This window comes from Nothobranchius furzeri, chromosome 18 (assembly GCF_043380555.1).
Source record: "Nothobranchius furzeri strain GRZ-AD chromosome 18, NfurGRZ-RIMD1, whole genome shotgun sequence".
NCBI lineage: Eukaryota > Metazoa > Chordata > Actinopteri > Cyprinodontiformes > Nothobranchiidae > Nothobranchius > Nothobranchius furzeri.
In genome coordinates this window covers 12,942,355-13,085,739 of record NC_091758.1, presented here as the reverse complement: position 1 = coordinate 13,085,739, position 143,385 = coordinate 12,942,355, and the positions used below count along the sequence as shown (strand labels likewise).

Genomic DNA, 143,385 nt, shown 5'->3' with positions numbered 1-143,385 from the left:
ACTAATGACTTGCCTGTTAACAATAGTGGTGGTCTGCTGGTACCTCCTGCAGGACAGAGCACCACTGACCTCCTCCACACACATCTTCCTCAGGCTCATCCTCCAGACCCACAACTTCACCAGCACAGAGGCAGATGTGCAGCACAGTGCATGCTGACCTGTAATAGATAAAAAAGAGGGGTTTTTTTAATAGAAAAATGTAAAACAAACATATAACCTGCAGTACACTGGTTCTGTTCAGTTTAAAGAAAAGCAGCAGGGAAAACTACAGAGAATTTACATTTTTAAGACAGATCTAATCATTATTAGGCTTAAGTTGAATAAACAAATGCACACTGAAAACACTTAAATGCTATTTTATTAAAATGTCTGTTTTTTTAAAACGTTTTACCCTCATTTGATGCACAATAAGAAGTCCTAAGGTCCAATTCACATTAGAAAGAATCCTACTGCATTCAACATTAATAATGCATTTGGTTTATATTAATTACCTACATGATAATACTCTGTAGTAATGTGTTGTGTATGTTTAATAAGTTCATTCTGTAGCTTAAAACATACATGAAACCATCTAAAGTTAACATGTAAGTCCTGAAAACTTCTACAATAAACAAAGTTACTTTACCTGAAAACGGTTGTGAACAATTGCTGCTGATGGACGTGAAGCTGCTGTAGCTCCTTAATATTCCTGCTCCATTTTCGCTAGCTTTAGCATTTTTCCTTTGCGTGTAGCTGCCGCCACGGCTGTGACAGGAGGTGAAGGCTAGACTGTCCGAATTCAGAGCCGCTGGGTTCCGGTCTTAGCAGTCTAGCAAGGACCCGGCCTCACAGGAGTCCTGCCCACGGATTCGGACACATTCATATCTCTCCTGTCTTAGCTTCCCTACATTGGCTGCCTGTTAAATTGAGAATAGATTTTAAGATCCTCCTTCTCACATATAAAGCTCTTAATAATCAATCTCCATCATACATCAGTGACCTGATTGTTCCATATGTTCCCAACAGAGCACTTCACTCTCAGACTGCAGGTTTACTGGTGGTTCCCAGAATATCTAAAAATAGGATGGGAGGGAGATCTTTTAGTTATCAGGCTCCTCTTTTGTGGAACCAACTCCCAGCTTTAGTCCGTGAGGCAGAAACCTTGTCTACTTTTAAGACTAGGCTTAACACATTTTTATTTGATAGGGCCTATCAAATGTGTGTGTGTGTGTGTGTGTGTGTGTGTGTGTGTGTGTGTGTGTGTGTGTGTGTGTGTGTGTGTATGTGTGTGTGTGTGTGTGTGTGTGTGTGTGTGTGTGTGCGTGCTCTGTCTTCTCCATCCCCAGTGAGTCCCCAGCTTATTAGATCCCTGCACGGGCCTAAAATCTGAGCCCGTGTCCGGCCCGGACCGAGGGGGTGGAGCCCCAGCCCGACCCGGCCCGAAAAGGTTTTCAGGATTCTCTGGCCCGGCCCGAGCCTGAGCCCGACTTTTTTTAAACCAACTAAATGAAAACAAAGTGCGTCAGTCCTGACCAATGTGTTAAAAGACGTGCAGGATCCGATCAATTTGTTTTTCCCTCGTTTACTGTCACGGAGATAACGGCGCACTGGCTCCGGTGGTAATCAAGTTAAATTTTATCTCTTTCCAAAAATTTTCACAAGAAAACAAAACAGTCTAAAGCAAGGCTTGTGTTGTGTTGACCGGATAGTTCCCGTATTTGACCGTTTATTTTGACGGAGAAAGAATAGAAAGAATTACCCCGACGCATGCAGACAAACTGACATTTTATTCGTTATGCACATCGCAGATGTAGCTAAATCACCCAAGAAAAGATTCCCATCTGAACATCTGAGCTGCTCAGCACAGCTCGCTGTCAGCGCATATGTGCACAGTGAGCTGAAGTTGTGGAGATTGGATTGGAGCGCATCGCAGAACCAGAGCGCATGCAGGAAGGTTCCTCCCACTGAAGCGAGTGTTTTCCAAACCCTGTCTCTCAGAGAGACTTGTCACTTAGAAAATGTTCCCTGATTATGAAACTTTGGCTGAATAGTGCTTGTTCCTGTCTCCAATGTGGCGACACATCCAGGAGGAGAATCCCAGAATCTCTTCAGCTCAGACAGCGCATACGCACAAGCGTGACTCGTCAACCCGGTCTCACAGTAAGACTGGGTTGGACCTGTTCAGGTTTACGCAGACAATCTTTACATAGAATTGACTTACAGATATAAATTTAATTCAGTAAAATATAAAGCATTTTATTTAAATATCCATTCATTAATTTACAAGCACAGAGAGCCGCATCAGATGGATGGAAGAGCCGCGGGTTGTGACATGTTTTCTCCAGGACCAGAGAGGACGCAAACTCGATACATCTCTTTTATTGTGAGGTAATAATTTCTCCGAGTTTTGCGGTTGCGGGCGGGAGTAGACATGCACGCTGCAGGTGTGGGCGGGAGTAGACATGCACGCTGCAGGTGCGGGCGGGAGTGTAACACACACGTTGCAGTTGCAGGTGGAAATTGTCAGAAATTCAGCGGGAGCGGGCAGGAGCGGGATGAAGAAAACAGTCCCGCGCAGGGCTCTACTGCTGCGTTTGTGTTTCAATTTTTTTTTAATGAATTCGATTAAAGATAAAGGCGCCCGGCCCGGCCCGTGTCCGAGGTAATTACACAGTCATTGGCCCGAAGCCCGGCCCGACGGCCCTCGGGCCGACCCAGTGCGCTACCAACACTATCTGTAGTGGGGACGGTGTGCTGCTGACCTCTACTCAGGACGTTGCGGATCGGTGGGCAGAATACTTCGAAGACCTCTTCAATCCCACCGACACGTCTTCCAGTGAGGAAGCAGAGTCTGGGGACTTTGGGTTGGCCTCTCAAATCTCTGGTACTGAGGTCACTGAGGTGGTTAAAAAGCTCCTGTGGCAAGGCTCCAGGGGCGGATGAGATCCGCCCAGAGTTCCTTAAGGCTCTGGATGTTGTGGGGCTGTGTTGGCTGACGCGGCTCTGCAATATTGCGTGGACATCGGGGGCAGTTCCACTGGACTGGCAGACCGGGGTGATGGTCCCCTTATTTAAAAAGGGGGACCGCAGGGTGTATTCCAACCACAGGGGATCACACTCCTGAGCCTTCCTGGTAAGGTCTATTGAGGGGTTCTGGAGAGGAGGGGTCCATCGGATTGTTGAACCTCAGATTCAGGAGGAGCAATGTGGTTTTGGTCCTGGCAGTGGAACACTGGACCAGCTCTATACCCTTAGGGGGATCCTGGAGGGTGCGTGGGAATTTGCCCAACCAGTCTACATGTGTTTTGTGGATTTAGAGAAGGTGTTTGAAATGAGTTTTCTCCGAAGAGTGGCTGGGCTCTCCCTTAGAGATAGGGTGAGAAGATTGGTCATCCGAGAAGGGCTCGGAGTAGACCCGCTGCTCCTCCTCATCGAGAGGAGCCAGTTGAGGTGGCTCGGGCATCTGATTAGGATGCCTCCTGGATGCCTCCTTTATGAGGTTTTCCGGGCACATCCAACCGGGAGGAGACCTAAAGGTAGACCCAGGACATGGTGGAGGGACTATGTCTGTCACCTGGCCAGGGAACACCTTGGGATTCCCCCGGAGGAGCTTGCCCAAGTGGCTGGGGAGAGGCAAGTCTGGGCCTCTTGCCTTAGGCTACTGCCCGCGAGACCCGACTCCAGATAAGCGAATGAAAATGGATGGGTAGATGTACAAGATTATAGTAGAATTGGGGATTATTTCTAAAGGGGAACAAAGTAAATGGTCATGTGAGTTTATGTGAAGTGGGTGAGTGTGTTCGTATGGGTGCAGTAATGCAGGAGGGCATGTGTTCATGTGTGTGCGTGCCTGTAAATCGTTGCTGCAGAGAAAGGAGGAGAAATCCTAAGAGCTAATGTGGATTTGGGATCAAAATAACCTGCCATAAAATGTTATAATCTGAATTCACTAATCGGGTTTAGCATAAAAAGTCAGCCAAAGGAAATGAAACACAGACCTTTTTCCTAATTGCCAGGGGGTGGCCAAAGCTGAGTCAGCTGAGAAGTCCTCGCTTGAGTGAATAGTCTTCTGGGACTGTAGGAATTTGGCCCCAAATTGGTCGACAGTCTCTGTGTAATTCGGAGAACCTCGTTCCCTAGGAATGACGACTTTAAGGTTCTTTCATTTCAGTTGCACCGAAAGGTGGAATTCAGAGCACGGGTCCAAATGATCAAAAGCGATGTCGAATCCGAAAATCTGCTCCAAATTAGTTTAACTCGTACTGTGGAAACTTTACTGGACCAAACCAACTTCCAGTTTGATGTGGAAAATCTAACAAAAACAGAGTTGTTGCTGAGATTTACTATATCTTTTGAAAGCTAATGACTTAAAACTTTGAGAGCGACGGCGTTGCTAGATGAGATGAAAAAGCCTAGCAGGGATTTGCTTAAGGTGTCCTATTGTTCTTTGCTCTGCAGCCACGAGGTTTGAACTCTGGCCTCTTATAACCTTTCATAGTCACACCCACATGTATTTCACTCATTAACCACTGGATGGCACTATGGCTCTTTCAAATAACATCCTTTCCATATAGTGAAAAGTTCATATCACAATTTACCAAAGTTATCCAGATGAGGCGTCAAAAGTATTACTTTAAACAGGAAAGAACTAAATGCATGTCTTAAAACTGGACAGTTTTACCGTTAGCATGAATTTTAACTGGAGAAACAAAAATGGCAGACATTTAACATGAAAGAGGAACACAAACAAGCATTTAGGTTTGTAACTAATAAGAGTCTAAATATTTACTTTGAACACCTCATTTTTTTTAATGGTAAACAACCCAAAACACCTCCTTTGATTGTAGATAAACAAAAATACAAGGTTTTATAAGGACTCAAGTCTGGAAGCTTCCAGAAGAAAACCTCAGAGAAGTTTTACGACCACCCCATCTTGGGTAAGGGTCAGTCATGACGGGTGGATGTAGAACAGACCCGTTTCTGATATCCTCCTGCTTCTCCGATTTGTAAGGAAGGAAAACCCAGTCAAATTGGTGCAATTTACGACCCTGGCAGAGAATCGTAGGAGTTAACCATGTAATGTGATGAAGGAGCCATCTCTACCCTCTAACAGCTGTTTCCTTTTGACACAGTGCCAGAGTGCATGAAACAACTCCAAGGCCATGCATTCGCTTATAAATTGTTTACGTTCCAGCAATGAAGACAGAAGAACGAAGAATGAACTCTTTTCTTTTAATTAATCAAAGAACTCTTAATAAGCTAACCCATCAAAGTGTTAGTCAATAATAAGATGTGACCGACCTGTGAAATTAAAATATTAATTACTTTATTATGATCTTAGAAATGAAGTACTGTGACTTTAAGGATTCCAACAGGACTCATTTCACATTGTGTTAAAAAGACATAACACATTTTTTTAACTGATCCTATCAGAACATTACAGATCTGATGGAGGCGTGCTTCTGACGGTGTTTGGTAGTTTTCATTCGACAATAAACCATAACATCCGAGGTATAAAACTATGCCATGTCAGCTCTAACGGCAGTTCAAAGCGTTCCAGAGAAAGTGACGGAGTGGCCAATCCTGACCTTTTACTCTTTAACCAAAAGAACCACGACAAGCTGAAAAATCCAGTCACTATAACAACCAGCTGCGACAACAGCTCCTTTCGGAATAAAAGCTCCACCGACCCAGGCTTGGGTCTGAACAGACGCCAATAAAAGTGTTGTGTGCCGGAGGTAACTCAAGACGGGCAAAACGTCCACCTACCTAAATGCAGTAATGTTTTTCCACAAGCCAACATAATTAATATAAATAACCCAGTTCTGCTCTTTAGCATCAACAGTGATGCTCATAAACATTTAGATGGTCTTAAACTATTATGCTGTTGGGTTAAAAACCAGGAATGTGACTGTTATTAGGAACCGGAGAGCAGAGAAAATAATCCTGACATACTGACATTAATTGTAAAATAGAGGGAATTACACACAGTCTGGGAATGACTCAATCTGCTATTACAAATCCATTACAAATGTTTTAAAATAAAATACAATGACAATAGAACATGTGTTTTATGTTTAAGAAATAAATTAACACATATAAATATTAATGTAATTATAACAAACTTGGATGTAGTTTTGACTTTAGAAGTGGGGGGAACACAACTGGCATGAGGGCCAGGGGGGGTCTTTACAGTAAGTTCTAATGAGAAACAGGATTCAACACAAGCTGTTTTCCGCTTGGTCCTAGTGCTCAACCAGTAATGTAGTTTTTGGAAGGAAAAAAGTGCAGGGGACAAAAATTGACTTTGGAAAGAGTGGGGGGACATGTCCCCCACTGTCCCTCCCAGAACTACATCCATGATAACTAATTTTAAATTTGTGCTGTAAAAGCAAAGACAAAATATGGATTTGTTCAATACAAACAATTCTATGTAATTTAGAATTCATCTTTTACGAATGAATAATAGATAAACGGGAAGTCATTTACTTTAACAACCACCCGAAGAAATTGTCTTTTATTTTGAAAGGTGAGCGTAAGTAAGAGTACCGTAATGTCGCGTCTACTCGCGCATGTCAAAATCGAGATAGGACCGCTTGACCACAGTGGCTTTCGACAGCTGCAGATAAATCTCCTTTAAACAGCTAAATGATGTTATATTAATGTCATCAGAAGGATATAATGTTAAGTTAATCAACACGCAGCTGAGTGAAGAGCTGGTTAAACGGCTCAGACTCGTGTTTTTGTATTTGTTCTTCTGAGTTAGCCTGCCGAGGCTAGCACGTTAGCTAACAACAACATGAACTTAGACAACCCTTCTGTTGCATCAGGTGTTCCTTCTACTATGGCATCATCTACGAGTAACTGCATAGCTAATGATAATGCAGTAACCGGCGTGAGCGGGATCCTCTCAGCCACGAGTAACGGTGAGGTTTTCGGCCTTTGACCCTGGTCTCCCTACCGTGGAGCAGCAGTGTCCGTCGTGTGGCTCCGTGGGGCCTAAACTGTAACTTTGGCCTCCACACGTTTGGATTTTGTTCAACTTCCAACAGATTTTTGGATAAAACTACTGTCATTCTCGTGACTCTGCTAGTGAAACTGCTCCTCATTTAAAACGCATGTTAAACACAACAGATCGTAGTTAAACAGACCGGTGTTTATGTTTAGTATTGATATTCATATTTGTCATGAAACATTTGTAAAGCTTGTTTCTACCTTTTATTCCTAACCCCGTAATTCACAGCTAGAGCCTCTGCTGCTGTGACCACGCCCCCCGCTGACACGTCAGTTTCCAACGGCGTTTACCTTCCCAGTGGGATCACCAATGGAGACGTGAAGCCGGCCATCTCCAGCACTCCTCTGGCTGATTTCCTGCTGCAGCTGGAGGATTACACTCCCACAGTAAGTGGCTCAGCTCCCGCCACAGAGAGCTCCTATTCCCTTAGTAACCTCTGACACTTGTTATCTTTGGGGCAATGGTGGCACGGGAGGGCTCGCCCCGTAATCGGAAGGTTGCAGGTTCGAGCCCCGCTCAGTTTGTTGCTGTCGTTGTGCCCTTGGGCAAGACACTTAACCCACGTTGCCAGCTGGTGGTGGTTGGAAGAACCGGTGGTGCCAGTGCTCGGCAGCCTCGCCTCTGTCAGTGCGCCCCAGGGCAGCTGTGGCTACATCGTAGCTCATCACCACCAGGGTGTGAATGTGTGTTTGTGAATGGGTGAATGACTGATTGTGTTATAAAGCGCATTGGAGGGTTCCAGAACTCTAGAAGATATAATTTAAATGAGATAACATGCACAGCGAATATAGCGTTTCAGCCCCCAGTTGCCTACACGAGCTGCAGAAAGGAAATAGATAGATGGCTGCATGGTGGTGCAGTGGTTAGCACTGTTGCCTCGCAGCACGAAGGTCGCAGGTTCGAAACTTGGCTGCGACCTTTCTGCGTGGAGTTGTGTGTTCTCCCCATGCATGCGTGGGTTTCCTCCGGGTACTCCGGTTTCCCCCACAGATCACAACATGCCCTATAGGTTATAAATTGTAAGTCGCTTTGGATAGAAGCGTCTGCTAAGTGAATAAACATAAACAGATAGAAAAACAGTTTGGTGAGTGAAATCAAGTCCCTTCTACGTCATAGAGAAAATCAACATTCAGGAACTCTTCCACCTTGGCTCATATCCAGTGTTGGGAGTAACGCCGTTGAAAATAACGGCGTTACTAACGGCGTCCTTTTTTAGGTAATGGAATAATCTAATTACTTTTCCCACTGTTACAACGCCGTTACCGTTACTGGGGACGGAAGGTTGTGCGTTACTATGTGCTTGTCGAACGTTGAGCAACAGTGTGAGGCTTTCTGACCGCCATACTTCAGCTGCAGCCTGGGAGAGAGAGGTGTCGGTAACGCGCTTACAAACACGATGATGATTGGCCGGGTGGGCGGAGACCCTCACTGTCTCAGTCACTGCATGCTGTAGACACAACAGAGCAGTGATGGGAAAAACGCCGTTTAAAATAACCGCATTACTAAAAAAAATATTTCTTTCTGTAACGAGCAAACTAATTAATTACTGTCTTCTTTTATCAAAACGATCATTTCTGTTACTGATAAGGAAATGCGTGCGTAAAGCAGCGTGGTGTGTTGAAGCTGTCATCAGCTGATCAGGAGCTAAAGAGGCAGATGTTTTCATCCAAGCGCATCACGGCCCGTGAAGAACGAGGAAGACGTGATGAATATATACGGCTGCAGATCCACAGATTCGCTGCTGCAGGTGTGGGTCTGCAGCCGTGCCCTTCTTAGCGTGACAGCGGGACGTCCCGAAGGTCCGCTCACCTGTTCACCGCTCAGACGTCCTGATCTTCTACCTTCCTAGATCGTCCAGCTGTAACCTGGTTCTGATCATGTCTTTAGCCCCGCTGTAACACTGATGCATCAGTCTCAGACGTCATGGCGCTCAGGTGTTATTAGAACTACCTGTGTGTGTTTACCAGCCAGCTTCAGCTCTTCTGTGGTTGGGTCTGACCCAAGTTAGTAAATGTAAGTCCTCCATCAGGCTTGTGTCTCTTCTAGTGTCATTTTAAAGGATTTTATTTATTTATGTAACCATTACTAGATTAGCAGCAACAGAGATGCTGCTAAAAACACAATTATGTGAAGCTGGAAAAATTAAACTACTGTGCAAAATTACATTTATTTCTGTAATTTAACTAGACTGAGAGACCATTTAAAGGCTTGGGAACCTTTACAGGTGTTTCTATTTGCAATTTTAAATTTTAGCTGATTGTGGTCTTGTTAAATATCACACAGTGACCTTTTAATAGTCTAGATAAGTGTAATGCTCCTGTTAGTAGTTCCTCCTGTTAAGCGCTTATTTATTTAAATTACTCAGGTTTATAAAAAACATTTGGACATACATTTTATTATGTTCCAGTCATTAGTCATTTATATTTCACTACTGTAGTAATTCTTGCATGCTTTAATGAAAAAAGTAACTAAGTAGTTATTTTTCTTGGTAATTAGTTACTTTTATGATCTTGTAACTCAGTTACTAACTGAGTTACTTTTTTGACAAAGTAATCAGTAACTATAACTAATTACTTTTTTAAAGTAACGTTCCCAACACTGCTCACAACCACATTAGACTGTTTATTTAGTATCCAGGAGAGAGTAGAGCGTGTCTCGACTGGTAGAAGCTAACCTTTAGCAACACCAGAACATGACTCTGCATTTTTGAGCTTGTATTATTTAGGGAAATCAAAAATTTAACGTTGCATTTTTGGAGGCAGCAGAATAGTTGCATTGCTCTTAGCCAATGTGAGATGTTCACATATCATAAATATTCATGAGTAAGACTCCAAATCTTGCAGTTTTCAGTCCCCCACTCCTCAAACTCCCTTCTGCTGCTGAAACAGGAGCGCCAGAGCTTTCCCTCCACAGAAAACACCTCACAAGGCATTAATTCTTACTAGAGACCACAGCAAGTTTATGGAAAAGTTAGTGAATGAGACCTTTAAAGCCACTCTGCAACTTTTTCGTATTTTTAAATCATTTTCTTGAGCCAATCTGTGTTAAATTACCCTTTACAGGGTTTATGAAATGCCCCTCAGACCTCACCACAGTCTGGCCAGAATACCGCACTTACAACTTCAGAGTTGCTGGGCCGATCTTTTGAATAAAAAAAAATAGAGCTGACCTACCTGGCACTGTTTTAGATCATGATCACAGCTGATTTGTTTAATTTAGTGATGAATCACTCCTGTAGACTCTTAAGGAAGGCTGGGAGACGTTTCAGCTTTTAGATTCAGGTGAAAAAAAGATGAACGTGCAGCGAGAAGCTAAGCTTTGGTTCTAAAAACGGACACTAGGGGGTGCTAAAAGCAAGTAGAACTGCCTAGTGTGTCTGTAATGAAACAGTTCAGCTCCACAATCATCACTGCAACGGTTTGGTAAATATGAGGATGTTCCTGTTTTTTCTTGTTTCAGATTCCTGACGCAGTTACAGGCTACTACCTCAACAGGGCAGGCTTTGAGGCTTCGGATCCAAGGATGTAAGTATGAGAACGGTAGTTGGTATAAAACTAAGAAGAACTGGTGAGATGACAAAAGACAAGAAACAACCAACCATTGCTTTTGTCTTTTGCACCTCTACAGAATACGTCTGATCTCTCTGGCTTCTCAGAAGTTTATCTCCGACATTGCCAATGACGCTCTGCAGCACTGCAAAATGAAGGGGACAGCTTCAGGAAGCTCCAGAAGCAAAACAAAGGTTTATTTTCAGTTTGCATGTTAAATCTGCAGCGTCCGCCTAATGACATAACAGAAGATGTGGATTTCTGCCGTTGATGTTCTCACCTACAGGATAAGAAGTACACCCTGATGATGGAGGACCTGGCTCCTGCACTCTCTGAATATGGAGTAAACGTCAAGAAGCCGCATTACTTCACATGAAGATGGCTCCTCTCAGCTCCGTCTCTGTTGCTTATTATTTTTTCAGCCATGATTTGAAAAATCCTTTGATCTCTTTCTCATGTCTTGTGGAACAGTTTCATTGAGAATAATTGATGGATTTTATTTGTCATGAAAATAAAAAAAATCAACTTTTTTTGTGCTAAAGTCTGTTTTTCAAAATAAACACTTCCTGTTTGGAATCTGAAAAACTGACTGCTGCACCCCCTTCTGTAGGACATTAAAGGATGTTTCTGTCCGGTTCTTGTTTTTGAACCCAAACTGCAAAAGCTGCTGCCTTTCAGTTGCCAACATGAAAAATATCTAAGCCTTTATAATCTGAGCTGGAGCAATATCAACCCAGGCTTTTGATCTAGGTTAACATTAGTGTAAGGTAGACATGGCCTGCTTCATCAGCACGCCGTCCATGACACCAGGAGGAAGCGATGGTGACATATTTCCTAACTTATCTGACTTCCAAAGCCAAGGTCCTCACGGGAGACGAGACTTTTATCGGACTCCCTTTAAATGAAAATATCTTATTTTGGCTCATGAAATGATTTCTTAAAGATTAAGAACAGTTAAACAATGTTTCTTCTGAAGTGTTTTAATGTCTTGATTGCTTCACTGCAATAAATGAATCTACACAAATTTTAATTATTTCATGACTTATTTCACATCGTAAACGAGTCTGATTGTTGAATTTAATGGTAACACTTTAGGGAACACAAATTAACCATTAATTAGCTGCCAATTAATGTGCATATTAGTGGACTACTAAGTCTGAACTAGTCATTATTAAGCACTTATTAACAGCTTATTACTATCCATCCATTTTCATCTGCTTATCCGGAGTCGGGTCGCGGGGGCAGTAGCCTAAGGCGAGAGGCCCAGACTTCCCTCTCCCCAGCCACTTGGGCCAGCTCCTCTGGCAGAATCCCAAGGCGTTCCCTGGCCAGGTGAGAGACATAGTCCCTCCATTGTGTCCTGGGTCTACCTTTAGGCCTCCTCCCGGTTGGACGTGCCCGGAAAGGGAGGGAGGGGCATCCAGGAAGCATCCTGACCAGATGCCCAAGCCACCTCAACTGGCTCCTCTCGATGTGGAGGAGCAGCGGGTCTACTTCGAGCCCCTCCTAAATGACCGAGCTTCTCACCCTATCTCTAAGGGAGAGCCCAGCCACCCTGCAGAGAAAACTCATTTCGGCCGCTTGTATCCGTGATCTTGTTCTTTCGGTCACTACCCAAAGCTCGTGACCATAGGTGAGGGTAGGAACGTAGATCGACTGGTAAATCGAGAGCTTCGCCTTCTGACTCAGCTCTCTCTTCACCACGACAGACCAGTACAACGCCTGCATCACTGCAGATGCAGCACCAATCCGCCTATCGATCTCACGCTCCAGCTTTCCCTCACTCGTGAACAAGACCCCGAGATACTTAAACTCCACTTGGGGCAGGACCTCATCCCTTTCTGACTCAAGACCATGGTCTCACATTTAGAGGAGCTGATTCTCATCCCAGCTGCTTCACACTCGGCTGCGAATCACTCCAGTGAAAGCTGAAGATCACGTTCTGATGAAGCCAACAGGACCACATCATCTGCAAAAAGCAGAGACCTGATCCTCAGGCCACCAAAACGGATGCCCTCCACACCTTGGCTGTGCCTAGAAATCCTGTCCATAAAGGTTATGAACAGAATCGGTGACAAAGGGCAGCCTTGGCGGAGTCCAACTCTCACTGGAAACGAGCCCGACTTACTGCCGGCAATGCGGACCAAGCTCTGACACCGGTCATACAGGGACCTAACGGCCCGTATCAGAGGGCCTGGTACCCCATACTCCCGGAGTACCCCCCACAGGGCCCCCCCGAGGGACGAGGTCAAACGCCTTCTCCAAATCCACAAAACACATGTAGACTGGTTGGGCAGATTCCCACACACCCTCCAGGATCCCCCTAAGGGTATAGAGCTGGTCCAGTGTTCCACGGCCAGGACGAAAACCACATTGCTCCTCCTGAATCTGAAGTTCAACAATCCGACGGACCCTCCAGAACCCCTCAATAGACCTTACCAGGAAGGCTCAGGAGTGTGATCCCCCTGTAGTTGGAACACACCCTGTAGTCCCTCTTTTTAAATAAGGGGACCACCACCCCGGTCTGCCAGTCCAGTGGAACTGCCCCCGATGTCCACGCGATATTGCAGAGCCGCGTCAGCCAACACAGCCCCACAACATCCAGAGCCTTAAGGAATTCCGGGTGGATCTCATCCACCCCTGGAGCCTTGCCACATGAGCTTTTTAACCACCTCAGTGACCTCAGTACCAGAGATTTGAGAGGCCAACCCAAAGTCCCCAGACTCTGCTTCCTCACTGGAAGACGTGTCGGTGGGATTGTGGAGGTATTTGAAGTATTCTGCCCACCGATCCACAACGTCCTGAGTAGAGGTCAGCAGCACACCGTCCCCACTATAGATAGTGTTGGTAGCGCTTTGCTTTCCCCCCCTGAGGCGCCGGATGGTGGACCAGAATTTCCTCAAAGCCGTACGGAAGTCTTGCTCCATGGTCTCTTCGAACTCCTCCCATGCCCAGGTTTTTGCCTTGGCGACCACCCGAACTGCGTTCCACCTGGACTGCCAGTACCCATCAGCTGCCTCTGGAGTCCCACAGGCCAAAAAGACCTAACCGCCAGTGTCCAGCAGCGGGTTCGGGGGTTGCCACCACGACAGGCACCGACGATCCTGCAACCACAGCTCCGGTCGGCCGCCTCAACAATGGAGGCACGGAACAGGGTCCATTCAGACTCAATGTCCCCCGCCTCCCCCGGAACATTTTGGAAGTTCTGTCGGAGGTGGGAATTGAAGCTCCTTCTGACAGGAGACTCTGCCAGACGTTCCCGGCCGGCCTGGTCTGACTGGCATCCGTCCCCACCATCTGAGCCAACTCACCACCAGGTAGTGGTCAGTTGACAGCTTCGCCCCTTTCTTCACCCGAGTGTCCAAGACATGCGGCCGCAGGTCAGATGAAACGACAACAAAGTCGATCATCGAGCTGCGGCCTAAGGTATCCTGGTGCCAAGAGCACATATGGACACCTTTATGTCTGAACATGGTGTTCATTATGGACAATCCATGACTGGCACATAAGTCCAATAACAAAACACCACTCGAATTCAGATCAGGGGGGCCGTTCACCCCAACCACACCTCTCCAGGTCCCACTGTCGTTGCCCACGTGAGCGTTAAAGTCCCTCAGCAGAACGAGGGAGTCACCGGAAGGAGCGCTTTCCAGCACCCCCTCTAAGGTCTCCAAAAAGGGTGGGCCTGGCTCCATGGGTGAAAGCCCGGCCACCAGGCGCTCACCAACGTGCCCCACCTCCAAGCCTGGCTCCAGAGGGGGGCCCCGGTGACCCACGTCTGGGCGAGGGAACACGGTTTCCATTTATATAATTCATCATAAGAGGTGTTTGGGCTGCTCTTTGTCTGATCCCTCACCTAGGACCTGTTTGCCATGGATGACCCTACCAGAGGCAGAAAGCCTCAGACAACTTAGCTCCTAGGATCATTGAGACACTCAAATCCCTCCACCACGGTAAGGTGGCAGCCCAGGGAGAGGTTTATTACTAATGCCGTAATTCTAACATCAACAGGCCATAAATTAAGAGTTTTATCAAAATTAGCCATTCATAATGGTTTGTTAACTGAAAGTAACCAGTTTGTTGCTGATTAACGCACACACCAATTAGTACAAATCAATATGTGGCTTTTAACGAAGTAATTCAAGGGGAACATATTATTGCCTTTAAGTGGTTAATTAATACTAAACTACGAGTAATTAGGTATGAACTAAATCTGACTTTAGAATAGGGGACAAGGGGACATATTCTTTCTTAGAAGTGGGTAATTTCTTGTTGTTTAATCTCTATTAACATGCAGTGTTTGGTGTTTATTTACATAATTCCAGAACATACTATTTTGAATTACCTCGTTAAAATCCACATATTCATTTGAGCTAATTAGTATGTGCGTTAATCATTTACTTTCGGTTAACAAAGCTAATTAATGGTTAATTTGTGTTCCCTAAACTAAAGTGTTACCAACTGAATATTTTTATTATCAGTATATTCACATAATATTACTGTGTTGATAAATGACTTTAACAGACTTACTTCACATTAAGTCAGGCATGACCATCCGGTCTGAGTTCACTTCTTCAGTCTAATTATGTATTATTTATGAGTCCGAACAAATAAATCATGACTTTAAAGTGTAATTCCATTTTTTACCACATGGTAACAGCCCAGTTCTTCCACTAATCTCTCTCTCTCTCTCTCTCTCTCTCTCTCTCTCTCTCTCTCTCTCTCTCTCTCTCTCTCTCTCTCTCTCTCTCTCTCTCTCTCTCAGGTGTTAGCTTTCATGCATCTTTGCACGCGGGGTTCTGGGGCCACAAAAAGGCAGCACGCAGGCCGCACATGGCCCGTGGGCCACCCATTGAGGACTACTGGACTAGACACCTTTGCCCTGCAGAAAAACTGGGTGAATTACTGTCACGAAGCAGTGTCGGTGGACCCACGTGTGGTGGAGCGGGACCAGGAGGCAGAAATGCAGCTCAGGTAACAGAAAACGGATTTAATGAATGATGGTAGGTGGGATGATACAAGAGGAGCAACGTAACGGGGTGGAAACCAACAATGACCCGACAAAGGACAAGAGCAATCAGGGAGTATAAATACACAAGGAACAATCAGGAACACAAAGGGGCAGGTGAGTCCAATAAACATCTAATCAGGGGCAGATGAGACCAAGAGTCAGAGGGTTGGGAGCAGATCCTAACAATTACTGCCCAAGGTTTTAATAGTTTAACATTTTTCATTACTTGATATTTTTATTTTGTTTTGATCTCTGGTTTTAAAATGTATTTGTAACAGTTCTTCGTTAAATTTTGATGCAACTTGTTATGGGAATAAATGTCAAAAGCTACCATTGGCCCCCGCACATCATCACTTTATAAAACTTGGCCCTCTTCGCTAAAAGTTTGGACACCCCTGCATTAAGTGAAAGAGGCCTCTACAAGTGCTTAAGAAAGGCGTGGTCTCTGAGGATCTTGGTAAATGTCCACTTACACATGTTAGATTCTGATTTGTCTAAACAACGATTAATAAGAGGAGTAACACTTTAGTTCCTGCCTGCTGCCCAGTTCGGCCAAACTAGGTCAGCAGCATATGAACCATCCTTTTCAAGGTCAGACTTTTCTAGAAAACGGCAAAACTCCATCAGAGATACAACTCATCATACGCGAAACATCTCGCCAGCAGACCCGGAGGTCACCTCTGACCAGCTGATGCACAATCAGAGGAATCCGGTCTTTGACATCTAGAAGTCCAACTACTTGCCCAGCAGGATCGATGAGATACAGTACCTCATCACGCGGGTACCGTGCGACGCACCTGGCGTCGGATGGTTTTAGTCATTTGTTAACTTGTTAAGCTTAAGTAAACATTCAGCTAGACTCATTTTACAAGCCAGACATCATCAGTTTCTAAGACACTTAATCAGTTTTTTTTTTCACATAACATCTAGCTCATATTTCATTATTGCCCATTCAGTGTCTCAGTTGATATCACCTTAACTCACCATTTATTATCATTTGTTCTGCATCATTTTAGTGGAAATATGCAATAAAGTAATATTTATAAACTATATTTTGTCTCTGTGTCAAATTATTGTAAAGTGTTGTTTCCCTGGTGTTACCCAACGTACCGAGTTTCATCATCAATTAAATATTAAAGGTTCAGTAATATTGATAATCCATATTTTTATGTGATATTACATTTTATTGAATACCTTTATATTCTATTCACAATTTATTGAAAGTAACCACTTACAGCACATTGCATTAGTCCCCAATGCCGTAGGGAATGTTGACTTTGGCGAGATAGGGTGATTTTTAGAAACCTTTGGCAACATGTAACACTTTGTACATGAATATAAATGTCTTGCAGTTATTTATTCATTTTTTATTGGTTGGTCTGTCAAACCTAATCAGTTTGTGTTGGTTTTGTTTATTTTGTTGTTTAAAGCAGGATTATTGTACCATTACAGTCCTGGCTGAAGTGGTGAGGTTTCACTGCTTTTATGTGACTGTTTTGTGTGTTGTGTAGTCTGCACCATAATAAATACACTCCAAAAAGTGTTTAGACATGCAGTTTGACTTACAGACTAATTTTACCTTGAGAAACTTTATTAGGTTTTAGAATAATAAAGGACCCAAATAAGTGATTTTATTTGCCAAAAGGGTGATTCTGGCTTCCAGACTGACTCCAAAACATTGGAACTGCATTGAAACTTGATGACAAGCAGGAGGCAGCAGGTGAAAATACTATCAAGCACCAGGATCATCAGCACTGGAGCCTCTCAGGGATGTGCCCTGTCCCCACGGCTTTTCCCCCTTTATACAGATGACGGCACCTGGAATGATACATTCACCTCCCACCTTGAGCTCAAAGAGATAGCAGTGGCTTTCAGAAGGAGCACCCCCACCACTAGCTGCTGGCCATCCTCACCCAGGAAGCCTTCCAGAGGACAGGAAGTCCAACTTCACTACCTCAAGGACAAATTAGGAAGAAAACCACGACCGTTTGGTGTAACAGAGCGGAGAACCAACCAGGATACATAAACATTTAACATCCTCACGTAATCATCTGCTTTTGACGAGTGTATGTGGACGCGCGCAAGAGCAGAGGCTGGGGTTTGCCCAGAGACACATCCTCACGTGCTTGTGGATCATATATTGTAAATGGAGACATGACTGTAATAATAAGTAAAGGTTATCAGCTGTAGGTTCAGTGTGTTCATAGGAAACGTGACAGAAGTACACAAACCACATTTCTCTTTATGGCCTATATTGTTGTCATCATCAAAACCTGATTTATAGCAACAACTAACATTTCTTGTTCTACCACCGGATGTTTGGATCAGAATATGAACCAATCAGCTCTTAGATCAGGTGAGAGCCAGGCGTTTCCCATCATCCTCTAGGTTTTGCAGCCGAGGGAGAGCAACTGCAGCGCCTTGCTCCAAAATCTGCGGCCGCCTTGATCTCACGAGGTTATCGTTGCCTACGTATACATGACGTTAGAGCAAGTCGACGTCAAGTCGGACACAAATCTAACCATAATAAGTAGGCAAGAAATGACAACAACTATGAAACAAGGTCGTGTAACTCTGCTCCCTAAGACAGACAAAGATCCTTTAAAAATAGAAAATTGGAGACCTATCTCGCTTTTAAATATTGATTACAAAATTTTATCTTTGATTACAAAATTTTATCTTTGGTGTATGCGAAAAGACTAAAAAAGGATTTAGGTGAGATAATAAGTGAAAACCAGAACGGATTTCTTCCCAAACGTCACATTAGCTCTAATATTAGACTAGTGTTGGATCTAATCGATTATTCAAACTTCATAAACTCCAGTGCTTTGATGATTTTCCTTGACTTTTATAAGGCATTTGATTCCATTGAACACGCCTTCATTTTACAAACACTTCAAATTTTAGGTTTCGGAGAGTCGTTTATTAGTGTTATTGAAATGCTTTATAAAGATATAAACAGCTCAATTATCTTATATCCGCAGATGTCTGGGAGGTTTCCAATATTAAGAGGTGTACAACAGGGCTGCCCAATTTCTTGCTTTTTGTTTCTGATTGCCGCTGAACTTTTGTTTTTAAATATTTCACACAATCCAAATATTCATGGTTTAGAAATTTTTAATAAAGAAGTTAAGATGTCCCAACTGGCTGATGACACAGTCTTGTTTCTTAGAGATAAATCACAGACACCAAATGCTCTACATGCAATACAGGAATTTTCAGAAGCTTCAGGACTGAAGCTAAATGTTGATAAAAGTGAAATTTTATGTTTATATGAAACCAATGACCAATATATGTTTAATATTCCCGTCAAACAAACTGTTAGATATTTAGGAATTCACATAATAAAAGACAAAATGATGAGACAAACATTAAATCTGCAATCAAGGATTAAAAAAACTCATTTGATTCTTAATATGTGGCTGCAAAGGGACCTCTCTATTTTTGGCAGGGTGTTGTTAACAAAAGCGGAAGGCATATCAAGGTTAGTATATCCCGCCCTCTCCCTTCATGATAATGATGCAACTTGTAAAGAAATTAACAGTTTATTTGTAAACTTTGTCTGGAAGAACAGGTATCATCATCTAAAAAAAGACATACTCTATCTGGAAAGAGCAAAGGGGGGGCTTAGGACTCTTAAATTTTTTCCACTTAAACAACACCTTTAAAGTCAAATGGATTAAAAAATGTCTAGAAATGCCAGAATCTTTATGGAATTTTATTCAACACAACATATTTAAAATGGTAAGGGGGTTAAATTTTCTGTTACGTTGCAACTTTATTATTTCTAAATTACCAGTGAAACTTTCAATGTTTCACCAGCAGGCTTTACTTGCATGGAAATTATGCCATACACATAATTTCTCCCCACACAAAGAAATTTTATGGAATAATGGTAATATTACCATAAACAACAAAAGCTTATACAAAATTAATTGGGTTGAGAAAGGCATCATTTTTGCTGCAGATTTATTTGATGATAACGGAAGCCTTTATACCTATGAAAACTTTATGAAAACTAAGGACTTTCCAGTGAAATACAGAGAATTTGCCTTGGTCATGAGAGCCATTTCTTCAGTTGTGTTAATGAGAGCACACTCTGTTTATCAGAGATTTAGTTTGCAGGTGCCTTCTCTAAAAGTTGGGGGTATTGATTTATTAGACAAGAAATGTTCAAACCAGCATATAAGGAAGGTTTTATGTTGTTCTGATACAGTGGCACCCAAAGGAAAGTTTTTCTGGAACACACAGTTTGATATAAATTGGAAGAAAGCATGGATGGTTCACTTTCAATACTGTATTTCAAACAAGATAAGGGAACTTAATTTCAAAATTTTACACAATATTTATCCATGTAACAAAAAATTATCATTGTTCAAAGATCTGGATGAGAAATGTACCTTTTGTCACACTGGTTCAGAGACTATCATACACTTATTTTATAACTGTCCTCGCTCATCTGGATTTTGGAAAGATATGGAAAATTTAATTAAGATTAAATCCAAACACACTATCCAAATCAGATCTAAGGATGTTATCAAGTTTGAATGTAATGATAAAATGTTAAGTTTTATAATTAATCTAATGCTTCTTTTAGGGAAATTTCATATACATAAAGCGAGGGTCTCCAAATCTCTCCCTAACTTTTGCGTTTTCTTAAATGACTTCCATTCATATGTTAACACCATAAGGTTAATTGTAAATAAGAAGGCAGAACTCACTTTAATAAGTCTTCAATGTTTATTTCTGATTGACCCTGTATAACAAAAACAATAAAAAAAAATGTGCCTTTTGGAAGGTTGTATTATCTGTTATGTGCCTCTTGTCGATTAATGAGCTGATGTCTGTTCGTGTGTATATTTGATGTATATTTGTTAGTGTGACTATGTATTTGTGACAAAAACAAATAAAGCTTGTTAAAAAAAACACAAATGTAACCGGCATGCAATGCGCCGATCACTTTTTTTTTTCCTTTTTTTAATTTGACTTTTTATTATCGGACACAGACAAGGTGGAAAGAATTATAATAGATGCAAAGATTTTTTATTTTTTATTTAAATCCATCAATCAAACAGTCAAAGACATACAAATATGGAAAATAAAAAAAAGATGTAATACATACACAAGAGAGTAAAAGGAAAATAAACAAAATAAATAAACAGAAATGAAGTAAACACAAGAGTAATTAAACAAGTACATTAAACAGCGTACAAGTATTCAGAGTTTTAACTGCTTTTTTGTTCTGTACACAAGAAATGGTGGATATATACTGTTCCAGTTCTGCTCTTAGCACAGGAAAAAGGGTTTTTTATTACAGTTTAGATTTATGGATATGGAACTTAGCAACAAATAAAATCAAGTTTATCAGAAAGAGTGCATCGTTATCTTTACCACTGCCTCCAAAACAACCAAAAATGGTATTTTTATAGTACAGGGAGAAATCAGTAAGAATGTTGTGAGTTAAGAATGAACTTACGTCTTTCCAAAACTGGTAAGTAAATTTGCACGTCCAGAATAAATGTGAAGTAGTTTCAGGGTGTAAGTTGCAAAATGAACATTTTACATCAATATCCTTCTTAAACCTACTCAAACATACCTTCGTGGGGTGTTGGTTAAAAGGAACTTCTGTGGTAGGGACCAGACTCTTCCCCAGTCTACGTTATGTCCAAACTTGTCCCAATAGACAGTTGCAGATGAAATAGAGACCAAGTCAGCCTGAAATAAAGATCTAATTTTGGAGTTCGATGTTTTATAGGTAGAAAAACAGACTTTGCCTAGTGGAAGCTGAGTTAGATCTGAAGGTGATGCTGATAACGGAGGACAGACACGAGCCGTCTTAAATAACATACGAAGACCTGAGGGCACACTACAGCATCAAATACTATAGAAAATTCTTTTGGGCTTATTGGAATTTTATATTTGGCAAGAAATTCTAAATAGCTATATAGCAGTCCATTCTCATTAAAGAGCTGACTGACTAGTATAATACCTTTGTTGAACCAATTTTCATAAAAAAGAGACTTGTTCTTATAGACAATATTATAGTTGTTCCAGATATAACATCTCTGTGGAGAGAAGTTGTGCTTGTAAAGCATTGCCCATACTAAAAAAAACCTGTTGGTGAAAGTTGGAGAGTTTAATTGGAATTTTCTATATTTTGTAATTACAGAGCAGAATAAATTTTAGGCCACCTAATTGTGAAAAGACATGATGAGGAATGAAATTCCATATGGAAGTAGGGTTTTTGAGATATTGCTTGATCCAATTTATTTTAAATGTATTAATGAGGGAGCTAAAGTCTATAAAATTTAAGCCCCCTTTGTTGTATGAATTTAAAACTACAGACTTGTGGATGTAATGAGTTTTTCCTTTCCAGAGAAAATTAAATAACATCTTGTCAACAGATTTAGAGAAAGAGTTATCTATGTGTAACGATTGAGCAGCATAAGTTAAAGAGAAATGCCTTCCGCTTTGGTGATCAGAACTCTGCCTTTTAGAGAAAGATCTCTTTGTGTCCACCGGTTGAAAACCTGAGTTTTTTCAATGAGGGGAAGAAAGTTTAACTTCCCTCTGGCTTCTCTATCTTTAGTGATATGAAAGCAGAGATAAGCGATGCTTAATTTGATAGAACTGTTTCCATTATTGTACAAAGTTTGGACAGATTTACAAAAGAACTGACCAAAATCAAACTTTTTTAGGGCTTCCATTATAAAAGCATGCTCCAGGGAGTCAAAGGCCTTATAGAAGTCCAAGAAAAGGACGAAGCTATCATCATGAACTAACTCAGAATAATCTAATAAATCTAATATCAATCTAACATTATTTGAAATATGTCTATTACGCATAAACCCAGACTGACTTTCATCAATAATAGAGTCAAGCACTGATTTCAGCCTCTTAGCAAGTATCGTCGCAAAGATCTTATAATCATTGTTCAGTAAAGAAATAGGTCGCCAGTTGTCCAGTAGGAGGCAGTCTTTCTTTGGTTTAGGAATGAGAGCAATTAATCCTTGAGTTAATGTAGGAGGTAAGGAGCCTTTGAAAACACTCTCAGCAAAAACTTCCTTTAAAAATGGAGCTAAGCGCTGAGAAAATTGCTTGTAAAATTCTGCAGTAAAGCCATCCGTTCCAGGTGATTTGTTTATTTTTAGCTGGTTAATAGCATTAGTTATTTCCTTCAGTGAAATAGAGGCATCACAAAAATCGGAGTCAGCTTCAGAAATCTGATTAATATAAGGGATAGAATTAAAAAAGGTAGAAGCTTCCTGAGAGCAATATCTTGAGCTGTAAAGATCACTATAAAACTTGGCGCAATACTGAGAAATTTTCTTTGGGTCATCAATGATTGTTCCAATTCTTAATTGCTGAATGGAGTTAATTTTAGATTGCTGCTTTTCGAGGCTAAAGAAATATGCAGAGTTCTGCTTGCCCTCTTCGAGCCACTTGCGGCAAGATCTAACAAAGGCACCTTGCGCTACTCGTTTATATATCTCATCTAACTTGAGCTGCTGATTGGTAAGCTCCAACTGTTCTGACTCAGTGAGTGCATCTAATGACTTAGAAGTTAGGAATGCAATTTTAAGTATAGTGTTGTTTTCCTCTAATCTCCTTTTTTTTAGCTAAATCACTACTATATTTTCTAAGGAATTTCGCAATTTCGTACTTCAATAACTCTCAATTAGTGCTAGAGATTTTTATTTTGAGCTTTGTCCCAATATAGTCGAATGAAACTCTCAATCTTAGAGGTCACTTCCTTGTGTTTAAGGACTGTACTGTTTAATTTCCAATAAGAGGTTTTAGGAGGACCAGGAGAAAGAGAAGGAATGATAATTTGAATAGTCTTATGATCAGATAGGGGTGCTGGTAAAATATTTGTAATCACGTTTTTCAAATCCTTGGATATAAGCCAGAGATCAACGCGAGACTGCTTTGATAAAATTTTGTTGCTCCATGTATATGACTTCTATAGCGAGTATCTCTCCATGTATCAGTTAAATCAAAGCTTTGTATGAACGTCTTCACATACAAATTAGAGGAGTCTTCATTCCTTGAAGGCAGCCTATCCAGGCGATTACTTAACACAGAATTAAAATCCCCGCCTAAAACCATAGAAGCTTTCGGGTATTTAGATAACCAGTAAAGGAGACGGTCTTCCAAATTATCAAAAAAAAAAAAAAAAAACAATGTTCTCTGCTTGCGAATTGAAGCCATAAGCATTAACTATAATATAACTTACACGGGCAACCTCTAGGACTAGCAATATGTAACGACCGGTTTTGTCACGTTCAGAATTTAAAACTTTTCCACTAAAGCGGTTTTTCAAAATACAAACACCGGCTGAATGCTCTGACCCATGAGACAGCCACAGGTCGCACCCCCCCCCCCCCCCCCCCCCCCCCCCACTGTGATATCCAGAAGTTGGTGTCCTGTTCAATTGAATGTGTTTCCTGTACAAAACAAAAGTCAGTATTAAGTTGTTTGCAGTATAAGAATATAGCTTTTCGTTTTAGATGGTTTCTCAAACCTCTTGTGTTTAAAGAGATACTAGACAAAGACATAAGGAAAATAAACAAAGTACACCAACAAGACCAGAAAAACTAGCACGTATGCGAAAATAGATAAAGTTCTCAGCAAAGCACCAACATGGGTCTGAGAACAGCAAACCTTATAAAAGATTGTGAACATGTGCTACCAAATTCAAACAGGCTGTAAACATTACAAAAATGTCGCTTAGCTAGGAAAGTCTATTCAGCGTCTCAGGGAGGAAGAATTTCCTTTCCGCCCACATTGGCGCGACCGCCTACATAGAAAGCCAGCTTGCCATCTTTCCGCGCCTGGTCAACAAGGGGCCACAGCTTCTTCCTTTTCTCTCTGTCCTCTTCTGACAAGTCCTCCGCCAGTTTCAAGCTCTTGCTCTTCAGGAAGGTGGAGTTTTTGGCAGAGCGCCACACAGCATCACGGTAGTACCTGGAGATAAAACGTATGACGACTCCTCTTGGTTGATTAGCACCGGGCTTCCTAGGGCCAAGGCGGTGAATGACATCGATGGCATCCGGAAGCTTGGTTTTGGCCTCAGGAAGCAGACCCTGGCATATGTGAATAATCCTCTCGTCGTAGATCCTGCTGATCCTTCTCTTCTAAGCCATGGAGCTTGAGATTCCAGCATCGGGAGTAAGCCTCGAGCTGAGACACGCTGCTCTGTCTTATCAAAATTAACTTGGCAATCTTTAAACAGAGTTTAGCAGCGGTCAACTCTCCCTTTTACTTCAACACAAACAGCATTAAAGGATTCTTTAACATCTGCAATTTGCTTGGTGTTTTCTGTGACTGCCAGCTTCACCTCTGCAATCACTGCGGAGTTGTCACTCATCAACTTTTCCAATGCATCTGACCTGTTGTTTATCAGCTGTGTGAGGGAGGAAAGCTGGAAGAGGATTGCATCCGTTGTCGAGTCTTCCACTCGTCTCCATTTAGGTGCAAGTGAGTTGACCGGGGTGACAGGGGGAGGCGGAAAACTATCTTCCAGTAACGAGACCTTCGGTGGATCCGCATCTGACTCGAGATAGTCGTGCATATTGTCAATTAGCATGTTGCTGGTCTCCGGCAGCTCAGCGGGAGCTAGCATAGCAGCCTTGTTGGTAGAGCACGTGCTGATCAGCACCTTTTTTACACCGCTCTTCCTCTTCTCCTGGGGTTTCATCTTACCAGCAGACGTAGCCATAGTACAGCCAAACAGACGCGACAGATAACTAAAGGCGAAAGTTCAGTTTGTTCACACTCTAACTATATAGAAAACAGTTCGGTTTGCGGAGCTCAGCGAAGCACGTCCACTCAGAGCGCCATCTTGGTCGACCCCCCCAATGCGCGCCGATCACTGGTGATCTTTTTTTTTTATTTTATTTGCACAAAATATAATGTACAACAATTATGGCAATCTCTACAAAGAATCAGTTTTACCAACATGAGATAGTACCAGAACAGGCTGAATTCCAACATATAGAAGAAGGATAATGAACAGGAAGTACTAACAACAACAAAAAAATAAACAAAATAAAAACAAACCCCAAACAGAACAAATAAGCAAACAAATGAACAAAAAGACAGATAATTAATTAAAGAAAAGCATAAAAAAATTTATACCTTAGGGGCTTTCTAACAGATTTAGTTCAACAATCATATGATTCAAAACCAGAGCTTGTTTTTTGTCCATAAATTTAACAGATGAGAAAAGGAGGCAGAGTTCTTTGTGAAAAGTAAAAAAAGACGGCTTTGTTTTCAGAAAACGACATTTGTGAATGAAGAATTTGCCCATAATAATTATTACATTTAAAACATTTTCAAGCTTCTTTTCTTTTCTTAGAGAACCAAACATAATATCATTTTTAGAAAATTCAAGTAAGTTTGGGATCTTAGGGAAGAGCCAGTAGTGCACATCGTTCCACAGGGCTTTACAGAATATACAGTCATAAAATAAATGTTCTGTTGATTCAATATCCCCATTACAAAAAGAGCAACAATTATCATCAATAGCGAAGCGGCGTCTGAGAAATTCTTTGGAAGGGTAAACACCAGAGAGGATTTTGTAGTGGACCTCCTTAGCTTTGGGAGGAATGGGAAGTTTTAAGTAATTTTTTCTGATCTCTTTCTTTTGATCACCGGAGAACAGATGTGAGATGGAATTTGGATTGGATATATAAGGGAAAAAAAACATTAGTAAATAATTCCCTAATTTGGGAGTTTTTTAGACTGTTAGCTGTTATGTTATGCCCATTTACCAACAGTTCAGGGAGATCAGGGGATCTATAGTCAGGGTTTTGAAAAAGATTATATGCTGTACATAGAATGTTTTGAGGGATAGCCTTAGTAATTTTTTGAAATTCTTTGTTATTTATTTGCAGATCATAATTGGCAGTAAAATCTTCTAATAAAATTTTACCTCTATCATTTAACAAGTGCATCACTGACCAGATGCCCTTATCGTACCATTTTTTTTATAAAGATTGATTTGTTTCCTGCTGTTATGTAATGACAGTTCCATAGGGGAGTGTTGTGTGAGCTATAGTTATGTTTGTATATTAATTTCCAGTATAATAAAACTTGCTGGTGAAAGGAAGAGAGCTTTATGGGGAGTTTTTTTATGTCAAAGTCACATCTAAGTAAGAGATTAAAACCGCCTAGATCCGAGAATATTTTGCTTGGAATGTGAAACCAAAGGCTATTTTGACTTCTTAAAAATGACCTAAGCCAATTTATTTTTATGGTACCGTTTAAGCTGTCAAATTCAATAGCTTGCAAACCTCCATCTTCACACCGTTTGACTAAATTACCTTGCCTAGTGTAGTGGGTTTTGTGTTTCCATATAAAATCAAAGTTTAGCTGGTTGATAGCTTTGATTGCTGATTTAGGCACTCCTATCGCATATGCAGGGTATACTAGCCTGGAGATACTTTCCATTTTGGTAAGAAAAATTCTACCTAGAATCGATAAGTCTCTCTGAGCCCAGTTATTTAAATGAGTTCTACAGGTTTGAATTTTCTCCCAAATATTAAGGTTATCTAAATCATTGTTATTCTTGGTTATATACACACCCAAATATTTGACATTGGATTTAACAGGAATATTAAAAGTGTTAGAAATAGTACAATCATTTAAGGGTAAGATCTCACATTTGTTTAAATTCAGCTTTAACCCTGAAGCTTTCGAGAAAGTTTCAATAATCTGCAGGATTTTCGATCACTGGTGATCTAATCTGCGCAGAACTGGCTCTTCTCGAACACGGCCTGTGATTGGATCAGAGTCTGGATAGGCGGGACTAAAACACCGGAAGTCTTTCCTGAACGACAGGTGTGAAAACCAATAAAATTCCCACCAACGCTTTGGTTACGTGGAGACCGGAAATTCGTCCTGCCTCCTCAGGTCGACTTCCTGCTTAAGCTTGTTTTGGAGTTAGGATGGCCGAGGATCTCGCGCTGTCTGTCCGGGTTTCTGAGATCCGGGACCCGGCGGTTCTGTTTGAGCGGTACAACATCGAGGAGATCCGTCGAGTCGAACGCAGAGTCCGCGGGGAAATCGAGCAGAAGAAGGAGGAGCTGAGGCAGATGGTCGGGGAACGGTACCGGGACCTGATCGACGCCGCCGACACCATCGGAGAGATGCGACAGTGTTCGGAGAGCGTGGTGCGGTCCATCCAGGACATGCAGCGGTTCTGTCACACGCTGAAGCAGGGCAGGACCAGCGGGGGCGGTTCCAGACAGGAGGTGAGCCGAACCGAACCCAAACCCAGAACCACTCCTGTCAGTGGTACAGGACCCGCTCTCAGTCTGAGTCTGTGTGTCCTGTAGAACCGGAACCAGGTGCAGGAGAAGTTCTACACTATGGCATCTCAGATCAAGCTGCTGCTGGAGATCCCAGAGCGCATCTGGAGCTCCATGGAGGCGTGCCAGTACCTCCAGGCGACCCAGCTCTACCTGCTGTGCTGCCACCTGCACGCTCAGCTGCAGCTGGACTCCTCCTCGGGGGGACGCTACACCCCCATCCTCACCCGCTTCCCAATCCTGGTCCGGCAGGTCGCCACCACCGGACAGTTCAGGTACCAGATGTTTCCTCTGACAGGGTCCAGAGCTGGGTTGTGTTTAGGAGCAGTTGTGTGGTCTACCTGCAGGTCAGCCATCCTGTTGGACAGCAGGTCCCTGCTGCGGTGCCGGGCCGTGTCAGACCAAGCCATCGCTGAGGCTCTGGTGTCCACCATGCTGCTGGAGGACAGCTCGCCTCGCCAGGCCCTAGCAGAGTTCCTGCTGGCCCGCAAAGCCTCCATCCATCAGCTGCTAAACCAACCACAGCACGGTCTGCATCCGAGCACACCATGGCCCAACGTGAGCCACCAGAGGTTTGTTTGGATCACAGATGTGTTTAATGTTATCCAGGTGCGGGGATCAAGGCCCAGGTGTGCAACCTGGTGGAGCTGCTGGTCACCACTCTGTTCCAGGCCTACGCTGTCTTCTATCTGCCCCCAGAGGGAGTCTCCAGGTCATCTGAGGGGGTTCTGAGCTGTGGGATGCTCTTCTCCATCCTGGAGGACATCACCTGTGGCCCCCCCACAGGTAAACAACACCGTTCACACACTGTAGGGTTCTGAAGTTGTGATCAGGTTTGTGTGTGATGAGCGAACCCCCACACACACCTCTAGAGGTTTACCTCAGCATCAGTCCATCAGCTGATGGTCTTTCATCTGTCCTCTCCTTAGCCAAAGGCAAGAAGGTGCTGCAGGAGGAGACCAGTACCAGCACTTGGTTCCGATACCTGCCTCCATCCATCCTGGAGTTCCAGCCTACGCTTCGAACCCTGGCTCAGCCTATCCAAGGAGAGCAGCTCCGGGACACCCTGCAGCAGTGGATCAACACGTGAGTCCTGGGTCGCTGGACCTCAGACAACCACCAGGTCACGTTACCACCATCAGTAGTTATTTCCACCATCACTGGTTTCAGACTGGTTCCAGCTCGTTCTCCTGTATTCTTTCCAAACCTTTTCATGAAAATGATGACGATGGATTCATTTTCAGCTGGTCAGACTTGGCTAAGCTGCTGGAAGTCCTCCAGTGTGACTGAGTCCACATCCCTCATCAGCCTAAGCCCCTCCCCTTTCTTTACCACCTGGGACCTCTGCCAGGTACAGACACAGGTTCATGAGTCGGTCACCTGAACAAAAACTCGACTGTCTTTTAAACAACGGTGATCCAACTTTGCTGACAGGGCTGGTTTCCAGGGTTGAGCGATGGGCTGAGGCGTTACGGTTGCTTTTTACAGGAGACCATTTGTTTGATAATTGACTTATTTATTTGCCCGTGAGTTAGTTTGTTTTTGACATGGTACACGTCACGCACAGAGAACATCGTGGAGGAGACTATCAAGAACAGATCTCCATCAGTATTGTATTGTTCGTGTTACTGGAGCACTCTGATCAGCTTGACGAGTGGAAAAATTCAACAAATCGCCCAACCCTACTGGTCTCTGTCCATCTAACCCCCCCCCATCTTAGGTCGGGTCACAGGGCAGCAGCCTAAGCAGGGAGGCCCAGACATCCGTCTCCCCAGCTCCTCCGGGTGAATCCCAAGGTGTTCCCTGGCCAGCCGAGACACATAGTCTCTCCAACGTGTCCTGAGTCTACCTTTAGGCCTCCTCCTGGTTGGATGATGTGGTCCTGTTGGCTTCATCAGAACGTGATCTTCAGCTTTCGCTGGAGCGGTTTGCAGCCGAGTGTGAAGCAGCTGGGATGAGAATCAGCTCCTCTAAATCTGAGACCATGGTCTTGTTTCGGAAAAGGGTAGAATGCCTTCTCCGGGTCAGGGATGAGGTCCTGCCCCAAGTGGAGGAGTTTAAGTATCTCGGGGTCTTGTTCATGAGTGAGGGAAAACTGGAGCGTGAGATCGATAGGCGGATTGGTGCTGCATCTGCAGTGATGCGGGCGTTGTACCGGTCTGTCGTGGTGAAGAGAGAGCTGAGTCAGAAGGCGAAGCTCTCGATTTACCGGTCGATCTACGTTCCTACCCTCACCTATGGTCACGAGCTTTGGGTAGTGACCGAAAGAACGAGATCGCGGGTGACATGAGTTTTCTCTGCAGAGTGGCTGGACTCTCCCTCAGAGATAGGGTGAGAAGCTTGGTCATCTGGGAGGGGCTTGGAGTAGACCCGCTGCTCCTCCACATCGAGAGGAGCCAGTTGAGGTGGCTCGGGCATCTGGTCAGGATGCCTCCTGGATGCCTCCCTGGTGAGGTTTTCCGGGCACGTCCAACCGGGAGGAGACCTAAAGGTAGACCCAGGACACGGTGGAGGGACTATGTCTCTCACCTGGCCAGCGAACGCCTTGGGATTCCCCCGGAGGAGCTGGCCTAGAACGGACTTTTCTAGCATCAGCTACAGGTACCCCCACAGGGCCCCCCCGAGGGATGTGGTCGAACGCATTCTCCTAATCCACAAGACTCATGGAGACAAACTCTCACGCACCCTCCAGGACCCTCCTAAGGGGATAGAGCTGGTCCAGGTTCCACGACCACGATGAAAGCCACATTGTTCCTCCTGAATCATTTACAGCTGATCTGGGTTACGTCTGTCTGCACCTGTGATGTCAGAAGTCTTCAGGTCACCTGATGACCCACAAGTCCACGTGTGTCTTCTCAGTGTCCTGCTGTTGCATTTGACAGGCGACGGTGGAAGGTTTAAGGCCCGCTGCCCCGCGTTGGTCAGGGAGCCCCAGGGCAACTGTGGCTACGATGTAGCTCATCACCACCACCGTGTGAATGACTGTTTGTGTTGTAAAGTGCCTTGGGGGGGTTTGGGGTCTGGTAAATCGCCTTCGGCCATGAAAGAAAACCCCAATCTGGAGTCTGATATGTCTGATGGACGGGGAGGTAACCAGCTTCTTCTCGTCTCCTATCCAGGTGTAAGGAGGACATCTGTCAGGGGGTTGGTACCCTTCTGGTCTATGTCTGCAGCCTTAAGGGACTAGCAGCCATCAGGGATGCCGTGTGGGACCTCCTGTCCACAGAGTCCATCAGTCAGCACTGGAGCAGCGTGTGTCAGCAGCTCCTGGGGCGCCCCCTGGCGGTCTGGGAGGACTTCCTGCAGCAGCTCTTCCTTCAGCGCCTGCAGGTTGGTGATCTTCCAGCTTTAGACTATTGCATTTATTTAGAGTTTGAATTTATCACTAACCTGTTAACATGTCGGACTTTTTCTGTTTCTGTCGAAGGCGATCACCAAAGATGAAACTGAAGCCATCGCTGTAAGCTCGGTCCAGCTCCTGACTTCAGCTCTGAAGGATCTGGAGGACCAGAACATCTCATTATCTACAGGAACCAATCCTGGTTCTGGCCAAGGGGTCCAGTATGAGTTTGACGTTGCCTCCTTCCTGTGGTGTGAGTCTGCGGGGGACTTGCAGAGTGATGCAGCTTGGGTCAGCGTTGCCCAGCGGAACCAGCAGCAGCAGAGAAGTGGCCTGGCCATGAAGACCCAGGCACTCACGCCTTGTGTTCAGAACTTTTGTTCTTCTTTGGATGCAAAGCTCAAGTCCCGGCTCGATGATCTTCAGCACTACCTTCCCACTCTGGATACAGGTAGGTCCGGTTCAACGTCGCACAATCCTTAACAACAGCTCTAACTCACCCTGTCACTGAACATTCAAGGACTCACCATCTTGACTCAAAACGGGGAAGACTGTTGTTGGTTTAGCAGAGAACGTCTCCGGAGGCGGTGGTAGAGTTGTGCCCCACTGAGATTGTGTTGCTAGAACTAGCTGGACCAATCGGTGTTGTCTCTGTAATTCTGTCCCTCCAGGGCGTGAGTCCAACCCAGTGTCCATCTCTTCCTCCGGACCTTCGGATGTCTCTGCTTCCTCATTTAACCGCTTCACAGACTCTTCGGCGGTGGAGGAGGCCCTGCGTGGTGGCTGCGTGTCCTGCATCCATCACATTCTGAAGTCCATCCGCTCTGAGCTAGCCGTCGCCATTCCAGGCGCCACGCCCGCCCGCCTAAGCTCCGCCCTTTTTGTGGCTCGGCTGTGCCAGTCTTTGGGGGAACTCTGCCCTAACCTCAAGCATTGCATCCTGGGAAGACACAGCAGGGCTGACGCTACAGGAAGTAGGACTCCCAGGCAGGGCAATAAGCTGGGCAAATCCAAGATGGCTGCCGAGGTCAGCCCTGCACAGGCCGAGTGGAAAGAGCTGAAGCAGGAGCTTCTCAGCTGCAGCATGGAGGCATACCGCATCTGGAGCTCCGCCCTCACCAAAGTATGAGCCTATCAGAGGTGACGATGCATGTGTTGGTTTCCTTCTGGTTCTTACATGACCTGGTTAAGACCTGATCAGGTCCCGACACCTGAAACCTGAACCCGAAGGAAGATTCATGCCTGTAGCAGTAAAACCAGGAGCCTCATGCGTCAATCGTACTTACACACAGATGTGTGCGTAGGAACTAAATGACACATCGTGTGGTATTCATCGTTTTGTACCGGTGTGAGGAAATGTTCCTAAACAAGAAAACTTCAGACCATGTGGGAACAGCAGCTAGTGGTAGAACGGGGAACCGCAACAGTGAAGGTCCCAGTCATCCACACAACATGTTCCTCCGTGATTCTGCCCGAGATGCGTTAGATAAAAGAACGTTTCTATATTATCGTTTCGGTTAGTCAGAGCTCCTCTCTGGAGGAAACGCGTCTCCGTGAGCGCGCTGACAGGAGATCCGCCTGGAGCTCTGCTGGGATTCGGATCCTTTGTGGAGCGACAGATAAACCGCACAAATCCGGCTCCAGTCCGTGCTCCACCCCTGCTCCCCATCATACACACGTTGTCACGGTAACCAGACTGAATGACAGCTAGGAGGCTGCACTCGGACTTTTCCAAATAAAGCAAACTCCATGCAGAAGGACTCCTTAAATGTAAAATGTAAATGACAACCCGTTACTCTTCGGTTCATCATTAAAGTTTTTATTCCTGACAGGAACCTCTGCTCTGTCTCCACCGCGTTTATAACCTCTGCTGCTTGTTTGGTTCTTTTGCACTTCGGCAGAAAATGTCTCTATCTCACACGTTTTCTTTTTCCGGGTAGAAAGCAGGGAATCCCCTCACGAGCTGAGGACGCAGCGTGACCAAATATGGTTAACTGAGGGCGTTCCTGTATGGAAATGAGAACGGACACGAGCTCCTGGGTACACACAGGTGGGATCCATCATCAGACGAGTGTGGAGGAACGTGCGTACGAGAGGCCACCGCGTGTTTCGTAAATCAGGATCTTGATCGTTCATTCGAACATTATAAACTCTGTTCATAGGAAGGAATTTAGGAACATTTCTACGAACGTTAGATGAATGAGGCCCCAGGTGTGTTGGTCCAGGTGTGGTTAACTCTGGTCCTGGAGAGCCACTATCCAGCATGTTTTAGTTGTTTCCCTGCTCCAGCACAGTTGATTCAGCTGTTCAGCTGCTCATCAAGTCACCTGCTGATTTAAATGAGGTGTATTGGAGCAGGGGAAACCACCAGAACCTGCTGGATAGTGGCCCCCCTGCACCAGGATCTCCCATCCCTGAGTTGGTCTGTTGCTTTGTACCTGAGGGACCCGGGCCTTCCGAAGCCACCTGGAGGCTCCTGAGCTTCTTCTGAATGCTGCTAAAGGAAACTGGATGGTTACATTCATGGGACCGGAGGCTTCCTGCCGTTCTTTTCCTGCAGCAGCAGCATATCTGGACCAGTACTTTGCTTTGTTGATGGTCTCTGAAGCAGCGGGAGCTTCATTCAGCGAGCTTGCCAGTTCATTGGTTTCTCTCAGGCTAGCGACGCTAGCTCGGTTAGCCTCTGTCCCATAGCGAGTCGGATCCACCAGATGATGTCTGAGGTGCTTTAGGAGGAGGACACGCTTTGGTCTGTAAAACGGCTGACTTGGTGACTTTTTAACCCTGAGTCGTGTCTGACAGGGGCTACTGGGCGCCTTCGGTGCTGCGCTGCATGCAGAAGCTGCTGGTGCAATTCTGACTGCTGCCACTAACTGGGAGGACCTGGAGATCCAGGAAGAGACGGAGTCGGGAGGCAGTGTCACCTCTAAAATCCGTCTTCCGGTCCAGGTGAGCTGCTTTCTCAGACAGCGATGTGACTCTGTGGTTCTGTTCGCTCAGGAGAATTCTTTCCTTCTGCAGCCATCTTGGTTCGTGCAGTCTCTGCTCTTCCAGCTTTGTGTGGAGGTCAATAGGGTGGGGGGTCACGCCCTTCCTCAGCCCACCTTACAGGAGCTGCTGCAAGCCTGTCTTAGTCAAAGTCTGGACCAGTACCAGAGCTTGTCAGCGCTGGATTTTACCAAGGTAAACGCACCTTTGTCCTCCAAACATTAGAAAGTCCAGGTGTACGGCAGCAAAGAGCGTTCCATGACAGGAATTTTTGTCGTGCTCTTTGATCAGGACGGGGTCTTCCCCATGACCCAGAACCGAGCCCTGCAGCTGCTGTTCGACCTGCGCTACCTCAGCGCCACCCTGGGCAGCCAGCTGGAGGACGGGAAGAGCTCTCGTCCGAACCAGGAGCCCAGGTAGGACTCGCCGCAGTCGCGTCACATGCGGCTGGTAGGCCTGCTTCACACCGAGCGCGGGACGGAGGCGGTCCAGTTTCCGTACAGCGTCCAGACTGACTCGTTCACGCCGACTGCAGCTTGTGTTCTGAACGTCTGCATATGTCTGCTCCCATAGGAGCTCCAGATGATTAGAAATCAGATACGTAAACCTGTAAAATAACCCCAACTATCGGACTCTGACCTGATTTCCCGTCATTAATAATAAAACTAAAGCCGGCAGAAAGAATGAGACACGGGTTTTATTTTGAAATATACCGGATGCACCTTGCTGAAGTGTGTCTCACTTCCTGTCTGGCTCGTGTCATTTCTTTAACTTTATGATCCGCATGCAGCGTCTGGGAAAAAACCGAGTCCATGTGGAAACTTTCCCGAGCTCGGCATCTCTATCCGTACCACAGCCGGTGTGAATGCTCTGAATGGACTCGAGGGTTTTTGATCAACGCGTAAGCCGTACGCAAACCGGGCCGCCTCCGTTGTGAATGAGTCTTCGGAGCGTAGCCGGTGAAGAGGAGGTCGGGGTTCTCCTGACTTGGTGGCGCGTCAAACGTAAACGGCTTTCCTGTCATTTGTGAAAGAGGCAAAACAAGTCGAGGCTTGAAGGACAAGCCCTTTACCAAATCTGTCTAATGGAGCTGCTGCGGTGTGGGATTAAAGTCATTTCGCGCTGGGATGCATGGAGTCTGCATCCTGTTCCTAGTCAGGTGCAGGTCCGAGTTCCCGTTTCTGCTGTTGGAGTGCCTCAGTGTCAGAAGAGCAGGGGCACGTCTGCAGCTGCTAATCGGAGAACACCACTTTATTCTTCTCTGGTGTCTCTTCTAGATTCCACAAAGTCTGTGATTGGTTGGAAGGTTTCATCGACCCGTTTGACTTGGATGTGTTCACTCCTCCGCTCAACGCCAACCTGAGCCGCCTGACCCAGAGAACCTCGGTACTTTACCTGATGCTGCTCATGTGGTAGGAGGCGATTCTGCGTGTTCTGAGCCGGTGGGTCTGGTGTGGGTTTCAGGTGCTGCTGGGCCTGCTGACGGGATCCGAGAAGCAGTTTTCTCCTCGGAGCAGCGTGGCAAACTCCCAGGAGCCGTACAACATCCTGCCTCTGGCCAGCAGCCAGATCAGGTCAGAGGTCCACTCACGTGTGTGTGTGTGTGTGTGTGTGTGTGTGTGTGTGTGTGTGTGTGTGTGTGTGTGTGTGTTAAAGGGTTGCTGGTTTAAAACTGCATCTGGACCACATCTGCAGAACCTGTGTTGTGATCCAGACCTTTGGGTCAGAACTCTGAATGTTTAAAGTCTTTCATGACGGTTTTGTGGTCTGCAGGTTCGGGTTGTTGCCCCTCAGCATGTCCAACAGTCGAAGGTCCAAGTCCTCGTCCATAGGAGTGGACGCTTCTCAGAACACGGTGAGGACCATCCAGACTCTGGTTCTGATCCGGTTCTAGCTTGTTCTGACATGTATTCTGTGGTCTTATTCAGTCTTCTTTGTTATTTGGTTTCCCAGCATTTCTGAGCCTCCCAGGCAAGTGTGTGTGTGTGTGTGTGTGTGTGTGTGTGTGTGTGTGTGTGGTGTGTGGTGTGTGGTGTGTGGTGTGTGGTGTGTGGTGTGTGTGTGTGTGTTTTCCTGTCTCAGAAACAACTGAGTTCAGCCACAGCAGAAGTGACTCTGATCACTGGTCACTAAGTATGTTTTATGATGTCAACAGTGTGTGTGTGTGTTCAGGTGTGTGTGTGTGTCTGTGTGTGGGAGAACGTTTAGCCCATTTGTCTGTGAAGGTTCTCAGTCATCCAGGTCATTGTAGTCTAAAGGTTGGTTTATGCTTGACGCGTCCGCGAGGTCCGCACGGCTCCGCGCAGAAAAGTTGCGTCATTTTAACAACCACGCCCCTCCACCGCGTCTCCGCACGGCCCAAGATTTCCGCAACGCGCACCTCGGAAAATTTCTAACCACGCGGACGGACGGACGCGGAAAAACATGGCGGACCGGCAAGAACTAGTATGGCAGAGGTTCATAAATACAGACATTTGTATGATTCAGCTCTCAGAGATCACCGTGATCAACATGTTAATAATTCTTGGAGAGAAATAACTCGCACTGTCGGAAAAGACGAGGACGCTGTTAAAAATGCTGGAATGCCATGTTGTAAACAGTCATTTCTACTTCTACTATGGTGTAGTGTTGGATGCATGCCGTAGAGCTCCATGCTGCCCCCTACAGTTTGGGAGAATATTGGCTCACCGCAGAGACGAGCCGCATGAACCATAAACGCTGCAAGTTGTGAAGCACGTTCCATCCGCGAGCCGCATCACCGCGCGTAAAGTGAATGCGTCAAGCATAAACCAAGCTTTAGGAGCTTGAAAGAAAAGCATCTGGACTTCTCTGAGTTGCTTGAAGACGTTTCACCTCTCATCCGAGAGGCTTCTTCAGTTCTAAGGTCAAATGGTGGAGAGTCCCAGATTTAAACCCAGTGGGAGTTTCCCCCCGAAGAGGAAACAAAAGACCCCCTGATGATCTTCTACATAAACACATGAGCCAAGGTGTGAGGGTGGGTGTGGGTCCAATTCAGCCAGAGTTTCGGGTGAGCTCATTGTGAAGCCTGGCCCCACCCTATCATGTGAATTCCTGAGGTCAGATAGCCCAGGATATGCGTGGGCGTTGAGGCATCTGGGAAGGGATCTCAAAACTGGATTATAGATGGCAGACAGTTGGTGTCGTAAACCACCGCCTTTTTAGCGTTTAGCCCATTTACACTTTGATCAGCCTGTCCTGGGCCAGGTGAGTCGGCCCATCCCTGCACAGACAGGTTGTGTTTACACACCTTCTCAGGAACGTGGGCAGGTCCACTAAAGTGACACGGAGAAGTCCTTGTTGTTCTTCCTAAGCACCACGTGAGCATGGCCGTGAGCGGTGTTGGTTCCGGAGACTCTGACATGAAGCACGCAGCTTCCTACTGTCTCACTGAGCAGCGCTGCTGCCGTGGACTCCTCCCACAGCAGTCGGTCCTCTTGCTCCCGCGGCTGCAGCGGCGGGTCCGAGCTCATCACGCATGCAGGAAGCCGCCAGTCAGATGTTCACACAAGTATGTAGGCGTGAACTTCCGCCAGCCAATCAGTCCGTAGGTGGGTGTGTTGGGTCGGCTCCGCACAGACGCCAGCTGTAAACACGATGATTCTAGCAGGGCCAGACCCAGCTGACCCGAGTGTAATAAACGAACGGATCATAAATAGTAAAACCTGCAGAAGTTGGTTCTGATGATCATCCTCACTGTTCTGATCGGACTGGACGGAACCAGCGGTCATCTTCTGATGGGTTTGGGTTAGGGTGTGGTCGTGTGACTCATATTTTAGGCGCAGCGGACCTCTCATGGGCCAGAACCGGGGAGGAGGTCCCAGAAACCCGCACTTATTGCAGAACCAACCAGTTCTGGCCAGGAAACAATTCTGGAGTTTTTTTGGATCTTGCTCTTGTCTGAACGTGTTAGCTGTTTTACCTGTGATGACCCCTCTCCTCCTGATGATGACATCACTCTTGTTGCTAGGTTACATCTAGGTCTGAGTTCTGCTGCTAGGGCCCATCTCGGCGCTCCGGCGTCCGGCAGGATTCACTAACCTTTCAGCCTCTGACCAGGGCTGGGGAGTCCTGCTCCTCAATGAATGCTGCCAGCATGTTTTAGTTGTTTCTCTGCTGTTGAACCACCTGTTCAGCCTGGTGATCACCTGCTGATTAAACCAGGTGTGTTGAAGCGGGGAAACAGCTAAAACCTGCTGGATACGTTCCTCCTGGACCAGGATTCCCCACCCCTGCAGAGGCCAGGCTGGACCTGAATCCGGGATCTAACTGGACCCTGTTTCTGCTCCCTCTAACAGGTCCCGCAGGTCTCTGCAGCAGGAAGCGATCCTGGTTTCCGACCCGGCAGCCTCTTCAGACAGCTTGCTGATCAGAATGAGGACACGACCTCAGCGTCTCTGTTCAAACTCAGCTGGCTCTCTGGCATGGCCAAATAACCGAGTGCAGACGCAGCACTGTGTACAGTAAAAGTTTAGTTTGTCTGAGGAGAGCTTCTCGTGTGGTTCTGTTCCTTCACTCCAAAAGTCGGGCCACAGTGCCAGCCTAACCTAACAGATGTGTTAAAGAACCTGCTTCAGCTGCAGAAAGAACAGGCGAGTCAGAAGAAGCCGGCCCCTATCCGCCTTTTCCTAGCCCCCCATGAGCCCTTGTGGCGGTCGTTTACATGGTGACCATAGACTGATGATGTCATCTATTTGTGCAAATCCCCTTCTTATGGTCTTTATGTGTGAACACAGCTTAGACACCGTTACTATCCCTGTCTACTGCAGAAGAGAGAGGTGGAGGGAGGTTCAAAACTAGCCTAAGCTAACACGCATTAGCATTTTAGCTACTTTCTGAATTCAGTCGCCTTCGACGGCGAGGCAAGGAACAATCTTAAAAGCGCCGAGGCTCATCAGTGCCTACATGTAGAGCCGAGTCGGAGCCTTAAACCCCTCATCACCAAGCCTGGGTGTTAGCTTCTACATCAGGTCAGATACTCCAGGTATAACGACAGGTTTTTCAAAACGTTTGACCGTGTTTAATGTTAAATGCCGAGCTCTGTTTTAATCATTTGTCTGCTTGTTAAAATCCTAATTAAGTTAAATTATTTTAGGGTCTGAAGTCTTCATATGTATTTGAGTTCCTTTTATTTCCGGTTGATAAGGGAAGTCCTGGCCCTCAACACTGATGTTCAGCAAAAATGGAATGCAGCCATACTCTCTCTCTCTCTGTCCGAGGTGCATGTTCCAAGCATCGCTCTTGTAGCCACAAACGTAAATTAGTCTTGGTGTTAGATCAGCCGCCAGCAGCTCAGCGTGTTCCTGAGTCACTCGAGTACACTCGGGCCAAATGTTTAAAAATCCTCTTGAAATGTTCTAGATAACCGTTGCTAACAACCACCTCACCGTGCAACCCATTGGCTATGCGCTACTCCTGGTATCTCATCCAATGATGCTCACATCATCGTTTCTACGTGAGCCGGTCCAGGTGGATACAGCCCAGAGAACACCAGTGTTTGTGGCTCCGCCCACCTTGGCTCACGACAGGATAGGCTGTTGGTTTAGCGTCCAGGAAATGGCACAGAACGTCTTGGCTAGTTTAAGCTAACTCTTAGCATCAGCTGCTCCACCACACGGCAGAACTCCCCTTACGAAAAAGAAGTATACTTTAAGTATTTAATTTCAAGTATACTTAAGTGTACAGAAGTTTATTTGCATACTTGTTCTTAAAGTTTACTTAGAAGTATACTCCTTGGGACTAAATTGGGCCGCTAAAAGTATACTTGAAGTATACTACAAGTATACTTCAAAGTAATAATTTAAGTTTATTTGTAGTGTACTTCTGATATAATTGAGTAAACTTTTCTCTTTGAAAGTATACTTAAAGTAACCTCACAAGTGTACTTGGAGTGTACTTCAGATATAATTGAGTATACTTTTCTCCTTGAAAGTATACTTATAAGTTTACTTGTAGTGTACTTCTGATATAAATGAGTATACTTTTCTCCTTGGAAGTATACTTAAAAGTAACAATATAAGTTTACTTGTAGTGTACTCCTGATATAGTTGAGTATACTTTTCTCCTTGAAAGTATACTTATAAGTTTACTTGTAGTGTACTTCTGATATAAATGAGTATACTTTTCTCCTTGGAAGTATACTTAAAAGTAACAATATAAGTTTACTTTTAGTGTACTCCTGATATAGTTGAGTATACTTTTCTCCTTGAAAGTATACTTATAAGTTTACTTGTAGTGTACTTCTGATATAATTGAGTATACTTTTCTCCTTGGAAGTATACTTAAAAGTAACAATATAAGTTTACTTGTAGTGTACTCCTGATATAGTTGAGTATACTTTTCTCATTGAAAGTATACTTAAAAGTAACAGTATAAGTTTACTTCTAATAAAATTGAGTAAACTTTTGCCCTTGAAAGTATACTTAAAAATAAACTTTAAGTAACATTATAAGTTTACTTGTAGTGTACTTCTGAAATAATTGAGTATACTTTTCTCTTTGAATGTATACTTAAAATTATACTTAAAGTAATAATGTATGTTTACTTGTAGTGTACTTCTTATATAATTGAGTATACTTACAGTTTTGAAAGTACAGTTTACAGTAAACTTGACGTAATATTCTTTTAGTACATTTAAGTATCTCTATTTTTTCTATAAACACATACTGCAAGTAACATTTAACATCTGCTATTTGCTTACTACCAATACATTTACTTTCCACTATTTACTTTATGCAGAGAAAAAAAGTAAATAAAATAGCTAAGTCATTTTGTTTAAATTTATTAAACAGAGAGAATTAGAACAGAACAAAAACAGACCTGTTTACCAGGATTAATCAAAGATGAGAACGCAAACTGTTCTGAACATGACGCGTTAATTCTGTCCATTTTGAAAGACTTTTTAAAAATGCCTTTAAAAATCAGTCCATTTTATGGATCCACTTGCTTGGTTGTTGATGCCTTTTTGAAGTTTTCGTTGTTGCATTTCTTTCGTGTTATTTTTCTTACATCTTGAACGCGCAGAGGGAAACTTCAACTGAGCATGCCCTGTGAACACACAAAGCAAAAAAATGAACACTTGAACTGTTAGGTGAACTCTGACACCACAAAATCTTTACAGTTCGTACACTGTAAACCCGAATAAGTAGGCAGAACTCAAAAAATGTAAGGCAATCAGTTGCCTCATATTTTCTGAGTTTATAAACTCAGATATTTGAGTATATCAGACCATAAATAAACTTAAATATTTGGAGTTTATATTAAATATATTTTCAAATTATGATCAAATTAAAGTTACTGATTAAGCCAACTCAAACAGAAAATAAAACAAAATTTGAAAGAAACAATTACAAACGCACACTTTTGAAAACTGGACAACAGCAGTGTGTAGTCTTTCTTTGAGTAGGTGGTTTAAAGCAACATCAGGATATACATCGATTCAACATTAACAAAATATGAATTACACTAACCACTATCAAGTAAGTCAGTGAGTACTTTATGCCATTTGGCATAAAACTAGTTGAGTATTGAATCGGATTAGCCTATGGGCTAATCCGATTCAATTATTCACGCTAAACTAAAGCCACAAATGGAGTTGCCAGACTCAGAACGGCTGGACGAACAGAGAAAAGGTAAAACTCAACTGTTCCTCCCACTGTCTTCATGGGTGACCCCGAGAGGAAAGTTGACCATTGAGCAGGGTTGATGGTTTATCCCTTGAGGTCCACGTGACGGGGTGAGGAGTGAGCACCACCTCACCCCTGCCTCGTGGACCTCAAGGGATAAACCATCAACCCTGCTCAATGGTCAATTTTCCTCGCGGGGTCCTACCCATTAGGACAGTGGGAGGGTTAACTCAAGGAGAAGGGGAAAATGAACATATTTGCCCAAATGGTGGTGTGTTACTTTAACATCAACAATTAAAGAGCAGACAAATAGTAAATTACACTGTGGATGTGGACAATGCTCTAACAGAGTGAGCCATCTGAATCCACCACTCTTTAAGATTTTGAGTTACACATGTAACATCAGGTCATTTTTGACTCTGCAGCTTGGGTGATAGTTTAGACTCATCAAGACCAAGTAAGATTTTCTGCGTGAACTCAAATGTGTTGGTCAGTCCCTTCGGATAATCTAGATGTAAGGCATAGATGAGGCCGAACATTACCAGGAAGGCATCAGGAAGCCTGGAGAGGTTGACAATCACATCACCCTCGAGGATAACAGATTCTCACCGGGTCGTACGTAACCGGACTCTCGGCATCATCGGTGATGGTTGTCAGGAGGACAACTGCTGCATCCCTGAGGTCCGGCTCATTGGTATCATCCTTACAAAAATGAAAGGGAGATCATACACTAATCACATCTGAACTGAAACTCTGACTGTGGCCATTTTTATTTCAGTAGATTTTCATGTAAATAACAATAAATGCAGTCTGATAGACTCCTGTTTAGGGCTGGGCAACATGTCAAAGATTTATCGTTATCAAATTTCTTGTCTCTCATCCAGATAATTTTTCCCATGTCAATAAATTTGATAATAAAAAAATGAAAAGATGTGTAAGTTGGCCACATTTATGTCCCTTTAAGAAGCTGTAGCACCTTGAGTCATGTAAAATTTTAGTCATTGTAATACATGAGACAGCCCCATCTAGTGGACAAATATTGTTGCTACGCATTCCTGTAGTTATCGTCTACTTATCGTTATCGAGGTGAGATCTTCAATATATGGTGATATTGATTTTAGGCCATATCGCCCAGCCCTACTCCCGTTCATTCTGTTGCTTTGTGCTCTCATTTACGAATAAAGTGAGATGGCTTCCGTGTGTGCCAGTGTTATGCTAATGAAAGCTGCTTGAATTCTTTGCAGTGATTGTTGATTTTTCTCAGTGCCTTAAAGCCTGCCACACATGAGGGCCATCTGCTGAGCAAACGGTCTCGAATGACCGCTTGCTCAGCAGATACCTCGCCATGTGCGCCTGATTTTCACAGAGTTTTCCGCCTCACGAGACCCTGAGGTGAATATCTGACCAGTTAAGACATTTTCCGCCTCACAGGGGTAAAAACTCGCCGTGTGCGCATTACCGAGCTGCTGGTTGAGCTGAAATATTCTAGTGGCCAACCAAAGCACGTTCTCCGCTCATATGACCCAAAGATGGCAGCCCCCTGTCTGCATGTCAGAAAAGAAACAACACAGAGACAGAGCTGGAAACGGAGGAAATGCCTATCCTTTTTTTGTTGAAACGTCGCCGCCACCGGCGTTTCAAGGTTAGGAAAATATGGGTACAGTAGCTGGAAAGATGGACCAGGCAAGGAGTTTATGCCAATTTACTCCAAGAGATGCACCTGGAAGACCCAGAATCCTTCCGAAAGGGTAATGGAAACAGTGGGCCCATCGATCCACAAGGTACCATTTTGTTTATTTTTCAGACACGCAGACAGGGTAAGGGGCTGTATCTGAATACATCTTGGGGTCATGTGAGCGGAGAAAGTGCTTTGATTGGCCACTATTATATACTAATATTTCAGCTCAGCCAGCAGCTCAGTAGTGCACACACAGCGAGTTTTTACCCCTATGAGGCAGAAAATATCTAACTGGTCAGATATTCACCTCAGCGTCTCGTGAGGCGGAAAACTCAGTGAAAATCAGGCGCACATGGCGAGGTATCTGCTGAGCAAACAGTCATTTGAGGCCGTTTGCTCAGCTGATTGCTCTCGTGTATGGCAGGCTTAAACATCTTGCCAAAGGTTTGTAGTTGAAACAATGGCACTTTTTCCAAAATGTTCATGTTCGTTTTCCTTGTGTTGTCTTTATGCATAAATAAATAGAATGATTTGTTCAAATTTACAATACTGGGACTTACCACACATGTCCTCAAAAATCCAGAGGTTTCCTCACGTAGATAGACAGGAAGGGCATGGAGAACAGTGGTACGCCTTGTGTGGACATCATGTAATTCCTAAGAAGATTAAGAGTGTAAATACTGTCAAGTTTACTAATAAAACTCAATGCCAAACTGCTCTGACCAATTTTCCAAGACAGTGATATCTGCATCTAAATCCAATGATAAACTGCTGAATTCAAAAATTAATTTGAATTGTTTAGCATTACATTATACGGAGGGGTATTAGGGCCACTGAAGAAGAAAAAATTCTGAAAATAAATAAAATAAATAAAGTCAGAATTCTGACATTTATCTCAGTATTCAATTGTTTCCTTCAGTGGCCCTAATACTGCCTTATTGCCTAAGAGTATTAGAGTCACTGAAGAAAAAGAAAAGAATTGAGAAAAAAAAAGTCAGATAATTTCAAAATTCTGGGATTAAAGTCAGAATTCTGACTTTTTTCATGAACCTAAAACCAAACAAACAAAAAACTATTTAGGAATTGTTTTTGTTAAAAAAAAAAATCAAAACAAAACAAAAAAGCCCGAATTTTAAGATTTAAGTCAGAATTCTGATCCCCCCTCATAATCTTCCCCAATTTCCCCCTTTTTTTTGTTTTAGGTACCAGTCAGAACTCTGAGATTAAACTCAGATTTATGACTTATTTTCTCAGAATTCTATATTTTTTTTCCATCAGTGGCTCTAATACTCATAGCATAAAGGCATTACCTGTAAATTGTATATTCACCAGTTTTAAAAGACAAATCTGTATACATATATACATACATACATATATAGTCATGTTATTTAGGATGTGTCATCAAAAATGCAGATTGTGAGAATTACTCACCAGTGGTCTCACTTGTATGAACCTCTTGGGGGTCAACAGCAGCATGCCGGATTTCCTCTTCAGCCAAAAGAACCTCGACAAGCTGGATAAAATCTGTTGCAAGTTACACCTGACCACAACGGTTCCTTCAGAATAAAAGCTGAACCTCACGACCCCTTCAGAGTCTCGGAGACGCCAGTGATAACCTGTCGTGACCTGGAAGCATTCCAAGACTAGTTCAGTCGGCACCGCTGCTTTTCTACTGGCTTCGGTTCCAAGGAGGGTCTAAGAGGACCTCGACATTCTGGATCTAACAGAGGCTTCCCCTGGGGTACGCAGACCGACAGATGGTGTTTCATGTGTGTTATAAATCTCCTACTAAAGCTTAGAGCAAAACATTCACTCCCACTCAGAACTAAATGCTTCTCCGGATCCTCTGGTTCTGAATAACATTCCACACACACACCATCATCATTCATCACGTCTCACTCCACCTTACTCCCATCAGTACACAGAGTGCTAAAGGTAGTCTTGTTTAAATTGTGTAGAAATACATTTGTTAACTATTATAAACCTGACTCTCTCTCTTTCCTTGGAGTTAATACAAAGTGTAGCTTAATCCCTGCAATAAAAAGTTCTGATCTTCTGGTTAAAATAGTCATCAGTCCATCAGATTGATATTTCATATTTCTATGGAATCTCACATTTTATGGTTCATAAGCAAGATGTAAACAACCCATCCTGGACACTTCATGACCTGAGCCAGCACAAAAAACTTCTGATGGCACAAATTAAAGACTCGTCAAGTCAAACAAAAATAACTGAAGTGGTTCAAAACCAAATGCAACGGTTTAGCTCAACCTGGACGGCATCTTTGTTAGCTGATGCAGATGTTGCAGAAGTAGAAATTGAAATCATTAAACTTTGTCAAGGGCAATGTTTCAGAGATGAGCTCAAATCTTAAAAAGGGTGAAAGACTGAAAAAGGGCAGTCATATCATTAAACGTGATCCTGTTCTGCAAGATGGGATTTTAAGAGTTGAAGGAAGGTTGCAGCAGTCTGCATTACCTTCAGATGTTAAGCACCCTGTGATCCTTCCAAAAAATCACCATGTTTCAAGGGTTAGGGTTAGGGTCTAGTGTCTAAGTGTGTGATGTGTAAAAGACTGTCAGCTAAACCTGGAGAGCAACCAATGGCTAATTTGCCGCTGGATCGTTTGACACCTGACAAGCCTCCATTTACCAATGTGGGTATGGATTACTTTGGTCCGTTTGATGTAAAGTACGGACGAAGTACGGTCAAGCGATATGGTGTGTTGTTCACATCTTACAGTTAGAGCATTACACATAGAAGTCGCCCATTCAATTGAGACTGGTTCATGCATAAATGCATTTAGAAGATTTAGAAGGTCAAGTGTCTGTTATGAGATCAAATAATGGGACAAATCTGGTGGGAGCAGAAAGAGAGATGCGTGAAGCAATTAAAGGCTGGGATCAATCTAAAATCTCAGATGTGCTCCTTCAGAAAAACATAACCTGGATGTTCAACCCACCTGCAGGTTCACATTTTGGGGGCATGTGGGAGAGACGGATTTGTTCTGTGAGGAGAATTCTTCACCAGGTACTGACACAACAGCTTCTTGATGATGAGCGCCTTCAGACATTGTTTTGTGAAGTGGAAGCTGTTCTTAATGGCAGACCAATAACAAGAGTGTCAGATGATCAAAATGATGTGGAGGCACTCACACCAAACCATTTGCTTCTCCTTAAACGTCAGCCAGCATTACCTCCTGGGTTGTTTCAAAAGGAGGACTTGTACGCAAGGTGAATTTTTTTGGAAGCGTTGGACAAAAGAGTACTTGCCTCTTCTACAGGAGAGACGGAAGTGGACAGTAACGAGACAAAATCTCAAATCAGGAGATGTTGCTCTCATTGTTGATGAAACATCACCAAGAAAGTCTTGGCTGATGGGAAGAGTTGAACGAACAGTTCCGGATACACATGGACTTGTGCGTCGTGTGTTTGTTAAAACCAAAACTAGTGTCCTGGAGAGACCTGTGGACAAGTTATGTTTGTTGCTAGAAATGGATGTTTACTCAATGAATGTTGAAATATTTTGTTTTGTTTCATTGAAGGTGATTTTAATGATGTGTGTTTAGTTTACAAGGGATATTCAATGAACAGGCTGACTGAATAAGCAATGTTTCTGTTGCATGTGTGTTTGACTTGCGTAAATATGACATCTTTTTTTGTTTGTTTGTTTGTTTTTGATCTGGTAATTGTTATGTCACAGCAGTAACAATTAGGGGCCGGAATGTAAGCTTCATTTATAGTGAATTTGAGTTTGAGTTATTCTGTTAATCCTTTCTTTGGGCTTCCGTAGTTTCAGACAGGAAGTGATTTTTTGTTAAACTTGTAAAAAATATAAAGGAGCTACGGCAGAGCGACACAGATGTTTTACCGTTGCCGTTGCAAACTGTCTCCTCTCCTTTATTTAATGTCCAGAAGTAGTGTCAGATATTGATATGAAGACCAGAAAGGTAAAAGAAAAAATCGATCCTACAGAGACTATAAGCTCCAGCCGTCAGACTGACGGTGGGAGACAAAGACAAAAATAACTATATTTCTTTTTTGATAGACTATTTTATGGAAATTATAGCGTAAAAATAAAGAACAAACAAAAATATGAAAAGCCAGGACAACACAGAATCATTTAGGTCACTGTGATGTCCATGGAGAATAATTGGCTGGTGGTATAAAACAACATTCCGCCGCTTTTGGGGTTTTTGTCAAATGTAGGCAGGACCAAACATGGTCTTATTTTGAAAGGGCTTTTCCTGCTTACTGGGGAGGAAAGACAGACTTCCGGTTACAAGTAAAACGCGGAATAAGCTTGTCCTAGGAGGGAACAAAGAGTGAGTGGACCAGTAATGACTCAGCCGTAAATCTACACACTTTGTTCGTTAAAACCATAAAATAAGAGAGACTGGAGCTGTAAGGGGCCCGAGTTTCCTGTAAGTCTGCTAGTGGAGCTTGTTATTGCTCTATGCGCTCAGGGCTAGCTGGTGACTTTTTGTCTATTAGCTTAGCTTTCCTTATAGTCAAAGATTTTCTGTTATTGATTTAAGTATAAATCTTTAGCGGTTTTAATAAATAAATGTGTATGTGCGTTACTTGATTTAATCCGTTTTGAGCATTACTTTAGTTGTGTTTTGATTCTTGTTTATATTTGGCGCGGGCGGCGCCGGTTAGATAGCTTGCTAGCTTTAGCAGGCAGGCCCATTCAGCAGCAGCAGGAGGATCGTAGCCACTCGGTCATTTGAGACCATCTTTGATCATCTCGCAGTGGCTCTGTTTCCGCTTACAAAAACATTCTACCCACTAAGAGTTCACGATCAGATCATCATTTCTTTTCACAGCCGGACCAGCCTGAAGTAGCTCATCCTCCGCCGCTCCGGACTGTCCTGCAATAATGTCAAGTAAGTAGATGTGCGCGTGAGCTGCAGAGAAGGTCAGAATATTAACCTTCTGTTTCTGTTCTATACAGAGGGCCGATTTTAATGCAGCTTTTTCTGTCAAAAACCTTTGGGAGAGACCAGAGTGTCCCAAAGAGCACCTGTGACATTTATTATGCTTGTGAATCTTTACATAAAGATAGTTTTGTTGGGTAAATATTACAGATTAACACAGGAGACATTGCCAGGCTGTCAATCATGGATCTATATACATCCATTTTCATGTTGTGCTGTTTAAACCAGGATGGAGTCATTCATTCAGTTTAACTCTTCCTCACCCTGTAGGTGATTCTCCTAATACTATTACCTAGGCTATTCTGTTCCATCCCAGACCGTGCAATATTACCCAAGAGTTCTTATTGGAAATATGTTTGCATCCCTCCATCATATGCTGCTACTACCCTTAATTCTATTGCACAATACTCTGATCATTTTCGAAAATCGCCTGCACTGATAGCTTAATTACTTATTCACCAGAATACAGTCATGTATTTTATTTGTTGAGTTATCTGAGTATTTCTCTTGCACTATCCTATTGTATACTACTGTACACTATTTTTACTGTATATATCGTATATCTTATATCTGTTTCACCTGTTCCTTTGTCTCTCCTACTGCTTTGAGCATGTACATGACACAACAATTTCCCTCGGGATAAATAAAGTTGTTCTTATCTTATCAAGGCCAATCTGAGCTTTAGTTTTCTGTTTGCAGACAGTTTTTAAAGGGAACATGATTGGCCCCACAGATCCTGAATAAGATGTATTTAGAATGACAGCAAGTCTATAAATGAGAGTTTCTGCATAAATGCCCGCTGTCAGCAGCATGGCAGCTGTCCATCTCAGGTAAAGACAGGTGTCTCTGATGTCTGCGTGGACAGGACATGTGTCTGATGTCTGTGTGGACAGGACAGGTGACTGATGTCTGTGAGGACAGGACATGTGTCTTGATGTCTGTGTGGACAGCACAGGTGACTGATGTCTGCGTGGACAGGACAGCTGTCTCTGATGTCTGTGTGGACAGGACAGGTGACTGATGTCTGTGAGGACAGGACATGTGTCTTGATGTCTGTGTGGACAGGACAGGTGACTGATGTCTGCGTGGACAGGACAGGTGACTGATGTGTGCGTGGACAGGACAGGTGACTGATGTGTGCGTGGACAGGACAGGTGACTGATGTGTGCGTGGACAGGACAGGTGACTGATGTCTGCGTGGACAGGACATGTGTCTTGATGTCTGCGTGGACAGGACAGGTGACTGATGTCTGCGTGGACAGGACAGGTGACTGATGTCTGCGTGGACAGGACAGGTGACTGATGTCTGCGTGGACAGGACAGGTGACTGATGTCTGACAGGACAGGACAGCTGTCTCTGATGTCTGCGTGGACAGGACATGTGTCTTGATGTCTGCGTGGACAGGACAGGTGACTGATGTCTGACAGGACAGGACAGCTGTCTCTGATGTCTGCGTGGACAGGACATGTGTCTTGATGTCTGCGTGGACAGGACAGGTGACTGATGTCTGACAGGACAGGACAGCTGTCTCTGATGTCTGCGTGGACAGGACATGTGTCTTGATGTCTGCGTGGACAGGACAGGTGACTGATGTCTGACAGGACAGGACAGCTGTCTCTGATGTCTGCGTGGGCAGGACATGTGTCTTGATGTCTGAGTGGACAGGTGACTGATGTCTGTGTGGACAGGACAGGTGACTGATGTCTGCGTGGACAGGACAGGTGACTGAGGTCTGACAGGACAGGACATGTGTCTTGATGTCTGAGTGGACAGGTGACTGATGTCTGTGTGGACAGGACAGGCGTCTACAGCGTTCAGCACCATCTTCACTGATTTAAATTTCACTTTTGAAGCCGATGGAAAATATTTAGGTCTCGGTGCAGATGGACAGTATGATCATTCTGAAATGAGCAGGTGTTAAATCAGTAGTTTTTATTGTTGGTTCATGAATGAATCAAGACCAATCTAGCCACCTGTGCTGGGGTAGATTGAACACCAGGCTGACGTCCTCATCTCTTTGTTTTCTTGACAGAGCGCCCGTCCTACGCTCCTCCTCCTCCCCCAGCCCCAACCACAGTAAGTGTGACCGCGCTCTGGCCACAGCGGCTAAGAGTCGTGCTACTGGACGTGTCTTTCCCAGCATTTCTTTAATCTTTCTCTAAGCCACAGAGCTTGTTCAGGCCTCCATCCCCACTTCACTAACTTCCTGCCATGCCACTAAGTGCTTGACCTAAAGAAGGTTGCTGCCCTCTAGTGTCTCGTTTGCTCTGAGGGAAACAAATGTAGTCACCTGATTAAAGAACTTCCACATTTGTAACATAAAAAGTCCGTTCCTTTCGTCCAAACAGTGTCTGCTTGTTTTGATGCCTTTCAGCCACAGGGCGCAACATGCTGAACTGCTGCTAACCCATTATGAAGGAGTGCCTGATTAACCAGGATTAAATGTGGCTGCGTGTGCAGCGTTCACATGTTGTGCACTTGTTCTGAATGCAGTCTGCTGCTCGGCTGTTACCTTGCATGTTCAGGTCATCCAGAACAAAACAACTCAAAATCTATTTTCATGTTTTCCCTTCCCATTCACTTATTTGTTTATCCCTCTTCCTCTTGTTCGTGAGCCATTTCTCATTCGTGTTTTGTCTCATTTGTCTTCCATCAGCAAATGCCTTCCACCCCGGGGTTTGTGGGCTACAACCCTTACAGCCATCTGGCCTACAACAACCTCCGGCTGGGAGGGAGCTCCGGAGGCTCCAGCAGGGTAATGGATACTACGAAGGTCTCAAAAATAAGATTTGGGTTAAAAGGGAGGATATAGTGTCAGACTTGAATTATTGCAGACAGACAGGAGGTTGTGGGAATGGAAGGTGAGACAGTTTTTATTCTTGGTGTTGGCACTGTGCCATCCCACTTAACCTTCTGCCTGCAGGCTGTATCATAAACATCTGTTCTCATGATGATGGACAGCAATGAGTCGACTGGCTCACCTTGGCAGCACATGGTTAAAACAACCTGATCTCTTTCTCTCTCTCTCACACACACACACACACACACACACACACACACACACACACACACACACACACACTCACACACACACACACGTCACATTTGGATGGCCCAATAAAAATTAACATGTGGAATAAAAATCAAAAGAATGTTTAAAAGAAAAGCAAAAGGTTTGTGCTTTATTTTCTGTTCACCTCCCACTTCAGGCGTCCCACAGGGAATGACGAATGGGTCACTGGACATGACTTTTATTTTGAAAGTTTCTTTATGTTTTGCTGCTTTTGTGTTTGACTTCCTGTCTGGCCTGATCTAAATTGCAGAATTGGACATGTTTTGAAAGCGTAGCACGTAAGACTAGACTGAAAACGTAATGGTGGCTGCAAAGAGGCTCATTCGCCTTTGGGACACGTCCTTTTTTTTTTTTACACTTGGTGGCTGGTGGAAAGGAGCCCGTCCACTACAGGAGCCTCTCTGGTCGGCTCATGAGTCCCTAAACGGGACCAAAAGAGTTATTTTCTAATCCGCTTTGCCTTTCGCCCTGGATTCAAGTTTCAATTCAAGTTTATTTATATAGCGCCAAATCACGACATGAGTCGTCTCAAGGCACTTCACATAATAAAACATTCCAATTCACAGTTCATTAAGCCAATCAGAAATAATGTTTCCTATATAAGGAACCCAGCAAATTGCATCAAGTCACTGACTAGTGTCAGAGTCTTTACAGCAATCCTCATACTAAGCAAGCATGCAGCGACAGTGGAGAGGAAAACTCCCTTTTAACAGGAAGAAACCTCCAGAGAATCCTGGCTCAGTATAAGCAGCCATCCTCCACGACTCACTGGGGATCGAGAAGACAGAGCACACACACACGCACACCCACACGGACAAGTAATGTGTCTATAGTTATATTGTGATGTCTTAGTAAATATTCTATTTGGTGAAAGATAAACTTTATTGTATTTATCCTAGTGGATCTATAATTAAACGGATAAACTAGTAGTAGCACATCCAACGTCAAGGAAACCAAAAAGTTATTATCAGGAGAGAGAGAGAATGTTTAAGTGATTAGCAGCAGTGTGCTAGTCGATGGCCCCCTCCATGAGGCCACCACAGCTCAGCAGAACGTCATTGTCGCTTCTTCTGGGGAGAAAAACACAGATAAAATAAAGTTAACAGCTGAAATTGCATAAAATAGTACAGTTAAAGAGCAGACTAGAAGAAAGCAGTAGAGTGTGAGAAGTGGTCATTGTATCCTTCAGCAGTCTAAGCCTATAGCAGCATAACTACAGAGATAACTCTGGATAATCTATCCTATTTAGATGGAGGCATGTTGGAGGCAGGGCAAGGGAGAGCCGTCTTTACCGACTGTACACTCCACCTCCCTCTACTCCCCCACTTGTCCGGATTTAGGCTAACATCAGATTTTAACCATAGGCCCTATCAAATAAAAATGTTTTAAGCCTAGTCTTAAAAGTAGACAAGGTGTCTGCCTCACGGACTAAAGCTGGGAGCTGGTTCCACAGGAGAGAAGCCTGATAACTAAAAGATCTGCCTCCCATCCTAATTTTAGATATTCTTGGAACCACCAGTAGACCTGCAGTCTGAGAGCGAAGTGCTCGGTGAGGGACATATGGAACAATCAGGCCACTGATGTATGATAGAGCTTGATTATTAAGAGCACACATAATTTGTACTTATATTAAATTAAAACTAATGATGAGCGTTCCGACCACGCCAGTCACCTACTTTGAGATTCATCAACTTGTAAAAGTTGATAAATCGTTGGCACATCACCACATAATCTCCTCCCCCCAGCGTAGCTGCTACTCGCCACACGGCCAGATTCATGGGGGTTCTTTCCTCCTGAAGGAAGGATTTGAAGTTCGCTGAACTTCTGGCCATTTTCCCTTGGATTAGCTCTGGTTTGATGACGTCACTTTGGTGGTGCGCTTTTGTAGTCCTGGACTTATTTTCATACAAAACCTAAAGACAAGTTTCCCCCTGTTCGAAAATAAGTGCTTTCTTTGTATCAAATGTAGTGTTTAAAATTCACAGAAATCACACGTGCACACGAACGCAATTAGAAAGTAGTGTTTTTAGCCCCGTTGACTTGTACTCATTTTTATCGTTCTTCCGAGGACCCGTGGTCGGGAAGTAGATGGGCGTGGCTTAAGACTCCCAATAATGGTGGCTGCAAAGTACGTTTGTGCCTGTTTCATTAAGAAGAAACCGTTACTGGACCAAAGAGCTGGAGGATGAGTTTCAAGGGTGAAATGGTTTGTCTAACCCTAACCGCAAGGCACTTCACAAGAACAAATAAGTAAAAAAAATCACTAAAATGTATCATGTAAAATTAGAAAAGCTAAAATGAGCAAAAATTATGAGGAACAAAAAATATGTTAAAATGAACAAGAAAAGCCAGTCTGTGTGTACGTCGCGTGATTTCATCCGGTAATGGCAGAACGAAGAGAAGGTGGTGATGAAGGTCACGCGAAAGCCAGCCTGAAAAGTGTGCGTTCAGCTGGTGTTTAAAGGAGACCCCTGAGTCCACTGATCTCAGGCTCAAGCCGGGTGTGCACTGTGCGACTTATTCACTTTTTTGAGCCGATTTTCCACTCGTGCGAGAATCCACGACATCGGGGTGAGTTTTGCGCCGAGCGGTCGTGTAGTGTACAGGGGGTTACGAGAGGCGATTAACACCACGTGACCAGCTACCGATCAGCAGTCGTGAGCTCGCACGGACTTCTGGCGTGTTTAATATTTCGCTCGTCCCTCGTGAGGGTATCGCACTGTTGAAGCGGCGCTGCAAGTGGCTGCGACCCAAAAAGTATCAGAACCGCTCACGGCGCATGCGCAATCCTGCATCAACACCACTCGCCCGCTGTTTCCCTAATAACACACATTGTTCGTTTTTGTTTCTACACGTTTATTTTACTCACAAAGATTGTCAAGAAAGCGTGTTTGTCGTGTTCATGTCAAATTAAACTGATCACAAAACACAGATTTACTTTCTTTATTTTGTTTTCCTCATCCAACCCCCATAAATCCCTGTGTGTCCTCCTGCAGCGCTCCCGAAGGACAACAGGCAAAACAAAACCAAAAAGTCTAACGTGTTGTGTAAAAACTGCTATTTTTAGCATATTTTTAGGTCCGACGTGTTGCTACCAGACGTACAGTGTGAGCGCCTGGCTCGTGAGATCTGCTCTGCGAGGAAGTCGTACAGTTTGAGCTGAAGCTGAGTGCTACGAGTGAAATATCGCACAGTGTACGCCCGGCTTCAGGGGGAGAGAGGTCCAGAGTCTGGGGGCCACAGCAGCATCAGAGATTGACCCGTGTGCAGGACGGAGTCTAAAAAGCTGGACTTTCAGAAGATAGAATGATCTTCTGAAAAGGAGGACGTGGAGAAATAAAGCTTAAGGCAACTCTAAATAAGTTTCCTGCTTCTCGCTCTACTGGATGAAAGTGGAATTACAACTGTAGTAAACAACCCTGCTGCAGCTAGTGCTAACAACGAGCTAATGCTAACACAAGCCAACTAATGCTAATAAGCTACAAATGAATAAGATCCGCTTTGTTAAACAGTATAGTCCAGTAGCAACAAAGCCAGGTCACCATCAGCTGCCTTTGGCTCCCTGAAATGGGCGTCGGTCGATGTTCCATCTGTTAGCTCTTTGCTTCAACTCCAAAGTAACCTGGTTAGTTTTCATGTTGACCCGATTCTGGTGTTTTATGGTTGTTTTTCTCTCCTTTTTCCCATCCATCTCCATAATCACACCATCTTCCCGTCTTTGCCCCCTTTCTGTCTCACTTCTACAGAACTCTTCGGGGATCACCGTCCCAAAGCCTCCCAAACCTCCAGACAAGCCGCTGATGCCATACATGCGGTACAGCCGGAAGGTAAGCAGGAAGGTAAGACACCCATCCACGGTGTCTGCTTTTACTGCTTGTCCTCTCCTCCCCTGAAAGGTCTGCAGGGGTTTGAGGGTGGGAAACAGCCAAGCCATGACGCCTCGCTACCACCTCCACCACCGCGTGGAGCCTGTCCACTCTCCGCTCTGTCAGCTTTACCGCTGATCTAACTCCTCTAGCCGCGTGTCTCAGTGTTGTCTGCTATCCTTTCACTCCAACCTGCTTCAGAGCTGTACAGTTACCCCTGAATGCCTCAACAACCTGCTCAGATTGTATGCAGGCATAAGTTTAATAATTACTTCCGTAGAACTTTTGTAAGGAATGAACCTGGATACTAGTTTTCACCTCTTCCCTTCGTGCTTTTCCTCCTTCAACTCCTGCTGTAGCCGTGCTTTCTGATTCCTGAGCCGGTTGATCTGATGGTTGCATGATTGTTTGCGTCTCGTGTGCACACATGGAAGGTTTGGGACCAAGTGAAGGCATCCAACCCAGACCTGAAGCTGTGGGAGATTGGGAAGATTATTGGAGGAATGTGGAGAGACCTGACTGATGAAGAGAAGCAGGACTACCTAAACGAGTACGAGGCTGAGAAGGTACTAGAACGCCCCCCAGCTGGGACTTGGTGGCCACGTTTGAACCTCACTACTGCTCATAATGGTGCTTATCAAACAGCTGCTTCTGTCTCCATCTGCAGATAGAATACAACGACTCTCTGAAGGCCTACCATAACTCACCAGCCTACCTGGCTTATGTCAACGCCAAGAACCGGGCCGAGGCGGCCATGGAGGAGGAGAGCAGGCAGAGGCAGAGTCGTATGGACAAAGGAGAGCCGTACATGAGTATCCAGCCTGCTGAAGACCCCGATGGCAAGTTCCTGATTTAGAGAGGGTGGCGTTAGCGCAGCGTTTTAACCCCGCGTGTGTTTTCACTTCAGACTACGATGATGGCTTCTCAGTAAAACACTCCGCAGCAGCTCGTTTCCAGAGGAACCATCGGCTCATCAGCGACATCCTGAGTGAGTTTGTGGTTCCTGACGTTCGCTCTGTGGTCACCACGGCCCGCATGCAGGTTCTAAAGAGACAGGTCCAGTCTCTCATGGTACACCAGGTAGGTTGGAGGGAACGGCCCCGTTTCACTCTCGTGTCCTCCTGCGACGCGACCGCAGCTCAAAGGTGCGGCGAGCGCAGACGCAGCTAATCAGCTGATGTCTTGGTGGTTTCAGAGGAAGCTGGAGGCAGAGCTTCTGCAGATCGAGGACCGCCATCAAGAGAAGAAGAGACGCTTCCTGGAGACGACGGACTCATTCAACACTGAGCTGAAGCGGGTAGATGTGACATGTTCACCTAAAACGATGTTTTTACCCACAAACACCCAGCAGGGGACAATGTCCCAGCAGGGACAATGTCCCCCGTGCTGCACACCTTTAACAGTGGGCGCCGCCATGGTGACCTCTGACATTTGTATATTTTACTGCGTCGCTCTTAAGAAAATGATAATGAACCAACTGAGATTATTAGGGATTATCGTGGAAAATTTCAAACATCTGAACTACTCGGGAATGTTAGGACATGAGCTGACCTCGTGTTGAGGTGAGCTTCATCAGCAGTAAGAGCCTGTTGATGGCAGCAGCAGGTTACTGTAGCCAGGCTGTGGGTTCCTGAACAAACAGCATGTTTAACACCCAGCAACGATAATCCAGCTCTGCACGTCTGAGGAGCGTGACCTGTGATTTTTCCCTCCTTCCTGCTCCTTCCTAGCTGTGTAGTCAGAAAATTGAGGTGGACATGGAAAAGCTGGCAGCGGAGATGGCTGCGGCTGAAGAGGCTGCGCGGCGGCGGGCGGAGGAGCGGGAGCATGACGCAGCTGAGCAGGCGGAGAAGGCTGCGCAGCTGCAGGAAGCTGCTGGGAGCAAAGCTGCAGAGCAGAGCAACCCTGCTGCTAGCGGCACCGCTAACGCCACCTCAGGGACCAAAGAGGAGGACAAGCCCACACCGATGGAGACAGGTATGACCTCCAGCCTGAATAAACCAAGCTGACATGAATAGAGAAGGGCGGGGGCTCATGGTGTCCGTCCTGCCCCCACAGATGAAGCAGCAGCTGCAGACACCCTCACCGACCAACAGGCTGCTCCACCTCCAACTGATTCTCCTTCTGGCTCTGACAAAGCTGCTCCTGCCGAGCCCCCCCGGGAGAGCAGCACTCCCGTCAGCAGTGACAACAGCAACAGCATGCCCCCCCCAGTAGACGGCACCCCTGGAGCAGCAGCCGCAGAGCCCCCAGCTAACTCCGGCCCTGCTAGCAGTGGTGCTGCACCGTCAGAGGACCCAAGTCCCCCACCACCACCATCACTTCTCCTCCCCAGCCAGCAGTATGATATGTGAGGGGGTGGGGGTGCTGCTCGTGCTGACAACGCTTCAGGAAGGTGTCTAGTCCTGATCTTAACTGAGCTGGTCGCTGCTAACAGATGGGCCACACACACACACACACACACACACACACACACACACACACACACACACCTGCTTGTGTTTTAGAATAGTGGATCTTTCTAGAAAGAGGCTTTCCTGTAATCTTGTGTCTGACGTTTTAACCAACCTTCTAGTGCTGAAGGCCCAGGTCTGGGGTCACTTCAGGTCACACTAGTCTAATCTGCATGCTAAACTCAATCCTGACAAACGAAGATGAGACTTCACCTGGTCTCCGTCTACTGGTCATGTTTATGTAGGCGCAAGTAAAGCCTCTACTGAGTCGGCCTGTCTACAGGTCGACTATATTTTTATACCGTTTTTACTTTTACCTGTTCCTGCAGACACCAGGGTCAGAACTCACAGGCCACGCCCCCTCACAGCTTACCTCACTGATGTGTTTAAAGGACTGATTTCTTACTTAAAATGAACTGTTTAGTGAAAATGTCTTTCATTTTTCTTTTCTACTGTCTGATCTTATCTAAATAAAGTCGTATCCTAGTCAGCGGGTGGCTCCATCTGTGTGTGTGTGTGTGTGTGTGTGTGTGTGTGTCTTTGATTCGATATCGATGTATCACGATTGTTTCCTGTTGTCGTGTACGCTGTTGTAGGGTGCAGAACGAGTTCAACTCCTTTATTTAGCTTGCCACATGCTAACCCCTCAGTTGCTCTCCCTAGCTCCCCCGCCTGGCCACTCCTTGTATTACCAGATTATACCACATCCCCCTTTCTGCCAGTTTGTGAAAACAGTGCATTAACAACACCCAACTAAACCATTTCATTTCACATCCAGCTTCTGTACTTGAACACCTGTCTTTTTATTTATTTTAATCAGACCATAACACATCTGCATTACTTGGACCCAAAAAGTCTCACAGGTCCAGTCTCTGTGGCCTTCTGACCTCTCTACCAGACCTAGTTGTCACAAAATCTGGGGTGCTCGTAGTGTCTTTGCTGGCGACCGGGAGTCTTGATCTGAGGGATGTTTTTCCTGGTCGTTGCCCTGATTCTCTGCTGTTGGCATAGACACAAGATGGTTCAAATTTCTCCTCAGCAAGCCCTGTGGTCCCTCAACCAGGTATGATCTTGGGCTTTGATGTTTGGATGTCACAGTTCCCTGTGTCTTTGCAGCCGTGATCCAGACTTCCTCTCCGGGAGCCAATGGCAGGTCTCTTGCCCTGTGTCTGCTGTTGTAGTTATGTATGTCCATCCGTCTCCTCTCTGTGTCTTTCTGTTGGTGAGCCTGCAGGGCGGGTACAGCAGGCTGTAGTCTCTCTGGGAGGATTGGGAGAGTGGTACGAAGATGGCGTCCAATGAGCAGTTGAGCCGGGCTGTAACCATTACTCAGCGGTGTTGCTAGAAGGGCACGGTAAGGGTCCTTGGCCTTCGTGAGCAGTATTTTGACAGACTGGACAGCGCGCTCTGCCTCTGCGTTGCTTTGAGGGTATCTAGGGCTGCTGGTCACACGTTTAAAGCCATATTTAGCAGCAAATTGCGCCATCCATGTCCAGCAAACGAGGCAGTTGTCACTGACCCGAACCTCACAGATTCCACGACGAGCCATCATGGATTTCAGATGAGTGATGACATCTGTGGATCTTGTGGGGTTGAGTTGGGCCATCTCTACAAATCTAGAGAAACGATCTACCACCAGAAGGTATGTTTTCCCCTTCAGGGTGAATAGGTCTGCTCCTAGTTTTTGCCAGGGTCTGTCTGGAAGTGTGCTTGGCAGAAGTGGTTCTCTGGCTTTCGTTCGTTCTTTAATGCACACCCTGCAGTCGGTTACAAATTCACGTATCTGGTCGCTCAGCCCTGGCCACCACACAGCTGGTCTGGCATGTTCCTCACACTTGACCAGCCCCTGATGGCCTTCATGGATCTTGTCTAGAATGTCGTTCCTCATGCAGGCAGGGACAACCAATCTTGGAGCCATCCATTACGTACACTGAGGTGTGCTCTCTCTCGCCAGTAGTGTCTGATCGGGCCTTGTGTGTGATCTCTATCTGGCCAACCTTCTGCGCAGAACCTCATGACTTGAGAACAGATGTCAGCATTCAACTTGTCGAAGTTCCGCCAGATATTTGTCACTCGTGAGGAGGTTTACTGTCTAATCCATGTAGATGTTGGTGTCCTCCATGAGTGTATTGTCCACTTGGGTAGCTTTGTATCTGAGGGGAGCGCAGGAAGGTGTGTCAGCAGTTGTGAGGGTCTTCCCGGGTGCACACACTATTTTGTATGAGTACCTCATTAAGCGCATCCGGAACCTCTGCAGTCTGGGAGGCAGTGCATCCAAGGCCTGTCTCCCACCCCCCCAGTAAACTCACTAATGGTTTGTGGTCCGTTTACAGTTCAAACTGTAGGCCCAGGATGAAATCACTGAACCTCTCACTGGCCCATGTTGGCGCCAGTGCCTCTTTTTCCAGCTGAGCATAGCGTTGTTCCGTGTCTCTTAACGACCTGGAAGCGTAGGCGACCGGGGACCATACCTCATCCTTTTTCTGGAGTATCACCGCCCCAAGTCCATACGATGAAGTGCCAGCTGATATTTTTAGTGCTATGTTTGGATCGTTTAGTTGGAGGACCGGCGTGGTGGAAAGCTCCTTATTGAGACTGCGGGTTCATGACCCCAGCACCACTGGTTCTTTTTGGACAGCAGGTCCCTCAGCGCTTTCTTTTTCAGCCAGGTTGGGCAGGAATTTCCCTAGTTGATTTACCATTCCTAAGAAGCTTCTAAGGTGACTCAGGTTTGAGGGTTCCTCCATTTCCATCACTACTCTTTTTTCCTCTGGATCCGGCCGAATGCCATCTGCTGAAATGACATAGCCCAGAAACTTAATCTCAGTCTTTCCAAACTCACATTTTTCCATATTAAGCATCACCCCTGCTTTATCTGCCCGTTCCAGCACTGCAGGGACCCTGGCGTCATGTTGCTCTTCTGTGGCCCCCCATACCAGAATGTCATCAATGTGGCAGACTACCCCCTCTAGCCCACCCAGGATCTCTGTGACCATCATATTCTGAAAATGCTCAGGGGCAGACGAGATGCCAAAGGGGAGGCGGTTAAAATGATGCCGCCCAAACGGTGTAATGAAGGTGGTGTAAAGCGCAGACTCGCGTGACAGGGGAGTTTGCCAGAACCCTCTATTAGCATCCAGCTTTGTGAAATATAAAGCTCCTGACAGCATGCCCAAGGTCTGCTCTACCGAGGGGAGAATACATTTTTCCCGGCATACTGACTCGTTTAGGGGCGTCATGTCTACGCAGATGTGGACTTCTTCCTTGTCCTTTTTTGGAACCACCATATCGCAGGACCAGTCTGTTGGTTTCTCTATGTGGCTGATGACCCCCATGCGTTCCATTTTACTTAGCTCGTCCCTCACTTTGCTCATTAGTGGGACGCCACGTGGCACTTTGAGGGAGGATGGCTAAGCATCAGGTTTGAGCTTAAAAGTATATGTTCTCTGGACGAGCCCCAGTCCATCACAGAGTTTGGGAAACACTTGTTTAACTGTCTCTCTATTAATCATGTCGACTCTAGCCACCAGCTTAAGGCCCACGGATGCTGGTCTGCTCAACAGAGGCACTTGAAGGTCTCTCACAATAAAGCTTGTCTTCACAATGCTCTTTTCTTTATATGAGAGCTTTTCCGTGACCGCTCCCACAACCATCAGTTTTATTCCCCCAGGACCATAGAGGGACCTGGGGACATCCTCAAGCCTCCCTTCACGGCGTGTGATCTCTTTCTACACCTGTTCTGGGATGGCTGTGACATCAGCCCCCGTATCAATCTTAAAGTGTACTGTGCTCTCTCTTATGTTAATGTCTGCATACATGGACCCGCCCCGGAGGCTGTTTCACCCAGAAACAGTTCGTCGACATCTTCAGTGACCTCATGCACTGACTTTGCTGACCTGCACATCCTCTCAAAGTGACCACGTTTCCCGCAGTTATGACACTCCACTGAATTAGTCGGGCACTGGGACATTGAATGAAAGGGCGTCTGTCCACACCTGCCGCATGATTTGGTTTCTGTAGCGCTTCCCCCAGCCTCAGGTTTCTCTGTTGCCCCTGAGAAGACTCCTTGTATTTCTGTTTGAACGGTTTTCCTCCCCTGAATTGCATCGTGTCCACAGCTGCTGCGTTGTCACTCGGCTCTCTCAAGTCTGACTGTTGTCTCTTAATTTCTTCCGACTGTCTAGCCATTGTAATGGCCTTTGCCAGGGTGAGGTCTTTATCAAGTTGCATCTTCTCAGACAATGACGAATCTTTAAGCCCCACCACTAATTGTCCCTCAGAAGTTCATCATGCAAGTTGCCGTACTCACAGTTCTCCGCCAGAGCGTACAGCGCCGTAATGAATGCGTCCACGGGTTCCGCCGGCTGCTGGACTCTCTTGTTGAGTTTAGCTCGCTCATATATGACATTTTTCCTCGGGACAAAGAACCTGTTGAATACTAACTTGACCGCGTTGCATCGCTGATGCTGTGCGCCCGTTAGGTCCAGGCTGCGCAGCGCGTTGTCTGCTTCATCGCCCATACAGTAAACCAGAGTGTTCACCTGGTTCGCATCCGTGGACGAGTCCAAGTTGCTGGCCACCCTTAACCGCAAATCTCCTAATCCACCTCTCCCACTCCTGAGGCCTGGAAAAGTCGAAGGGCTCGGGCGGTTTGATAGTAAACGTCGCCATTGGTGGTGTTGCCGCCTGTGATGCAGCCGCCACTCTGGGCCAAGGTTGTTCCTGGTCACCTTCCATCCCAGGAATACACAAACTTATCTCTCCGCCAGTTTCTGACACCATGTCGTGTACGCTGTTGTAGGGTGCAGAATGAGAACACTTAGTTGTCGAGTTCAACTCCTTTATTTAGCTTGCCACATGCTAACCCCTCAGTTGCTCTCGCTCTTCCTAGCTGTCCCTGCCTGTCCACACACATGGACTTGTCGTCGATGAACAGAAGATGTCGGATATTTGCTGTTTTTATCAAAACATGTCAGCCACAACATCCCCCCCCCCCCCCCCCCCCCAAACCAGGAAAATGTAAAAGTGCAAAATATTCCTATATTTAAGAAGACTTAACAAAGTAAAAAATCAGTTTCCTCATTCAACATCTCCGGCTCTGCAGATGCTAACAAAGCCTTAAAGTTCTGAAAACCATTGTGCCCCCAAAAACAGAGAGCCGAGGACATCTAGTGGCAGACAAGGAGAAGATTGAAGAATAAACACAGAAAACCTCTAAAATATGAACGTTTCATTCCCCCATGATTGGAGGCGTGAAAATATGCGCAACTATTTGTGCACGGAAATGACGGGAAACGTGGGTTTGGAGGTGATGAGTGCAGTAAGAGGTGGAGGAGGATGAGGAACAAATTTGTTCCTGTTAAAAAGTCTCAGAAATACAAAAAACAATCTAAACACACTTATCTTGGGCCCAATCCCAGTACTCGCACTTGCACCCTTGCGCCCTTCAATTGCGCGTTCCCGGCCAGGGGTGCAAGTGCGTAGGGTGTCCCGATTCTCAAGTGCAGAAGTTGACCACGCCCCATTGCACCCTTAATCTGCACTTCACCCAAATCTGCAGCGATGCGAACCTCGGGCAAGGGCATTACCCACAAGTCATTGCTGCAGGAGAAAAGGCTCAAGTTCCTTTTCTGAAAATATGTATTTTCTAATGAAATTAGTTCATTTTAGGACGATTATTTGATTCTCTGAATGTTTTAGACAAAGCAGCAATGAAGTTAAATTTATTTCCAATAACTGTTTTGTTGTTTGTTTGAACGTTGTTAATAAAGGTTTCTGAAAAAAGTTTCACAGCGGCCAGAATCCCGACATGCGTTGCGATCGATGACGCAATGCTCCCTGTCCCAATTCTGCAATTATTTGCACACTTGTGTACTACGCACTCAAACCCTACTGTGCACTCTTTCCAAGTGCTCTTTGCTGAAGACCGCAGGGCGCTGCGCGAGTATTGGGATTGGGCCTTTAGACCGCATGCATGACAGGATACCACAGAACAGCGATACGCCCTCTAGCGTCTGGCGGGGAATTGCTTTGCAACACTCCCCAGGAGAGTCTGAGGGGAAAACGTCTCCGTGTGTGCTTGTCTCCCTTGTATTTTTATTTTTTTTAAGTTATACACAAATACACATATATGAGCTTTGGTAACAGTTACAATGTGAATCTTACATCTAGAAGAATGCCTAGGAGGAAAAAGAGGATGGAAAAAAAGAAGACAGAAAGATAATTTAAAAAAAGAATAATAATCCTACCCTCACCTTTGGTCATGAGCTTTGGGTGGTGACCAAAAGAACGAGATGGCGGATACAAGCGGGTGACATGAGTTTTCTCTGAAGAGTGGCTGGGCTCTCCCTTAGAGATAGGGTAAGAAGCTCCGTCATCTGGGAGGGGCTGGGAGTAGACCCGCTGTTCCTCCACATCGAGATAAGCCAGTTGAGGTGGCTCGGGCATCTGGTCAGGATGCTTCCTGGATGCCTCCCTGGTGAGGTTTTCCGGGCACATCCAACCGGGAGGAGGCCTATAGGTAGACCCAGGACACGTTGGAGGGACTATGTCTCTCACCTGGCCAGGGAACGCCTTGGGATTCCCCCGGAGGAGCTGGCCCAAGTGGCTGGGGAGAGGGAAGTCTGGGCCTCTCGACTTAGGCTACTGCCCCCGCGACCCGACTCTGGATAATGGAATAACAAAAAATAAAATAAAATCATAATAATAATGCTAGATCATAATAGGGGTATTAGTATTCAAATGAAAACATTAAAAAGTTTACATATTTCAATAGTTTTAAGAGCCTTCTGTCTTTTAGAATTATTAATAGAAAATATGTATCGTTTGAAAGTATTAAAGTATGCTGCAAAGCATGTTTTTTACCTGAATATTTACAACAGTGGACATAAAACTTCACCATCAAAATGAAGAGGTCAGTCATGTATAGAGTTTTTGTTCAAACCAGTTTCAAAAAGACCAAACAGCACATTCTCCAACATAAAACAACATTAGTAACAATATGGACATGAATAAAATCACAAAGTTCCTGCCAAAAGGTTTGAACTGCCAGGCAGTGCCAAAATTAATGAATAGCAGTTTCAGGACATGCATTGCAGAAGCTACAGTTCAAGTCAATATCTTTCTTGAATCTATATTCAATATAAGATTTAACTGGATGGAATCTATGACAAAGTTTAAAGGATATTTATTTTACTTTGTTATTAATCATATATCTATTAGGTAGTGGCCAGACCTTTTTCCACGGAATCATTCACAAATATATTCCAGTGAGATGAGGCACGGGGTAACGTTGCAATATTTCCCTGGAACAACGCTCGGATAGATCTGTTGTTATTGGCAGGAAAACTGGAGAAACTAATTTTCCCTACAGGTGTGTCACTTGGGAATAACAAAGTTCACCAGCATCAACTCTCTGTTGATCTTTAAACAGCACACACACACCAGATGGGATGGCACCAAACACTGATGCATAATCTCCAGGACTTATGTAATATTTCCTAAGAAACTCTTCATATGTAAATAGAAGTCCGTCAGGATTAAACAGCTGATCTACCCATTTAATGTTGTGTTGAAACCAATATTCTAAAAAAAATAGTTTTGTGTTTATACAAGATGTCTTTGTTGTTCCAGATGAAGTAGTTGTGTGGTGAGAAGTTGTGTTTGTAAATGAGAGACCATGAAAGAAAGGCCTGGCGGTGAAAGGCGGACATTTTTGCAGGATCTTATCAGTGTTATAATTACAGATTAGAAAGAAGTCAATCCCACCCAATATTGAAAGAACATAAAATGGAATAATATTCCATCATGGGTCAGCCCTAACCCTAACCAATGATGAGGCTGTAAGTGGTGAAGGGTGGCAGATCTGCAGGAAGGGGTGTGTGTGTGTGTGTTCCTGTCTCAGAAACAACTGAGTTCAGCCACAATCATAGGCGTCATTTTAACCGGGGACGCCAGGGACATGTCCCCGGCAAAATTTGTGATTGGCAGCTGTGCCCCCCCCCCCCCCACACACACACACACACACACTTTCAAAAACGCCTGCTGATGAGGATTTTTGTTTTACCAGCTCAGATCTTATCCAGGGGTCGGCAACCTGTTCCCATCAAAGAGCCATTATTACCCGTTTCCCACAGTAATTCTGGACGGACCTTAATAAGCAGTGACTTAAGTGAAGCAGGCAGGTCGCGCTAGAAAATTTCGTTTAAAAAGACGTCATAAATGTGTTCCCCCGTCCTTTTTATTTATAAAATATGAAGTAAAAACTCCCAATTTAATTTTCATTCATTTGTCATTAACATGTAGTCTACACCCGTGCGTTAAGTGGACCATCTTCCAGTAAAAGCAAAGCATCCAGCCCACCTCTCCAAATGCGTAAAATGTGCATCAGCCGCTAGTTAGGCGCACCGCGCGCACCGTCAGCTACGTCAGCCCAGACAAGAACAGAGCAAATAGAGAAAGAATAAAGGATAATTGTGTCTGGATGTGGATGGAGATTACATTTTACAGCAGCCTGATCATCATTTAAATACATAAACCATCACCTGTCTTCTAGTCCATGCTATCAGCATTATTTTAATTGGTGTGTGTGTGTGTGTGTGTGTGTGTGTGTGTGTGTGTGTGTGTGTGTGTGTGTTTTCCACTTCAAACACTGGTCTAACCAACCAGACCAGCGTGTCCAGTAACACATTAATGTTACAATTAAACAGTTTCACTTCATGTAGGCTAGGAACGTTTCACCTGCCGTGGCCCGACCGCTTCTGCTCCACATGAACTTTGTGCGTGATCAAATGTCTCTACGCGTCATGCGTCTCCATATTAGAGACGGGAACAAGCGCTGTTCAGCCAAAGTTTCATAATTTCATAAAAAGAACATTTTTCCAAGTGACACGTCCCTCAGAGAGACCGGGTTTCCAGACCGCTTCAGTGGGAGGAAATCTCATCGCATGCACCATGGTTCTGCTCTGCGCTGCGAACCCCAGATCTTCAGCCCACTGTCCACCGTGGGCGCTCCGAGCCACGCTGAACACAGTGTCCAGTATAAAGCTCTGATGTTCTGATGGGAATATTTGACCTCCGCGATGTGCGTTAACGATTAAAATGTCAGCTCATCCATGCGCATCAGTGTGCGTCTGGGTAATTCTTTCAAACCAAGCAACATCCTTGAGTTCATCTGTCAAAATAAACAGTCAAATGGAAATATATGTAACCTGCCGTTTAACTGTTTTGCCTTCTTGTGAAGACTGTTGCAAAGAGAAACAATTAAACTTGATTAACCCCAGAGCCACCCAGAGAACCAGAGCGCATGCGGGAAGATTCCTCCCACTGAAGCGAGTGTTTTCCAAACCCTGTCTCTCAGAGAGACTTGTCACTTAGAAAATGTTCCCTGATTATGAAACGTTGGCTGAATAGCGCTTGTTCCTGTCTCCAATGTGGCGACACATCCAGGAGCCGTCTGAGGAGAATCCCAGAATCTCACATCCTCTTCAGCTCATAAAGTGCCCATATGATTACGCACAAGCGTGACGCGTCAACCACCGCAGACCGGGTTGGACCTGTTCAGGTTTACGCAGACAATCTTTACATTTAGAATTGACTTACAGATGTAAAATTAACGCAGTAAAATATAAAGCATTTTATTTAAATATCCATTCATTATTTTACAAGCACAGAGAGCCGCATCAGATGGATGGAAGAGCCGCATGCGGCTCCAGAGCCGCGGATTGCCGACCCCTGTGCTAGCTTACTTTATTGTCCCCAGCAATTTTTAAACCCCACTCAAGTGTATGGTTATTGTCCCCAGCAATTCTGAAAACAAACTGACGCCCTTGGCCACAACAGAAGTGACTCAGTCTGATCACTGGTCACTAAGTATGTTTTATGATGTCAACAGTGTGTGTGTGTGTGTGTGTGTGTGTGTGTGTGTGTGTGTTTGTTTTTAAGTGGACCATGTTTTACTTTAACCTGTAACGTGTGGACATTTCTTCTCGTGGGGACATTGTGGAGCAGCCTGAACTGAAGGAACTTTTAGGTTGGGGTTAGGAGAGAGCAGCATTGGTTAGGATTTTGTTTCTGCCTCCTGCAGCCTTTAAAATGACATAAATGGATATAATTTGTGGTTTTATTCGCGCACCTTTTTGCTCATAATGAACATGGAGCTTATTTCAGCTCAGCCGTGAAACCTCCCCTCGCCTCTAATCTCCTGGCAGAACACACACCCGCGGTGGGAGGGGACCGGGACCGGACCGAACAGGGGACCCAGCAGACTTCAGAGGACCTTGATCACCATGGAGACCCACGCGCTCAGCCTCCTACTCATCGCCCTCGCGACCCTGCTGCTGCTTCCTCCGGGACCGGGACTCCGGCAGCCGGTGGTGGGAGCGGAGTACTCCACCAAAACCGATCCGGATTACGAGTTCGGTGACTACCGGGGGAAGTGGTGCATCGATGACCACGGCTTCGTTTACAACATCGGAGAAGTTTACTTTCCAAGTCCAACCGCGTGTCCGTGCACGTGCACAGTGGACGGTCCAGTGTGCGTGCGACCCAGGTGTCCCCGCATCCACCCGCGGTGCACGAGGATCCGGTTCAAGGCGTGCTGCCCGGTGTGTGAGGCCATGGCCCGGGTGTGTGTGTACGGAGGCAAAACCTACAGACCTCTGGAGGAGTTCAGGGTGAGAAACATTCTCCTCCATCACCTCCCCATCCTTCACGTTCAAGTTAACCAGTGATTCTGACCGGAACCTTGTGTGTGTGTGTGTGTGTGTGTGTGTGTGTGTGTGTGTGTGTGTGTGTGTGTGTGTGTGTGTGTGTGTGTGTGTGTGCGCGCGTGTGTGTGTGTGTGTGCGCACCGTCGCTACATCAACAAGTCAGTGACTCGATGTAATCTGGTTACTTCCACAGGAAACGTTGAACTAATTGGAAAATTGAAATGAATTCAATTGGAATGTGAAGTGCCTTGAGGCGACTCTGGCTGGGATTTGGAGCTTCACAAGTACACCAAACTGAATTATAAATCACAAAGGTTGTGACTAAAGCCTGTCGTGTGTGTAAACAAGCTCTATAAATGAGGCTCTGACAGCGGTTATTACATCTAACGAGGACATGTGTGTTACAGAAAATGTCTTCCTGTCCTGTGAGACAGGAGTCTGTTTTCATTTGGGCCTGTAGAAGAGAAACGCTGAGGTCAGAACTTCTTGTGTGTTTTAGCTGTCGAGGTGTGAGCGTTGCCGCTGCGAGGCCAACAGAGAGGTCTACTGCAGCATCTCTGACTGTCCAGCACCACACTGTGTCAACCCCACATATCAGCCCAACCACTGCTGTCCCATCTGTAAGACGGGTAAGACTCGGATCAGGTCGTGTCAGGCAGCAAGAGACAGCCACAGAACATCTGAATCATTTGCTTTCTCCGGTCCGATTGGATCAGAAACCCAAACACTTGCAGGTAAACGTGGTGAGAAAGATGCTGCAGCTGCATCTCGGAGGACATTCTGGTCAGCTTCAGCTTCAAGTTTAGACCTCAACCTGAGCTGTGTGCAGGAACCAATAAACCCTTGATGGCTTTGGATCAGAACCAACATCATTCTAGTGTATTTTTATTCGTGGATAAGTTCTTTTCTGCTCAGTTGTTTAATCTTATGAATCACTGTCATGTAGACCCATCCAAACACTTCTGTTTGCAATGAGAACTTTTAGTTGTTTCATATCACACACAGATAGTTTAGATTAGTGTCATGTTTCCTTCTGTTAGGGCCCATTTATTTCAGTAATCTAGTTTTTTAATAAACATATAGACACACATTTCATGGTGTTCCAGTTTATTTAGTCATTTATACTTTAGTTTTGTAGTAATTTATAGTAAATATAAAGTTTTATAGAGAGGGGATCCAGGTTTTCTTGTATATTTTTATGATAAAGTAAATGAAATAGTTCCTTTGGCTGGTAATTAGTTTCTTTTATAAAATTGTAACTGTTATTTTTTGAAGAAGTAATCAGTAAATCTAACTAATTGCTTTTTAAAAGGCTGCAGGTATCGAGCGCAGGTGGAGCAACCAGTGACTCCGCCCCCTAACTAATCAGGGATCAACAGTCGCTGTGGTCGTGTTTTGGGCATGGCTCTGTGATCAGAACCATAAGGAGGTTTGAGATGGTAGTAACCACCAACCCGTTAGTGAGGGAGATAGCTGGAAACCAACACACACTCACACACAGCTCTAGTTACGTCACCCGAAACCCAGCAGCTCCCGGGGCTGACCCTGTTGCATCACTGCCTCTAAATCCCTCTAAAGGAGATTATCAGCAAACACGATCTTCATATTTTCATGTTCTGTTATTTATAACAACAAACAAAACCAGCTGAGTGAAGTAAACAAACGATGCTGGGCAGATGGTTTTCTCTGTTGCGTCACCGTTGTTTTTTTCCTGCTTCACATTTCTCTCGTGCCAGCTTGTGCTTCAGAGCACACAGTTGGATCTGGCATTAGATAACCTCAATTTCCTGTGCTCCCACTGACTCGTGGTGACAAACGAACCCCTTCCTGTGGGTTTAGGGACTGGATGACTAAAGCCACACACCCATGCTTCCCTAAAACTATTTAACAACATGAACAGAGTTCATTTACGGCTTTCCAGTGTGCCTGTTACTTCTAGTGGTGTGAAACAGTGTTTACCCCTCCTGATTTCTTTTTTTTTTTTTGCATGTTAGTCACACTAAATGTTTCAGATTGTGGCGGTGAGCTGGGACAAGCACGTCTGTGGGAGAGATGGAAGCGGGTTTGTCCACAGGAACGCGGCTGGACACAATTAGATCACATCAATAATCGACTTGCTATCAACAAATATAGGAGAAGACTGAGGAGGGGGAGTTCTGCAGGGGAGCAGAGGAGCTGAGATGGAGCAGACGAGATGGGGCTGAACAGTTGAGAGCTGGCCTTACACACGGCGTAAAGAACAGAGACTGTCGGTGCGTGCGTGCGCGCACACGACCCCTTTAGCAGTTCAGATCTCTACAGTGGTGACACTGGTCCAATTTTCTGGTGTAACGGGCTCTGTATGCAGCAACTGCCCCTCCTGCCTCCAGCCATCAGGCTCAGCCAGTCGCTGCCCCGGTGCAATTGCTGGCAGACATAGCTCAGCTCCAACGTAGAAGAGTCAGAGACGTGCCTGTCTCTGCTCACGCCTTGCAAACACTAACTGATTCAGGCAGAGCACATGCACCAACTCTCTGTATCAAGTGTGTGCGACGCTGCGCTCTCTGGAGGTAGAGATGAGAGCTTCCTCTGTTCTCACGGTGCAGCGCCGCACACATTCACTGAAACAGGAAGTGCCTCTCCTGCCTCCTCTGACCGCACGACACTGCCCCCTTCCACCATCACGCTCTACCAGATGATGTCGGCGGATGACCCGGAAGCATTCCTGGAGATGTTCAAGCTCACTACCACCGCCTGCCAGTGGCAGAGCAGGAAGTGGGGGATCCGGCTACTCCCATTGCTAACCGAGGTGGCACAAGCAGCAGCGGCGGTGCTCCCACCAGACTCTAGCGGATTTGGAATGCCGTCTGTATCCCAGACCCTTGTGCACCATTGTTTGGCTCATTCTGAGGCTACGGGGAAGGAATAAGGGTTGTTCATTAAATGCATCCATGGTGATATGTATGAATATCCCACACTCGGGCTAGAAATGTACTTTAAGGGTCAAAGACATATGATTCAGGCTGCAGTTAGGTCCTGCCTGTCTCCCCCCCTGATATTGGGTACTGATTTGCCGGGGTTCAAAGGGTTAGTGAAACAATGTGTAGTGATGTGTTCACGACCATTGGTCAGCTGTAGGGTAAGGGGGGTGTTCAATGGTGACGAGAGGATGTCCGATGCTTCTCCAGGCAGAGGAGAAACGGTGAGATTCCTTGTAGAGACTGGTCGTTCCCCCATTCCAACCTACTGAAGATTTCCCGCTGGAGCAGTCTTGTGATGATACCCTGCGCTCAGCTTTTGACCAGGTGATGTCAATTGATGGTCGTAAGGTGCACCCTTTTGCATTGACTATGGATAGACTTTATAGGGTGAGCCGTGCCACCCAAAGAGACGCAGACATCACCCAATTGCTGGTGCCTAAAAGCCGTCGGGAATTACTTTTCCAGGCGGCTCATTACAACCCCATGGCCGGACACTTGGGATATGAAAAAACACTTTGTCGGGTGATGGACCGTTTTTATTGGCCGGGCATCTGAGCAGATGTCCAGCATTGGTGTGTGGCCTACCCAGAATGTCAATTGCATCAACAGCATGATCACCACTGCGATTCCTCTTGTTGATGGAGGTCCCGTTCAAATACCTCTGGATGGATAATCTGTCCATTTCCCAGAAGTGCACAGGGATATCAGTTCTTCCTAATTCTAGCGGACTACACCACCCGGTATCTTCTTCTTCCGGCTTTTGGAGAGTACAGACGATTTTTTTCTCCTCTCCCTCCCTCCCCATCCCAAGGCTCTTTGTCCTGTCTTTGTGTGCACGGCGCTTTCTGCATTTTTTTCTGGAAACTGGAAATTATTAAAAATGGATCTGGTCAGTTGGTCTCTCAATGCGATTGACAACATTTTTCAACAATGAGAACGGGAGAAGGGGCTCCTGGATGTCCCTCTGGGACAGAGCCAGCTGGGCATATCATGGACTCCTGGAAACAGTGAAACCTGATAAGCCTCTCTCAACTGTATGTAGAGGATTCTGAAGACGTCTGGATATTCGTCGTTTTGGTGTCGGGATTCCTGCTGTTTTGCCTGAGCGGTTACCTGGCATACTAGAAAATTAACAAGCTTTCGAGGAATATTGGCTCAATCCCGGAGCTCAGGGATGGAATGCATCAGGCTGTGAACGCACAAACTCATATAATTGTCGAGATCAGTCGTAAGCTTGGAACTTTGGCTGAGAATCAGGCTCTGGCACAGAAGGCGGATTCCATCAAGGAGAGAGTTGACGGATCAGCACGGATTGGGATAGATTAATTATGCCATTATTGGATCTAGAGGGGTTGAAGACCAACAGAACTTTAAGGCAGAGAGGAAAGTATCTCTGTCTGTCCCCAAAATAATTCTTATCTGAATCTGGTGCCATTGGAGCCTGTGAGGCTGAAGTGAAAACTCCCCCCTCAGAAGAAATGTGGAATGCTGCAGTCGCTATGGAAACTTTTTCTCCCTATCCCAGCCTGGGCGGTACTGTGACCGGTGAAGGCCGTGGAACCGTTTCTAGGAGTTAATGTGCCCTGTAATCCATTATCTCCCTCCCCTGTCCAAACGGAGGTGATAAGCGCTGCTCCATGCGGCTGCACGCACTGAAGTGAGGAGAGTCCCAACCCTACCTCCCCACCTAGTGGACACTTATGTTGTGTGATGTCTGAAGTCTGTGTGCATATCGGTCTGAGGTGTTTTTGCATAGCAAAGCTACCCTTTCTGTTGAGGGTAACTCTGAAGTGCCTTTTTTCCCTCCACCTGACTCTATCCTCATATAAACCCTCTTGATCTATTACGGTAGCGCGACTTGGGTTGCAAATGACCACAGTCATGTGTCTGTATGTATGTATGTCTGATCTCAGAATTGTGTGTACTGAAACTCTAATTGTGTGTACTGAAACTCTAATTTCCCTCTTGGATTAATAAAGTATTTTTTAATTGAATTGAAGCAGTGCCGCAGGCACTGTTTCAAGTCATCTCTCGGGTTGGGATCCCAACAACCCAGGGTCCAGACCAGGAAGCAGAGTCGTAGTTTAACACACCCCTCTGCAGGTTCTGTACTGTTACCCACCCACTACCCCATAGAGACAGTGTCCTGCCCATGGCCAAAATCACATAGATTAAATATCAGGCTTAATAAAGCAAATCATGGAAATCTCATAAATATTAGAACAAATTCAACTGAGCAGAAAACTAGAAAAATTAAATGTGGGTAATTGAACATTAGGTCTATTTTTTCTAAGACTTTGTTAGTTAATTGGATTTGAGATAATCAGATTTCTTTGCTCTCTCTCACAGAATCCTGGCTGCAGCAAGAGGACTATGTTAGTTTAAACGAGTCGACTCCTTCTAATTATTCAAATCATCATATTGTTCGAAGTACAGGGCGAGGAGGAAGAGTAGCAACCATTTTTCATTCGGACTTATTAATCAGTCCCTTACCAATTAATAGCTACAGTTAGTTTGAACATCTTATTCTTAGTTTTACTAATCCAGATTGCAAAACTGTAAAACCACTCTTGTTTGTTTGTAGTTTTGTATCGTCCACCAGGCCCTTACTCTGAGTTTTTGGATCAGATCTCTGATTTTTTTTTATCTGACTTGGTGCTAAAATACTGATGAGGTCATTGTAGTGGGGGATTTTAACATTCATGTGGACATTGAAAATGATAGCCTCAGTGTAGCCTTTAGTAATATCTTAGACTCAATTGGTTTTACTCAAAGAATACATAGCTCCACCCACTCCTGCCATCATACATTAGACCTTGTGCTGACTTATGGCATAGAGTGTGAAGAAATAACGATCTTTCCATATAATCCAGTCCTCTCTGACCACTTTCTGATAACCTTTGAGTTTTTTATAACTGAGTTCTCGAGACATGAAAGTAAATTTCACCATAGTCGGTCTCTATCTGACAATGCAGTTGCATCTTTTAAATCAACTGTTCCATCTTTACTGTCCTCAGCATCTCAGAGGCATGTAGCAGAGGGCAATATTTTCAGTTCTAGCCCCTCACAAATTGATGCCTTAGTTCATCATGTTAATTCCTCTTTACGTGTGGCATTAGATGATGTTGCCCCTTTAAAAAAGAAGGTAATTAGGGACAGGAAGTTGGCTCCCTGGTGTGTGTGTGTGTGTGTGTGTGTGTGTGTGTGTGTGTGTGTGTGTGTGTGTGTGTGTGTGTGTGTGTGTGGTCTGCAGAGAAAAGAAAGACATTGAGCACAAAGTTGAAAACACTTTGCTTTAATATGTATAGTTATCACAGTGTGAACTGTAATGTTCAGGAGCAGACACATAGCCTACTTACTATTTGAGCAGAGCTCATTTATTGAACCTCTCTCTACCTTTGTATACTAAAAACAACCTTTAGCCTAAAGTAACTGCTTTTCTTTCAGAAAAATTAGTACTTTAATGTAACAGTTGGCTTATAACATTTTCTTTCACCTATCCACAATTAATGTAACACTTTGTTTAATTTGTCAAAGTGTGAATGACATAATCTAACAAAAGGTGCTGTTCAGACCAGTCTAAGCTAAGTCAGCTCCTAGCTTAGTCTACATGTGGTGATAAATGCATCAACTCACATTAAACTAAACACAAGAAAAGGTTCATTTTCTTGTCAAATTTAACTTGACAATTAAATTTAATATTGAAAGGTTGGTAGAAAAGATACTTTGATAAAATCGGTCTTTGTCAGACATGTGACCTGCATGTCAACCACACCCCATTGCGCCATTTTAGGTGTAGGACTTGCGTTGCAGCTGAAGCAGAAGAATAGTCAAAAGGATGGATAGAAAGAACTAGGACGAACACATCTTAGGATAAACTTGTGAAGGAGGCTAGTGATTTCAGAAATTGTCTATAGTTGACATTGTAGACTGGGGCTGCTCAGTTAATCGAATTTTAATCACAATTGCAATCTGGGTTTTGAATGATTATAAAAACCAAACAAGCCAATTATTTGCTCCTCCCTTCTGTACTCTGCACATCTCCCACATAGTCGCCAGCTTATTTCTAAAAGCTTTTCAGACTCCCTTCTTAAGTTTTATCCCAAAAGCACCTGGCAAACAACTTAGCAATATTTCTGGTAACTTTTAGCTATTTTCTGTATAACTTTGTTGTCGATAATTTCTGCAGGTTTGCAAAACATTTAGGAAAGCAAATGAAGTGCGCCATAGAAACCATGGTTCAGTAAACGTCCCTTAGCCAGCCCATATTCTTTGATGTTCTTCTGACATGTCTTACCTTTAGGCCATGTAATGGAACAGCACCTTCTATATAGCACAACTCTTGTCATCACTGGATTGCCGAAAGTTTGGGACCATTGAGGTGACCTCTAGCGTTTTTGCTTAGGAGTGGTTTTCATCTGGGACCTCATGCAGCCACGTGTGCCTGGTCTTTCACATCCTGGAGTCATGAACACTTTGGATGTATGGAGCTAGGATTGGGACAATATTCAATGTAACTTGTACCAAGTTTTGTAACTTGGAACATATTTCATGACATGTAACTTTGGATTCGTAACTTGTAACTTTAGTTTCCTAACTTGTAATTCTAAATTTGTACTTGTATTTCTTGTTTTGTACCAGGAAATTTTCATTTTGTACATGTATTTTTTGTTTTGTAAAATCAGAGTTTTATTTTGTACATTTACTACTCATTTTGTAACAGCAAACATTCATTCAGAAACATGAAACTTTCGGGTTTTTACCTAGCAGACTTCCAAAATAAAAAAATCAATGTACATGTTTGAAATCAAAACTCTCAAAACACACATTTCATTCTACAGGTACAAACCTCAAATCTACAGTGTTACAGATCATTTTGTCTCTATTCTAGCTTCGGTGGGAGGAACCAGGGTGGAACCAATGAGAGCACGAGTCTTAGCTACCAATCACGTTTCTCGAATTCCTGTCCAATCATTGGGAGAGGAGGGCAGGGTTCTGTCAGAGCTGTAGAGAGAGTTACGACACTCCTATGGAAAGAATGGAATGCGGAAGTCATGTGGTTCATGTAGCTTTTTTTTTATTATTGTACAAATTCACAAATACAGCGCATATCTTACAAATCAACAAGATATGAATAAGTACAGGCGGTTAAGAACAAAGCAGCCATCTAACAAAGAACAACAGAAAAGAACAGTATAGGTGAGAAATAACATAAAGCAGCATACAAGTACATTAAATGACCTTCCATATAAGTAAACAAAGAAAACAAAGCAAAAACAGAAGTATGCACATACAGTCTAGCTACATCAGTTGAAAAGCAGCATCAAAAATTCAAGTAAGATGTGAGCTTTATTTAATTTACACTTATCTAATGAAGCCTTCAATAGAAGGACTTCATTTTTAAAAACAGCAAAAATCAGAGTAATTTTTAAGAAGCGACATTTATGAATGAAAAATTTTGCAACTATAAATAAGTTGTTAATCCCAAATTCTATTTTCTTATTTTCTGTTTGTAGGCCAAATCTAATTACTTGAAAGGTTAGAGAAGGGCAGTCAATATTTTTAGAGGTTAACCAGTACTGAAAATCATCCCAAAAAGATCTGGAACTGTTACATGCATAAAAAAAGGTGCTCTGTATTCTCAATATCAGTGTTGCAAAAAGTGCATGTGTTCGTATCTATATTGAATTTCTTATGAAGATAGTCCTTGGACGGGTATATGGCATTTAAAATTTTAGAGTGATTTTCTTTTGCTTTTGGTGGAATTGGAAAAGAAAGATACTTAATCAAAAACCTAGAATTATAATCTTTAAATAAATATTCTCTTTTTAATTGAGAAGGAAAAAGTTGTTTGGTTAGAATTGTCCTTAAAAATTTATTATTGCATGACTTTCCTTTAAATTGACGATCATCAATAATTAAGGACAGAGGAAGAATAGGTTAAACTGGCTTTAGCAATCTGAATCATTGCAGGGGGAATGGCTTTCACAGCTTTAATGAATTTACTTTGAGTACATGATACGCCATAATTGTCTATGAATTTATTATACCATCATTGCCATCATTGTCTAACAGGTGTAAAACTGTCCAAATTCCATGATCCATCCAATCCTTATAAAAATTTATTTTCTATTTATCAATATACATCTGTTGTTCCAAATTGAATTTGTATGTGGAGAAAAATAATTTTCCAGTACTGAAGAACCTGTTTATGAAAATTAGATAATTTAATAGGTATTTTGGAAATGTCAAAGTCACACTTTAAGAGAAATTCAATGCCACCAAGCTTCTCGAAAATTATTTTAGGGAAATAAAACCAAATACTGTTTGAGTTATTTATGAAAGACTGCAACCATTTGAGTTTGATGGAACCATCCATTGCTTCAAAATCAATCACATTCAAACCTCCTTCTTCAAATGATCTCACTACATCATTCTTCCTAGCTTGTTTCTCCAAATGTAATTAAAGTTAATTTGATTTATATTATTGATTAGTCTATTGGAAACATATAAGCATTGTGATGGATAAATCAGTCGAGAGATGCCTTCTGTTTAGGTAAGTAAGACGCGTCCAAAGATGGAGAGGTCTCTTTGTAACCAGCTGATTAGGATCTTTTTAGATTTCTAGGTAATATGCTCAAAATTTAGATTTTGTATTATTTGTATTCTTTGAGATTATAATACCCAAATATTTAATTTCAGTTTTAATAGTTATGTCAAGAGAGATACTGGGTTCACAATCATGAATATTTAATAATTCACATTTTCTGATATTCAGGTACAAACCAGAGGCCTTTGAAAATAGTGAAATTTCATTTAGTGCGAGAGGAACCTGTGACGTGTTCTTTAAAAATAGTGTCGTATCATCTGCTAATTGACTTATGATCAATGGGGCTCCTATCAAGTTCAGTGGTTGAATATTTGGATTGTATTTCATGAAAATAGCTAAAAGTTCCGTTACAATAATGAAAAGTAACGGAGAAGCTGGACACCCCTGACGGATTCCTCGACTGACGTTAAATCGTTTAGACGTTCCAAAAGGTAAAGAAATAGAACTATTGATATCGGAGTATAACAAAGAAATGAAATCTATGAAATTTTACCAAAACCAAAATACTGTAAAGCTTTTAAAATAAAAGGATGTTCGGCCATATCAAATGCTTTATAAAAGTCTAAAAAAAGAATCACACCATCATCTTCAATTAAGTGATTATAATCCAATAGATCTAAAACTAATCTAATATTATTGTGGATAGAATGATTCTTAAGGAACCCAGATTGTGTTTCACTAATAATCTGATCTAAGCCGTCCTTTAATCTGTTTGCAATAACATGAGCAAGAATTTTATAATCTGTATTCAATAGAGTAATTGGTCGTAGATTATCGATTAATCTTTACCAGGTTTGTGAATAAGGGAAATAAGACCCTGTTTCATTGTCGTTGCTAATGTTTCATTACTAATGGTTTCCCTGATAGTTTTGAAGAAAAAATCTTTTATTTCTTTCCAGAAGAATTTATAAAAGATGGCAGTCAAGCCATCCTGACCAGGAGCTTTGCCCATGTTCAGTTTGTTTAAGGCTTGATCTAAATCATCCAGTGATATGTCAGAATCACAAATTTCTCTGAATACAGAATCGATTTTTGGAATATAAGGTTCAATCTGATCACAAAAGGTAATTGAATCAGTAATTAAATATTTAGATGAGTATAAATTTGAATAAAACTTATGTATTTCTTCTGCTACTATAGTCTTGTGATTTGTGCATTCTTCCCCATTTACAATTAATGTATAAATAGATTTCTTCTCTTGCCTCCGTTTCTCCAGATTGTAGAAATATGAAGTACTTTATTCACCTTCTTCTATCCATTTTGCACGAGCTCTAATGTATGCTCCATGAGCCTTTTTCTTGTATAAATCATCTAATTGAGCTTGAAAAGACAAAGGGGATTTCTTATAAGCCTCTGACATAAACTGTCTATTACAATAGTTATTTAAATTGTAAAGTAGTGTAGTGATCTGTAGTTGTATATTTATACACAATAATTAGATCAAAATATTATAATCAGAAGTGGCTGTTTTTATCATCAGGGAGTTTACTTAAACACTCTGTATTGACTGAGAGACAAGAAAAGAGAGAGTTGGGATCGTTTAAGAATCTTTAATTTCTATAATTATAAATTCTTACAATCTACCAGGACCATAGGCTTCATTTTAACCGGGGACGCCGGGGACATGTCCCCGGCAAAATTTGTGATTGGCAGCTGTGTCCCCCCCACTTTCAAAAAAGCCTGCTGATGAGGATTTTTGTTTTACCAGCTCAGATCTTTTACCAGGGATCGGCAACCTGTTCCCATCAAAGAGCCATTATTACCCGTTTCCCACAGTAATGAAAACACTGGGAGCCACAGCAGCGCAGCGTTGTGGGCGGGGCCTACCCTCAGACAGCAGAGAGCTGCTCACAACCAGGTGACAGCAGCCGGTACCATGGGCGTCGCACCCGTGGGGGATTCAACACCCACACTTTTCCAGCTGTTTTGCTCACCTCCACTCCAGTCTGGTTTCTTTACGTTGCACTCACTCTGTTTGCCTCATCTCCTTCTTCACCTCCACTTCTGACAACCGATGTCGGGTTTCCAGGAGAGCAGGAGAGGGAGGGACGGAAGAGCTCGACTGAATTCATAATTTTACATCTTGACATTAGCTGTACAAAGTCTGAGTTTGATCAAGTGAAGAACAATAATTTGCAGAGGTTTATAACTGGCGCAGCGCCAGGTTTTCATTTTTGGGTGGTCCAAGGTAATTCTGGACGGACCTTAATAAGCAGTGACTTAAGTGAAGCAGGCAGGTCGCGCTAGAAAATTTCGTTTAAAAAGACGTCATAAATGTTTTTCCCGTCATTTTTATTTATAAAATATGAAGTAAAAACTCACAATTTAATTTTCATTCATTTGTCATTAATTAGTCTACACCCGTGCGTTAAGTGGACCATCTTCCAGTGAAAGAAAAGCATCCGGCCCACCTCTCCAAATGCGTAAAATGTGCATCACAGCCACTAGGCGCACCGTCAGCTGTCATCCCAGACAAGAGCAGAGCAACTAGAGAAAGAATAGAGGATAACTGTGTCTGGATGTGGATGGAGATTACATTTTACAGCAGCCTGATCATCATTTAAATACGTAAACCATCACCTGTCTTCTAGTCCACGCTATCAGCATTATTTTAATTGGTGTGTGTGTGTGTGTGTGTGTGTGTGTGTGTGTTTTCCACTTCAAACACTGGTCTAACCAACCAGACCAGCGTGTCCAGTAACATATTAATGTTACAATTAAACAGTTTCACTTCATGTAGGCTAGGAACGTTTCACCTGCCGTAGCCCGACCGCTTCTGCTCCACATGAACTTTGTGCGTGACCAAATGTCTCTACAGGTGCTTTCTGAGCTGAAGAGGCGACTGGATGCGTCATGCGTCTCCATATTGGAGACGGGAACAAGCGCTATTCAGCCAAACTTTCATAATTTCATAAAAATAACATTTTCCAAGTGACACATCCCTCAGAGAGACCGGGTTTCCAGACCGCTTCAGTGGGAGGAAATCAACCAACATCCTTGAGTTTATCCGTCAAAATAAACAGTCAAATGGAAATATCTGTAACCTGCCATTTAACTGTTTTGCCTTCTTGTGAAGATTGTTGCAAAGAGAAACAATTAAACCTGATTAACCCCAGAGCCACGCGCACTGCGCTGTACGTCGTGACTGTAAATGAGGGGGAGACGATTTAATCGGATCCTTTTCTTTTCAACATGGTTTAATGTAAAGTTTCATTCAGTACAAACTTTAGTTACACCGATCTAACGAGACAGATCCTGGATTTGTATTCTGAACAGTTTAAACATGTTTAAAACGGAGACGTGCGTGAAGCGTCTAAAATTCGCACCTGCTCCGCTATTATGGAAATTAAACTCACAAGATGAATAACATGAAATTATTTTAGGCACAGACAACATCCCCCACACTTTTGAAAAGCTTGCAACGCTCCTGGTCGCTCGTGTACGTCAAAGTTATCTTTCATAAAAAGATAATCAATAAAACGATTAAATAAAGTGGATCCAGAAGCTGTAGCCCGTCTCTGCCTTCAATATTCACCCTGTTGGTGGTTTTACTGAGCAGGTGCCACTTTTGTCATACGTTTCTTTTTAAAACATGTTTAGGCTGTTCAGAATACAAATCCAGGCTCTGTCACGTTTGATTGTTGTAATTAAACTTTGTAGGTGGGGGAGGTCAGAAAGCAGCTCAGAAGCGCATGATTACGCACAAGCGTGACGCGTCAACCCGGTCTCACAGACCGGGTTGGAACTGTTCAGTTTTACGCAGACAATCTTTACATTTAGAATTGGCATACAGATGTAAAATTAATGCAGTAAAATATAAAGCATTTTATTTAAATATCCAGTCATTATTTTGCAAGCACCGAGAGCCGCATGCGGCTCCAGAGCCGCGGGTTGCCGACCCCTGTGCTAGCCTACTTTATTGTCCCCAGCAATTTTTAAGCCCCACTCAAGTGTATGGCTATTGTCCCCAGCAATTCTGAAAACAAACTGACGCCCTTGACCAGGACTATCTCAATGGTGGATGCATATGGATTTGGATGTTTCGTGTTGGTGTGTGTGTGTGTGTGTTTTGTTCACAATCTCTAGGCTGGCGTAGCGAATCTGGTTGTTATGACTAGGCTACCACGAGGCTTCAGAAGCTGATGACATGAGCCGCCATTTTGTGCCGTGACCACGTACCCTGTGGAGCCTCCCGTGTAGATCAGGAAATGCCAGGTCCTCGGACCCTCGGATGTACCGGAGCTGGTGAATCAGTGGTCGCAGCACTACAAAGCCCGTCTGTGGGTCGACTCCGGTAGCAGTCGGCAGGCGTCAGCAAGTTCACTCTTATTTTGAAGGAACATCGTCTTGTTGGTTCAAACGACGGAAATCTCCAGCTTGACAGTTCTCAGCTTAAAATAGGAAAGTACAGCTGGCCAGCCTGTAACTTTCTTAATGATGACGATGGAACTCCTTAGGACCTCCAATTGAACAGAACTGAGGTTAAAATGGAACTGCCTATAAAATGGCGTTGCCTTGTTTTATATCTCCCAGTTGTTTATAAATCTTAGTAAACCAGATTGGACAACTTAAGTAAACAACCCAGATTCTCTCTATGACAGACGAAAGTTCTGATTGGTTGAAAACAATGTGTCATGCGTTTCCATGGTAATGTAGATCAGTCTGTCTGGTGCAGTCCTGTTTATTCATTAAACACATAACTCATGACATCTTTATTTCACAGATCATTCACCTGATTATTAATGATCAACATATGCTCTGATTAGCTTTATCACGAATAAAGTACTTTGATTAATTAATGGAAAGTGTTCTTCTTCTCTTCTCTGTCTCTTCTCCTGGAATGTGAACATACTGAACCAAGCGTCCGACCTTGGCGATGTTACTGTGTGAAGGGGCAGCTGTTAAGGGCAGACAATTATAATATTCATAACGCTACAGTAGTTTACTTTCAAACTCCTTTTGTTGTCTACTTTTCATTTTACTAAATGTAATAGAAAATTCTCTAACTTTAAATTTAAAAAATTCCCATCTGTGTGTGTAAGTACCAATTGTTCCATCATTGTACATTTTATGGAGGAGGTCTTTAACCATCTTAACATACCCATCATCAATTAACAGATCTGGATTAAATTTCCAATAATCTTTTTTAAATTGTGTTTTATTTTCAGGGTTAAGTTTAAGAGTAATAATACTATGATCTGTCAATGGGGCTGCAGATATGGAAACATGTGAAACGTATCTATATAGTACAGACGAGCCCAACCACAGATCTAATCTGGACATATTATTACCATTTGGTTTAATCCAAGAGAATTGAGTAACTCCAGGGTTTCTCTCTCTCCATATGTCACTTAAATTGTTTGAAGCAATGAATTTTGTTAGAGTTGGATTGCACTGATTAATACTGTATCTAGGAGGGTTTCTATCTTTGGAACAAGATTAAAATCACCGCCTAGTAACACATGGTCTGTGTGGTATAAAAGTTTATACTCGGAAAGGACATCTGTTATTTTTCCCAGCATGAGCTTATTTAGAGTTACAGAGGAGTACCCATAAACATTTACTAGAATCACAAATGAACCATCAATACTCAATACAACTGCCAGCCAGTGTCCTGAAATATCAGCCTGAAAAGTCACGACCTTCCCTGGACATCGGTAGAAACAGAGAGCTACTCCAGCAGAGTGGTTTGATCCGTGGCTGAAGAGGATTTTTTCACCCCACTGATTTGACCAGAAGGTGGCGTCACTTGAATGAGTTTCTTGCAGTAAGGCACAATTCGCTTTTAGCCCTTTGACAAACATAAACATTGCTTTTGTTTTAACATTATCCCTGAGACCTCTAACATTCAACGACACAAAGGATAAACACGTGCGTAGCATTAAAAATCAACAAAAATAGAGTTAAAAATATTAAGAATATCAAACTTGGAAGATATACAAAAAAGAAAAATTTAGTTTACTTTCCTGTTTAGTGAAAGGTGAAAGAACAGTGGTGTCGGCACCTCCCATCCCATTCATAACTGCCAAACGTCCCTCTTTAAGTAGAATTCAGAAAACAAGTAGAGGTGAACACCTTTCAGCCGTCCGCCAGAACGTGACGGCCGTTGATATAACCGACAGCTCCCCTGTAGTAAGCCTTCTCCCCCGCATTTCTGGCTTGTAAAATTTTCGGCCAAACCTTCTCCCTCTCCATACGATCCTCCTTCGTCAAAACAGATTTTTTCACTCTCACAAATCTGAGCCTTTTTGGACTTCTTCCATATTCCATCTCAGTGTAGGCGCTGTGTGAATTGAATTATGACTTGGCGATTTCTGCCCTCTTCTTTTCTTCCAATCCGGTGCACAGTGTCGACGATGTACTCCAAATTATCCAACCATTCTGGGGCAATCTTGGCGAGAATTCTGATCACCTCTTTTCTGATATCTTCGCCCATGCCTTCTTTCATTCCTTAAATTCTTAGATTCCACCTTCGTGAGTACCGGTCTCGTTCTCTTGCCTTTTTTTTGAGATCGTCAACTTCTCTTCGTAAGGTTGAGGCTTCCTTCTCCAAGCCCGTAATTTTATGTTTACAATCACGGACTTCAGTTGCATTGAACTCAATGGACTCAGCAAGACTGGCAATCAACGAGGCATTCTCAGATAACTTGTTGTTAATGTCTGCCATTTTGTCATCTTGTTTATCAAATCGCACGTGGAGAGCTTGAATAGCTACCAGGATGTGGCTCGCTGTGGGGCTGGGTCTAGCAATCTTTCTCGGATGGTCACCTTTAGACGGAGTCAAGAGAAGCAAATCATTAATTTCCTCCAGATTTCTTTTTCCCCCACCGCCACCTTCAAGCTCCATGACTGAAAGACAGTAGTCGTGGTCATCCGCAGCTGGAGCCAAATCTTGTATTTTATCATTCTGGGAAGACATGCTTTCTCTTTTGTCCTTCTGGCATTTTTGTGAAGTCAGCGTAAGGTTTTTGAGGGAACAAAGCGTCAAAAAAGGAGGGTTAAAAGGTGCCTTGCACCAGAGCTAAGTTAAGGACAGCCGCTTAGTTCGCCATCTTGCCGTCTCCTCTTCGTGGTTCATGTAGCTTCGAATAGTTCCAACCAGCCCCACTGCTGCATTGAACGTAGTTCATTTTCGGTGTTTCGGAAGGATTTTCTCCAGTAAGTTGATGAAATGTCATCATTTTGTTGCATTGTGAAGCGTTAGCTAACCACTTCGTACCAAAATAAGCCAACAATGATATTTTATGTAGCCAGTTTTAGCTAGATCACCTTTAATGAGCTAACTGTGTGCAGCTTGTTGATTGTGAGCAGGAGGACGAGCTGTAGACGGGTTTATTTCAGTTTGTTTGATTCTATGTTTTAAAAATATTCCCCACAGTTTGAAATAGGTTATAAACTTTTTACACTATTAGTTTTATTTGGGATTTTTTGTAAAATACGTTGCTGGTTGCTGTATCAACACGAACATGCATCAGAATGGAAGCACAAATGGAGAGACCAATAATAAAGAAAATGTGATTGTGAAGACAAGTAATTATTTAATATTTTTCAGTTAATAACACTGACTGCAACAAACTGCTGAAGCATGAGACAAACAGGATTACGAACATAAGAAGATATGTTGTTCTGTTTTGTGGACTCAAGTAATAAGAATAGAATTAAGATAATTCAAGAACAGTAGTCGAACAATAACTTTTAAAAATTAGACATTTTCCATAAAACTGCTCATTTCCACTTGCTTTATAATATTAGCATTTGCAATTTTGATAAGAAATAAGAATTAACAATAACACAACTATTAATAAATAAATGTCAGAGTAACTAAAACAAAAATCTTATGTAACAATTAAAGGTTAAACTGTGTTGTGTGTCCATCTTCATGTTTTCATAGTGGCTGATCGGAGAGCTGACCAGGAACAACGGTGGTGGTAAAACCCAGTTGGGTCTGCGATGGAGTGATGCACGCCTGGAGTGATTGCCATCTCATCCACAGTAAGCACACACTCTCTTTCCATCTCTGTCAGATTTTTTACCTTCAATAACTGAGCATGTCACACACCTCTCCTAACACACCTGGTTCCAGTTAACGGGCTGCGTTTGTCTTTGCAGGGTTCTCACATCAGGCAGAGGGATACTCGTGTCCTGAAGAAACGTGTAGCCTGTTGAACCCACTGAAAAACGGAGTTGTACTGCCTTTTTGATTGTCTGTTTACTCCATTTAATGCCTCTTGTTTTTCATGCCTTTTTGACTTTCTATTTCCTCCCTTAGGTTTTCCAGCTGGGTTCCCTGGTTGCATGGCCTGTTCCTTTCTCCTCCTGGCCCTGACGCCGGCTCCTCATGGCTTTCTGGGATGTCCCTCTCTCCTGATACCATCTCATGCCCCCCTCACTTTCCCTCACCTCATTTGCCTCACTGCTGCTTTCCCCATTCTCTGAAATTATAATGGCTCTGTTAGAAGAATAATTTTTAAATAAAATAAATACAAATGTCTAATATTTCAAAAGATTTGTACCACAGTTTACTTGAGTACAACATGTGTGGTCACTGGTCAGTGGATCAACATGCAGTGGTTCTGCTGTACTTCTCACTGCGGGATCCTTCCTCCTCCTTGGTTCAGGGCGATGAACAAACACAGCATCAGCCCTGAGTCTCACCTTGCCTTGCCTAAGCTTAGTAAACTGTCCCTCCTCAAAATGTACCTGTAGAGTGGTGTATTAGTTTATTTCCTGCCATGTTTAACAGTTTAATTGCAGCCTTGGGCAGTTGAGAGCAAAACATGTAGAGCCTTGATAGAAAACATTATAGAGTGCACATTAAACTCACTGCACACAGCTTTTTTTTATTGTGATCTCTGGTCATGGTGAGGTTGCTCCATTCTGATTCCTCCCTCAGACTGATTGCTATATGCAGCGCAGCCAACCATGTAAAATCAACCTATAAAGGGATTATTAAAATACTATTTTTGTACATATAGAAATGTTGAACAGAACCAAAAATAGAGATGTAAAATTACATTTTAAATTTGTATTCAACCCTAAAATTAGTAATTTCATATTTTAACCCACTGACAAATTTAATCTAATAATAATCAAAATAGTTATTCTAAAGAGTTTAATTAGGTCTTGAGTACATTGCTCATAATTAATGATTCAGCTTATTTGTACATATGTAATGACTTAACATGTTGGTAAAATGCTTTATTAAAAATACTATTATACATGTTGTACAAGTTTGGTGTTCATTTTTTCAAAATTAACACTATCTACTGTGATGAACCATACAGTTTTATTGAAAAATTCTTTGTAATTAGTCGCTATAGAAGCCAGATAAACTGGGTTATAGATGCATGTACCGTCTTCACATAAAAATATAAAGTAATGATTGTAAAATGTATTCTACTGAACATAATAGATCATCATTCAAAGCATAAACAGCTACATATTTTCTTCAAGGTAAGCTGGAGCAGAATTCTAGCTTTCAATAACTTTAAAATGGATATTACAACTCGAGTTTAGGTCTTCTTGTAGGACTTTGTTATTAAATATGCTTATATTAGAGCAGTGTGTTGCATTACTACAAATTTATTGCTATAATATATTATAGTAATGTATGTGGTCTAAATGTGTTCGACAGTGTTAGGACTATCGTGTTCCTGTAATGTAGAACAGTTACGGGTGTTTGTCTTCGTACAAATGCCCGTAAAAATATAAATGGGCTACTTTGTGAAGGAGTTAGGACATAATATATATTATTCAATAATTACCAACAACCGTCAGGGGAAATGTGATTTGTCCCACCACACGCTGTGGAGAGCTCCAAGAACCATGTGACCGCGTGTCGAAACTCTACTTGGCGGTAATTTCAGTCCGCCGACCACTCCTGGGAGGGTTTACTATTGCTGTTTCACCATTTAAACAAAGCATTTTAATTAAAGTTGTAACAATTTTTATTTAACATTTAAACCAAATGAACACCCATCACACTACAATGGATCAACCAGTGACCAAGATTCCCCACCTCAGCGCCACCTAGTGGCCCACTCCCACATGTTCAATCACTTGAAAAAGCCCTTGGGCGAGGCAAGGCCGAAATTTGGGGCGTGAGTGTGATGTAGACGCATCCACGCGGTGCTGCATGTTAGACGTAGAGGCATCCTCCAAACACGAGGAAGAACACAACCATCATTCCTGTTTTTGTGTCCTTGTAGGTCCCAACTGCTTTGCTGGAAACCAGGTGATCCCAGCAGGTGAGCGTGTGAACATCGATGAGCAGACCGTGTGCTACTGCACCTTCATGGATGGAACTTGGCACACACACCCTCAGGCCACCTGTGAAAAGTTGCTCCAGCCCAGCCCGACCTCAATCATCCACACGGAGTCTCCCAGAGGGAGGGAGGGCAGACCTCTTCCCAGATTGGACCTGATCCCATGAACTAGGCACTTTTGTCTGGAAGCACAACACAAGCTACGGTCTCAGGTTCGGACTGCTGCAGAACCTTGACATTCAGTGTAGCATCAGTAAATAACTTGTTACAAGCCAACATGGAGATGAGCTCACAACTCTGCTTGGCTGAGATGTGGATCACGTGGGTTTGTCAAGAAACCCGGTGATGTTCATGGGTCAGCAGCAGACTCTGGCCTCATGAGCTCACCTTTGACCTCTTCCTGCCTCGAAGCAAGACGGTCTTTGTTCCTTTCCAACCTGAACTGGTGGAGGCTGACCCAGGAGATGTGGTTTTATCCTTTTTAAGGTCATTTAGCAGAAAAGCCAAAACTGTTCCAGTCCTCTCAGAATCAGCGGTGGAACCGTAACCATGGGCGGGACTTCGTTTCTGGAACCATTTCATGATTTCTGCTCGTTTGAGTTAGAACTTTGTCTGGTTTACTTAACATGAGTAAAAATATGGATCTTACCCCCTCCATCCCAGCACGTACAGCTTTGGTCGTAATGAAATAAAACAACCAGCTGTGATGCCTTTAAGTTTGTCACTTTCAACACTCGAGTAGCTGGACTGGGTATGAACATTAATGCATCAGGTCACTTCCTGCTCCTGGACTTACAGGAAGAGGCCACCTTCCTACACAGAGGTTAGGAAACAAATCATTTATAATCCAATCGGTCATGCGAGCATGCAGATCAGCTACCTGTGTGTGAGCGGTACTTGAAGGCATGTCAACACCTCATCCAGGTTATCGCTCTACAACTGGGCTATTAAATTCTGGGCCTAGAGGGCCGGTATCCAGCACCTTTTGGTTTTAACCCTGCTGCAACACAGCTGACCCCAGCAGCAGGTGATTCAACCACTGGATTTAGTGTTGGATTAGAGGAGGGGTGTCCAATCCTGGTCCTGGAGGGCCGGTATCCAGCAGGTTTTGTGGTTTTTCTGCTCCAACAGGCTTGATTCAGTGGTTGAAACACCTGTGCAGCAGCTCATCAGGCTCTGCAGAAGCCTATTAATTAGCTGCTGATTAAAATCAGGTGTGTTGAAACAGTTCAAACTAAAACATGCAGGATACCGGCCCTCCAGGACCAGGATTGGACACCCCTGGTAATGGCCCTGCTCTACACTAAAGCAGGCTGCGGTTGGTTCCTCCAGCCTTGTCTCCAGTACGATTATGCTTACGGCACCACCACATCCACATCACAGGGCGCCACACCCAACGTGACGTTAAATGAAGTCGCCAGGCCACTGGGTTGATGAACAGCTTTTATTGTAAACACAGTCTCAGGCTATGCTGCCGGCATTGGAAGCGATTCTGGGCCACAGGTCTGCACACTCCTTGGCCACTGGGCCTGTGATGGCTGAACCTGCAGGTAGAGACGAGACGTTACTGCGGTCCAAATGAAGCAGCAGGCTGAAAAGGCAGAAGGCTAGAAATGGGTTTGAGTTTGGTGGAGCAACATTTGTCTCATCCCTGATTGAGATCAGTCAGTCACAGAAGGTCTCTGCTGTCTCACCCACAGTGATGAAGTCATTCTGCCCTTCCTCGACAACTCACCCAGCCACTGAGCAGACCAAGCAAGTGCTTTTGGAAGGGGGCGCTTCACGCCACCAGCACTCTTAACCACACACAGATTTACCGTGGTGCGAAGACACTGACAGTCTACATCTCACAGAAACAGCAGCTAATGCCTTGAAACTAAAAACACACCTTTCATTTCTCCTTTGTTGTTCACAATAACACCTGCGTTGTCTTCAAAGTAGAGGAACACTCCATCTTTTCGCCGATACGACTTCCGCTGCCGTATCACCACCGCAGGATGCACTGGGAGAGGAGCAGTGGTGTTATCACAGGTGACTGCGAGGTGGAAACATGCAGCTGTGCCCCAAAAGCAGACTAATCGCTTCTCTGTAGTCGCACTTACGGACAACTGGCACATAAACATTTCTTTGAACGAAACTCAACTTGATCCAGCCGTGTCCATTCCCAAGAGAAGTACCCCCCTTACATGCACCACACTCGTTTTGTGTGTAACGGGGGACAGATCAAACCCAATGCAGCTGTTACCACTCACCCTTCTTCCTGAGCTCTGGTTTGCCTTTTTTGACTGTGGCCATGACCATGTCCCCCACTCCTGCAGCGGGGAGACGGTTCAGACGACCCTTGATGCCCTTCACAGAGATTATGTACAGGTTCTTAGCACCTGTGAGTCAGAAGGAAAACAAGCATGAAAACAGGATTACTGGAACTAAATGCCCAGACCCTCCCGCTCAACTACACAGTTCATTAAATAGCTCAAGTAATTTATAACATATTTGCCCGTTTTCACTTTCACACTTGAATAAAATAAGTGTTAGTGTAATTTTGAGAATACAAGTAGGTGTGTGTGTGGGACTGAAGGCCCCTTCCTCCAGTCCAGGCTGGATGTTAGGTGACCCAACAGGCATGAGGTGCGCCTTGAATCCAGCTTTTATACAGGGCAGGTAAGACGTACCTGTGTTATCTGCACAGTTGATGACTGCTCCCACTGGGAGACCCAGTGAGATGCGAAACTTCGCTCCAGACGAACCACCACGTCCTGCAACGAGAGGACCCTAATCAGTCCAAGGCTCCACCGGTGCTTGAAACTCCACACAGCCTCGGCTGTAGCCCAGCTTTAGCTAGCACTTCCTCTTCCGTCCACCTCGAGTTCACACCGGCTAGCTATTAGCTAGTCTACGGTAGTTAACTAGCTCCTGTTTTCTCTACTTGTCGATAAACAGCCGCGTAGTTTGACACAAACGTCTATTTCCAACCTGCAGCTCTAATGCAGTCCAGCTCGCCTTCACGGCCCTGAAGCAAACATGGCTCCGAGAACTGAAATGCAACAATGCTATCATCTCCGGATCATTAAAGCGTGAGAAAAACTCCGAACGAGCCACAGAAACGTGTGGTTTATTATCAATCTGTCCTAAACGAGCATCATTAGGAACTCTGGGTAAAACTAAAACAGCAGATGAAGGTGGATTTCATATGATGATAAACCTACCTCTCTTAGACATGGCTGCGGCAGGGAAAGAGAAAGGCAAAAAACGGAAGTAGACCTTATAAAGGTGAAGGAAACTACTTCCGGGTCACGTAGAGGAGCAGTGCGTATGAGCCTGGGGGGCGTGACTTTGTTTTTAAAACGTATTTAGTTTAAAAGTAGAGAATACTTTTATTATCTTTCTCAGATCCATTACTTCACAATTAAACACAATAAAAATTACAATATAATAAACGTTTAGAGACTCCCACGTTAGGATATAGTGTCATAAAACAACAACAACAATAAAATAATAATAATAATAATAATAATAATAATAATAATAATAATAATAATAATAATAATAAATGAAAAATGACCTGCACTTATATAGCACCTCTCAGAGTAAGGACTCCAAAGCGCTTTACACTACAGTGTATCACTCATCCATTCACACACACATTCATACACTGGTGGAGATGAGAGGCATTAATAATAACGACAACAATTTTAAAATTTCCTTAGGGGTAAAACTAAGGAAAATACCCATCCAGACATTTTAACGTTTAACAGACTATTTGAAGAAACAATCTTCAATACACATATTAAAGGAAGTCGTAAATCAAACGTTTTATCATTTTTCAGAGCGTCGTTGCTGGATTCTCAACAAACATTTGCAGTGGTCTATTTTCCACTAGATGTCAGTGTTTCATTACAGTTTTCTTCAGCCTGCCCCTGCTGAGAGCGATAGAGGAAGAAAAGAAACCAAGCAGGATGGTTGGGTTGTCCTGGAAATGGACCAGCAGCCCCACTGAGCTCCAGCAGTAAACGTGATAACTGGTGTTTGGAGGGAGGACGGCACAGGACGAATATGACAACCCAGACCCGAGGCCTGGGTTTAGTTTATTAGAGGCTGCAGTAGAGACACCTAAAATATGCAACACATACCTTTTCCAATCAAAGCAGGAAATTATAGTTTTGATGAATTAGAGACACGTGGAGTGACTGAATGAAAGTACCAGGGTTGTTTTCATCATCTGTTAGCTGAGGGAAGACATTATCCCCTGATAGCCAGCCACAATAAACCTATTATAACTCCTGGTAACACAATATCATTTAATGATCAGAGTGAATGACTAAAGCAATAGTTTGGTGATGAAAAATCTGATCATTAAGTAATGTGGTGTGTCAACTGAAGCAGTGATTATTAGCTGTAGCGGTGAGACAGCTGGGGCGGTGTTCCCAGTCTGCCTGAAAACAGAACAGAAGTCCAAAAACCACGTGAAATCATGAGAAACTAACCCTATATAAGTATAGCTAATTTAGGGGTCCAGTGCCGTTTGGGACAAATACATGTTGGTATAGTCAGCAGCAATGCTTATGGTTTGTATTTAGTCTGGAGGAAATGCTGCAGAAGCTGTTGTGTTGGCTCGTAGAATCGACGACTGCGGCCTGTAGGCTGAACCTGCTCCTGCTTTATCTTCTCATGCTACTGGTAACGAGAAGTCATGTTTATTCTGCTCTCACAATAAATGATGCTGTATAAGATGCAACTGGAAATGTTAAAGCAGTAAATCAAGCACGGACGCTGAAGGACTTTCAGTGATTGTACACTCACGAGGATGGAAGTCTTTCTAACCTTTGTCAGTAAGCAGAAACACGTGCCGATCACTCTCTGGGTCTTAGAACTTAAAATCTGGCACCAGGAGGCGACTGTTGAAAGTAGAACGATTAATTTGCACACAGAACAAATTAGAGAGTGGTTTGTGGTTGTGATGAGCTCAGGGCATCAGCAGGGGAGGAGAAGAGGTTTTAGGTGGAGATAAAAACAGACAAAACCAGGATGGAAAAAGGACTCGATGTGGAGAGTGGGCATAGTCGTCAGCTAGGTGAGAATGAAACAAGCTGCCCCAGTGGTATTTAGCCCCGCCCTCTTCATGTTCACAGGTGTGGCAAGGTGGAGAATCGAGGGCTCGGGCGAGATTCGATCCCCAGACTCCCGGGTGAGAGTCACGCGTGCTAACCAGTCAGCCAAAAGGACACCCCCTTGGCCAAGTAGCCGGGGTGCATGATCAGCCGGGACACTGACAGGACGCTCACACTGCCACACAGGCATCATGCTTATTCCCCACAGGGCTGCCCTGTGAGGGTGCTGGAAGAGAAGGGAGGTTTGCCCGTCCAATCACCTCTGTTCAAACTCTGAGAGCAGCGGTGAAGTTGTCCCTCTCATCAGCTTCATCAGAGGGACAAATGTCCAGTCCCCCCACTGAATCTGTTTTCAGGCTCCCCTTCGGTGCCAGTTGAGGGTTTCTGATCACCCTTTAGGGGAGCTAGGCTCCCCCTATCACCCCTGTAATTTGAACCCTGGTCATAGGCATGTTCCCCTTTCTGGCTCTTATTACCAACCCAGCCTTGTTGCTCGAAGGAAAGGGGCTGATCCACCTGGCAGGTGGGTGTGAGTGAGTGTCACTGACGTGCCGCACAGGCAGGCGAGTGCACCCAGCTAATCAACAGAAGTAGGTTAGGGTGTTCGAGCCCTCCTGTTGTGTTCACTTCCTGCCCCTGACTTCAGTGTTCCCGTCAAAATCCCGGTCTGTTTTAACTTAAATTAGCACAAAAACCATTTTTTATTCAACAATCCTTAGCTGTGAACAATGTCTCAGAGTAGTGTTTAACATCAATTAACAGAATTAGACAAAACATTACTGCAGTGAAAATGCAATTAGGCCCTGAAAATGTATTACTAAATGAACACGTAACGTAAAAATTTAATGGAAAAACAAAGACCAAACTCAACATGAAGTTGTTTGTGTGTGTGTGTGTGTGTGTGTGTGTGTGTGTGTGTGTGTGTGTGTGTGTGTGTGTGTGTGTGTGCGTGTGAATACATAGAGCCAAATCAAGGACCTTCACACAGTAAACATTCCAACACAGGTCAGTTCATTAAGCCAATCAGTAAAAAGTTTCCTATATAAGGAACCCAGCAGGTTGCATCGAGTCACTGACTAGTGTCAGAGTCTTTACAGCAATCCTCATACTAAGCAAGCATGTAGCGACTGTGGAGAGGAAAACTCCCTTTTAACAGGAAGAAACCTCCAGGGCCCAGTGTGTCAAAAGGTTTAATCTGGATCAAATTGATCCGGATTTAGTAATCCTTTTTTTTTTCCGATCCGTGATCACCCAGCTCACCTTTGAGCCAGTTTTTCAAAGCAACATCAGATTGGATCAATCTGATCCGGATAGGAACTTTTCAGGATCACCAAATCTTGATAACCAACTCAAACAGGATAGGAAATCACAATGTAGAACCCTAGATATGTAAAGAGCAACAAGTAGAACAGCCAGGGTCAATGTAAGTTTATTTTGATTTGAAATGAAAACTTAGACATAAAAAAAAAACTAAAAACAAGAAAAACCCCACCCCATCCTCTTCCAGAAGTCCGCTCATGTGAGACCTACAACACAAACACTGTACGTTGAGGTTATTTATAACAAATTTCAAATATAGATGTATTGAATAAAAAAAAGACTTGATGTGTCACGTTGCAAGTCAGGTGGAGGTTTGGACCCAAAATGCAGACACCCAGAACGACATGAGGCAGGAGTGGATGTAAATGAAAACATTTCTTTATTAGGAAGTAGAACAAAAAATTCCAAAAGGGCAGGAAGCCAAAAACTAATGTCCTGAAACCCTGGAGACAAAAGCTCACTTAGAGCACAAAACCTAGAGACGACGAACAAAACAACGCTGACACCAAACAATGGACCAACAAAATACTGGTACACAGACAGGGTTTTATACACTGGGGAGGATGAGAGGGAGATGACCTGCAGGTGTGTGGGGAGAGAGAGACCAGGTGAACTGAGTTACTAATCAGGGAGGAAAACTAAGGCCTAGTCCACGCGTAGCCGTTTAAAAAAAAAACGAATATCTGCCCCTCCAAAAACTTGCATCCACACCACCTCGTTTTAAAAAAAAACTGTCCACACGTACCCAGATAAATACGTTGTTAAGGACATGCCAGACCTGTAGGCGGCAGTACTTCCCCCGTTCTTAACCTCGTCCTTCGTCTGTGGTCTTCCGCAAGGAGCAGTAATTCCGCTTGCAAAAACAAACAAGCGAAAGCGCTTGGACAATTGATGGATCGGGTAGTGACAGAGCGCAGCTCTGAGGGCATCCATGCTGTCGATGCTGTCGGCTAGTGTAAACACAGGTTGCACACGTGATGTCAGCATTTTTTGTCGCGGAAAGTGACATTGCGGACCTTAAAACTCCGGTTTTGTCTGTCCACACGCAGACACCCAAAACGGAGAAAACGCAGATCTTCACTTTGGCCGGAGTTTTTTAAAAGATCCGTTTTCGTGTGAAAAAACTCTGTTTTCGTGTGGATGACAGGCCAAAACGTAGAAAAATATCTACGTTTTGGCAGATCCCCGGCTACGTGTGGACAGGGCCTAACATGACCTAAGAATAAAACCTACAGACAAGAAGAGCAGGAAAAATAACTTAATAATCTATGGGGGGAGAAAAACCTCAAACACCGATGGGAAAAACACACTAGAGAGACGAATAATATGAACAGCTGTAGCTAAAGGAAAATGACCTAAGAGAAAAACCTAAAGACCAGAAGGGCAGAAAACATAATATTCTAAGGGGGGAGCTGAAATTAAAGGAACAACACTACAGAAAGAAAAACTACAGGGGCGTGACTAAAGGGGGCCACGGGAGCACAGGAACTGGGAGGGGGATATCTGAGGAGGGAAACCTAGAGGGCTGAAGATCTGGGGAAAAATGGAGAACACCAGGAGACACATGAGGAAGACGCAGACAAGGACACATGAGGACGCTAGGAGACACAAAAGGAGAACCTAGAGAGGGATGGAGAACACAAGGAGACAAATGAGGGAAGACGCAGACGCAGACCGTGACATTATGTCAAATACTCCACAATAATCTCAGACTTCCTCATCTGATGTGGAGAGACCAGCTTGTCTGAGCGTAGCCTTTAGGAGGCAGATCTCAAGTCTGGCCTTGGTTTGCATTTTTTCGTTTTTGGTTTTGTAATCATCACATGCATCACCAATAAATGTTCTAAAAAGAATATTTTCAATTGTGATGAATCTATATATATATATATATACATCAATTAGTGACAGAATAGAATTGATTGTTCTTGGTGAATTTTGACAGCTGTTTGGGGATTATTTTATGAGGCCAAACACTTTCTACTTTGTTGTAGGCCTATACTGAAAGGCTGAATACGCAGTGTTGGGAGTAACGCCGTTTAAGTATAACGGCGTTTCTAACGGCGTTCTTTTATAGGTAACGGAATAATCTAATTAATTACTTTTCCCGCCGTTGCAACGCCGTTACCGTTACTGGGGACGGAAGGTTGTGCGTTACTATGTGCTTGCCGAACGTTGAGCAACAGCGTGAGGCTTTCCGACCGCCACACTTCAGCTGCAGCCAGGGAGAGAGAGGTGTCGGTAACGCACTTACAAACACCATGATGATGATTGGCCGGGTGGGCGGAGACCCTCACGGTCTCAGTCACTGCATTCTGTAGACACAACGGGAATAACTCCGTTTAAAATAACCGCGTTAATAAAAAATCTTTCTTTCTGTAACGAGCAAACTAATTAATTACGTCATCTTTTATCAAAACGTCGTTCCTGTTACTGATAAGAAAATGCGTGCATGAAGCAGCGCGGTGTGTTGAAGCTGTCATCATCAGCTGATCAGGAGCTAAAGAGGCAGATGTTTAAGAGCATCACGGCCCGTGAAGAACGAGGAAGACGTGATGAATATCTACGGCTGCAGACCCCCCGCAGATTTGTTGCTGCAGCAGCGAATCTGCGGGTCTGCAGCCGTGCCCTTCTTAGCGTGACAGCGGGACGTCCCGAAGGTCCGCTCACCTGTTCACCTCTCAGACGTCCTGACCTTCTACCTTCCTAGATCATCCAGCTGTAACCTGTTCCTGATCATGTCTTTAGTCCCGCTGTAACACTGATGCATCAGTCTCAGACGTCATGGAGCTCAGGTGTTACTAGAACTACCTGAGTGTGTTCACCACCCAGCTTCAGCTCTTCTGTGGTTGGGTCTGACCCAAGTTAGTAAATGTGAGTCCTCCATCAGGCTTGTGCCTCTTCTAGAGTCATTTTAAAGGATATTTATTTATTTAACCGTTACTAGATTAGCAGCAACAGAAATGCTGCTAAAAACACACAATTATGTGAAGCTGGAAAAATTAGAATACTGTGCAAAATTACATTTATTTCTGTAATTTAACTAGACAGAGAGACCATTTAAAGGCTCGGGAACCTTTAGAGATGTTTCTATTTGCAATTTTAAATGTTAGCTGATTGGGGTCTTGTTAAATATCACACAGTGACCTTTTAATAGTCTAGATAAGTGTAATGTTCCTGTTAGTAGTTCCTCCTGTTAAGTGCTTATTTATTTAAATTATTCAGGTTAATAAAAAACATTTGGACATGCATTTTATTATGTTCCAGTCATTAGTCATTTATATTTCACTATTGTAGTAAATTAATTCTTGCATGCTTTAATGAAAAAAGTAACTAAGTAGTTACTTTTGTTGGTAATTAGTTACTTTTATGATCTTGTAACTCAGTTAGTAACTGAGTTACTTTTTTGACAAAGTAATCAGTAACTATAACTAATTACTTTTTTAAAGTAACGTTCCCAACACTGTGAATACGTTAAAGCTGACCTAATCACTGTAGCCTGATGGAAGAACAAATACAACTAAAACCTTATGAATAAATAGGATATCTTGTAAGACACTGCATGATCCAAATATAGTATTATTTGATACATTTTTAAAGTTTTTATTACATTTTGGGCATGAAATCCATGCTGAATCAACCCTTCTGATGGGATAAGTTTAATCCAGAATTTTTTTTGGATCAAATTGATCCAAATCCTACAAAAAAGTTCTGAAAAACCCAAACTAAAGGTTTGATCCAAATCAAAACCATGACTGGATTGCGTGATATAATCCGATTAAGCAATCTGTTTTTTCTTTAAAAAATAAATTCAAGATTTGATCCAATCCGTTATCCAAATTCCTCATGGATTACTTTAGGACCAACAGCTGGTGTGATCAGCTCTGAACAGCGTTGATCACAATTTGCAGATCATGTTTATTTTTCACAGAGATCGGCCGCGGATTCCTCTTCTGTCGGCATTCGAGGAATCGAAAAAAACATCTTTGAACGATTGTATTATCACACCTCACTGCTGTCTTACTCCTCACCACTGTCTCACACCTCACTGTCATCTTACACCTCACTGTTGTCTCACACCTCACTACTGTCTCACACCTCACTGTCGTCTCACACCTCACTGTTGTCTCACACCTCACTACTGTCTCACACCTCACTACTGTCTCACACCTCACTGTCGTCTCACACCTCACAGTCGTCTCACACCTCACTGTTGTCTCACATGTCACTGTTGTCTCACATGTCACTGCTGTCTCACACCTCACTGCTGTCTCACACCTCACTGTTGTCTCACACGTCACTGTTGTCTCACACCTCACTACTGTCTCACACCTCACTGTCGTCTCACACCTCACTGTCGTCTCACACCTCACTGTTGTCTCACACGTCACTGTTGTCTCACATGTCACTGCTGTCTCACACCTCACTGCTTAATCATACCTCACTGTTGTCTCACACCTCACTGTTGTCTCACACGTCACTACTGTCTCACACCTCACTACTGTCTCACACCTCACTACTGTCTCACACCTCACTGTCGTCTCACACATCACTGTTGTCTCACACCTCACTGTTGTCTCACACCTCACTGTTGTCTCACACCTCACAGTCATCTCACACCTCACTGTTGTCTCACATGTCACTGCTGTCTCACACCTCACTGCTTAATCACACCTCACCGTTGTCTCACACCTCACTGTTGTCTCACACCTCACTCACTGTTGTCTCACATGTCACTGCTGTCTCACACCTCACCGCTGCCTCACACCTCACCACTGTCTCACACGTCACTGCTGTCTCACACCTCACTGTGTCTCACAACTCACCACTATCTGACACCTCACCACTGTCTCACACCTCACTGCTGTCTCACACCTCACTGTTGTCTCACACCTCCCTGCTGTCTCACACCTCACCACTGTCTCACACCTTACTGTTGTCTCACACCTCACTCACTGTTGTCTCACACGTCACTGCTGTCTCACACCTCACCGCTGCCTCACACCTCACCACTGTCTCACACCTCACTGCTGTCTCACACCTCACTGTGTCTCACAGCTCACCACTGTCTGACACCTCACCACTGTCTCACACCTCACTGCTGTCTCACACCTCACTGTTGTCTCACACCTCACTGTTGTCTCACATGTCACAGCTGTCTCACACCTCACCACTGCCTCACACCTCACTGCTGTCTCACACTCTAACACATTTCTCTGCCGCTCCAGACCTCCTCATGTAATACCCCAACGATAATTTATATCCTTTTAGTAAAGCCTACCATCATCTGCCCTTCTTTGTACCCATCCTGGATATGCATTTAGTGACTGAATTAATTAAAAAGTGAAAATATAAAATAAAATGAAAAACAACAGATGAAGTCTAGATTACCAAATACCAAACCTGTCCATCATGTCGTCATCACCTCTGATTCCTTCACCAACACGTTTGTTACAGTCTGCACCCATGAACTCTCTCACATCTCTGGAGACACGCTGCATCAGATCATGTGCTCCTCTTCTAGCTCACATCCTACCTGTGGATCAGAGCTTCTAATGAAGATGATTTTCGTTGGGTCCTGCCACCATTGCACACGAATCTGGTCAGTGACTTGTGTGTCTCTCGTCTCGTCTCGTCTTCCTCCGCTTATCCGGGTCCGGGTCGCGGGGGCAGCATCCCAACTAGGGAGCTCCAGGCCGTCCTCTCCCCGGCCTTGTCCACCAGCTCCTCCGGCAGGACCCCAAGGCGTTCCCGGACCAGATTGGAGATGTAACCTCTCCAACGTGTCCTGGGTCGACCCGGGGGCCTTCTGCCGGCAGGACATGCCCGAAACACCTCCCCGGGGAGGCGTCCAGGAGGCATCCTGACCAGATGCCCAAACCACCTCAACTGGCTCCTTTCGATCCGGAGGAGCAGCAGTTCTACTCCGAGTCCCTCCCGAATGTCCGAGCTCCTCACCCTATCTCTAAGGCTGAGCCCGGCCACCCTACGGAGGAAACTCATTTCGGCCGCTTGTATCCACGATCTCGTTCTTTCGGTCATTACCCAAAGCTCATGACCATAGGTGAGGATTGGGACGTAGATCGACCGGTAAATCGAGAGCCTGGCTTTCCGGCTCAGCTCCCTCTTCCCCACGACAGATCGGCTCAGCGTCCGCATCACTGCAGACGCCGAACCAATCCGCCTGTTGATATCCCGATCCCTCCTACCCTCACTCGTGAACAAGACCCCGAGATACTTAAACTCCTCCACTTGAGGTAGGACCACTCCCCCGACCCGGAGGTGGCAAGCCACCCTTTTCCGGTCGAGAACCATGGTCTCAGATTTGGAGGTGCTGATCCTCATCCCAGCCGCTTCACATTCGGCCGCGAACCTACCCAGCAAGAGCTGAAGGTCAGAGCTGGATGAAGCTAGGAGGACCACATCATCCGCAAAAAGCAGAGACGAGATTCTCCTGCCACCAAACTCGACACACTCCACACCACGGCTGCGTCTAGAAATTCTGTCCATAAAAGTGATGAACAGAACCGGTGACAAAGGGCAGCCCTGGCGGAGTCTAACCCTCACTGGGAACAGGTCCGACTTACTACCGGCTATGCGGACCAAACTCACGCTCCTCTGGTAAAGGGACTGAAGGGCCCTTAACAGAAAGCCACCCACCCCATACTCCTGGAGCGTCCCCCACAGGGTGCCCCTGGGGACACGGTCATAAGCCTTCTCCAAATCCACAAAGCACATGTGGATTGGTTGGGCAAACTCCCATGCCCCCTCCATCACCCTTGCAAGGGTATAGAGCTGGTCCACAGTTCCACGGCCAGGACGTAAACCACATTGCTCCTCCTCTATCTGAGATTCAACTATCGATCAGACCCTCCTCTCCAGTACCTTGGAGTAGACCTTTCCAGGGAGGCTGAGGAGTGTGATCCCCCTATAGTTGGAACACACCCTCAGGTCACCCTTCTTAAAGATGGGGACCACCACCCCGGTCTGCCACTCCCTAGGAACTGCCCCCGATGACCACGCAATGTTGTAGAGACGTGTCAACCATGACAGCCCTACAACATCCATAGCCTTGAGATACCCAGGACGAACCTCATCCGCCCCAGGGGCTCCGCCGCGGTGTAGTTGTTTGACTGCCTCAGCAACTTCTGCCCCCGAGATCGGACAGTCCATCCCCAGGCCTCCCAGCTCTGGTTCCTCCTCGGAATGCGCATTGGTGGGATTGAGGAGCTCCTCAAAGTATTCCTTCCACCGTCCGACTATAGCCTCAGTTGACGTCAGCAGCTCCCCATCCCCACTGTAAACAGTGTGAGCGAGTTGCTGCCTTCCTCTCCTGAGGCGCCGGACAGTTTGCCAGAACCTCTTTGGAGCCGATCGATAGTCTTTCTCCATGGCCTCACCAAACTCCTCCCACGCCCGAGATTTTGCCTCGGCAACTGCCACTGCTGCACCCCGCTTGGCTATCCGGTACCTGTCTGCTGCCTCCGGAGACCCACAGACCAGCCACGCCCTGTAGGCCTCCTTCTTCAGCCTGACGGCTCCCCGAACCTCTGGTGTCCACCAGCGGGTACGGGGGTTGCCACCACGACTGGCACCGGCCACCTTACGACCACAGCTAGCAACAGCCGCCTCGACAATCGCAGAGTGGAACAAGGCCCACTCGGACTCAATGTCCCCCACTGTTCTCGGGACGTGGTCAAAGCTCTGCCGGAGGTGGGAGTTGAAGACCGTCTAAACAGGTTCTTCTGCCAGGCGTTCCCAGCAGACCCTCACTATGCGTTTGGGTCTGCCAGGTCTACGCGGCATGTTCCCTTGCCATCTGATCCAACTCACCACCAGGTGGTGATCAGTTGACAGCTCCGCCCCTCTCTTCACTCGGGTGTCCAAAACATACGGCCGCAGGTCAGATGATACGACTACAAAATCTATCATCGACCTGCGACCTAGGCTGCCCTGGTACCAAGTGTACCGGTGGGCATCCTTATGTTCGAACATGGTGTTCGTTATGGCCAAACTGCGGCTTGCACAGAAGTCCAATAACAAAACACCGCTCGAGTTCAGATTAGGTGGGCCGTTCCTCCCAATCACACCCCTCCAGGTCAAGCTGTCATTGCCCACGTGAGCATTGAAGTCCCCCAGCGGGACAATGGAGTCCCCTGATGGAGCACTATCTAGCACTCGTCCCAGGGACTCCAAAAAGGGTGGGTACTCTGAACTGATATTTGGCCCATAAGCACAAACAACAGTCAGGATCCGTTCCCCGACCCGAAGGCGCAAGGAAGCTACCCTCTTGTCCCCCGGGGTAAACCCCAACACACAGGCAGAGAGTCTCGGGGCTAACACAAAGCCAACCCCAGCCCTCCGCCTCTCACCCAGAGCAACTCCAGCAACGTAGAGTGTCCAACCCCTCTCCAGGTCTCGGGTTCCCGAGCCAATGCAATGTGTCGAGGTGAGTCCGACTATATCTAGCCGGTACCGCTCAACCTCTGCCACAAGCTCCGGCTCCTTCCCCGCCAGCGAGGTGACGTTCCATGTCCCAAAAACTAGTTTTCTTGTCCGGGGATTGGACCGCCAAGGCTCCCGCCTTGGTCTGCCACCCGATTCGCATTGCACCGGACCCTTCATGTTCCTCCTGCGGGTGGTGGGTCCACAGTTGGACGAGCCCATGTATCCGGTTCGGGCTGGGCCCGGCCGGGCCCCATGGGCGAAAGCCCGGCCACCAGGCGCTCGCTCACGGGCCCCAACCCCAGGCCTGGCTCCAGGGTGGGACCCCGGTAACCCTCCGGGCCGGGTACTCCGACTCTTTGTTTTAACCGCCATGAAAGATCCTTCGAACCGTTCTTTGTCTCACCCTTCACCTAAGACCAATTTGTCATGGGAGACCCTACCAGGGGCACTAAGTGCCCCCAGACAACATAGCTCCTAGGATCATTAGGGCACTCAAACTCCTCCACCACGATAAGGTGACGGTTCAAGGAGGAGTGATCTCCTCCTTGAACCGACTTGTGTGTATTTGTATTTATATTGTGTACATGTCTTTCTGAAACTTAACATGCACTCATTTGTCCCTCGTTCTCCTCCACCTCTTTATGCAGTCCACAACCTCCAAACCCACGTTTTTCACAAATTCCTTCCATGAAGAAAAAGTCTACAACTCCTGTTAGTGCTCCTAGTGTTAGTGCATGTCTTTGTCACCCGCTGTCACCCGCCTGCGTGGACAGATGATGGCGTTGCGTGTCTCTACGGCTGCAGATGAAGAAGGTCGACATCTTAGAGCTTTTTTGTATTTGTGGATTCAAACTGATCTCATAGAAGGGTGAGCTGGAATCATGGAATCGGTGCCCGAACACCCAAGAGCCTGTTTGCTTCAGTAAAAAAAAACAGACAAATATGGTTGAGTAGACAGTGTGCTGCTTTGAAAAGCTTCAACATAATCACAACACGCTACCCGAACAGTGAAAACTTTCTAGACTGAATTTGAAAACAGAGGCAGATCTCTCATGCTGATGGAAATGGTAACGCAGCAGAGTAAACATGTTTCTGTCCTAGTTTAGACTTTCACACTAAAACACTCCTCAATGAGCAATCTCACTTCTTCAAATGTTTTTAGCTCCACTACATCACATATTCTCGGTTTAACCCCCCTGAATCCCACCCCACAACCTCCCTTAATTATTCATCCTTCATGGTGATCGAGCTATCTGTGGCCCCCTGAGGATGAACCATATGGATTTCTGCTGAGGACTACAGTATAATCTCTGCACCCATAAAGCCTGAGAATGTTAGCATCAAAACAGAATTCAGTTTCACAATCGACTCACACTTTCTGGTGAAGCAGTCACACATCCGAGCCTTTGCTGAAACGTCTGTAGCTTTTGTCCTGCTGCACACTCACTGTTAGCTGTCTCCTTCTATCGGTGCCATGTTGAAAGGTGAATCTGCTGCCCATCTTCAGCTTTCTGACAGAGGGTAGCAGGTCTTCTTCAAGAGTTTGAAGGTATTTTGACCCATCCAGGTTTCCTTCTACCCGAACGAGAGCCCCAGCCCCTGAGCCAGAGAAACACCCCCACAACAGGATGCTGTCACCTCCATGCTTTACTGTAGGGATGGTGTGTTGTGGATGGTGAGGTGTGATGGGGTTACAACAGGTGTACCGTGTGGTGTTCAGTTTTGGTCTCTTCTGAGCATCAGACCTTTTCCATTTGCCATCAGAGTCTTCAAAGAGCATTCTGGCAAAGCTCAACCCAGCTTTAACGTGGCCTTTCCTGAGAAGTGGCTCTTTCCTTGTGACCCTCCTGAACAAATTACATCTGTGAAGCGCTTGTGGAGTTGTTGTCACATGCACAGAATGACCACTCTTTGTTATGACGTCCTGTAACTCCTCCAGAGTGGCCATCGGCCTCTTGGTAGCTTCTCCACTCTGACCTTGGCCTGGATGACAGAGCTCCTCCACTGAGCCTGAGCCTGTCCACCTTCTGGAGCATCATTTATGCTGCTGGGTTTCAGGAACTTGTTCTTTAATTCCTGATCTCACAACCACAAGTGAGTACTGGAGAAGCAGACCGAATACCTTTGCCTTTTGACTAAGCTCCTCCTTCACCACATCAGACTGGAGCAATGCCTTCATTACTGCTGATGAAACCCTGATCTGTTGCTCCATCCCACCATCAGTTGCAAACAAGACACCAAGAGATCACCTGCTCCATATCTACTGAGACACACTCCTGCTGCTTCGCACACAGCTGTGAACGCCTCGGTGCATTCTGAAGGTCTTGGATTATGAAATCAAGTAACCATCCCAGCAGAGCTGAAACCCACAGCGTTCCAAACCAGGACCCCCTTCCCATGACGACAGCCTGTGATTCTGTTACAGTTTTACTCAGTGGCTAAAACACAAAAATCCGTTGACTGAAGAAAGTCCTCAGTTGCTTGAACTCATTAAGCTAACTGCTGAGCCTGTTGTCAAAACCTTAAACCATTTCACACGGTTTAGCAGAACTCTGAACACATTCTTCACTCTAATGTACACGTCGTCCGTAACGGTAAACACAAGCGGCACATTTACCCATAACAAGAGCACAAATGTCATTGGTTGAACACAATCAGTCAAAACAGATCTCACTTGTTTCAGATGATGTGACGACCAATATAAGCAAGTTCAGAGAGCAGACAGGTTGTTGAAGGTGGGAATGAGAAAGTGTGACAACGGATAGAAGAATTCATGTGAGAGGACGAGGGCGGTGCGTATGCGAGGTGGGGGATGAGGACGAGGGCAAGAAAGAGAAAGAGGAGGATGAAGAGGAAGAGCAAGACAAAGAGTGGAAATATCCAATGAAATCTGAGCAACAACCATAGACCATGTTGTTGTCCGTGGGCTCGCAACGAGGGAAGCAGGACTTAGAGAGCAACCCAGTTTGAGCCTCAGGAGGGAAAATGTTGCATGTGATGTCGATGAAGTGCTGTGGCCTGACCCAGCCCACAGACAAGAAGAGGCCCATTGATGACATGTTTAGTCCTTTAAAGTTTTTCATTTCATCTATTTTTTCACTGTCATTGAACACTGTAGCACATGGACTGCAGGCTGTATATGGTACAATAAACAAATTGTATGGCCCGGAACTTTGTGCTTTCTATTTATTGGTGTATTGTTTACTGACTGCTTGATGGTGTATGTAATTTACAGTAATCTGTTTATGATTTGAGAGGAGTGTTTGATTTTGAGCACAGCTAAAACAGTTTTGAGGTGAAAGTTTGATTTTGCAAGAGGAATGAGAGGTTTTGTGTTTAATGTTTGGAGAAAAGGGATCAAGGTTTCAGGAATTGTGCTTTAGCAACTGAGAAAAACTGTAATAAGTGGACCACATGTGATAGTTTTACCGAACTGGTTCTGCTGTAACTCAGTCACACCTGATCTCTATCAGGACAAACACGTTGGGCCATTTTATCATCCTTAAGCTCCACCCGCCTCGCTCCACCGCTCGGCCTTCACACGTCTGCAGCCACACAGCCACCAGAAACGCCTTTTTGTGTTGTGTGTGTGTGTGTGTGGGAGCTCCTTTAGCTCTGTGTCTGTAGGATTGAGCAGCAAACTGTTCCTGTCTTCAAAGCAGTCCTGGAGTTGTGATGTGCATGTCTGAACCTTATTCTTCACTGTCTTTGAAAGGTTTTGCTTTCATGAGTAAATAGTGTGTTAAAGGAGTCAAAGCCAGAGGAAGCAGGAGTTAGACTGAGGTATGGATTAAAGTGTGACTCTGTTTGTCTCAGGTCGCCGCTGAGGCAGAACAGATGGAACACAGTTCAGAGGTCAGGACATTCACTCCTGTTTTACTGCTGCCTGGCTGGGAGACTGTCCTGGACGGTGTATTAGCTAACTTAGCATTAGCTTGTGAATTAAGTTTTTTGACTTCAGTACTTACAGATCACTCAGATTCGTGCATCGGCTCTACTTTGTACCCACCAAGTCGCCTGGCCATCCAGGAGCCTTCAAACCGTCTATGGCATGGATTCAATTCAGCGTTTCAGCTGCTTTAAACAAATTAGGATGAAGGGATTAATTGTTTATCAACGAGACCAATACGTGTGCAGGTGAATTTTTTGGTAGGGACGATGTCCTTTTATCACCTTGGTGCAGGGTGACCAAATCCCAACTTGCCAAATGTGGGACAGAGGTACAAAGTGTGGGACAACGTGAAGTTCCAATGAGGAAAAACATCAGATTCTAATCTCTAAAAGACGTCAGATCTAATCTAATAATAGAGTTTCTTAGGGTTACTTTATTCTGAGAATAAGTGATGAAAGCTTCCATTTATTCTCTCATTATTTCGTCACTGTGCTTCAAGGGGCTCAGCGTGTACGCAGGAAACCGCAGCACCTTGTTTGTGTGAGAGTCTCCATTGTCTTCATCATGGACCTGTCTAATTACTGGAAAACCTGCTTTTGCGGGGCATCTGGTCACACCTACCTAGTGACCAGTGGCAGCTGGTGAATTTTTTTTTGGGTGGGGAGAAATTTAAGGAAAAGAACATGCCAGCTGAGATTTGCATGACCTTTTATGGGAAGGTGCATATGAATAACGAGGTTTTATAATAAATGTGTACTATTAACATGTTTCTCATCGATTTGCTTCCTTACACATGGTTTGTGGGCTGAAAATAAACTGTTTATCTGGGAAAAAAAAACAATCTTAAAAGAAATTGTAACGTCTATAGTCACATTCCTGTTTTTTTTAACCAACAAAATTCAAGCAGGCAACCATCCTTAAGCTGAATGTATCTAAAATAGCCTCAATGCTCATAATTCTACAGTTTCTCAGTTGCTAAAGCACAATTCCTGAAACCTTGCTCCCTTTTCTCCAAACATTAAACACAAAACCTCTCATTCCTCTTGCAAAAGCAAACTTTCTGTCACGACCAGAACTTGGAAGACCCGTGATGACACCAAACACAGTAAAAGTTTATTAAAAAGTCTTTATTGATGTAGCGCTACCAGAGGAGGGCGAGGCAGGAGACAGAGTCGGAGAGGAGGCGTGGGTCAGAACCAGATCGGGACAAGCAGGTACATGGAGCAGGCTGGAGACGTGGTAGAAGACAGGCGAGGGTCGTGGTAGCAGGCAGAGTTCAAGGCAGGGGTTCAGGCGTGAAAACGAGGTCCAGAGGCTGTGAAGGCAAGGTGCAAGCCTGGAAGATCTACTAACAAAAAGTGTTCAATAATCTGGCTGGGGACTGGTGGCTGGCTGGTGAATATATAGCAGGGGGAGCAGGTGTGTGTAATGAGCTGATGACAGGGACAGGTGAGAGGAATGAAGTGGCTGAGGGCTTGATGAGGAGGCAGCAGAGGAGTGGGAGTCATGACACTTTCACCTCAAAACTGTTTTAGCTGTGCTCAAAATCAAACACTCCTCTCCACGTGCGCGTGTGTGTGTTTGTGCGTGTGCGTGCGTGTGTGTGTGTGTTTGCATGTTTGTGTGTGTGTGTATGTTTTTGTGTGTGTGTGTGTGTGTGTGTGTGTATGTTTGTGTGTGTGTGTGTGTGTGTGTGTGTGCGCACGTGTGTGTGTGTGTGTGCATGTTTGTGTGTGTGCATGTTTGTCTGTGTGTGTGTGTGGGTGTGTGTGTGTGTGTGTGTGTGTGTGCCTGTGTGTGTGTGTGTGTCTGTCAGCAGATATGTCCATCTTGCCCTAAGAGGAGGAGAAAGTTCATCCTGACCTGCTATGGTTCACCTCAGCTAATATGCTAACATGAGAAAAGTAATCCCATAATGATATCTAAACCCTCACTAGTGAGCAGTTAGCTGAAACTATTTCATGCTATCCTCCACTTTCCGCTGTGTGCTTGTTTGTGAACTTGTTATAAGAGAGCCACTGTCTTCCTGCATTTCCTGTGCAATAATGGTTTAAACCAAGTTAGGCAGGTGCATACATCTGGACGCTGTTGATTATTGGAACTCAAAATTGGTTTGGTCAGCTCAGTGACCTTTGACCTCCACACACAGGTGAATCCAGTTAATTGAAGGGGTCTAATTGTAAGTTTCCCTCCTCTATAAATATCCTCTGAAGAGCAGCAACATGGGGTCTCAGAGCAACTCTCACATGGACTGAAAACAAAGATTGTTCACCATCATGGTTTCGGGAAGGATACAGAAAGCTGTCTCAGCTGTCTGTTTCCACAGTTAGGAACATATTGAGGAAATGGAAGACCACAGGCACAGTTTAAGTTGAGAAAAATCTCAGATAAACAGAAGAGAAGAATGGTGAGGACAGTCAGAGTCAACCACAGACCAGCACCAAAGACCTACAACATCCTCTTGCTGCAGATGGAGTCACTGTGCATCGTTCAACTATTCGGTGCACTTTACACAAGGAGATGCTGCATGTGAGAGTGATGCGGAGGAAGCCTTTTCTCCACCCACAGCCCAAACAGAGCTGCTTGAGGTCTGCTAAAGTACATCTGGACAAGCCAGCTTCATTCTGGAATACGGTGCTGCAGACTGATGAAACTGAGTTATTTGGGCATAACAAGGGCGTTATGCATGGAGGAACAAGAACGCAGCATTCCAGTTAAAACACCTGCTACCTACAGTAAAACATGGTGGTGGTGCAATCATGCTGTGGGCTGTGTGGCCAGTTCAGGGGCTGCTCAGGATAACCCAAAGCTAACGCGGAGGTGGGAGCCGAGCTAACGGATGTAGCCACCTAGCTACAACCGGAGCTAACGCTGTGGAACACCCATTGACTGCATGGAGTTCAGGTGGAGGTTTGCTGCGCTTTTTCATGAGGAGTACCTTTCTATGAATAAAAAATATAAAATCGGTTCATCGGTAATGAACGGATAACACTCGAAACAGGCTGATTCTTTCTAATGTTATTAGTAAGTATAATCTTTGTTTTGGTAGTTTTGGTGTTGATGTCATCATAGAGCGGAACTCTTCAAAAACCAGAAAAAACACTCAAAAACGCTGGCAGCGAAGGGCTTTTCTGATCAGGAAACAGCTGGCAGTGAATGAGTTAAGCAATGACAGGCAGTTTCACCCTCCCATCCCAGTCAGATTTAAGAAGTCCAGCTGCCTTCATTCGAACCCCTTTGGAAGACCCAATAAGGGTTTTATTTGTCCATCAGTTCATCCATTCATACATACCTTCATCTGGTCATTTAGTCATTTTGAACAAGGCCAGAACCGTCTGCATCAACAGGAGTCCACACCAACGAAAATCCTTTTAGAATGATCAGGTACGAATCCCCTTAGTTTACATGGAGTGGGCGGAGCTTAAGGCATGTTCTGGAACCAACCACCAGGGGGTGTTTCCTGGGTCTAGTTTTTCTATGTGCTGCTTTTGAGGCTGAGAAAAAGATCAGAGATCATACAAACACCATTTGGTGTAATTTTACACAGAAATGTTTCATAAAGTTCAGAGTTTATTATATTTGTAGCAGATAAAACAAATCATGTTTATTTTGATTTTATTGAGTTTTGTTATGTTTGTTTGTTGAGGTTGTGGAATGAGCGGAGCATGAGAGTCAGGATAAAGATCTGGAATGAGAGAGTGAGGCCTGGAGGAGCTCCACTGTATTTGACCTAGATCCCCTCCAACAGGGCTTGTTTTTATGGACACGGAGAGCAACGTGATTTGTCTGCAAATTCAACTCACAAGGCACTCCTCATCAAATATTTATCCTCATTTTAGATTCAGAGCAGTGAGTGTGAGGAGCGCGCGGGCTGCATGTGCGTAGATGCATCGCTCTGTTTCTCTGGCTGCGTCTGTACAGCCGTCCATCCAGCGCTCACCTGTGCTCTGTTTTGTGAGATTAAAGCGGGTCTGATGCTGAGTGTTAAGCAGCCTGCTGTCTGGTCTCATCTCAGCCTCTATCACAGACGTAACCATGGGACTGTCGCACTCTGCTCTGCCCTCAGGATAGCAGCATTCAGCTCCGCTACTAACTTCACCAGCTTTCTCCGTCACACTCTCTCTCTGGCTCATATTCTAACTGTATCTGTGTCTTTCATCTCCTTGTCTGTTCTTAACACTGAACTCAGCAGGAAGGGGAACATAAATACGGATGTACTCATGTAATGATTTAGTTTTGTGTCTGGTGTCGATCGGGACCTGCAGTGGTTACAAGGACTTTATTTTTCCAGTTTCCTGAGAGAAAAGCACCAACTGTTCTTTACCGGACTGGACCATTCTGCTCCTGTTTGCAGTCATCCGTTGTAAACCTTGCAGGGCAGCTAAAACTTATGGCTTAACTTCCCTGTTTGGCCTGAAATTCACCTTTTGATGATGCCACCCCACCCAGCTGAAAGCCCCACGGTGCTAACACAGCCCCTTCCTTTCTGCAGCACCCTGTCTCCATGATCCATCCCCAAAGGGTTCACTTCCGTTTTCATGTCTTTGTAGTCTCAGCATAATGAATCCCATGAGTTTGGGTAACAGCAGCGATTGGGTGGTTTCTCGTAGAAGGTTTTAGTGACGCCATGTTGTGATAGTAAAATAGGACAAGGCAGAAGAAAGAGGACAGTCCCTTCAACTTGTTTCTGTGCATCAGGCGAGTCCTGCTGAAGTGGGGCAACGATGACAGACTGTTGATTGGGCTGACAGCAGTGAGAGGTTCTGTTAGGATTTAAAGCTTTTGGGCATAAATGCACATAGTAACCGTCTCCAAGACCCAAGACCAAGGTGGATGTATGCTGAGGCTTCATTTATGAAGCTGCCTACACACACTAAGCAGGTCTGCACACAACGTGAGTCATTTCTTCAAAAACTTTGTGGTTGATAAAGAAAATGTTCAAGCAAACTGACCCTGGTGACTGGCAGCTCAGCTGGTGCGACAGGATTTAAAGGAGTGCTTCAGTCGTTTAATTCAGTGGTTCCCAACCTTTTTCCCAAGGGACCCCCTTTTTTACCAGTAAAATTTTTGACGACCCCCTCCCATTCTCTCTTCCAGTACAAACAGTATTAAGAAATGATAAAATTGTTCAAGCACATTTTAATATGCTTTGATTCAATAGATAACAGTAATAGTAGGCTCCAGTACAGAACAAAGTCATTAACAAAACCAAACAGAGCATAATGTGCTTGACAGTTTGTATTACTTTTCTGAACACATTGTTTCTTGTAAACACTGATAAATCAATCATTCCTTTCAATAAATGTTTGACACATAAAAAATACACTGAGCAAAATGTACTTAAATGTGTATATTTAAGTAAACGCAGCAAAAGACTCATTGCCCCGAAATGCAGAACTGACCGCCACAGGAAATCCTTCGTACCGGTGGCAATAGGATTGTTTAACTCTTTCTCAACCTGTAGGTGATTCTCCTAATACCTTTACCTAGGTTATTCTGTTCCCTCCCAGACTGTGCAATATTACCCAAGAGTTCTGATTGTAAATATGTTTTTATCCCCCATCATATCATATGCTGCTACTACCCCTTATTCTATTATACAATACTTTAATCACTTTTGTGAATCGCCTGCACCGACGGCTTAGTTACTTATTCACAAGGATGCAGTCATGTATTTAATTATTGAGATATGCGATTGTTTGTTTTGCACTATCCTACAGGGTACTAATGTAGTTCATTTTTCACTGTATATATTGTTATATATTGTATATCATATTTCTATTTCACCTGTTCCTTTGTCTCTCCTACTGCTTTGAGCATGTACATGACACAAGATTTTCCCTCAGGATAAATGAAGTTGTTCTTATCTTATCTTATATTACTGTTTATACTAGATTATTTACTGTAAACGCTGTGATTAATCAACCAGTCCTATCTTTAATGAACTTTTGACACTTGAAAATAAAACAGTGAGCTGAGCAAAATGTTCTTAAAGTGTGTTACTTTTCTGTACTAATTATTTCCTGTCTTAATATCAGTAAACTTTTCACTCATGAAAAAAATGTGAGCAAAATGTAGGCTATAAACAAGTAATAAATGAAGTTTTAACCCCTTAAAGTGGAGAGGTCCTGGCGACCCACTGAGAGGCTTTGGCGCCCCCTTGTGGGGGTCGGGACCCCCAGATTAGGAACCACTGGTTTAATTGATGCTAGTGCAGTGGTCTCTAGTAGGATTAGATGCTTTGTAAGTCGTACTTTGGATACAAAAGCCCTGGCGCTCCTGTTCCAGGATCTAGAACTAAGCCAGATCACAGCTGAGCTGCAGACGGCGGGATCTGGACTCTTATTTCCTGATATTTGGACGTCTCTCCTCTGATTGGCTAACAGCATCACAACTCTACCACTGTAACGTTGATGTTTTATCTCCACAAATAACACAAGCCTAGATGAGTTCTGCTGTGTGATGGAGTTGCTAATGCTAACAGTTAGCTTCTACTAGCATGACGTTCTCTACTGTTTCCTGGACGCTAAACCCACAACAGCCTTCCCCGTTGTGAGCCAAGATGGGCAAGTCCATGACTGTTAAGTTAAAGATTTTCTAATCCTAGAGTTTCACAGTCTATTTTCTATCAGAAGCGGATGCAGGAGATAGGTAAACCTCCTGGGTGGTTGGGATTAGGGTTACCTGCTTGATTCTTCGTGTGAGCGCTTGTGAATATCTACAGCACTGACTGGGTTGGTCATGTTCCCGTACGTACACCGAGCATCATTCTGAAGGACCCATCACTTCTGCAGCAGAGCATGGAACCATGCTGACCATGAGGCTCAGCAGTCTGGTTCTGACCCGGATACAAAACCTCTGGTTAAAAGGATATTCCCAGAGGTGTGGCCAAGTCACTGCTTTGCAAGTCACAAGTAGTCCCAAGGCTTTCTGGTCTTGAAAGATCCAAGGAGCTTCTTACAGCTTAAAGCTTCATTTATTTGCTCGAATAAGCAGGAAGTGCAACTGAAGTTGATTATTAACAAAGAGCTGCTGCAGTTAGCCGTACAAGATCACACCCAGAACCAAGAATGATTCATGATTTTTGTCCATGTCGTGCCACTTTTGTGCTAAAATATCAAATGTGCTCAAGTCATCATCAAGTCAACAGATGCAAGTCGATTCAAGTCGCAAGTCATTGGCGTTCAAGTCCGAGTCAAGTCGTAAGTCTTTATAGATTTTATCAAATCAAGTCAGAAGTTATTAAAAGAATGACTCGAGTCTGATTCGAGTCCAAGTCATGTGACTCGAGTCCACACCTCTGGACATTCCACTCCTAAAGTGATGCTTCGTCATCATCCCCAGAGCTAGAAGAATTAGGCTAAAATGGTTTTTCACACTTTAGAAAATAAAACAGAAATTACTGATCTACTGTAAGTGTTGCGACAGGAAGTGAAGTAAATGAATCGGTTGGCCTTGAAAGCAGAGGGATGGCGCTGGAGAGCAAACTAAAGAAACCTTCTCATTCTGGTGTTCAGCCTTTTCTTGGTGAATTCAGCGCTGTGGGTGAGGGCGGTGTCCTGACTGAGCATCCCTGTCTGCTGTAGCCGTGGTGATTCCTCTCTGGATTGCTGTCAGTGGGAAGCTTCAGCACACAACTCCACCTCGGTTTCCTCTGATCCCTGAAGTCTTTCTCACAATCTGATTCCGTCCTCTCACCCCCCACCCACCTCCGTCAGAATGTCTCTCATCCTCCACACACTCCCTGCTTCTCTTCCTGCCTTTTCTTGCTGGTTTCCTTTTATTCATCTCATTTTTCTTTGTGCTGCCTTCTCTGTCTCCTGGATATCTAATAAGCATTCAGTGGCAACACGTCTGATTTCTCACCCTCACTCCCCTCAAATACACACCAAACACCCACCCCCATCCCTCTCTGCAGCCTCCCATTGTATCCTAGCAACCAAACTTTACAAGTGGTAGTAACATCAGTCTGGAGTTGATTGTTTTAGGATTGTTGTGGGTCAGTGGTATGTAGAACTTCTCTCCCATAGATCCATAAAGAAGCACCACGACCGATGCGATCGAGTCTTTAAACCACCGTCAGCTCAACCAGCTCACCCTGCCAATAATCTGCACACAGAAATGAAGAAGCTAATCCCCTCTTCAGCTTTCTATAAAATAAGATCTGTGGATTCTGACAAAATGCTTTTGTTTAATTACCATAAATGTCCTCCGACTGAGATGAGCAGCAAACGTTCTGGGGGTGTGTGAAGATGCATCACCGCTGCTTCGTCATGCGTGTAATGTGTTTAGGATCAAAGCATATTGAGTCTCTTCAAAAATATTTGTGTCTGTGGGCTGTGATTGCTATCCTGCAGGAACAACGCAGGCTTTTATTTCCAACTTCTCTTACATTTGCACCAGGGCTGTGAGAGTGAGATGCACGTCATCGCCTTCACACGCCATACCAACAACCCCTCGCGCTGAAAAACGCAGAGCCCCTCTCTCATACCGGGTGTAGCGTCACCGAAGGTCCTCTAATTTGTGGCAAAGGGCACATTTACCCAGCTGGGTCAAGCTGGGTCAAACAGTACTTTTAAATCCACAGATTAACTCAAGGAGCCACGATGTCTGGAAGATCATATCCATATCTGCTGCTGTTCCATCCCAGGAGGAGGACACTTCAAGTCACGATGATAATAATTAGATAATAATTAATAAAACTCATTGGTTTTATTACTGTTTAATGTAACCATCATAAATGATCACTTGGTTCAGTATAAAGGTATTTTAATTACATGAAATGAATTATTATGCATTGGGAATAATAATGATTAATTATAATAATGATTAATTATAATAATGATTATGATGACAGTAAAAGATGTGTTCAGCAAAGAAGGTCAAGTTCACCTTATCCAGCAAACACAGAGTCCAGATAAACGATAACTGCAACACATGTTTTTGTCGCATGATCAAAGCTTTCTTCCTGAGAGAGTGGGAGTGTCCTGTCAGCTTGGTAAAACTGTAACCATCACCAGCTTCAAGTCAGTTCTTGAACCAACACCACGGAGGAAGGGAACGGCCGTCCCTAAACCTCCACCTGCTGTTCCAGTCACGCCGACAAGGATAGCTAAGAATAAATGAAACTGTAACCAGCTAACGAAAACTCTACCCAGAGTTGTTGATTTCTGAGTTAAGTTAAGACGAAAAACTCCTTCAGAGTTACGGACTTTGAGACGTCAATAGTTCATCAGTCGTGTGACCCACGGAGACAACCCAGGACTGATTTGGTCCTTCTACCATCCTCATGCCCGAAGGAAATCATCTCCACTTGACATCTTGGATCCGAAAGGGGGTATCTGGAAATGGGTGAGGTAGACACTAATCAACAGATGACGTTTGATGCTGTTCTCTCTAAATAACTCAGTTAGCCACAAAACATCATATCATCCAGAACGTTTCCTACTCTCTGAAAGAAACCTTCTAATAATTCCATTCACGCATTCAAACTCGTATTTTCATTCAGCTTCCATCCAGCCACAGGTTTGCTTTTAAAACAAGTTTAATATCAAAGCTGTTAAAAATTGTCATTAAAACTGCCATTCATGAATTGTCGTTTATAATTGTCATTTCAAACCTGTAAGTTTAAAATTGTTCGTAATAAATTCCTTCATTTTTAAACTTGCCTCATTAGTGAAACGAAACACAGAAGAGGAATAATATTTCTGGTTATTTGAAAGCAAATATTCCTAGCTTCTGATTCAAAATAACTTTTGCTATTAAATTTAATTATCTAAATTAAACATTAATCCTTGGATCAAAATTAAGCCAAACAGGTTGGTGTACGAACTTAGATCGATGTATAAGTATCCGGGATATTTGTCTATGATCTAAGCCTCATAGGTTAATCTGATTGGTCATTTTTCGGAATCTCCAACTGAATAGCAACAGAGTTGATTCCAGTGTGTGGTTTAATTCTCCGCTACATAATTGGCGAGCCAGCCAGGATCCGCTACACTGGATTTTAGCAAAAAAACAAAAAAAAAAAAACAAGAATTTCTTTTTAAAGATGGACACTTTCAACTTGTGTGTTTGCACAAGTTTTAGAATTGAAATGAGGTTGGAGGGTGAAACATAAATGCTGCAGCCCCGCAGAACCTCAGAAAAGACATCCAGAAGAATTGTTGGCCTTTGAACAGAGTTAGTTAACCTCAGAGTGGAGGCAAACAGTGTTGTAACCCGGACATGTGGCCAACAGTAGCGCTGCTTCATCGTCCCCAACAGTAGAAACTTCTCCTAACTTCCAGAGTTTTCGTGTGAAAGAGGCTGTTCTGAGAGCAGAGTGGTCAAAACCATCTCCCTCCATAGAGTCAGGGTGGCGTTCTGTGCAGATTTCACCACTGAGGTGAGCAGGCTGATGAGGAATGGAGAGAACTCAAAAAGGCGAAACCGAACCAGAGTCCGGGTCCACTGCGGGGTGGGTGGGGGTGGGTGGGGGAGTGAATAATCCAAGAGATGAAGAGTAGAGTCTCACGTGTGGAATGGCAGATCAGGACGGGTCTTGGTGGAGTGAGAGGATAATCTGTCAGATGAAACTCCACTTCTAGAAACAGCAAACCTGTTACACTCCTACCCCTAAAAATACCATTGGCTCTGATTTTAACCACCTTAAGCCATCAAACTGTACAAAAACCTAATGTGGACGTCCTACAAATGTGGTCTGGACTGATGGACTCAATATAGACATGATCTGCACATCCATGCCACGTTGACTGTTTGCAGGGACCTGCTGCTCGGTTTTCCATTTAGGATTTTTGATCCAAGACTAAAATTTGGAAGCCTGGGATCCAAAACCCAAACCATAAAAAGGAAATATATTCTGTTTCTTGAATCAGATTCAAAAGCATGTGGATGTTTGGAAGGTTTTATTACAGGAGACCAAACACAGCTGCTCCGAAACAAAAGAAAACGTTTTAAAGCTAATGCTGATCAGCTCAGACTGTACCTTCCACATGATGCCTAATAATATCATGACAGTAACACCGTGTGTTATTACAGTTTTTCTCAGCTGCTAAAGCACAATTCCTGAAACCTTGCTCCCTTTTCTCCAAACATTAAACACAAAACCTCTCATTCCTCTTGCAAAATCAAACTTTCACCTCAAAACTGTTTTAGCTGTGCTCAAAATCAAACACTCCTCTCAAATCATAAACAAATTACTGTAAATTGCATACACCTTCAAGCAGTCAGTAAAAAATATACCAAACAATATAAAGCACAAAGTTCCGGGCCATACAATTTGTTTATTGTACCATAAACAGCCTGCAGTCCGTGTGCTACAGTGTTAAACCAATGACATTTGTGCTCTTGTTATGGGTAAATGTGCCACTTGTGTTTACCGATATGGACGACGTGTACATGAGAGTGAAGAATGTGGTTAGAGTTCTGCTAAACCGTGTGAAATGGTTTAAGGTTTTGACAACGGGCTCAACAGTTAGCTTAACGAGTTCAAGCAACTGACAACTTTCTTCAGTCAACGGATTTTAGTGTTTTAGCCACTGAGTAAAACTGCAATAATTAAGTGTGAAATTTGTGGTGGGACGACTGGGCTGATTTAGGATGTGCTATCAACATATCACCAGCAGGAAACGCCAAATCACCATTCTTATGCATCACACAAACAGAGCAGTAACAGCAAAATTGTTCCAAAAACGTGCTTAATATTCAGCAATATATGCTAATCAGCATACAAAAAGCTTATTTCATGAAGTTAGAAGCATTAACTCAGTTGTTGCTGGGTTAACGTTAATATTCTGTGTTATAGTAAAAAAAATAACACTTTTTCACATGCAAGAAAGTGTTCCAAAGTCTCTGATGATTCCATCATTTTGCAGTTCTTCGTGATACTACTCAGCTGTAGTTATAGTACGTACTCAGATGTAGTTATACGTACTCAGCTGCAGTTATACGTACTATGCTGTAGTTATACGTACTCAGCTGTAGTTATACGTGCTCAGCTTTAGTTATACATACTCAGCTGTAGTCATATGTACTCAGCTGTAGTTGTACGTACTCAGCTGTAATTATACATGCTCAGCTGTAGTTATACGTACTCAGCTGTAGTTATACATATTCAGCTGTAGTTATATGTTCACAGCTGTAGTCATACGTACTCAGCTGTAGTTGTACGTACTCAGCTGTAGTCACACATTCTCAGCTGTAGTTATACGTACTCAGCTGTAGTTATACGTACTCAGCTGTAGTCATACATACTCAGCTGTAGTTATACGTACTCAGCTGTAGTTATACATACCCAGCTGTAGTTATACATACTCAGCTGTAGTTATACGTACTCAGCTGTAGTTATACATACTCAGCTGTAGTCATACATACTCAGCTGTTGTCATACGAGCTCAGCTGTAGTCATATGTGCTCAGCTGTAGTCATACGTGCTCAGCTGTAGTTATACGTATTCAGCTGTAGTTATACGTACTCAGCTGTAGTTATACGTACTCAGCTGTAGTCATACATACCCAGCTGTAGTCATACATACTCAGCTGTAGTTATACGTGCTCAGCTGTAGTCATACGTACTCAGCTGTAGTTACACGTGCTCGTCATACGTACTCAGCTGTAGTCATACGTACTCAGCTGTAGTTATACGTGCTCAGCTGTAGTTATACATACTCAGCTGTAGTCATACGTGCTCAGCTGTAGTTATACATACTCAGCTGTAGTCATACGTACTCAGGTGTAGTTATACTTACTCAGCTGTAGTTATATGTACTCAGCTGAAGTTATACGTGCTCAGCTGTAGTCATACGTACTCAGCTGTAGTCATACGTACTCAGCTGTAGTTACACGGGCTCATCATACGTACTCAGCTGTAGTCATACGTACTCAGCTGTAGTTATACGTACTCAGCTGTAGTTATACATACTCAGCTGTAGTCATACATACTCAGCTGTTGTCATACGAGCTCAGCTGTAGTCATGTGCTCAGCTGTAGTCATACGTGCTCAGCTGTAGTTATACGTGCTCAGCTGTAGTCATACGTACTCAGCTGTAATTATACATGCTCAGCTGTAATTGTACGTACTCAGCTGTAGTTATACGTATTCAGCTGTAGTTATACGTACTCAGCTGTAGTTATACGTACTCAGCTGTAGTTATACATACCCAGCTGTAGTCATACATACTCAGCTGTAGTTATACGTGCTCAGCTGTAGTCATACGTACTCAGCTGTAGTCATACGTACTCAGCTGTAGTTACACGTGCTCGTCATACGTACTCAGCTGTAGTCATACGTACTCAGCTGTAGTTATACGTGCTCAGCTGTAGTTATACATACTCAGCTGTAGTCATACGTGCTCAGCTGTAGTTATACATACTCAGCTGTAGTCATACGTAATCAGCTGTAGTTATACGTACTCAGGTGTAGTTATACTTACTCAGCTGTAGTTATATGTACTCAGCTGTAGTTATACGTACTCAGCTGTAGTCATACGTACTCAGCTGTAGTCATATGTGCTCAGCTGTAGTTATACGTGCTCAGCTGTAGTGATACGTACTCAGCTGTAGTTATACGTACTCAGCTGTAGTTAAACTTACTCAGCTGTAGTTATACGTACTCAGCTGTAGTTATATGTACTCAGCTGTAGTCATACGTACTCAGCTGTAGTTATACATACTCAGCTGTAGTCATACATACTCAGCTGTAGTCATATGTGCTCAGCTGTAGTCATACGAGCTCAGCTATAATTATATGTGCTCAGCTGTAGTCATACGTATTCAACTGTAGTCATACGTGCTCAGCTGTAGTCATACGTACTCAGCTGTAGTCATACGTACTCAGCTGTAGTTATACGTGCTCAGCTGTAGTCATACGTACTCAGCTGTAGTCATACGTACTCAGCTGTAGTTATACGTGCTCAGCTGTAGTCATACGTACTCAGCTGTAGTCATACGTACTCAGCTGTAGTCATACGTACTCAGCTGTAGTTATACATACTCAGCTGTAGTCATACATACTCAGCTGTAGTCATATGTGCTCAGCTGTAGTCATACGAGCTCAGCTGTAGTTATATGTACTCAGCTGTAGTCATACGTATTCAACTGTAGTCATACGTGCTCAGCTGTAGTTATACATGCTCAGCTGTAGTCATACGTACTCAGCTGTAGTCATACGTACTCAGCTGTAGTTATACGTGCTCAGCTGTAGTCATACGTACTCAGCTGTAGTCATACGTACTCAGCTGTAGTTATACGTGCTCTTCATACGTACTCAGCTGTAGTTATACGTGTTCAGCTGTAGTTATACGTACTCAGCTGTAGTCATACCTGCTCAGCTGTAGACATACGTACTCAGCTGTAGTTATACGTACTCAGCTGTACTCATACGTGCTCAGTTGTAGTCATACGTACTCAGCTGTAGTCATATGTACTCACCTGTAGTTATACATACTCAGCTCTAGTTATACGTACTCAGCTGTAGTCATACGTTCTCAGCTGTAGTTATATGTGCTCAGCTGTAGTTATACGTTCTTAGCTGTAGTTATACGTGCTCAGCTGTAATGATGCGTATTGAACTGTAGTCATATGTGTTCAACTGTGGTCATACGTGCTCGGCTCTAGTCATACGTGCTCAACTGTAGTCATACGTATTCAACTGTAGTCATACGTAGTCATCTGTAGTTATACCTACTCAGCTGTAAATATACGTACTCAGCTGTAGTTATACGTGCTCAGCTGTAGTTATACTTGCTCAGCTGTAGTGATACATACTCAGCTGTAGTTATACATTCTCAGCTGTAGTCATACGTACTCAGCTGTAGTCATATGTGCTCAGCTGTAGTTATACGTGCTCAGCTGTAGCTATACGTACTCAGCTGTAGTTTTGCATGCTCAGCTGTGGTGATACGTACTCAGCTGTAGTCATACATACTCAGCTGTAGTTATACGTACTCAGCTGTAGTTATACGTACTCAGCTGTAGTTATACATACCCAGCTGTAGTTATACGTACTCAGCTGTAGTCAAACGTACTCAGCTGTAGTTACACATACTCAGCTGTAGTCATACATACTCAGCTGTAGTCATATGTGCTCAGCTGTAGTTATACGTACTCAGCTGTAGTCATACATACTCAGCTGTAGTCATACGTATTCAACTGTAGTCAAAAGTGCTCAGCTGTAGTTATACGTGCTCAGCTGTAGTCATACGTACTCAGCTGTAGTCATACGTACTCAGCTGTAATTATACATGCTCAGCTGTAGTTATAAGTACTCAGCTGTAGTTATACGCATTCAGCTGTAGTTATATGTTCACAGCTGTAGTCATACGTACTCAGCTGTAGTCAAACGTACTCAGCTGTAGTTATACATACTCAGCTGTAGTCATACATACTCAGCTGTATTCATATGTGCTCAGCTGTAGTTATACATACTCAGCTGTAGTCATACGTGCTCAGCTGTAGTTATACATACTCAGCTGCAGTCATACGTACTCAGCTGTAGTTATACGTACTCAGCTGTAGTTATACTTACTCAGCTGTAGTTATATGTACTCAGCTGTAGTTATACGTACTCAGCTGTAGTCATACGTACTCAGCTGTAGTCATATGTGCTCAGCTGTAGTTATAAGTGCTCAGCTGTACTGATACGTACTCAGCTGTAGTTATACGTGCTCAGCTGTTGTTTAACGTACTCAGCTATAGTTATACATGCTCAGCTGTAGTGATACGTACTCAGCTGTAGTTATACGTGCTCAGCTGTAGTGATACGAACTCAGCTGTAGTTATACATACTCAGCTGTAGTTAAACTTACTCATCTGTAGTTATACGTACTCAGCTGTAGTCATACGTACTCAGCTGTAGTTATACATACTCAGCTGTAGTCATACATACTCAGCTGTAGTCATATGTGCTCAGCTGTAGTCATACGAGCTCAGCTGTAGTCATACGTACTCAGCTGTAGTCATACGTACTCAGCTGTAGTTATAAATGCTCAGCTGTAGTTATACGTACTCAGCTGTAGTCATACGTACTCAGCTGTAGTTATATGTGCTCGTCATACGTACTCAGCTGTAGTTATACGTGCTCAGCTGTAGTTATACGTGCTCAGCTGTAGTCATACGCACTCAGCTGTAGTTATACGTGCTCAGCTGTAGTCATACGTGCTCAGCTGTAGTCATACGTACTCAGCTGTAGTCATACTTACTCAGTTGTAGTTATACGTGCTTGTCAAACGTACTCAGCTGTAGTGATACGTACTCAGCTGTAGTTATACGTGCTCAGCTGTTGTTATACGTACTCAGCTGTAGTTATACATGCTCAGCTGTAGTGATGCCTACTCAACTGTAGTTATACGTGCTCAGCTGTAGTCATACGTACTCAGCTGTAGTCATACGTACTCAGCTGTAATTATACATGCTCAGCTGTAGTTATACGTACTCAGCTGTAGTTATACGCATTCAGCTGTAGTTATATGTTCACAGCTGTAGTCATACATACCCAGCTGTAGTCATACGTATTCAACTGTAGTCATACGTGCTCAGCTGTAGTTATACTTACTCAGCTGTAGTTATACGTACTCAGCTGTAGTTATACTTACTCAGCTGTAGTTATATGTACTCAGCTGTAGTTATACGTACTCAGCTGTACTCATACGTACTCAGCTGTAGTCATATGTGCTCAGCTGTAGTTATAAGTGCTCAGCTGTACTGATACGTACTCAGCTGTAGTTATACATGCTCAGCTGTTGTTATACGTACTCAGCTATAGTTATACATGCTCAGCTGTAGTGATACGTACTCAACTGTAGTTATACGTGCTCAGCTGTAGTGATACGAACTCAGCTGTAGTTATACATACTCAGCTGTAGTTAAACTTACTCATCTGTAGTTATACGTACTCAGCTGTAGTCATACGTACTCAGCTGTAGTTATACATACTCAGCTGTAGTCATACATACTCAGCTGTAGTCATATGTGCTCAGCTGTAGTCATACGAGCTCAGCTGTAGTCATACGTACTCAGCTGTAGTCATACGTACTCAGCTGTAGTTATACATGCTCAGCTGTAGTTATACGTACTCAGCTGTAGTCATACGTACTCAGCTGTAGTTATACGTGCTCGTCATACGTACTCAGCTGTAGTTATACGTGCTCAGCTGTAGTTATACGTGCTCAGCTGTAGTCATACGCACTCAGCTGTAGTTATACGTGCTCAGCTGTAGTCATACGTGCTCAGCTGTAGTCATACGTACTCAGCTGTAGTCATACTTACTCAGCTGTAGTTATACGTGCTTGTCATACGTACTCAGCTGTAGTGATACGTACTCAGCTGTAGTTATACGTGCTCAGCTGTTGTTATACGTACTCAGCTGTAGTTATACATGCTCAGCTGTAGTGATGCGTACTCAACTGTAGTTATACGTGCTCAGCTGTAGTCATACGTACTCAGCTGTAGTCATACGTACTCAGCTGTAATTATACATGCTCAGCTGTAGTTATACGTACTCAGCTGTAGTTATACGCATTCAGCTGTAGTTATATGTTCACAGCTGTAGTCATACGTACTCAGCTGTAGTTGTACGTACTCAGCTGTAGTCAAACATACTCAGCTGTAGTTATACGTACTCAGCTGTAGTTATACATACTCAGCTGTAGTCATACATACTCAGCTGTAGTTATATGTACTCAGCTGTAGTTGTACATACTCAGCTGTAGTCACACATACTCAGCTGTAGTTATACGTACTCAGCTGTAGTTATACGTACTCAGCTGTAGTCATACATACCCAGCTGTAGTCATACGTATTCAACTGTAGTCATACGTAATCAGCTGTAGTTATACGTGCTCAGCTGTAGTTATACGTACTCAGCTGTAGTTATACGTGCTCAGCTGTAGTCATACGTACTCGTCATACGTACTCAGCTGTAGTTATACGTGCTCGTCATACGTACTCAGCTATAGTTATACGTGCTCGTCATACGTACTCAGCTGTAGTCATATGTACTCAGCTGTAGTTATAAGTGCTCAGCTGTAGTTATACATACTCAGCTGTAGTCATACGTGCTCAGCTGTAGTTATACATACTCAGCTGTAGTCATACGTACTCAGCTGTAGTTATACGTACTCAGCTGTAGTTATACTTACTCAGCTGTAGTTATATGTACTCAGCTGTAGTTATATGTACTCAGCTGTAGTTATACGTACTCAGCTGTAGTCATACGTACTCAGCTGTAGTCATATGTGCTCAGCTGTAGTTATACGTGCTCAGCTGAAGTGATACGTACTCAGCTGTAGTTACACGTGCTCAGCTGTTGTTATACGTACTCAGCTATAGTTACACATGCTCAGCTGTAGTGATACATACTCAGCTGTAGTCATACGTGCTCAGCTGTAGTGATACGTACTCAGCTGTAGTCATACGTGCTCTGCTGTAGTTATACGTGCTCAGCTGTAGTCATACGTACTCAGCTGTAGTCATACGTACTCAGCTGTAGTTATACATGCTCAGCTGTAGTCATACGTACTCAGCTGTAGTCATACGTACTGAGCTGTAGTTATACGTGCTCAGCTGTAGTCATACGTACTCAGCTGTAGTTATACATACTCAGCTGTAGTCATACATACTCAGCTGTAGTCATACGAGCTCAGCTGTAGTCATACGTACTCAGCTGTAGTCATACGTACTCAGCTGTAGTCATACGTACTCAGCTGTAGTCATACGTACTCAGCTGTAGTCATACGTACTCAACTGTAGTCATACGTGCTCAGCTGTAGTCATACGTACTCAGCTGTAGTCATAAGTACTCAGCTGTAGTTATACATGCTCAGCTGTAGTCATACGTACTCAGCTGTAGTAATACGTACTCAGCTGTAGTTATACGTGCTCAGCTGTTGTCATGCGTACTCAGCTGTAGTTATACATACTCAGCTGTAGTCATACATACTCAGCTGTAGTCATACGAGCTCAGCTGTAGTCATACCTATTCAACTGTAGTCATACGTACTCAGCTGTAAATATAAATACTCAGCTGTAGTTATACATACTCACCTGTAGTCATACGTACTCAGCTGTAGTTATACGTGCTCAGCTGTAGTCATACGTACTCAGCTGTAGTCATACATACTCAGCTGTAGTTATACGTGCTCAGCTGTAGTCATACGTACTCAGCTGTAGTTATACATACTCAGCTGTAGTTATACATACTCACCTGTAGTCATACGTACTCAGCTGTAGTTATACGTGCTAAGCTGTAGTCATACGTACTCAGCTGTAGTCATACGTACTCAGCTGTAGTTATAAGTGCTCAGCTGTAGTCATACGTACTCAGCTGTAGTCATACGTACTCAGCTGTAGTTATACGTGCTCAGCTGTAGTCATACGTACTCAGCTGTAGTCATACATACTCAGCTGTAGTTATACATACTCAGCTGTAGTTATACATACTCACCTGTAGTCATACGTACTCAGCTGTAGTTATACGTGCTCAGCTGTAGTCATACGTACTCAGCTGTAGTCATACGTACTCAGCTGTAGTTATAAGTGCTCAGCTGTAGTCATACGTACTCAGCTGTAGTTATACATACTCAGCTGTAGTCATACGTACTCAGCTGTAGTCATACGTACTCAGCTGTAGTTATACGTGCTCAGCTGTAGTCATACGTACTCAGCTGTAGTTATACATACTCAGCTGTAGTCATACATACTCAGCTGTAGTCATACGAGCTCAGCTGTAGTCATACCTATTCAACTGTAGTCATACGTGCTAAACTGTAGTCATACGTACTCAGCTGAAGTCATACGTACTCAGCTGTAGTTATACATGCTCAGCTGTAGTCATACGTACTCAGCTGTAGTAATACGTACTCAGCTGTAGTTATACATGCTCAGCTGTTGTCATACGTACTCAGCTGTAGTTATACATACTCAGCTGTAGTTATACGTGCTCAGCTGTAGTCATACGTACTCAGCTGTAGTTATACATACTCAGCTGTAGTCATACATACTCAGCTGTAGTCATACGTACTCAGCTGTAGTTATACATGCTCAGCTGTAGTCATACGTACTCAGCTGTAGTAATACGTACTCAGCTGTAGTTATACATGCTCAGCTGTTGTCATACGTACTCAGCTGTAGTTATACATACTCAGCTGTAGTCATACGAGCTCAGCTGTAGTCATACCTATTCAACTGTAGTCATACATACTCAGCTGTAGTTATACATACTCACCTGTAGTCATACGTACTCAGCTGTAGTTATACGTGCTCAGCTGTAGTCATACGTACTCAGCTGTAGTCATACGTACTCAGCTGTAGTTATACGTGCTCAGCTGTAGTCATACGTACTCAGCTGTAGTTATACATACTCAGCTGTAGTTATACATACTCACCTGTAGTCATACGTACTCAGCTGTAGTTATACGTGCTCAGCTGTAGTCATACGTACTCAGCAGTAGTCATACGTACTCAGCTGTAGTTATAAGTGCTCAGCTGTAGTCATACGTACTCAGCTGTAGTTATACATACTCAGCTGTAGTCATACATACTCAGCTGTAGTCATACATACTCAGCTGTAGTCATACGAGCTTAGCTGTAGTCATACCTATTCAACTGTAGTCATACGTGCTCAGCTGTAGTCATACGTACTCACCTGTAGTCATACGTACTCAGCTGTAGTTATACGTGCTCAGCTGTAGTTATACGTGCTCAGCTGTAGTCATACGTACTCAGCTGTAGTCATACGTACTCAGCTGTAGTTATACGTGCTCAGCTGTAGTCATACGTACTCAGCTGTAGTCATACATACTCAGCTGTAGTTATACGTGCTCGTCATACGTACTCAGCTGTAGTTATACGCATTCAGCTGTAGTTATATGTTCACAGCTGTAGTCATACGTACTCAGCTTTAGTTGTACGTACTCAGCTGTAGTCACACATACTCAGCTGTAGTTATACGTACTCAGCTGTAGTTATACGTACTCAGCTGTAGTCATACATACTCAGCTGTAGTTATACGTACTCAGCTGTAGTTGTACGTACTCAGCTGTAGTCACACATACTCAGCTGTAGTTACACGTACTCAGCTGTAGTTATACGTACTCAGCTGTAGTCATACATACCCAGCTGTAGTCATACGTATTCAACTGTAGTCATACGTAATCAGCTGTATTTATACATGCTCAGCTGTAGTTATACGTACTCAGCTGTAGTTATACGTGCTCAGCTGTAGTCATACGTACTCGTCATACGTACTCAGCTGTAGTTATACGTGCTCGTCATACGTACTCAGCTGTAGTTATACGTGCTCGTCATACGTACTCAGCTGTAGTCATATGTACTCAGCTGTAGTTATAAGTGCTCAGCTGTAGTTATACATACTCAGCTGTAGTCATACGTGCTCAGCTGTAGTTATACATACTCAGCTGTAGTCATACGTACTCAGCTGTAGTTATACGTACTCAGCTGTAGTTATACTTACTCAGCTGTAGTTATATGTACTCAGCTGTAGTTATATGTACTCAGCTGTAGTTATACGTACTCAGCTGTAGTCATACGTACTCAGCTGTAGTCATATGTGCTCAGCTGTAGTTATACGTGCTCAGCTGTAGTGATACGTACTCAGCTGTAGTTACACGTGCTCAGCTGGTGTTATACATACTCAGCTATAGTTACACATGCTCAGCTGTAGTGATACGTACTCAGCTGTAGTTATACGTGCTCTGCTGTAGTGATACTTACTCAGCTGTAGTCATACGTGCTCAGCTGTAGTTATACGTGCTCAGCTGTAGTCATACGTACTCAGCTGTAGTCATACGTACTCAGCTGTAGTTATACATGCTCAGCTGTAGTCATACGTACTCAGCTGTAGTCATACGTACTCAGCTGTAGTTATACGTGCTCAGCTGTAGTCATACGTACTCAGCTGTAGTTATACATACTCAGCTGTAGTCATACATACTCAGCTGTAGTCATACGAGCTCAGCTGTAGTCATACGTACTCAGCTGTAGTCATACGTACTCAGCTGTAGTCATACGTACTCAGCTGTAGTCATACGTACTCAGCTGTTGTCATACGTACTCAACTGTAGTCATACGTGCTCAGCTGTAGTCATACGTACTCAGCTGTAGTCATACGTACTCAGCTGTAGTTATACATGCTCAGCTGTAGTCATACGTACTCAGCTGTAGTAATACGTACTCAGCTGTAGTTATACGTGCTCAGCTGTTGTCATGCGTACTCAGCTGTAGTTATACATACTCAGCTGTAGTCATACATACTCAGCTGTAGTCATATGAGCTCAGCTGTAGTCATACCTATTCAACTGTAGTCATACGTACTCAGCTGTAAATATACATACTCAGCTGTAGTTATACATACTCACCTGTAGTCATACGTACTCAGCTGTAGTTATACGTGCTCAGCTGTAGTCATACGTACTCAACTGTAGTCATACGTACTCAGCTGTAGTTATACGTGCTCAGCTGTAGTCATACGTACTCAGCTGTAGTTATACATACTCAGCTGTAGTTATACATACTCACCTGTAGTCATACGTACTCAGCTGTAGTTATACGTGCTCAGCTGTAGTTATACGTACTCAGCTGTAGTCATACGTACTCAGCTGTAGTTATAAGTGCTCAGCTGTAGTCATACGTACTCAGCTGTAGTCATACGTACTCAGCTGTAGTTATACGTGCTCAGCTGTAGTCATACGTACTCAGCTGTAGTCATACGTACTCAGCTGTAGTTATACATACTCAGCTGTAGTTATACATACTCACCTGTAGTCATACGTACTCAGCTGTAGTTATACGTGCTCAGCTGTAGTCATACGTACTCAGCTGTAGTCATACGTACTCAGCTGTAGTTATAAGTGCTCAGCTGTAGTCACACGTACTCAGCTGTAGTTATACATACTCAGCTGTAGTCATACGTACTCAGCTGTAGTCATACGAGCTCAGCTGTAGTCATACCTATTCAACTGTAGTCATACGTGCTAAACTGTAGTCATACGTACTCAGCTGTAGTCATACGTACTCAGCTGTAGTTATACATGCTCAGCTGTAGTCATACGTACTCAGCTGTAGTAATACGTACTCAGCTGTAGTTATACATGCTCAGCTGTTGTCATACGTACTCAGCTGTAGTTATACATACTCAGCTGTAGTTATACGTGCTCAGCTGTAGTCATACGTACTCAGCTGTAGTTATACATACTCAGCTGTAGTCATACATACTCAGCTGTAGTCATACGTACTCAGCTGTAGTTATACATGCTCAGCTGTAGTCATACGTACTAAGCTGTAGTAATACGTACTCAGCTGTAGTTATACATGCTCAGCTGTTGTCATACGTACTCAGCTGTAGTTATACATACTCAGCTGTAGTCATACGAGCTCAGCTGTAGTCATACCTATTCAACTGTAGTCATACGTACTCAGCTGTAGTTATACATACTCAGCTGTAGTTATACATACTCACCTGTAGTCATACGTACTCAGCTGTAGTTATACGTGCTCAGCTGTAGTTATACGTACTCAGCTGTAGTTATACGTGCTCAGCTGTAGTCATACGTACTCGTCATACGTACTCAGCTGTAGTTATACGTGCTCGTCATACGTACTCAGCTGTAGTTATACGTGCTCGTCATACGTACTCAGCTGTAGTCATACGTACTCAGCTGTAGTTATAAGTGCTCAGCTGTAGTTATACATACTCAGCTGTAGTCATACGTGCTCAGCTGTAGTTATACATACTCAGCTGTAGTCATACGAACTCAGCTGTAGTCATATGTGCTCAGCTGTAGTTATACGTGCTCAGCTGTAGTGATACGTACTCAGCTGTAGTTACACGTGCTCAGCTGTTGTTATACGTACTCAGCTATAGTTGCACATGCTCAGCTGTAGTGATACGTACTCAGCTGTAGTTATACGTGCTCAGCTGTAGTGATACGTACTCAGCTGTAGTCATACGTGCTCAGCTGTAGTTATACGTGCTCAGCTGTAGTCATACGTACTCAGCTGTAGTCATACGTACTCAGCTGTAGTTATACATGCTCAGCTGTAGTCATACGTACTCAGCTGTAGTCATACGTACTCAGCTGTAGTTATACGTGCTCAGCTGTAGTCATACGTACTCAGCTATAGTTATACATACTCAGCTGTAGTCATACATATTCAGCTGTAGTCATACAAGCTCAGCTGTAGTCATACGTACTCAGCTGTAGTCATACGTACTCAGCTGTAGTCATACGTACTCAGCTGTAGTCATACGTACTCAGCTGTAGTCATACGTACTCAACTGTAGTCATACGTGCTCAGCTGTAGTCATACGTACTCAGCTGTAGTGATACGTACTCAGCTGTAGTTATACATGCTCAGCTGTAGTCATACGTACTCAGCTGTAGTAATACGTACTCAGCTGTAGTTATACGTGCTCAGCTATAGTCATGCGTACTCAGCTGTAGTTATACATACTCAGCTGTAGTCATACATACTCAGCTGTAGTCATACGAGCTCAGCTGTAGTCATACCTATTCAACTGTAGTCATACGTACTCAGCTGTAAATATACATACTCAGCTGTAGTTATACATACTCACCTGTAGTCATACGTACTCAGCTGTAGTTATACGTGCTCAGCTGTAGTTATACGTGCTCAGCTGTAGTCATACGTACTCAGCTGTAGTTATACGTGCTCAGCTGTAGTCATACGTACTCAGCTGTAGTTATACATACTCAGCTGTAGTTATACATACTCACCTGTAGTCATACGTACTCAGCTGTAGTTATACGTGCTCAGCTGTAGTCATACGTACTCAGCTGTAGTCATACGTACTCAGCTGTAGTTATACGTGCTCAGCTGTAGTCATACGTACTCAGCTGTAGTTATACATACTCAGCTGTAGTTATACATACTCACCTGTAGTCATACGTACTCAGCTGTAGTTATACGTGCTCAGCTGTAGTTATACGTACTCAGCTGTAGTCATACGTACTCAGCTGTAGTTATAAGTGCTCAGCTGTAGTCATACGTACTCAGCTGTAGTCATACGTACTCAGCTGTAGTTATACGTGCTCAGCTGTAGTCATACGTACTCAGCTGTAGTTATACATACTCAGCTGTAGTTATACATACTCACCTGTAGTCATACGTACTCAGCTGTAGTTATACGTGCTCAGCTGTAGTCATACGTACTCAGCTGTAGTCATACGTACTCAGCTGTAGTTATACATACTCAGCTGTAGTCATACGTACTCAGCTGTAGTCATACGAGCTCAGCTGTAGTCATACCTATTCAACTGTAGTCATACGTGCTAAACTGTAGTCATACGTACTCAGCTGTAGTCATACGTACTCAGCTGTAGTTATACATGCTCAGCTGTAGTCATACGTACTCAGCTGTAGTAATACGTACTCAGCTGTAGTTATACATGCTCAGCTGTTGTCATACGTACTCAGCTGTAGTTATACATACTCAGCTGTAGTTATACGTGCTCAGCTGTAGTCATACGTACTCAGCTGTAGTTATACATACTCAGCTGTAGTCATACATACTCATCTGTAGTCATACGTACTCAGCTGTAGTTATACATGCTCAGCTGTAGTCATACGTACTCAGCTGTAGTAATACGTACTCAGCTGTAGTCATACGAGCTCAGCTGTAGTCATACCTATTCAACTGTAGTCATACGTACTCAGCTGTAGTTATACATACTCAGCTGTAGTTATACATACTCACCTGTAGTCATACGTACTCAGCTGTAGTTATACGTGCTCAGCTGTAGTCATACGTACTCAGCTGTAGTCATACGTACTCAGCTGTAGTTATACATGCTCAGCTGTTGTCATACGTACTCAGCTGTAGTTATACATACTCAGCTGTAGTTATACATGCTCAGCTGTAGTCATACGTACTCAGCTGTAGTAATACGTACTCAGCTGTAGTTATACATGCTCAGCTGTTGTCATACGTACTCAGCTGTAGTTATACATACTCAGCTGTAGTCATACGAGCTCAGCTGTAGTCATACCTATTCAACTGTAGTCATACGTACTCAGCTGTAGTTATACATACTCAGCTGTAGTTATACATACTCACCTGTAGTCATACGTACTCAGCTGTAGTTATACGTGCTCAGCTGTAGTCATACGTACTCAGCTGTAGTCATACGTACTCAGCTGTAGTTATACGTGCTCAGCTGTAGTCATACGTACTCAGCTGTAGTTATACATACTCAGCTGTAGTTATACATACTCACCTGTAGTCATACGTACTCAGCTGTAGTTATACGTGCTCAGCTGTAGTCATACGTACTCAGCTGTAGTCATACGTACTCAGCTGTAGTTATAAGTGCTCAGCTGTAGTCATACGTACTCAGCTGTAGTTATACATACTCAGCTGTAGTCATACATACTCAGCTGTAGTCATACATACTCAGCTGTAGTCATACGAGCTCAGCTGTAGTCATACGAGCTCAGCTGTAGTCATACCTATTCAACTGTAGTTATACGTGCTCAGCTGTAGTCATACGTACTCAGCTGTAGTTATACGTGCTCAGCTGTAGTTATACGTGCTCAGCTGTAGTCATACGTACTCAGCTGTAGTCATACGTACTCAGCTGTAGTTATACGTGCTCAGCTGTAGTCATACGTACTCAGCTGTAGTCATACGTACTCAGCTGTAGTTATACGTGCTCGTCATACGTACTCAGCTGTAGTTATACGTGCTCAGCTGTAGTTATACGTACTCAGCTGTAGTCATACGCACTCAGCTGTAGTTATACGTGCTCAGCTGTAGTCATACGTACTCAGCTGTAGTCATTCGTACTCAGCTGTAGTTATAAGTACTCAGCTGTACATATATGTACTCAGCTGTAGTCATTCGTACTCAGCTGTAGTTATACGTACTCAGCTGTAGTTATACGTACTCAGCTGTACATATATGTACTCAGCTGTAGTTATACGTACTCAGCTGTAGTTATACGTACTCAGCTGTACATATATGTACTCAGCTGTAGTTATACGTACTCAGCTGCTCTACAGCAGCACAGGACGGTGAATTGTGGAGAATTTACTGTTCTATCTTGACCTGAGTTGAGACTCTCCCGATGGTCTTCTTATTTTCTCTTTTTTAAATGGGCTAATTAGTATTAAAACAATAGTATACTACAGTAATACTCTGTATCCTGCACCATTTGAACATGTTTGTGTACAAACATTTATTTGCAGAAGGAACTCTATGCAGCTGAGCTCTCTAGTCTGTAGTTGTAGTAGTAGGACTACTGTTCCTATGAGGCTTTGCTCGCGGCACTTCCTGGTTCTGGTTGAATACATGGGTTGTGTAACTTAAGCACTCTGAGGCTCATATCTTTATTAAACAGTAGTGACACACTCTGCCTCAGAGAACCATGAAGTGCTGGAGCCACTGGCAGCTCTGTGTGATGAGAATCTGAGACTCAACCCCCTGCATGGTGTTATCTGTGTCAGTTAGAGCTGAGGCATTTACAGTTTTTCTCAGTTGCTAAAGCACAATTCCTGAAACCTTGATCCCTTTTCTCCAAAGTTTAAACACAAAACCTCTCATTCCTCTTGCAAAATCAAACTTTCACCTCAAAACTGTTTTAGCTGTGCTCAAAATCAAACACTCCTCTCAAATCATAAACAGATTACTGTAAATTACATACACCATCAAGCAGTCAGTAAACAATACACCAATAAATAGAAAGCACAAAGTTCCGGGCCATACAATTTGTTTATTGTACCATATACAGCCTGCAGTCCATGTGCTACAGTGTTCAATGACAGTGAAAAAATAGATGAAATGAAAAACTTTAAAGGACTAAACATGTCATCAATGGGCCTCTTCTTGTCTGTGGGCTGGGTCAGGCCACAGCACTTCATCGACATCACATGCAACATTTTCCCTCCTGAGGCTCAAACTAGGTTGCTCTCTAAGTCCTGCTTCCCTCGTTGCGAGCCCACGGACAACAACATGGTCTATGGTTGTTGCTCAGATTTCATTGGATATTTCCACTCTTTGCCTTCCTCTTCCTCTTCATCCTCCTCTTTCTCTTTCTTGCCCTCGTCCTCATCCCCCACCTCGCATACGCACCGCCCTCGTCCTCTCACATGAATTCTTCTATCCGTTGTCACACTTTCTCATTCCCACCTTCAACAACCTGTCTGCTCTCTGAACTTGCTTATATTGGTCGTCACATCATCTGAAACAAGTGAAATCTGTTTTGACTGATTGTGTTCAACCAATGACATTTGTGCTCTTGTTATGGGTAAATGTGCCACTTGTGTTTACCGTTACGGACGACGTGTACATTAGAGTGCAGAATGTGTTCAGAGTTCTGCTAAACCGTGTGAAATGGTTTAAGGTTTTGACAACAGGCTCAGCAGTTAGCTTAATGAGTTCAAGCAACTGACGACTTTCTTCAGTCAACGGATTTTAGTGTTTTAGCCACTGAGTAAAACAGTAAAAACAAACACACACTATGACCACAAAGACTTGTCTGAGGCGGGGATGATAAAATGAGCACACTGCCAGAAAATGCTGCACTAAAGCAATGTGATGACATCATCAAGACTTCAGTGCTGCACTCAGAGGTCTTGTTGCACATCTGCATAGGTCATCAGCGGATGGAGTGGCAAACTGTGGCTGTTGTGGCAGAAGACACAAGTGTTTACCTGCAGCCAGCTGACCCGCAAGTTTACCTGCAGCTGTTGCAGGAAGTGACCTGTCTCCGGCCCAGCCTATAGCGAGCTGCTTCTGGGAATGAGTCCAGTTTAGAGGCGGTCTGAACTCAGAGCCTTGCTGTGGATGATAAGAACAATGATTGTGTTCTTCAGCGAGGGCCCAACTGGGTTTAACTACAATAATAAGCTTCTGTGCTCTGTTAGATAACAATGTGGGCAACACCTGAGTGAAGCGAGTGCCCCCCCCCCCCCCCCCCCACACACACACACCCATGATGGGACTTTCTCCTGTAAGCAGCAGAACTTCACCTGCTGTGCTTTATAATAGAGATGTTGCCTTCAGCTAAGAGAAGCCGTCTTGAAGCCATAAATTTTAAATGACTTTCTTCTCCACTTCTTTGTGTTTTGAAGTCTGTGAGTTTTGCACCTTGGGCATTTGAAACATTACAGCAGCAGATGAAAGGCTGGCACAAACTAACACCAGGAACAGCACTTTTCAAACATAGAATAGCATTTATTTAGTCAGAAAATGTATGAATTTCCACTGTAATACAACTAAAACAAATGCTTATTTACAGAACAACATAAAGTACAGCCCCCTCAGACTGTTTGACAGGGGTTTCTCTGCTCGGCTACATGTCAGTTAGCCTGTTTTCACATTCATTACATATTTTACAGTTCAAAAGTTCATCAAAATAAAAGCACAAGTAAAAAGTTCCTGTTGAGACACAACATCACGACAAAGTGAAAACAACAACCAGTTGATGACGCGGACCATGCACTCACTGACCAGCTTCACAACCCAGTCAGCGTTTTCATGGATTCACTCAGAAACAGCAGGATGAGCCCCAGCTGACCCAGAGTCGGATCTGAGTCGGCGTTTAGGTTTGGATCAGGTCTGTGTCAGCCCCCTTCGTTGACCTGAGACCAGTTAGATCCTGACGGGTTTCGGCGTTTCCTGAGTGCATTCTGGGTTTGGACACAACATCATCATGCTGTTCTGACAGAACATCAGGAAGCTGGAGGCTAGCGGACATGGAGAAAAAACGACTTTCTTTAACAAAAACTAATTACATAAAACAACAGGAGTTTATTTTTGATTCACTAATTGTTCGCCGTAAACGCTGTGCAGGGCTCCCGGCCGGCAGACGTGCAGGCTCTGCTGAAGACTCCAGTCAAACCCAGATGTTTTTATTCATATCAGCTCTAAAATCTCAAACACAGTTGATTTGAACCAGAATAACGTCAGAATCTCAACAAATGCATTATGACCTAATACTACACCCTGGAAGGTGTGCTGTGGTACCATGCTGCTGACTGTCCTCCATGGGGAAACGTAGTCCAACTACAGATGGATGGAAATGTGGACAATCAGTGTCTCTGACTGGCTGCTGTACTCCACTAACTAACCAATCAGGGACTCTGGCTTCCATGAAGGGGCGGAGCTGGTGCTGCAGAGCAAAGCAACAACCACATGTGAGCGGCAGGACCCAACATGTCTGCCACAGCTTCTCCAGCTTCCATCAGCACTGAACAGGCACAAACACACTGACTTTTGGGTTTTCTCCAGTTCCGGAGACAGTTCCGCTCACACACACACACACACACACACACACACACACACACACACGCGCGCGCACACACACACACACACGCGCACACACACACACACACACACACACTGCTGCTGGGTGTTATTATTACTCAAAGACCTGTGCAGCATTTCAGCTGAAGGACCTCGGTCTTAATAGAATCATCTGGTAGATTTGAAGAGACCCTTCCGACCACCGCTCCACGTGCGCCATGTAATCAGAACATGAAGGGGTTTGCGGCCACTCCGAATCATGAGTCTGTAAACTCTTTTTCGCTGACCTGAGGCTGTTCAGGAAGCTACCTAAAGTGAGATGCTTTAACACACCTGAAAATGGATGGGTCACAAACCCCCCACCCCCCTCAGCAGTATCACGAATGTAAACTAGATCTATTAAACCTAAAATGTTCTCATGAACCAGGCTGTAAACATGTTTAATTCTGCTCTGAAGGGGACATTTTTAACATGGGAGTCAATGGGAACCTGCTCCTTTCTGGGTCCAGACCGTGCTGCAGCAGTCAGACAGAGCTGCTCTATGAATGTTATTGACCTCAGCGGAGAACCCTTCAGACCTGCCCACCATGAAGCTGTGGCTCAAACCCAGACGAGACACAAGAAAGGCTAAATCAGTTTGAGTCTGCTTGGGCAGCAGCAGCTCAACAGGTAGAGCGGGTTGTCCAGTAATTGGAAGGTTGCAGGTTGGATCCCGGCTCCGGACAGAGAATTCTGCTGTTGTGTCCTTGGGCAAGACACTTAACCCACGTTGCCTGCTGGTGATGGTCGAAGGGACCGGTGGCGCCCGTGCTCGGCAGCTTCGCCTCTGTCAGTGCGCCCCAGAGCAGCTGTGGCTACATCGTAGCTCATTACCATCAGTGTGTGAATGTGTGTGTGAATGGGTGAATGATACACTGTAGTGTAAAGCGCTTTGGAGTCCTGACTCTGTGAGGTGCATCATTTACTTGGAACCAAACTCAATTTTTGGATCGTTATGAAAAGAGGTCGCACGACCCACGTCTACATCGCATCGAGCCTGCTGGCCCAACCCTGATTAAACCTAGAAGAGACTCACTAAAGCAGGAACACAGCAGGAACTTTCAGCTGATTCTTCTGGCGCACCTGATTACCATAACGGCTCTAAAGATAATCTTATCAGACTTTCTTACCTTGTGTGGAGTGTTAGGAGCACTCTGCTCAGAACATGGGTGATATTCAGCATGTTGGATTATCTCAAGGACAAAGTGGCCTGTTGACCACTCAGAAAGCGAGGTTTTGGAAGCACACTGCTTGCTCCCGCACTGCTATTTTGAAGTCACGATTGATCTCACACCACGGGTGTGGTGTTTAGAAAATCATCCAATCATTTAAAAATCCTGCCGTGCGTGAGGCTGTTAGCTGTTATTATCAGCTGTTATTATCATCGGGATTAGGGTCAGGCACTCTGAGCTTCAGTCCTGATAGTTTTTCTAGACAATCTCAGGTCTCAAGACACAAATACAGTTTTACAAAGCAGATCTGTTTAAATCAGATGTTCCACGTGTGTGATGTCTGCACCATGACGGAGCCGTTAGTGTGGATGGTTTTGTGGGCTGGAGCTCATGCAGGCCAGAACAAACAAACAAACAAACAAAAAAGCCCATTTGGTTACGGTGAACAATAATGTGAAATAAAGCACAACTTGACCCTGTGCAGGGTTGTGTGTATGAGGGTAGTGTGATGTAACCCAGCTGGTACATCAACACTAGACTAGGTCTAAGAAAATCAGGCCAGTGGCTGAAAACTCATTAAACTTAAAGGTATTCACCAGACTCTGCACGAAAATTGTAGAAATGAAGTTTAACAACACTTTACCATATATGAGAAAATGAGCTGGGTTCTGTTTTTCATTTCGTGAAGCAATTTAGTCATAAATCATTATAGAAAAATCCAAATTCTCTCCTCTAAACAGCTGTGTTGGGCATACGTCACTCAAGAGTCAATTGGGAAAGCCATGAGGCGACTTTTATCATGAATTGGCGCTATATATAAAAAAATACATTGGAGGAGGCATAGCTGTTGGTGCTGCTAGATGACGCTCTCAAAGGTTATGGAAAATTATGTTTACAGCTGCAGAAAAAAGTCTGAGCCATATGTCGGAGTCCTGCAAGCATAGTAACGTGGCGACGTTAAAGTCATACATGTTCGTGAGAAGAAGGATCCTCTGGAGGTTTCTTCCTGTTAAAAGGGAGTTTTTCTCTCCACTGTCACTTTATGCTTGCTTAGTATGAGGATTGCTGTAAAGTCACTGACACTAGTCAGTGACTTGATGCAATTTGCTGGGTTCCTTATACAGGAAACATTATTTCTGATTGGCTGAATGAACTGACCTGAATTGGAATGTTTATTATGTGAAGTGCCTTGAGACGACTCTTGTCGTGATTTGGCGCTTTATAAATAAACTTGAATTGAAGAAACCCAGAAACAACGCTAGCTTGCTTCAGCTCTGCGGTGGCCATTAGCACAGCTGATGCACAGACTGCAGGGGCTGGTCAGGACGAGTCACTCAGAGGTTTATGCTCAAATTATAATCTACATACTGCAACTATAAATCCATCTGGACTCGTGCCAAGTTCCGTTAGCATGACAGCAGCTGCACGGCTAACCATGTTAGCATCGGTAAGGAAAAAATACGAGATTGGGGAAAGCTACAACACACACAGAGGTTGGATCGGAAAGATGAGCCACATATTTTAACAAACGATCCTCCTGAGACCGGTAGAACCTCCGAGCCTTTCTGGATTACTGCCAAGTTTAAGGAGAAAAGCTGAAGCACCGCCCAGTCAGGGGAAGTTATTCTGGTGAGCTATGGACTCATTTTTTTACAGAGTTAAATCAGTATAGACACACAGCTGTAAAACTAGCAGCACCTCGTTTTTACTGTAGGTTACTGAATTATACTGGCACGGCCTGATGAGGCTAGCAGAGCTAGCTGCTATGTTAACCCATCTACCAGCACAGAGATAAAACACAATAAAGGTAAATAAACGCTCCGATGGTTCTGACGACGTTCGCTATTCTTCCACCTCGGCTTTGTCATCAGCGTCCATGTTGATCTGCATGTTGTCTGAGCCTTGAATGTGTCCAGCTGTGCGTTCACCTCGTAGGCTAACCGAGTCAGACAGGCCGGGTGATCTGGCCGCACGCCTCTGGCTCGCCGATATCCCTTCTCCTCGCGGAGAAACAAATCTGACTGACTAGCAGAGGTTTCAGAAGCTCCGTCGGACTGATGAAACGTTCTTCTCTGTGATGCTAATGCAGATAAACCAGAGTTGGCTGTTAGAGCAGAGCTCCTCCTGAGATGTCATCTCAACTGGAAACAGTTTTGTGTTTTGCTGGGCTACTCAAAAACACCAGATTTTCTTAAAAGTCCAGCTGTGACGACCCAAAAACCCAGTTGCATCTGAGGTTTTAATAGCTTTTTACACACGAAAGGAAATGTGCCTCTGGCCGTTATCTTTAATGCTTTCTACCATTTGTTGCTGTGCTGAGAGACTTTCTCCTGAAGTTATGCGAATCGCCTGTTTTATTAAACAAACTGTGTTAATGCAGGCATCAGAAGCAGAGATGTTGAATAAAGATGGGTCTGATGCTTTTACCTGTTCACACTCACATTCAGAGTCCTGCTGATACAGGATGAGGAGGAGAAGCAGCTGTGGATGACTCAAACACCCACGAATCACACATAAGAGACGCTGCTTTAATGTGACACTAAGCTAAAATGGACCAGGCGCAACAGCACTGTCCTCTCCAGCTGAAGATGCATGTCCAGAGACCAGGTGAGGAACTGATTTAGGGTCAGCGTTCAGACGGCCTGCAGCTACTCTCTCCTGGATCTGTTACTTAGCGCCCACCATGAAACGTTGCAGCTTTATGTAACTGTTGTGTTTGTCAGGAGTGACAGCTGGGCCTCTTCACATGAATAAATCTGCTCATCCTTGGAAAAAGTTTGGATCCTCCTGATGTGGAACAAAAACAACACTGGAGACTTCCTCTTCTGTAACATTTACACCGGTGAAAAATCCAGTTAGGGACATCGAATTAAAAGAAAGACGAAAACAAAAAGCACAAAATCTGCCTTCATCATAAGCTTTAGATATCATCACAAACCCTGGAACAAACAACAAGAAAAATAACAAGCAACATCACGAGTTACAAACGTAGTGAAAGAATGTCTGAAACTGTCAGAATTAGTTATGAATCAATCAGCATTCAATAAGGAGACAAGGGTTCACTCTGGTTCTGGTCCAGATGAGCGTGTGAGGAAAAGCAGCTGGTTTCCACGGTTACACAAGACGTTTAAAGGAAGAGGGAAGTTCTTCTTTTCTGCAGAAAACATTCGGACATCTTTACCTCGACTCAGTTCAGTGGCAACGATGTCTGTCTTTATGACCTTATGTTGGGCTGGTTGTTTGGCTCCAACAACAAACAATCATCTCAGAGCAATAAACAACAACAAACACAATTTACAGACATTTAGGCTGCCCAGTTCATTCAGCCCAGTTCAGACCTGGTAACTACAGCGTGTCTGACAGGGAAGGTTCCCGATCTTCCCACCCTAACAATCTTTGTTGCTGTTTTAAATGGTTCCCAGTGGTCTTTAAACCATGATGATGCTGTTTTTAGCTGAAATTACTAAACCTGTGCCCTTTTCTAGTACTTAACTTCTACATAATGGCAGTAGCTCATGAAAAATTCACCTCTGGGTTGTGGGCGGAGCTTTTGGCACAGACGACAGGGACACGCTAGTAAGGCACCCGACTTACGCCTAATTTATACTTCTCCATCTGCGTCGGGACGGACGCACGCGACACCATTATCTGTCCTTTGAGGGCTCTACGACAGACTCGCGAGGACAGACGGAGTCTAGCTCTCATTTCTAAACATCCATCCAACAAGACGAATAACGCAAGCTTGTGATTGGTCAGGACGCCGCTGTCGTCGACAGCGCCGCCATTACACCCTCAAACACATAAAGAGAGGCGAGGATAACTAGCGGCGGACACGGAGAAGCTTGAAGAATACGAACGTTTTATTCCCCCGTGGCTGGAGGAGTGAAAAGACACACAGCATTTTATTCGTGGACGTAAATGACAGGAAGCGTGGGTTTAGAGTTGACGAGTGCATGAAGAGTTGGAGGAGGTGCACATGGTTCACGTCATTTGAGTTAATACTGTGATTGGCTGAAGACAAAATATGGTAGCCAGTGCCAGCCAGGCACTACCTTGCACGTCGTCCAATCAGCACAGTCTACTCCACCAGAAAGCCCTCCCTCCGTCAGTCGGTTTCTGCTGCAGAGAGTCCAGATGTGTAGACTGGACACGGGGCGGGGCTGCTGCCAGGTTACAAACACACTTCCTGATGATGAAAGTTCCAAAATAAAAGTTGAACTGATGTCGTTTCTGGTTGTGAATTTCAGGTCTTTCTGTGCATCTCTTTGGTTGTTGTATAGTTTTTATTTGGGCGTCTTTTTACTGTATTACTGTAAAAAAAAAAGTCCTGATTGACATCTTAGTCAAAATCAGGCCCCAGGCTGGATTTGAAGCCAGACCCCCTGCATCTAAGTGGCTTACCAGCTGAGTTATGTATTTGACATTTGAATTTGTATTTCACGTCTTTCACAGCCTTGATCAAGACGTGCAACGGACGTCGGTGAACATCTACTTCCTAAAACTTGGCGATTTAAATTAATTACTGCAGATTTAACCATGCAAGGATTAGGTGCAGCTTTATCACACTGATTTCATAGAGGGGCATGAAGGGCTATAAATGCACGCGCTATGGGCATCACCTAGTGGACGTCCACTTTCAACTAATACGTGGTTTTAATGTCCCTGAGAGCAAGGAAATTAATCCAATTGTGTCAAACTGAAAAGGATTTTGATGAAGTGTGAACGCTAATTTCACCAT

The 143,385-nt window shown here is 44.2% G+C and overlaps 6 protein-coding genes and 1 long non-coding RNA gene across 14 annotated transcripts in view; 4 read left to right on the top strand and 3 right to left on the bottom strand.

The window, feature by feature from the left end:
• Positions 1-19: 19 nt before the first annotated feature.
• Positions 20-1,161, bottom strand: LOC129163743 (uncharacterized). The gene is made up of 3 exons (XR_008563541.2): positions 980-1,161; positions 626-896; positions 20-158 (listed from the first exon to the last, which is right to left on the bottom strand). It is a non-coding gene; the product is annotated as an uncharacterized lncRNA (long non-coding RNA).
• A 5,367-nt stretch (positions 1,162-6,528) lies between these two features.
• Positions 6,529-11,572, top strand: LOC107396587 (transcription initiation factor TFIID subunit 10). The gene is made up of 5 exons (XM_015976358.3): positions 6,529-6,905; positions 7,223-7,380; positions 10,454-10,518; positions 10,622-10,736; positions 10,829-11,572. The coding sequence occupies exons 1-5, from the start codon at positions 6,779-6,781 to the stop codon at positions 10,916-10,918; spliced, it is 555 nt and encodes a 184-aa protein (XP_015831844.3). The 5' UTR covers positions 6,529-6,778; the 3' UTR covers positions 10,919-11,572.
• Positions 11,573-27,439: 15,867 nt separating this feature from the next.
• On the top strand, positions 27,440-38,698 carry cog1 (component of oligomeric golgi complex 1). Its single transcript, XM_015976354.3, has 15 exons — positions 27,440-27,810; positions 27,895-28,142; positions 28,215-28,396; positions 28,477-28,653; positions 28,797-28,953; positions 30,987-31,197; positions 31,295-31,658; positions 31,879-32,330; positions 34,010-34,156; positions 34,229-34,390; positions 34,487-34,611; positions 35,473-35,581; positions 35,660-35,769; positions 35,969-36,050; positions 38,512-38,698. The coding sequence occupies exons 1-15, from the start codon at positions 27,505-27,507 to the stop codon at positions 38,647-38,649; spliced, it is 2,970 nt and encodes a 989-aa protein (XP_015831840.3). The 5' UTR covers positions 27,440-27,504; the 3' UTR covers positions 38,650-38,698.
• A 9,043-nt stretch (positions 38,699-47,741) lies between these two features.
• smarce1 (SWI/SNF related BAF chromatin remodeling complex subunit E1) lies at positions 47,742-57,899 on the top strand. 6 transcript variants are annotated; one of them, XM_015968913.3, is made up of 11 exons: positions 47,742-47,840; positions 48,345-48,404; positions 50,489-50,532; positions 51,113-51,211; positions 55,276-55,368; positions 55,830-55,961; positions 56,063-56,234; positions 56,303-56,475; positions 56,591-56,692; positions 57,126-57,372; positions 57,454-57,899. In XM_015968913.3, the coding sequence occupies exons 2-11, from the start codon at positions 48,398-48,400 to the stop codon at positions 57,747-57,749; spliced, it is 1,365 nt and encodes a 454-aa protein (XP_015824399.1). In that variant the 5' UTR covers positions 47,742-47,840; positions 48,345-48,397; the 3' UTR covers positions 57,750-57,899. The 6 variants fall into 6 exon arrangements, with proteins under 6 accessions (XP_015824399.1, XP_015824403.1, XP_015824400.1 ...); XM_015968914.3 differs by having other exon boundaries at positions 47,800-47,939; positions 55,276-55,356; XM_015968911.3 differs by having other exon boundaries at positions 47,800-47,939.
• Positions 57,900-67,715: 9,816 nt separating this feature from the next.
• si:dkey-283b1.7 (von Willebrand factor C domain-containing protein 2-like) lies at positions 67,716-89,103 on the top strand. 2 transcript variants are annotated; one of them, XM_054742214.2, is made up of 3 exons: positions 67,716-68,521; positions 69,057-69,186; positions 73,867-81,786. In XM_054742214.2, exons 1-3 carry the CDS (start codon positions 68,135-68,137, stop codon positions 74,028-74,030), a joined length of 681 nt encoding a protein of 226 aa, XP_054598189.2. In that variant the 5' UTR covers positions 67,716-68,134; the 3' UTR covers positions 74,031-81,786. The 2 variants fall into 2 exon arrangements, with proteins under 2 accessions (XP_054598189.2, XP_015824405.1); XM_015968919.3 differs by lacking the exon at positions 73,867-81,786 and adding an exon at positions 88,336-89,103 and having other exon boundaries at positions 67,748-68,521.
• Positions 89,104-89,822: 719 nt separating this feature from the next.
• Positions 89,823-91,715, bottom strand: rpl23 (ribosomal protein L23). Its single transcript, XM_015968920.3, has 5 exons — positions 91,599-91,715; positions 91,065-91,148; positions 90,645-90,773; positions 90,281-90,394; positions 89,823-89,936 (listed from the first exon to the last, which is right to left on the bottom strand). Exons 1-5 carry the CDS (start codon positions 91,609-91,611, stop codon positions 89,854-89,856), a joined length of 423 nt encoding a protein of 140 aa, XP_015824406.1. The 5' UTR covers positions 91,612-91,715; the 3' UTR covers positions 89,823-89,853.
• Positions 91,716-135,325: 43,610 nt separating this feature from the next.
• LOC107391568 (carbonic anhydrase-related protein 10) overlaps positions 135,326-143,385 on the bottom strand; it is a 155,578-nt gene continuing 147,518 nt past the window's right edge. The window contains exon 10 of one of the 2 annotated variants that reach the window (XR_008563539.2): positions 135,326-135,969. The gene's annotated coding sequence lies outside the window, so the exon portion shown is untranslated. Of the gene's footprint in view, positions 135,970-136,344 lie in introns of those variants that run through there. The other variant, XM_015968923.3, reaches the window with a different exon arrangement.

What these genes read in the sequence shown, in the direction of transcription:
- LOC107396587 (XM_015976358.3), top strand. Translation starts at nt 6,779, where the DNA reads ATGAACTTAGACAACCCTTCTGTTGCATCAGGTGTTCCTTCTACTATG. An exon ending in TGGAGGATTACACTCCCACA is followed by an intron (nt 7,381 to 10,453) that starts GTAAGTGGCTCA and finishes TTCTTGTTTCAG; the next exon opens with ATTCCTGACGCAGTTACAGG. An exon ending in GCTCCAGAAGCAAAACAAAG is followed by an intron (nt 10,737 to 10,828) that starts GTTTATTTTCAG and finishes TCTCACCTACAG; the next exon opens with GATAAGAAGTACACCCTGAT.
- cog1 (XM_015976354.3), top strand. Translation starts at nt 27,505, where the DNA reads ATGGCCGAGGATCTCGCGCTGTCTGTCCGGGTTTCTGAGATCCGGGAC. An exon ending in GCCACCACCGGACAGTTCAG is followed by an intron (nt 28,143 to 28,214) that starts GTACCAGATGTT and finishes GTCTACCTGCAG; the next exon opens with GTCAGCCATCCTGTTGGACA. An exon ending in CCTTCCCACTCTGGATACAG is followed by an intron (nt 31,659 to 31,878) that starts GTAGGTCCGGTT and finishes CTGTCCCTCCAG; the next exon opens with GGCGTGAGTCCAACCCAGTG.
- smarce1 (XM_015968913.3), top strand. An exon ending in CTCCCCCAGCCCCAACCACA is followed by an intron (nt 50,533 to 51,112) that starts GTAAGTGTGACC and finishes GTCTTCCATCAG; the next exon opens with CAAATGCCTTCCACCCCGGG. An exon ending in AGTCTCTCATGGTACACCAG is followed by an intron (nt 56,476 to 56,590) that starts GTAGGTTGGAGG and finishes TGGTGGTTTCAG; the next exon opens with AGGAAGCTGGAGGCAGAGCT.
- si:dkey-283b1.7 (XM_015968919.3), top strand. Translation starts at nt 68,135, where the DNA reads ATGGAGACCCACGCGCTCAGCCTCCTACTCATCGCCCTCGCGACCCTG. An exon ending in GACCTCTGGAGGAGTTCAGG is followed by an intron (nt 68,522 to 69,056) that starts GTGAGAAACATT and finishes TGTGTGTTTTAG; the next exon opens with CTGTCGAGGTGTGAGCGTTG. An exon ending in CTGTCCCATCTGTAAGACGG is followed by an intron (nt 69,187 to 88,335) that starts GTAAGACTCGGA and finishes GTGTCCTTGTAG; the next exon opens with GTCCCAACTGCTTTGCTGGA.
- rpl23 (XM_015968920.3), bottom strand. An exon ending in ACCAGAGCTCAGGAAGAAGG is followed by an intron (nt 90,395 to 90,644) that starts GTGAGTGGTAAC and finishes CTCCTCTCCCAG; the next exon opens with TGCATCCTGCGGTGGTGATA. An exon ending in CAACAAAGGAGAAATGAAAG is followed by an intron (nt 89,937 to 90,280) that starts GTGTGTTTTTAG and finishes CTCTACCTGCAG; the next exon opens with GTTCAGCCATCACAGGCCCA.